Source organism: Phalacrocorax carbo, chromosome 6 (assembly GCF_963921805.1).
Source record: "Phalacrocorax carbo chromosome 6, bPhaCar2.1, whole genome shotgun sequence".
Classification (NCBI taxonomy): domain Eukaryota; kingdom Metazoa; phylum Chordata; class Aves; order Suliformes; family Phalacrocoracidae; genus Phalacrocorax; species Phalacrocorax carbo.
This window is the reverse complement of record NC_087518.1, coordinates 18,083,428-18,227,606: the sequence shown is the minus strand read 5'-3', so window position 1 is coordinate 18,227,606 and position 144,179 is coordinate 18,083,428. Positions and strand designations below refer to the sequence as shown.

Sequence of the window (144,179 nt, the reverse complement as noted above, 5' to 3'; positions counted from 1 at the left end):
ATTTCCCACCGAGGCTCCCGGAAAAAGGCAGAGAAAGGGGCTAAACTCCTCCCCTGCTCATCAGGGAGAGCCTAGGAGTAACTTCAAAGCTGCTCCTTCCAGCTAGGGATAAGGACGACGGGGAGAGAAATGGGAAGACAAAACGAAGAAGCAGCGGAGCCCATCGGGAAACCCCAAACCGGGATGGGACGGGGGATTCATCCACCAGCACAGACTGGGAGCAAAGAGACAGGAGCGAACAGTGGGATCAACCCCTGTGCACGGAGCCTGGCTGCTTCCCCACCATGTCACCTTTGAAGGAGGCTTATGCGGGCAGCACAGCCCCAGAGGCTGGTCCCCAAATACTTGCCTGTCCCCCCTGCCACCCCAAGCTCGTACCTGGGGCTCCCTCGGCTACCCAAAAAGGGTCTATCAAGCAGCAGCAGTGTTTTTTAAAGGTCTGCGAGTGGCAACTTTCTTCACCGCCCCCCCCCACCGCCATCTCCGCTCTCCTGTTATTTCTGCCTCAAACACGCCACCCAGCGACCGGACTGGGAGGATGGGAAGGGTCCCAGCAGCCCAGCTGTGGGCTCTACTCGGCCCGCTGCAAGATCCCAGCAGGCCTCCGCAAAATGGCCAAAAATCAGCCTCCCCCCCAAAAAAATAATCCAAACCAAACCCCAAACAGCCGGAGTCCTCAGAGAAGGGCATGTGCGGGGTGCTGGGCTCGGCTCCCCCGCAGCGGGGCTCCCCGCTCCTCCGTCTCCTTGCCCCAGGGGAGCAGCCGGGCTGCTCCCTCCCGGCCCCGCCGGCATTTCTAGAGAACGGGGGAGAAAAACCCCAACCGCTCGCTTTTCGGAGATGGGGAAGAAAAGAAAAAAGGAGGTGAGGCTCTCCTGCTCCCTCCCCCACCCCCCCCAAATCTGGCCATCCTTTGCGGAGGGGCTGAAGGGGAGCTTGGTGCCGGGGCGTGGAGCCCCTGCAAGGCCCCCCCGCCCCAGGGAGCAGGGGCGAGGGGCGCCCCGGGAGGCAGCAACGGTGCCCGGCCGGGTCGACTTGGGACAGGACAGCGCTGGAGGGAACGCCGCGGCGGCGGGGCTGAGGGCTCCGTCCCGCCGCTGCCGGGGAGGCAACGCAGGAAGAAGCGGGGCGCTCCCGGCCGCTTCCAGCCTGCGACCATTTTGTGCAGAGTATTAAAGCGGAATGCAGAGGGGAAAAAAGAAAGTATATTTTAAAAAAACTAGATCAGGCACGGGGAGATGGGGGAAGGAAACAAAACAACCCAGCCACCTCCGGCCGGCCAGGGGATGGCCGCCCGGCGATGCAGGGGCCGCCCGGGGGCTGCGGAGGAGGGGATCGGGGACGGACAAGGGCTGCGGGAGGCGGACAGGGCTGGAGGAAGGGCCGGGGGCGCCTCACCTTTCAGGTAATAGGCTTTGCAGCCGTCATCGCGCAGCTTCTGCAGCAGGAGCCCCAAGACCGAGGTGGCGGCGCCGCCGTCCTGCCAGTCGGCGGTGGCCTCGTCGTAGAGCAGCACGGTGTCGGCCTTGCAGCGCTTGACGAAGCGCTCCTTGTCCTCGTGGTTGGGGATGATGGAGCGGATGGGCAGGTTGCCCTTCTTGAGGCGGCGGAGCATGAGTCCGGGGATGGCCAGGTTGATGGCCGTCTCGATGTGCGAACTCTCGAAGAGCTCGTGGGGGCGGCAGTCGAGCAGCAGCAACGAGCGACCGCCGCCCGACTCCAGCTCCTCCTGCAGCCACTCCGCGCTCTTGCACGGCATCGCCGCAGCCATGGGCGCCCGCGGGGAGCTCCCCCAGACCTGCGTTTTCATGGGGCTCAGCAGCGGCGGCCGCCAGCGCCTGGCCCACCGGCCACCCACGCGGCGACCGGACACGGCCCCGCTCCGGTGCCCTCCCCGCCCCGGGACCCGGGTGGGCTTGCGCTGTGCCGAACACGGCGCTGCCGCTCCGCACGGCCGTGGGTGCGCGTTACCTGCGACCCGGAGCACGGCGGCTCCCGCTCTGCCCTACGCAGCGCGCCCCATCCCGACGGCCTCAATTAAAGCGGGGCTTTGCCGGCGGCTCGGCGTGTCATGCCTCGGGAGGCGGGCCGGGGCGGGCGGCGGGGCCGGCCCAGCGGCAGCACGCCCCGCCCGGCGCTGCGCGGCACGGCACGGCGTCGCGCGGCACCGCGCACACGCACCGGGCGGTGCAGCCCCGCGCCCAGGCCCCGCCCACCGCCGGCGCGTCACCGCCCACCGCCGCGCCTCATTGGCGCTGGGGACGAGGCGGGGGAAAGCGGGAGAGGCGAGCCCTATATGGGCAGGGGACGGGGCCCGGGGCTCGGGCGCGCTGGGGGTGGGGGCAGAGCGTGGGAAGGCGCGTGGGGCTACGAGTACCGCGGCCCACGCTGCCAGGCAAAACCGGGCCGGGCCGCCGTCGCCTTTCCCGTCAGTTTTCGATCAAAAGTTTAAGAAAAAGTTACGGGAGTGAAGTCATACAGTCTACGGGCCCAGCAGGTGTGGAGGCCTGCAGGGGTTTTGAGTGGGTCATGCCCAACCCTGCCTCCGTCTTTGACAGCAACACATAGTTCCAAAACAAAATTGGCTGAGACACATTAGGCCTCACAATTCCCTTTTGTTCTCAGAATGGGCCTCAAAATAGATTATTTTAGCTGTGCATCCTATTTTTAGAGTATCTTCCCTATTGGTATCCACTACTATAAATAAAAACCTTTTGTGCTGCAATACTGAAATTTCAAGCCAGGAATGTAACTGGAGACACCCTTCTGGTTTCCTTCCATCTTTTTTTCAGGTGAATCAGTTCTCCAGTACCAGAAGTTTTCTATGCCTCATATAAACTGTTCTTGTTACAAAATAGATTTGATCTTTCCCTTTTTAATGAGCAGGATGACATTAAAAACATGGTTTTGTATGAGCTGCTTCTATTGCAGTCTGTTTTCACCATGCAGGCAGTCAGCTGTTGATGGTTTGCTTGCAGAGGTTGTGCAATCTCCATCCTTGCTGGTTTTCAAGATTCAACTCAGCACAGCCCTGAGTAACCTGGTCTGACCTGAGCTCAGTCCCAGCTGACCTATCTGGGCTGACCCAGCTTGAAGCAGGAGGTTTGACTAGAGCCCTCCTGTGGTCCCTTCTCACAGGGGATACCCTACAAGCTCTCCAAATTCCCGTGGGCATCGGGGGCATCGGGGGGGGGGGGGGGGTGGGTGGGGGGGAGGGGAACAACAGCTCCTCCTCCCCAGTCTGGGACAGATGAGCCATTCCCTTTTTGCCCTAACTTCTGTTCTCTTTCTGCTGTTACTATAAACATTCTCAGCAAATACTGTTACAAAGGGAAGTGTCAGGGTCTCTCTCACCATCAGATTCCCAGGCTCAGCGACCTGACCAGGTCTGGACAGGGTTTTTTCTCAGCTGGCTGAATTTCAAGACCTGGGATGTAACTTGTGTAACAGGAAAGATATTGTTCTTTAAAACACCCCCCACAGGCGAATAAACACGTGTGTGCACACACGCAGAGTCTTAGTCTTAATATTATTTAAAACTGTGCTGTTCAAATGATACTGTGTCAAGGCATAAAATACAAATCAGATTGTATTTAAGGATGCTTTTTATCCAGTCAAGACCTGCTTTTCTCAAAGCCAAGACCTACTACTGAAACCATAACAGAGCCACTGTCTCCCCAGTGGTCTTTTATATACCCTTGACACGTAAAATATCCCAAGGAAGCCGTTTTCCTCTGTCTTTAGTACAAAAGCAGCACTCGGCTGAGCGTGGGTCCCTGTCTCCTTTTGGTCTAGTTCTTGTCTAGATCCTAATGAAAAATAGAGACTCATCACAGCAATTGAGCACATGCTTAACTTTGAGCACACTGAGCATCCCATTGCAAAACACTCTGAGATTTCAGCAGGACTGTGCTCCGAACCGTTCATGGATTTTGTCGGCATCAGCAAAATAAATGGCTTGTTCTACATCACTTTTTTTGTGACTCAAGTGTGCCCAAGAAAGCGGAACAGCAGAAGCTGTCCACTTCCCCTTGCCCCGTTTATTTTTACCACTGGTTGCTGTGGGAAGCTATTGTGATTCAGTGTTGCAGTAGGAAGTTACTAACGCTGCTCTTGCAGCAGAGGATGTTGAGGTTCTTATGCAAGCCACAGTGAAAATAGCTGACCTTTCAGTATGTTTATCAAAGCACCTTCAATTCATAAGGGGAACACAGCAGGTTGTGCAAAGAACTTACAGCTGGGTCTAAAGCTCTTGGTGTACTGAAAACAGTGCCCAGAAATCTTACGGGGACTCCTTGGCTCTATTTCTGCGGTGCAAGGGAGGCAGGTGTAACCACTGGCATGCGGTGCTGTGAAACCAGAAGAGAAATGTTTCACCTCCATTTTGCAGTCACAGTAGCAACCACATAAGTTTCGGGACAGGCTCCAGGCAGATCACCTGCAGAGGCAAGACCAGATTTCGCCCTGATGAGGGTGAAAGCAAAGTAACATCACCTAACACTGGCATGGCATCCTCTGCCTGACCAGCCAGGAGCTGAGGGACATTGGAAGGGGAGCAATAGAGATTTCCCTTGCTTCTCCCGTCTCTGGGCCCTCAGGAGTACGGCTCATTCTGGTGAATTCCCCCTGCAACCCAGCAGGCAGGCGCAGGCAGGGCTGGCAGCTGCAGGCCGGGCAGCGCAGCAGGCAGCTGCTGGTGCCAGCCTGTCGGCATGCTGCCCTCTTGAGTCAGCTGCTCCAAAATGCACCGCAGCCAAAGCCAGACTGAGTTATCCTCCAGTGCCAGGCTCCCTTTGCCAGGCTCCGCATCCTCCCTGCAGCAGCTGGGGCTGCCGTCCAGGGGGATTTCTTTCCTGAAAAAAGAAATCTCTGCTCTGCAGAGAGTCGTGGGTGTCCTCTTTAAGCCCCTGCCCAAGGAGAAGGTACCTTGCACCCATAAGGTTTCCTGAAACATGGCAGATCAGAAGCACATAGGCTGGGGCCAGGACGCTCTGCACCAGCACCTCCTCCAGCACAGCAGGGCTGGCTGGGGCCCAGGGGTCTTGGTGGTGTTTGTCTCACCATGTACATGGCTTTGCTGATAGCTAGAAGATCAGCACATGTCCAGAAATGAGCATCTTTTGGCTCAACTCCAAAAAGTCACAAGTGCTTGCGACAAGGAGAGCACAAAGTGATAACTTTGCCATCGTCTCCATGCTGTATCACCACAGCTGGCCTTGGGTTTTTAATACATGGGGCTGTGTGCATCCTTCTGGTTGTTGCCCTGCTGCAGAAAGATTCTCTCCTCCATCAGCCTTTCTACTTGATGCCCAAAATGGTAACCAGCAACTTCCCCAAGCCCACAGCCACGTCTTGCTGGTTTGGCTTCAAATTTCTTTTGTCCTCATCTGTCCTGGTCTCCCATGATGCCAGTGTCGCCACCATCTTGAGTTCCTCATTTCCATCGTCACCACCTCTCTTCTCCCAGGTTCTCTGACTGCTGAGCCTGCAGGCTGTGTTTTGATGACTCTTTTCCACATGGGTCTTTGTCTCGTCTTTTAGAAACAAAGACCATAACTCTCAGTCCTGGCAGAACAGGAGGTAAATGCGTCTTTAGCAGATGTCTACCCCAAATGCACTCCAGGTCCTGACTTAGCCCCTGTGGTGGGAGTTGCTTCCAAGGATGTGACAGCTGCCACTTTGAGCCGAGGGAGCAACCAAAGTCTGAGCAAAGGGAAGAAAGTGTCACATCACAGGGGGACTCATGGTACTAACTACAGCTCAGGTGAGGGCTAGGGTTCCCAAGGATTTGAAGAGTAAAGCAAAAGTATTTGCAATCAGAAGCTGGACAGAAGTGAAACCACATTTTCATCTTAAAAATGAACCTCTAGAAAAGCATCTTTTGCTTTTTTTTTTTTTCCTCTCTTTTTAACATGCACTTTCTCAACACCATTGCACTTTCTTTCCAGTCTCAGCTGTCAAAGCAGCCCTTCATCCAAAAACTCTAGGCTGTAGCAGCTAAACCTTCCTGGGACTTATCTTCTCATGGCTGAGTCAGCTGTTTGCAATACCTAATAACAAGTATCAGGTATGATTCATGGCCTAGATATCAATCCATTATGCTATTAAGCTCCTTCTAGCAGGAGTCTTCACCTGTCTCAGGTGCCTCTAGTCAAATATCCATCAGTACCAAGAGAGAATGCTCCTTCATGGCAGTTTAACAACAGACAGGCAGCTCAAAGCAGTATTTGTGGGCAGTATTTCATCTGTGAATTTGCTCAAATGACCTGGGCTCCCAGCATGGCTTCTGGTTTGCTCTGTGGCATTGAGCAAAATCACAATTTTCTATACTGCACTCTTCCCATCTGTAGAATGGGGGCCCCATCACCTGCAAGCATTTGGGTGCTAGGGAACCAGGCAAGTGGGCTGGGTGTGATGTTAACATCCTCCTTGCAGTGCTGAATTTCTCAGATTGAATCACTTTTTCTTTCTTTCTTTTTTTTTTTTTTAAAGGCTTTTTATTTAACTTCTGCTTTCCTTCCTATTTACTTAATTGGGGTAGGAGTTATTTTGTCAGAGAAGGACACTTGTTGGTAGCTTACCTCATGTTTCATTAATGCATGTAAGAGGTTAACTTCTGGTAGAGAAATAGATGCATGGTTTTAACAGTAAAAAAAAAGGCCCAAATTTACTTTCTACTCCTGTACTAATTTGTGACTATTTTTATCAACGTTAACACTGAGCCAGGGTAAAAATACTCCCTAGAAAGTTTAAAATTTACATTTGTCTTCATATATATTCAGCAGAAATCTAGCTCTCCAGCCTCCGCACTGCCTAATCTGGATTCATTAGCTTCACCCGCCCCCAAGGAAAATGTCAGATGACTTTGGCCTGGTGAAGCGCTTCACCCACAAATACTCAGCAGGAGGATCTAAGCACAGTGCTCTCTTTTCTGCAGCAAGCGGTCCCTGTGGAGCATCAGCTCTGACACTGCAGGCATCTAAATCAGCAACGGGAACAGATTCCCCTTCCTAACAGAGCCCCGCTTCAGGGCAGAGTCTCTGGTGAGCTCCACCCTGTGAGGATGCTGAGCCCTGGCAAGCATCTTCCCCCCTGCTGCCCCAGCAAAGGCAGGTAGATGTCAGCTGGGGAAGAACTGCTGTGAGGAGAAACCTTTGTGGACCATCTTGTGAAGCATAAAGCACCACAGGTCCCTGGGTGGTGCCATTTTCCTCTGTTAAATGGGCATAGCACTTTTGCTGCAGAGCTGGGAGACTTTAATGTCAACATGTCAATGAATTCTGGTCCAAAGACTACAAAATTATGTTCTAGCATGCTTCTGCAGAAGTAAACCAACCCCTCCTGTACATGCCAGAAGGCATGTACAGCAGCTGCGCAGCTCAGGTCAGTTGTCCCCACTTAGCATCTGCATAGCCCAATCTGATGTAGAAGCCGCCTCCTTGGACTGGTTCTTGCCTTTCCACCGTGCAGGACTCCAGGTAGATCTAGAAGCACTGTGACAACTGCAGGGGAGCAAAGCTGTGAGCAGAGTGCTGCGGGCCTTGGGGAACCCCATTTTTCTGTTTTCTGTAATAATTTCTTAGTGGTCACTGAATCCCAGAATGGCTGAGGCTGGAGGTCTCTCTGAGGAGCATCTGGTCCAACCTGCATCTCACAGCAGCATCTGCTAAGGCAGGTACTGCATCCCAGTTGGCTATCCCAATATGTCCAAAGATGGAGACTCCACAAGCTCTCTGGGCTACCTGCTGCAGTGTTTGACCACCCTCACAGTTAAGAAGTGTTTTCTTATGCCTAACTGTCATGTCCCATGTTTCCATTTGTTCCCATTGCCTCTCATCCTTTCACTAGACACCCAAGAAAAGTCTATCTCCAACAGGGTTTGAGGAAACCTCTGCATTTTTACGGAATAGGGCATACTTCCACCTGAGTGCAAACAATCCAAAAACTAGTTTATTTGGGAAATATTTTCCCATCTCTTCTCACAATGCTTTGGCTGGAATAGTTGGTTAAATGAGAACTTCAGAGGTGCCCACGCTTTCTACGGAACCCAGGAGAGAAAGGGGGTCATGTTTCAGCAGAGCCCAAGAATCGCATGGGCCCCACCAGCAACAGAGGGCAGCTCCAGTCGAATTAAACTTGGAAAATATTGTTGCGCAATAACCACTTCCCTTCCTCCCTGCCACTGCTTCCTGGGCTGCAGTCTCCTTCCAGAGGAGGAACTGGAGAATACCCTTTTAGCAATGGATTTTAAGTGAGCAGGTATGGAAGCGGTGTGCCACCACGCTTACGAAATCCTCCGTTGCAGAAGATCAGCAGAAAAGGCAGCTCTGATGCTCCATTTGGCGTTATACCCTCCGGAGTCTGTCACTGCAATGATGGAGCAGGTCAGGATATTCACAGGACTAAAAAAACCAATAACATCTACTCTCAAGCCTGTCTTCTGCATATATCAGACACAAAATGCACAGCGTGGTGTTGAATATATACCTACATACCCCATTTCTAATCAGCCCTCCTTTTGTATGCCCAAAAAAGCCCTTCCTTCATAGAAAACAAGCAGGCAAGAGAGGAATGGCCCAAGACAGCGAGTGCAGGACCTGGTGGTGCTGAGCACCTCCCCTCTGATCCTCGTCTCCATTGCCTCCCTGGCTCCACAGTTTTGGCATCCTCAGCTGCCTGCCCTGCACCCATCAGTTCCTCAGCAGCTTCTCCCAGGCGGCTGGGCTGTTTTCAAGAAGCAATTTCCTGCAGAAAAATATTTCTTTTTCAAGGAGGTGAAGTGGCAAGCTTCCTGGTGCAGGCTTTTCACAGGAAACAATTGCGAAAGCAGCTTCATCACCCACCAGGAAGGGCTGTAAATGAGCAGGGCAGGCACATGCTGCACCCAGCTCTGCATCCCTAACCCAGCTCTCCCACATACATGCCCAGGGTGTGAGTTTTGTGCCTCTCACCCACCTCTCCCAAGCTGCTGCTGGGATGCTGGCTTGGGGAAGGGAAAGCAGACAGCTGGGGAAAACCTGAGATGTGCAGGTGATACAGAAGCTGCCAGGGAAGGTGCTGTGTGGCCCCTCCAGCTCCCATCCTGTCTCTCTGGTGGGAGAAGGTGAGAGAAGCTGAGAGAAGACACAATTACTTTGCCAGGGTTTGGCTCACCAGCCTTCATGCCCTCCCTCCTCACTACATTGCTGGGTCTGATTTCAAGCAGGGCCACCAAATACCACGACAGCCTTCTCTCCCCACCCTGAACTGGCTGGTCATTGCTCCTCAGCCTGGTTCTGTGAGACACCTGGGTTTCTGGATACTTCTCTGAAATGCACACCCTGACAGGACTTCTCCCTGCTGCTGAAAGGGTGAGGCAGCCCAACCCAGCTCTGCTGCAGTGGATCCAAGGCAGTCCCTGTGGCTTCGGCAGCACTAGCTGAGATTTACACTGTGACAAGATCAGAGGCAGACTCAACAACATGGCGGTGCTCCACATCCCTGCCTATCAACAAAACCCCAAGCTGCACCCATTAAGCCCTTAGCCAATGCAGAAATACTGGCAAAGGAGGTTGCACCATGCTACTGCTTCTCACCATGTGTGGTTTTAGTCAATTTTGTTCATATCCTTTTATTCCAATGAGTAGGGCAAGCCTCCTAGCCAGTGCCTCTACCCTCACAGCTTGGCTTTTCATTCACATAGTTGTTCTGATTTGTATGTATTTGGTGACAACTAGTGGATGGGCAAACCAGGCTCCTGCCCCACTTCAAGGTTTCACCACTTGTGCTGTGGAAACACAACTTTTTCACTGAGAAGTTTTGCCAGCCATCTGTGAAGGTGCTCCAGTTCTTGAGGTTTTTTTTTTTCCTTGCACCAGGTCCTCTGGTTTTGTAGCCCCTCATTGTGATTAAAATAAAATTGAACAAATCCCAAGAAGCCATTTCCATGAAGCATTTTGTGAGCAAGGGGCTGATTCCCCTTTCAGAACATCGGAAAATTACTTCTGTTTTCCTCCCAGTGTTAGCAATGTTCAGGTGAACCCCGCTATTTTCCCCAAAAAAGTTTAGTTTCCAGGAAACAAAGCTTTATTTTGAACACAAAGCGTCTCTTGGGACAATCTCTGTTTCACTTGCTATTTTTTTTTAATTTAATGTATTTAACAAAATGCCAATTTTCTGTGAACTTGTTCAGCAATCCCTGCCAGTCACTGGTCCGGCCTGTTTGACACTCTTGGGTACACTCACCACTTTTGGATACATGTATATGACCTGCAAGAATGTGACCCAGCATAAAGGGAACTGGATCAGGTCTCAGGGAAGAGACTAGTCCCATCCCAACTCACCACTGGCCTAATTGTGTGATGATGGGCAGGTCCCTTCCCCCTGTATATGTCCTGCTTCACAACCCTTGAAATGGAGTTAAAGCTTCTTCATGCAGCACTTTGCTGGACCTAAGAGTTGGCAAGAGATACCTGAAACACCCACAAGGTGCACATCCAGTTTCCACCAGTGGCAGCATGCTTGGTGATGAAGGAGTTATCAAAACCTTCCTTCTTCTCCCTTGGCCTGTTGGCAATGCTCTTCCTAATGAGGCCCATGATGTTGCTGGCTGTAAGAGTGCATTGCTGGCTCATGGTGAACTTCTTGTCCACCAGGACCCCCCAGGTCTTTACCTGCAAGGTTGTGTTCCAGCTGGTTGGCCTCCAGTGTGTACTGGTGTGGGGGGTTCTTCCTCCCCAGGGGCAGGAGTTCATAATTCCCATCACTGGACTTCATGGTGCTCCTTTCTGCCCATTAGGTTCCCTCTGAGTGATAGCACAACCCTCTGAGGGATCAGTCACTCCTCCCAGTTTTGTACCTTCTAAAAGCTGGTACACTCAGTCCCATCATTCAGGTCATCAATAAAGATGTTAAATAATATTGGGCTCAGTGCCAACCCTTGGGGCACACCACTGGCCTCCAGCTGGACTTTGAGCTACTTAACACAACCCTCTGGGCATGGCAGTTCAGCCTGGTTTTAGTTCATCTCCCTATGTGCCAGGAAGGGCATGCCAGCATGGTCTGGAGGAGGAGACCTGCCCTCTGAGTGCTGTGGGCCTGTCTCACTGTGCCTGCCCAGCTGCTGAGCCATGGCAAAGATGTCCTGGCTGCAGTTCCTGCTCCTCCTCTGCCCAGCTTTGTAGCTGGTCCTGTGGTTCCTTTGGTTCCTTGCTGTGCTATAGGTCAGGGAGGAAGATGCCATAATTTCCCCAGATGTCCTCCAAGCCCCTTGGTACAGCATCAAGCAATTAATCTGTTTCACAACAGCTAAGCCCGGGACGCTTTGCTGGACCCTCAGCCCAGTCTGTAGCTCCAGCAAACACAGAGGACAAGATGCTGCATGGTATTAGTGCAAGGAAGCAATGCATAACCAGTCATCATCAAAGGTACTTGCTAGATCCCACCTGAGACACCACTCGCGTTGCTGTGCCTGCTGACAGCATCATCTCTGAAGGATTCTCGAGGGTCTGGAGCTTGCCTGAGTCTGGCTTGGAGGGGCCAACTTTGGTGGTCAAAGAGAACTTGGAGGAAACCTTCCCAGCTTAAATAACAGCCTGGCTTTCTCAGGCAGCTGCTATAGCTGGGATGGCCCCAGGACACGTGCAAAGCTGGGTGGGGCAGGGAGAGCTCACATCATTTAATAGCTCACATGGTGGAGCAGAGAGAAGAGGATGGGCTTTGAGACATCTGCTCCTCCACATATGACTGCTGACCACAACTTGGGGAGGGATGTGGGAGAATGGGACAGGACACATGGCCTGGGGACATGTGTGTGTTGTGCTTGTGTGTCACCTTTTCTTCACTCCTGATTTGAAAATTTGAAAAGTGAGGAAGCAGTGATCAGAGAAAGAGGTGACCAGACAACTTTTAAGCAAACACATCCTGCGGAATGAGTCACTGGCTTTGCGTAAGAAGCCAGACTCATCTGTGGAGGGAGAGGGGCAGGCAGGGCATGAGGCAAGACAAATGCTCCAGGGAGATGCCTGCAGCATGATTAAAAGACAACTTGGATCTTGCATCAGGAGACCCATCTGAGATGGGAACTGGAGGTGTAAGATCAAAGCCAAGTGAGCTCTGGGTGCACCCACACAGCTCAGCACACAGCAAGCTGGTCCCAGCCCCACAAACCACCTGGCCATGAGGACGTGGTGGTGGGAGCAAAGCTCATCAGGGTAGGCTGCTCCCAGGACCAGGAGAAATCACAGCATCCACCTAACCCAAGCTTTTAATAGGAAAGATAGATAGGGAAAGCTTGGGTCTGAGTGGTGGCATTTCTCACATGGCACATTTTTTTCTTGAAAACCATGGGTATTCAGGTCAAGTAAAAGCTGTTAGCAAAGTGGCATCAGATGCATTGAGCTGGTTGAGTCAGAAGGTAATTTCCAACAGCATGTAAGGTAATTTCCAAGGACGAGGAGTGTTTCGTCACCGTGTTTTCCTGGTGACATCTTCAGCTGTTTTCCTTTTAAGAATCAGACTTTTGATTACTATTTTAGCTTATGTCCCCATGGAAAGCCTTTCATTTACTCCCCACCATTACCTGTAGCTTTTCATCTGGGTGGATAAAGAAGGAGGTGGAAGAGGAACAGCTCTTCAGCAGCATGGCCAGTATAGTATACAAGAAATGATACTTTTTTTTTAAGCTATTCATAAAGATAACAAGAGATGAAAAGGTTGTGTCAAGAGGGGGATCTTCTCTAGTTGGAAAACATGAAATACAAGCACACTGCTGTCTTTTCTGCTGGGGCTCTGGAATTTCTGATGTTACCTCTGCCAGGGTTTGCTCTATGGGGCAGATGCCTCAGAATGGCAGCTAAGGTGGACAGACGGATGGGAGAGGAGTCCACCAGGGGACTCACACCCATCCTAGAGGGGCTGCAAGGCCTCAAAGAGAGAAGAGAATCTGGCTGAAAAAAAAAATAAATCTCAAAGCCCAGACTTGTTGGATGAAAGGTGATGGAAATGCAAATTATTAATTTAAAGAACTGGAACAGGAACCAGGGTGCCAGGCTGAGCTGTTATCTGCTGCATCAGCTGTGAGTCTGGCTCCGTATTTCAAAATAAAATTAGACTTGCAGTATATGTCTTTAAATATTTAAATTATTTTCAGTAATTCATATGGTGACATTTAAACAAAATATGCCAAGCAAACGGCTCCCAGTGCTAAAAGGAAATGTTTGCAGGTAATAATATTTAATTTAAGAGGGAACAGCTGATACCAAGGCAGAATCTTAATGCTGAATTCAACCTACATTCCTCTCTGAACCAAGGAATGAAGAATAAATCTTTGGGCCTGCAAATGTGATGTGATTAAAGTGCTGATCCCCGGCACCCCAACAGAGCTGTGAATTACATGCATGCCAGAAGATTTGCAGGATTGAGGCCTCTGTGCAGAGTTGCTCTGTGGGCTTCCAGAGATGGGGTTGTGCAGGTCCATGTCAAGAGCACCAGGCTTGGCGATGCCAACCCCTCCTGCCCCTCTCTGTGGCACCTTCCCTGCTCCCCTGCCCACCCGCATCCTTCTTGGCTCCATCCCTGTGAGTCTGTTTTGGTAACTAAAGGCAAATCCAGCCTGGGTACAAACAAGCAAAACTCAATGAAGTCAACTTACACACACAGGCTGCACTTCGCTGTTGGTGCTCCCAGCCAATTTGGAGAGCTTAGCCGGGTCTGTTACATCAGTCACACTGGATTTCATAACATTAAACATTTCAATGAGGGTGACTCATTCTCTCTTGAAGTGTATTGTGTGTATGAGCAAAGATGATTAACTTTTGCTGAATGGTATGATTTCTGGGATGGAAACTGCTATTAATTAGAAGCGGATCTCAGATGTTCACAAACCCTGTTTTCATGGCCTACTTTGTATATTTTTCTTCATTCTACTTGTTTTTTTAGCTCAGGATAAATATTGAAGTACAATTCCCTGCTATCTGTGGCTAAAGCAGCCAGATGTCCAGCAAAGGCATCTGACTTTCACAGCCAAGCACAGCCCGGGGCTGTCAGTTCCTGTGGCCAAGCTTCAGCTACCTGCCCCAAAATCTCTGTTTTCATATTAAAAGCAAACAAAACAAAATAAAAGGGAGCTTCTAGCCATTGCAATTGCAGCAGATAAAGTAGCAAGGGAAATAAAATAAGGTTATGGCTCAGAATCTAAAATACAAAGAATTACCCTTCCCCATCCTCTCCCAAATGTTCTTTATCGAAAGAAACTCAGTTGGGGACTTGTGCTTATCTGCTTCTGACTGTCGAGGGTTGAGCTTCTGGGGTTAGCAACACTAGGGTCCCTTGGGATAAAGAGTCTCCCAGATTCAGGGAGAAATATCCTTTCAAGCTGTACTGGCTACAAAGCTGGACAATTCACCAGTGCAAAGGCTGGGATGCTCAGCAGCTTCAAATGCATTCACAGCGCCCAACACCATGGTCCTTCACGGACCACCACTCTGCCCTAAGAGCCTGAAGGCATTAAGACCACTTGCAAAAGCCAAAGGAGGCAGGCATGGGACGGAGTTGTCCTTTCACACCACTGCTGCGAGCATGGGCAGCCGCAGGCATTGCCTGGGGGATGCTGAGGAGCAGCCAGCGCTGAAGCTGGGGACCTGGCAGGCCAGCATGGGCCAGGCTGTTCAGTGGCATCTTACCACCATCTTGTGACTCCCAGGACCCCCGTCTGGATGACAAGGTCCCCTCCCAGCTCCAGCCTGCGAGCTCCTTCTTGCCCCATCCCATGGTACTGGCAGTGATCAACACACAAACCCACAGAGCCAAACACACCACCCTGTTCCAGCGCCACTGCTGCTGTGGGCAGCAAAACGGTCTTGGGAATAGGCAAACTGTGGCCAAACTCTCTTAATGAATTTTTCAGTCAAAATTGAGATGGGAGGGCTGGGCATTTCAGTGCAAATGGCGGGGGTGAGCAGTGAAACCGCCTGTGCAGCTGGCCAGCCCTAACCTGGGCGTTTTGGAAACCTCTGGGGTAGCAACTTGCTTTCTCTCCTCCACTCCTCCTGCCTGATGCCAGGCAGCAGGCAGAGGCAGCACCCCCCACCCCCAGCAGCTTGGGGTGACTCGCTCTGGCTTGGGCACTGCAACAAGGCTGGTGGCAGCAGACCTGGAAGCACCTGTTGCCCAAGCTTCCTCATAACCACCACAGCTCCCAGGCTTGCCTTCAAGAAGCTGGGAGATGTGAGAGCATTAAAAGACTTCTTTCAGACTCAGCAGTGAGGTGTGTATTTGAAGCAGAGATAGGGCTATTGTCTTTTGAGGTCACAAGGGGGTACATCACTTCTCCTGCACACCAATACAACTGTGAGTATCTTTGACATAAGGTGGCATCTAAGGGTAGGAAAACCCCACAATTTGCCTAGAACAGGGTCATTTGAACTAGTGAAACACCACTGGCAGATGGAAGGACTCCTGTACAATTCAGACACAAGCCTGGGACACGTGAGCTGCTGCCCAGACTCTGGGCGTGCAGGAAAGGCTGAGCCATGCAGCCCCAAGGGTTCCCCTGGAGATTGATGTAGAAGGGTCTGCTCCTCCAGAGGCTTTTTCTCCCTGTCTTACCAGGAAAAGAAGCACCCTAAATCCCGTCCCTACCAAGAAAGCCAGCAATGCTCTGCTGAGCTGCTGGAGGAAGGGGCAGCACTAGGAGCCTGGCCGGCGGTTTTCCTTCCCTCAGAGTGGTTTTCCTGCTGCGCGGCTCACTCAGTGCTTCTAAAAATGTACACCAGAGCAACTGTCTCTAAGGTAATTTCCATAACAATGAGCACAGAAGAACAATCCATGCTGCTGGTGTGCCTTGTTCGCTCACATGCATGCGGAACAGGCATGTTGCAAGTTCAGCAGTGAGATGCCCATTTGCTCCCAATAACCACTAGAAAGCTCCCCAGGGGACCTTATGTCCATCACCCAGCCAAGGGGCATGGGCAGGGCTCCCCCCGCCTCTCCCTGGGGAGGTAGCCTGGCCCTGGCCATTGCTGGAGCCTGTAGGCATAAAAACACCCAATGGCAAAGGCACAACAACACAGAAAGTGTTTCCACACCTTCCCCACCAAAGTGGCGTACTGGTGCACTGCCACTGCCCAGTAAACATGCACCAGTGCAGGCAGACAGCAGAGGGGAAGGACCAGCACTGGAGGCAAGGTTCTTCAGCAGCAGTGCTTGTAACTTCAGCCAAAAGCTCGTGCTTCATCCAAGGCCTCAGTCCTTGAAAGGCCATGAATTATACAAAGCCCCCAGATGTTGCTATTTTATCTCACAGTTCTGGGTGCTCAGCTCCAGCCAAACCTGCCTGGGTTTGCTCCTTTCTCGCATCTTTTCCGGGTGACCCATTAAAGTCAACACTCAGCCACTGCCTCTGGTTTGAATCGCTCGTATCCTGCCATTACAGCTTTGTTTAAATCCGTGCAGAGCTCAACCTGTTGTCAGACATACATACACTAATTTGCGTGTTTCTAATTATTTGTTTCCATCTTAAAACCTGTTTTTCAGCAGATTGCAGCTTTATTTTAATACATACTTGGCTAGAGCTCAATATACTAGTTGCCAGTAACCTAGACACAAATGGGCTTGCATTGTATAGGGGAAGCAGGGAGAGAAAAGAGACTAAGTTAAACTGAATTAAAAGCACGTTCATAAAAATGAATTAAGAGAAACCATGAAACAAACAGTTTTGCATCACAGAAGATCCTACTTTTATATTCCTCTGTTTCTACTCCTTGAAATAAGATGAATCTCAGCACACATAAAAGGGCATTTGAAACATCTCCTTACACAAACACTTTGACCACCTCCATTTTATGTAATTAAAGCTCTTAAACTTCTGTTTAATCCTTTTTTTTTTACTCACACACTCACTGTTAAGAACTAGCTTAGCACTGGATGACCAAACCAGGATCATTTTCCAGCTCTTTTATCAGGATGTAAATGCAGGAAGTCAGGCACCATGCTCAGCCTCTTCATTCAAGCAGTGCTCTACCAACAGCCTTTTACTCTTCCAGTAGTAGGCTGGGCACTTTGCTTCTTGGTCGTTTCTGCACAAGCCTTCAAAGGGCATAGGAAGTAGCCGAAAGCAAACTGGGGTGCATTAGGGCTGAGGTGGGGTGAAGTCATGTGCAGGGCAAGACACTCAACAGCAGCGACCATTGAGCAGGTCCCCAACTCCCATATTTCACCCCTATCTCCTGTCTTCTCCAGGTCCAGGGCACAGCACCTGTTCCTTCCCGTCCTTCATGTGTATGGCCCTAACTTTGCTGGCAATGGTCAGACAAATCACCAGCCCACTATATCTGTGCTAAACTTTCCGCTGCTCAGCCACATCAGCCCTTCTTGCTGGAAACCTATGAGGAAGCCTTGTTTAAATGGCCAAACATAGTGACATGAGACTCTTACATGCAGCTTCACAGTCAAGTCAGTATTTCCTCTGCAGGGATGGATAAAGCTCCACAACTAACCCTGTAACTGGGTGGTTTAAGAGTCAAGTCCCGACTGAAGTTGCTTGCAGCAGCCTCACCCTTGGCTTCCCCTCCCCAGCTCCCTACCTTTCTTCAGGCACATGAAAGACCAGCAAGAGCATCCCACAGGCAAGAAAGCTTCAATCCACCCCAGCACAGGGGTTGCAGGTTCCCCTCCAGCATGGGCAGGAGCCACACAAGGAGCACGTTTTTTTTTCCCCAGCACAGCCTGGCCTCCAGCTATCTCCATAGTCAGACACAGAGAGAGAGGGTAATCCTTGTTCAGTTCTTTACAATGGTGAATGCAGTCCAAGGGCATCCTGATTTCTCTGCAGGTTTTTTGTCAGCAGACAAAGGGTCTCAAAAACTTGTTTGATGTAACCAGCAGGGCGTGAGGATACACCTCCCAGGAGCAACTGCTAGAGGCAAGTGGCTTTTCTGTGCCAATGAAGTGGCCTGAGACTTGGGAGGAGGCACTCAGTTTGAGTACTCAGTCCAGAGCACCTGGGAAAGGCATCTTGCTCCCAGTGCGCAGAGGCCCAGCTGGAAGGCTGATGGTATGCAGCATCTCCAGATGGGCACCAGTGACCTCTTCTTTCTTGCAGGCCTTGGACTCTGTGGGATGCACAGCCTGGAGCAGCTCCTCCGTTGATACCAAACACCTGGCAGCAGTTTGGAGATCCCCTGGGAAAAGGCCTTTTGCCAGGTCAAACTTCTGTGTGGGCACCAGCATCAAGGAGATCTGCTGTAAGGGACCACTGCCTCCTGGTTTCATCCTTGTAGAGGAGCATTTCATCCAGACCTGTCTGTCTCCAGCTGCCAACTGAGCCAGTGAGGACATGGAGAGTCCCTCATCTCCTTCCCTATTTCCACCTAAAGACATTTTTGGTGAGTTTCTGCTCTGCTTTTTTTTGCTAAAAAGGAAAGAAAAAGGGAAGAGATGCACTTGATGTTAAGGAAATCTAACAAAGCGTGCAGCAATCCAACTGCTCAGTGCATATGCCAGCCTTCCTTCTGCTCTGTACCAGCAAGGCTGTGCCATATTTAGATCTGACTCCATCTCTCACAAACTTGACCAACTGTTCCTCCCCAGTGTCATCTTCACTTGTTTACCCCCAAACTGTTCACTGAAATCCTCAATTTGGTGAGGGGAAAAAAAATAGGTTTTTATTTTTAATGACAAGAAAAGCTAAATGCCAAGAAAGCCAGATCACCATACTGCCTGGTAGAGAGGTCAAAAGATCCCTTGGTGAGTCACAGTCTTCATCAGGGACCTCCTGTGTGTGCAGGCAGAGGTGCTTCCTAGAAATGACTCTGCTGCAGCAGTGGGGTCTGCCCTGCGCTGACTGCCAGGGAAGCATCCAGCTGGCCAAGTCACCAGCCTGCAGGATGCCCCTCAGTAAGCATGCTCCCAGATGAGTAGCAAGTTTAGCAACCATGCGTGAAGACCTGTGGTCATGTTTACCCTCGGTGCAATTCCCCAAAGGAGCCACTGTGAACACAGTGCTGCCCATCTGCAAAGCAAATGAGTGTGTAACAGCCTCCCTGAGAAGAAAAGGCCGAAAAGTCCAGCAAGAGGCAGATGTTACAAGTAGAAAACATGGGAAGGGACAGCAGAAGGCATTTCCCTGCCTTCTTCATTGTGCTAAACCACTACAAGTTCACCCCAGTGTTTGGGCACTGACTTTGGGACCAGGATCCAGGCAGAGATGGTCTTGCTCAACTCTGTCACCCACAGTTACACATGAGGCAGAGGTAAGTCCTTGTCATCCTACATGCAGTGGGGAATCTCTGAGGTCTCTCATTGAACATCCACATCTTTTCCTGTCTTGCCCTTAATGTCAAGATACTGCTGTCTACTGGAGGATCTGGTGGCAATGTGTCCTGTAGCCTTGCAGGCTGCTGCAACATGCAGCATCTAGGCCCTTCGATCAGCTCTGGGGCTTACATACAAACCTTTCTCATGCTTGAGGCAGATCTTTCAGAGTTAAGAGCATTTTCTTGGCTTGCTGTGCTGGTTGAAGAGCAACTTACAGCACAGCAGATGGATGAAATTCTAATTTTGGTTTCACATGATTTATATAAATAGGCTTAGATGAGGTTGTGCATAGATGGGGCAGTCATCTGCCAGCTTTATTCTGTTTACCTTAAGACCCTCTTCTCCCTTCCTGTTAATCTTACAGGGCACCCCAGTAACGTCTAGTGTGTTCACAGTAATGAGTCATCTCAGCCAGTGTCACCCCCCTGCAACTGCACAGCTCAGATCTGGCCTCCCAGAAATGTGAAGTGGCCTTCTGGCCACCCCAGTTACCTGGGGACAGCATTTCATCCCTTAAAACAAAGGGCAACTTGTCAAGGAGCGCACCAGAGCCACAACTCTCCTGGTTGGCTCAGGAGATAGGGGAGGCAGGTATGGACTATGCTGCTTCCTACCCAGGTGTGTGGGGACCAGAACAGGGCTCCCCCATCTCCCCCACTCACTCATAGGACACCAATTTCTGCCAGGGCTTCTTGACACCAGTGGGTGCTCAGAGTGAGGGGACACCAGTCCCCTCTGACCAGCTCCACTGCCATCCTTGTGAAGATGACACAGCAGATCCCTCCTCCTCCTCCTTCTCACCAGCATGTCACATATGAGCTTTCACCACATCCTAATGAGGACCAAATCAGCAAGTGCATCCTTGCTGGGTTTAATTCAAAGCCCCTGCCTCGTCCCCACTGCTCTTCTGTCCCTTGCAGGGTGGCACAGGCTGGCACTGCTGCCAAGAAGGGGCTTGTGACAGACAAAGGTCTGGCTTCCATGGGGTTCCAGCATGCATCTGCTACACTTCTCCATCACACATTTCTTCTTCCCTAGAAAACATGCGTGATGTGATCCCAGCAGAAGGAAAAAGAAAACCGAGCTGCTGTTTTCTTTATGTGGCCACCAGAAGCTGGTTGTGTGATAGTTGCATCTTCCCTGTGTTGAATACAACTCAGGGGGTTACTCCATACCTGGTGCAAAGGAGGATGGTAGGGCTCGGTTTTTAGCATCCTTTAACCCCAAGACATCCCTAGGTCTGAGCCACAGGAGCAATCAATGCCAAAAATGTCCCTGTCTAGGCTGCAATGGGAAGTCAGACACAGGTTTCTCCAGTTTAAAGGCCAAAACCAAGACTGCTAAACAGAACACCACCTCCACTCACCTGTGGACCCAAAGTACCCCAGCCCAACGCTTTGTCATGTGGCATTTCTGCCTTTCAAGGCTCCAGCAAAATGAGCATCATCACAAAGCAGATGCATAGTTTAGGGCAGAAACTGGTGGAAACATCATTAAATTTCCTCAGAAGACTCCCTGCCTGCATCCTTCACTTTACAACCTGATTTTCTGTGGAAGCAAAGTTTAGGCAGCCATACCATTCATGCACCCCTCCTCTCCACCTCTCAGCACTTTCAGCCACACAGTACAGGGGCTCCCAGTTGTTATGGGAACTTAAATTTTGTGAAGTTTGGTGGCTGATGAGAAGCAGATGAGCACGTGTAGCTTTTACCAGCCAGTGAGAACCCATGAGCATCCTTTACCCCACAACACAAACCCACTGGAAACCAGGCTTTGCTGGTTTCTGCTGCTCATGGAACATATTGTATTATTTGTATTATTGTATCCTAGGAGCCCTAGTTTCTGTCCTGCATTTAGTCCCTGGCATGAACAGTATTTTCCATGGTCAGCCTAGAAGGAGGGAAAGGACTTTAACCCGTTCAGTCCAAAGAGCAGATTCCCACACCAGGCTATTTCCATGCAACCCTCCCTATGAGAAAAAAAAAAGCCTTCCTAGGATCAATGTAGAAAAATCCCAACACAAGCCTGGGGTTGCCTCTAGGAGAGGCACAGATGGCTCGAGAGCAGCTGGGGAGGCTCCTGGAGGGCTGCTCAATCCTTCACAGCTCCTGCAGCCAGTACCATGCTCAAACCCCACCTTCAGCCAAAATTCTCTGATTCAGCCTCTCTTTTCCAGCCACACATCATAAAATAGCTCTCCCCCAGCTGGACTAAGGCACAGGTCACCAAACAAATGAAGAAAAAGATTTCTCAAGAGACAAGACAGATAAAACCACATGTTTTGGGCTAGTTTCTCTGCTCGTGCACCCCAGGTGGAGAAAAGTGATGTTAGACCGGCAGTTGGAGCTACCTCTACCTGGGGAGACACAAGAAGACGCAGGGTCCCTGCTCTGGACCCCTGTCGAAGATAATAGGAGGTTCATCAGGCATCTCTGGCTTGAGCTGGGCAGGTCAAGGATTTGCAAAGGTGACATGTGACTTGGAGCTCCTTGGGGTCAGAGTCTGGTACATGCTGAAGGACCCTGAGTCAAGAAGCAAGGACTCAGGGAGGCCTTTGGGGAGATCACACCCATCCCAGAGTACAGCCACACTGGTCCCTGTGGATTTGAGTCCATTACTGAGATCCTCCTTAGGCAGCCTGAGCCACATCAACTACCACTCCCACTCCTACATGGGTCTGTTGTCTGAGATCTGCCCCTAATTATGGGCAGCAGAGAGAAGAAAGGAAAGCACAGAAGGGCTAGAGATTCAGGTCAAAGACTGGTGGGGTCCTGGGACACCAGTAATCCCCAAGGGACTGTGAATGTGTTGCAGATGCAGGGCTATGTGGCCTATGGAACCCCACACTGTCAGCATGTCCAAGGATGCGGAGCCAAGCTGGGCTGTTTGCAGTGTGGGTCATGGCAGGTGTGGGCCTGAAAAGCTGGGCCATGAAACTTCTGTCGAGTTTGGAGACTCAGTTTCTCCTGCCCTGGGAAGGAAGAGCAAGTGGCAGATTCAGGGTACTGCCAGCAAAGCGAAGTGTACAGTGGCTGTTGGGCAAGCACTCTTGCATTTCTTCAGCGGCAGATGAGATGTGTCATCCAGAAAATATTTGGGGTTTTCTTCTAACAGTTTCTGTCTCTGTGTTGAGGACTTGCAAGAAAAAGGGCTGGATCTTCCATCAAAATAATTTCCCATTATTGCAATGTTTTTAAGCAAAACCCAAGCATTCCAAAAAAGACTGAGGAAAACGCCCATAAACCAGAGAAAATAACTTAGGGGATGCAAAGCAACTCATGGGTTTGGCTGCCATGTGCTCTTAGGAGGATTGGCAGCCTCTGCCCCAGCATCACCTGAAGACGAGGAGAAAGTGAGCCCTGAGCTCAGGACCTGGTGTCCCCTCCTGCTTTCACTGCTGGATGCTGTGTACTGGGAGATATGGCATCTCAGCAATCCCATTGCCTAATACGTCTTACTGTCAGAAAGGCTTTTGGCAGAGCTGGGGACATGTCAACTGGCAAAGCCAAATCCCCATGGAAAATCATTTGGAGGGAAGGGGCAGCCTGAGCGTCACCAGGACAGAGCAGAGAAGGCAAAAGGAAGACCAAGCAGGGATGATCCCTGCCTCAGAATGCAATTTTGGGCCGGAAAGCAATTCTTTCACTTCCAGGACATCTCCACTGATGGAAATTCAGCCCCCACTGAAGCTGCACATGTTTGTCACCCAAGTCATAAATGATTTGTGGCTGGACTTAGAGTCAGAAGAGTCAATACACATCTGTTGTGGTTTAGCCGGCAGCTCAGCCCCACACAGTTGCTTGCTCACTCCCCCACCAGTGGGATGGGGGAGAGAATCAGAAGGGTAATGCTCGTGGGTTGAGATAAGAACAGTTTAATAATTAAAAAAAAAAAAAACCAACAAAAATGAAATGGAAAGAAAAACAATGAGAGGCGTGATACCTGGGGCGGGGGGAAGGGGGAAGGGGGATGAACCACCGAAACAAACTGCACACAACGCAGCCGCTCACCGCCCACCGACCCGATGCCGCGCCGCTCCCGAGCTGCAACTGCCCCACTTAATATACTGGTCATGGTGTCACATGGTATGGAATGAACCTGCCATTGGCCAGTCGGGGTCAGCCACCCCCACCATGGCCCTGCCCTTCCCAGCCCCCGCCACGTGGCAGAGCGTGGGAAGCTAGAAAGGTACTTGACCACCACAGGCACCACAGTGAAGAGAATTAACCCCGTCTCAGCCAAAACTAGCACATTCTCCACCCCTTATTCCATACCATTTACACCATGCCCAGGTCCCATACGATGCACTACAACCTTACCAACCACCACCCCTCCCCTTCCCATCCTTTAACATAATACACAGACATCATTCCCTTAGTTCATGGACCTTCCCTGTAAAATGTCCATAAAAATGTCCACTGAGTTCACCCAGTCCATGACTCTGGGCTCCATCTGTCGTATCAGTCTTTCAGGGTGGGAGAGATGGTGTGTGTGGCGTCGGGTTGCTGCATACCGAGTCAGCCATCGTTCCGTCATTGCTGCACTTTGCTTGTTTCACAGTCTATATTCCATGGATTGGGAGGCTCGTACTCTGATATCATTGATACAACACAGAGGTGACACACAATATTATCTAGCAGTTCACATTGTGCCATTCAGTTCATTGGCTGTTTTCACCCAAAATCAAATCCCCTTGAGGCACACATCGGATTTCTCCATCCTCCCGTATCACCCAACAAGTGCGCCCAGGTCCTTGAGCAAAAGCAATGCCACGAATGGGTTTGCCTTTGCCTGAGGCGGGAAGAACCCAGACTGTTTTGCCCAGCATACTTGTTGCGTGCACTACAGGGACTCTATCCCCTTCCACAGTATGCAGGATTTCTGACTGGGCAGGGCCAGCTCGACTGGCAGATCCCCTCGTGTTGACTAACCACGTGGCTTTTGCTAATTGTGTATCCCAGTGCTTGAATGTCCCACCCCCCATTGCTCTCAGTGTAGTTTTTAACAGTCCATTGTACCGTTCAATTTTCCCAGAGGCTGGTGCGTGATAGGGGATGTGATACACCCACTCAATGCCATGCTCTTTGGCCCAGGTGTCTATGAGGTTATTTTGGAAATGAGTCCCGCTGTCTGACTCAGTTCTCTCTGGGGTGCCATGTCGCCACAGGACGTGTTTTTCGAGACCCAGGATAGTGTTCCGGGCAGTGGCGTGGGGGACAGGATATGTTTCCAGCCAGCCAGTCGTTGTTTCTACCATTGTAAGCACATGGCGCTTGCCTTGGCGGGTGTGTGGGAGCGTGGTATAGTCAATTTGCCAGGCCTCCCCATGTTTATGTTTCAGCCATCGTCCCCCATACCACAGAGGCTTTACCCGCTTCGCTTGCTTGATTGCAGCGCATGTGTCACATTCGTGGATAACCTGCGCAATAGCGTCCATGGTCAAGTCCACCCCTCGATCACGAGCCCACCTGTATGTTGCATCTCTCCCTTGATGGCCTGAGGTGTCATGGGCCCACCGAGCTAGAAATAGTTCACCCTTATGTTGCCAGTCCAGATCCACCTCAGCCACTTCAATCTTGGCAGCCTGATCTACCTGCTGGTTGTTCCGATGTTCTTCAGTGGCCCGACTCTTGGGGACGTGAGCATCCACATGACGTACCTTTACAACCAGGTTCTCTACCTGGGCAGCAATATCTTGCCACAATGTGGCAGCCCAGTTGGGTTTGCCTCTGCGCTGCCAGTTGCTTTGCTTCCACTGCTGTAACCAGCCCCACAGAGCATTTGCCACCATCCAGGAGTCAGTACAGAGATAGAGCAATGTCTAAGGCCAGCTGGATGGCCTTTACCTCTGCAAACTGGCTTGGTTCAACTTCTCCTTCAGCAGTTTCTGCTACTTGTTGTGTAGGACTCCATACAGCAGCCTTCCATCGCCGGTGCTTTCCCACAAGGCGACAGGACCCATCGGTGAACAGGGCATACTGCTTTTCATCTTCTGACAGTTTGTTATAGAGTGGGGCTTCTTCAGCACGTGTCACCCCCTCCTCCAGTGATAATCCAAAATCTTTGCCTTCTGGCCAGTCCATAATCACTTCCAAGATTCCTGGGTGACTGGGGTTTCCTACTCGAGCCCACTGGGTGATCAGTGCAACCCATTTACTCCACGTAGCATCAGTTGCATGGTGTGTAGAGGGGACGCTTCCTTTGAACATCCAGCCCAGCACTGGCAGTCGAGGTGCCAGGAGCAACTGTGCCTCAGTACCAACCACTTCTGAAGCAGCTCGGACCCCTTCATATGCTGCCAATATCTCTTTTTCAGTTGGAGTATAGCGGGCTTCGGACCCTCTGTATCCCCGACTCCAAAACCCTGGGGGTCGACCTCGGGTCTCCCCATGTGCTTTCTGCCAGAGGCTCCAGGTAGGGCCATTCTCCCCGGCTGCGGTGTAGAGCACATTTTTTACATCTTGTCCTGCCTGGACTGGCCCAAGGCCTACTGCATGAACTATTTCTCGTTTAATCTGTTCAAAGGCTTGTCATTGCTCAGGGCCCCATTTGAAATCATTCTTCTTCTGAGTCACTTGATAGAGAGGGCTTACGATCATACTGTAATTTGGAATATGCATTCTCCAAAAACCCACAACGCCCAAGAAAGCTTGTGTTTCCTTTTTGCTAGTTGGTGGAGACATGGCTGCTATCTTGTTGGTCACATCCTTGGGGATCTGACGACGACCACCTTGCCATTTGATTCCTAAGAACTGGATCCCTTGTGCGGGTCCCTTCACCTTACTTTGTTTTACGGCAAAACCAGCCTTCAGAAGGATTTGGACTATTTTCTCTCCTTTCTCAAAAACTTCTTCTGCTGTGTTGCCCCACACGATGATGTCATCAATGTATTGAAGGTGTTCGGGAGCTTCTCCCTGTTCCAGTACAGTCTGAATCAGTCCATGGCAAATGGTAGGACTGTGTTTCCACCCCTGGGGCAGTAGATTCCAGGTGTACTGGACGCCCCTCCATGTGAAAGCAAACTGTGGCCTGCACTCTGCTGCCAGAGGGATTGAGAAGAATGCATTAGCAATATCAGTTGTGGCATACCACTTGGCTGCCTTTGACTCCCGTTCGTGTTGAAGTTCTAGCAGGTCTGGCACAGCAGCACTCAATGGTGGAGTGACTTCATTCAGGCCACAATAGTCTACTGTTAGCCTCCCGCACTGGCCATATGGGACTGTTAAAGGGTGAGTGGGTCTTACTGATGACTCCTTGGCTCCTCAGTTGGTGAATGAGTTCATGGATGGGGATCAGAGAGTCTCTGTTGGTGCGATATTGCCGTCGGTGCACTGTTGTGGTGGCAATCAGCACCTGTTGTTTTTGACCTTCAGCAACCCCACAACAGAAGGGTCCTTCGAGAGGCCAGGCAAGGTAGACAGCTGTTTAGTTTCCTCCGTCTCCAAGGCAGCTACACCAGAAGCCCACCTGTACCCTTCTGGGTCCTTGAAATACCCTCTCCTGAGGTAGTCTATGCCAAGGGTGCACGGAGCCTCGGGGCCAGTCACAATGGGGTGCTTCTGCCACTCATTCCCAGTTAGGCTCACTTCGGCCTCCAATACAGTTAGCTCTTGGGATCCCATAAATCACCTCAAGCACAGCTAATTCCCTTCGATACTGGATGCCTTTCTCCATAGTTGTCCATTTTCCTGGGCAATATGTAACATCTTCTTTAAAGGGATACCTTTCCTTCACTCTGGACAGGAGTCGCCTCCAGAGGCTGAGGGCTTGTGTTTTTTTCCCCATTGCTTTGTCAACGCCCCCTTCCCCAGAAAGGGATCCCAGTTGTTTGGCTTCTTTTCCCTCTAGTTCCAGGCTACTGGCCCCATTATCCCAGCATCGGAGCAGCCAGGTGACAATGTGCTCACCTGAACGAAGGCGATAATCTTTTCACATATCTCGCAACAGGATCGGGTGGTCTCTATTTCATTTATACTTCTTCCTCCTCTCCCCGTGACGGCCCTGCTTCTTCATCATCCTGCTCTAAACAAGTTGACGTCCGCTTCCAATATTTCGTCTTGTGTATGGGGGCAACTGATACTGGCACGGGTTGATTCTCTGAGCCAGCTCCAGTACTTGTCATGGGGGTTTGAGTGGCTGCAGCGCCTGTCCTCAGGGCTGGAGTGACTACAGTGCCAGTCACTTAGCATTTCAATCCAGAGACATTCTCTTCCCCCTGGGGGCACTGAATACTGTTGAGCAGGGCTCCGTATGCATGGGCCAGGCCCCAGCACGTTGCAGTTATCTGTGTCTCTCTGGAGTTCCCAGCGTAACAACATACTTTCTCCAAATATTCTACTAGTTTTTTAGGATTCTGCACTTGTTCGGGGGTGAAACTCCAAAACACTGGGGATGCCCACTGCCCTAGGGATTTGCCCATGCTATCCCACATGCCCTGCCATTCGTAACTACCAAGCCTTGGGGCAGATTCTGGGTGATATTCTTAAGTTGCTTAGTCAAAACCAAAACAACATGCCCAAAAACTAACAATAAGTGCACCTTAACCACCCAAGGGTGGTCAAGATACAAAAAGGTTGTTGTAACAAAGGTGGAGACATCATAGAACAAAGCTGCAAAGGTACTATTCTGTATTTCCTCCATATAAAGTGTCTCCGAGGAGGAGATATCATTGCTAATTGCCTCAACAAGGTGGTATCCAAAGTACAGTAACGGTTTCAGCAAAAACCCCAAATACCAGATAAAGCTGAAAAGGAGTGTTTGTATAACAAATCTTGTAGGCAAAATGTTACTAATCACAGCAGAACACAGCAGACTCAACAAACCAACACCAATCTTTAACACCAACTGCAAAAAGGACAACATGGTGCTGTGACCAGCAGCTGTTGTCATCTCTAGCCCTTGAGCCCCACGTTGGGCGCCAAAAATACTGTCATGGTTTAGCGGCAGCTCAGCCCCACACAGTCGCTCGCTCACTCCCCCACCGGTAGATGGGGGAGAGAATCAGAAGGGTAACGCTCGTGGATTGAGATAAGAACAGTTTAAGAATTAAAATTTTAAAAACCCAACAAAAATGAAATGGAAAGGAAAACAATGAGAGACGTGAAACCCGGGGTGGGAGGGGAAGGGGGAAGGGGGATGAACCACCAAAACAAACCGCACGCGATGCAGTCGCTCACCGCCCACTGACCTGACACCGTGCCTCCCCGAGCTGCAACTGCCCGCCCTTAATATACTGGTCATGGTGTCACATGGTATGGAATGAACCTGCCATTGGCCAGTCGGGGTCAGCTGCCCCCGCCATGGCCCTGCCCCTCCCAGCCCCCCCCGCCATGCGGCAGAGCGCGGGAAGCTGGAAAGGTCCCTGACCACCACAGGCACCACAGTGAAGAGAATTAACCCCTTCTCAGTCAAAACCAGCACAACATCCCTCACAATGTTTCAAGCTGATAATTCTCCAAAAAGGTTTGGGTTTAAAATCAATTTCAGAATTGGATGATTTGATTATTCCTGGATTTCATTTCAGCATTAATTTTTCTAATCCTTTTAAAAAGCACCTGCTTAGTAGTAACAGCAAAGATAGTCCCTTGGAGAAGTTTGAGTAGCTTGCAAAGACGATGCTTGAAAAAAAAGAAAAAAAACCCCAACTTTGCCAGCTCCCAGGGGCAAAAAATAAAAAATCACATTTGTCTAGAAACATACTTACACCAGCAGGATTTTACCAGCGTGTGAACCAGCACTTAGTACGGACACAGTCTCTGAGGCTTTCCCTGGGTATTAACAATAAAGTGACATTATTTCAGTCCCAAGCAGTAGAATTTCTTACATCATCTTCAAGAAATATCCTATGAGCTGAAAGCCTTGATGAACAGGACAACTGATTCCTGCAACAGATTACAAATCACTGCTTCCCCTTTGCGAGACCTTTTGAGTTAAGCACAGACTTCAGCATGAACCATTAAGCACAAATCAAGACCTCGATCCGTGCCAGCATAAAATCTCAGATGAAGCAACTACTGAAGCCTCTCTTTCTTGAGCAAGGGACTTTCCTGAGCTGGGCGCTCAGGGACTTTGTGTCTCCCTTGGGATACAAGGGCATAACCTCAGTAATTCCATTCTCACACTGAGTGAATTCACCACCACTGCCGCACTACTCACACAGAGTCATTCCCATTCACAACTCCCGTTCATTCACTCCAAAGCATTCCCATCGGCCAGATATTCATCATCCTTGTATCACACTCCAACTATTTTGCAGGGGCGGTAGGAGTGGCTTTTGGAAGACATTTGAGCACGCACACAAATACAGCCTTGGGCTGCTCTGTGTTTGGACAAATAAGTAAATGCAACTTAATCTGAAGAGATGTTTTTATGGTAGCTACGAGCAGGAAGAGAGTAGCCCAGCCTACCAGAAAAAATTCCCCATGGAAATGGGGAGTGGGAGTGGGCCCAAAACCAACTGGACTAAGACCCTCCCTGTTCAGCCCAGTGATTTGCATGGGCAACGATTTTGAGAAAATAGGAAGTTTTTAAAAAATAAAACCAAGCAAACAAAATAAAATCCCCTTACCTTCATAATAGTCTTAACTTCATAAATAGTCTTAACTGCCTGAAAAGCAATACAGCTGTGTGAGTTGGGCAATACAGCCACCGGACCAGATCTTTACAGCCCTGAGTGGGACTTGCCGCGCTCGCTGATGGAGGTGGCTGCTCCTGCAGCTCCCAGCAGCCAGGGACCAGCAGCTTCTGCCCAAAACAGTCACTCACGTGTATATATATTCAAATATATCTTTTTTTACCCCTTTTATAGCACACTTCAGAAGGTCAGCCTGTCTGGGAGTGCTTTTGCTGGGCCCACGGCATGGCGGCAGCAGGTGAGCAGCAGCCCTGGTGCAACACTGTTGGTGGTGGCAGTTTTCCACCCCCAGTTAAAGCCATCCCAGACCCGTTTGCCTCAATGTCCAAAACAGATGCTGGCAGGATCTGGCATTCCTGTTGGTTAGACGCAGCGACAAGCTGTTTCTGTATCAGGAGATGGTTTCAAGAAGGCAACTGAAGAATTAGCAGCTGCTGCTCGGTGAGGTTTCACAGACAGCTCAAACAGAGCAAAGTGGGCTTGGACTGGACCCAGGACCTGCAGAGGGGAGGAGAAGCACAACCAGGGCATCTGCTGTCATCCTGAGTGCTCTGCAAACATTGCACTACCCAGGGAGCAGGATCTCTGCCATGCACTTACCCCCAGGCAGGGCAGCCTGCCCTGCTGAGGTTGGTAGGGCAGGCATGCGTAACACCTGGCAGCAAGTCCCAGCCCTGGTCCCTCTGACACCAGAAGCTAAAGCTCCCATTTAACTTCAACAGGGCTAGGATTTGGCCTGGATCTCACTAAATCTAGTACTGTCAATGGTTTTGCTTGGGATTTAATTCCCTGGATTAAAGGGAATTTGCCCTGCAGTCCCCTGGGGAGCCCAGCTCCCCGGGCAGAGCTCAGCACCCTTATCCCACCACCGCTCCATAGTGGCCAATGAGAGCAAACTGACCCGAAGCCTCCAGTTTTTAAACAAACAGCAAAAAGAAGAAAAAGAGGAAGAAAGAAAAGAAAAATAAAAAAAAGAGAAAGAAGAGAGAAAGAAGAGAGAAAGAAGAGAGAAAGAAGAGAGAAAGAAGAGAGAAAGAAAAGAAAAATAAAGAGAAAGAAGAAAGAAAGAGGAGAGAAAGAGGAGAGAAAGAGGAGAGAAAGAAAAAATAAGACCATTTATTATCCCCACAGCTGTGCTCTCCCAGACAGAGGATTTCTGTGGCAGGACAATAATGCTTTATATGGTGAGGTTAAGTTTCAGTTACTTGAAACTATCAGCTCTTGTGTTCGAATCATCTTATTACCTCCACAATCAAACAAGGCTTCCCCATTGGCAAATATTCGGTCATGCTGTTTAAATCAGACACAAGGGCCAAGCAGGGCTGGATTTAAAGTGATCTAACAGGAGCTGCCTGAGGCCACTTTAGGGAGTGGGGGTACAGCCATCATGTTATTCACCCTGTTGGGCTGCCCAGCCTGTTTCCTGTGGGGACGAGGCAGGTCCCATATGCTGAGTCCTGTTCCTAAGAAAGAGGAACCCAAAATCAAGCTCTAGAATTGGGCTTTTGGCTCCCAAATATCCCCTCTGACAGTGATGGGCAACATCTAGCATCAGTTTTGGTCCTCTCCAAAATACTTAAGGTATCTTCAGGCCCAGTGAGACATCTCCAGTAGATTTGCACTTCATCTTTCTTCAAGCAAACCTTCAACCCAATTTTCTCCTGGCTATTTCCTCTCTCACCAGCAGGTTTGGGAGGGTAGTATCTCTTCTAATTATCTATCCAAATGCTCTCTGTGACCCAAGTGGAAAGAAACAGTCCTAGATCCCATTGGTCCAAACTAGACCCAGCTTGGGAAGTTACTTAATATTTGGGCACAACCCACAGTCAGCAGTGCTAAACATGTGACAAAACCAATGCATGTCTCAGAGCTGTAAAGCTAAAGATAGCAGAAGCTACAGCCCAAGAGGTGCTTCTGAGCTACAACTGCAAGGAGGCGGCAGGAGCATGGGGAAGCACATGCGGAATGTCGCCAGGAGAGGCAGTGGGCGACCAAGTATTTGCATTTGTCCCTGTGCAGATGACAGGGTTTTACAGACCAAGCTGGTGCCATGCAGACGTGCAGAGAAAAAGAGAACATCCCAGCCTGACATCTCACTGCACAGGCATGGAAGAGAACCAGCAGCAAAACAGGAGGAAAATGAGTTGCCTGTCTCTCTTTTATTTGTACTGAAAACCACTGCTCCACCATCCAGCCTCACCCTGCTGGCTCCCCTTCCTTCTGCCCCAGCCCAGTGAGCGCCTCGGAGCTGTGGTTGCAGAGAGGAGAAGCTGCTGGTAAAAATCAATGATGCTTCAGCAATAAGAAGCATGCAGTCACTGACTGCTGCCGGTACCTTCTACAGGCAGCAAAGCAGTCTGCTGCCTGATCCAGGTGAGCTCCTCGCAGCTTAGCAGACACCATGTAATTGCATTTGGGTTTCACAGTGTGACAGTCCTTCTACCGGGCACCCTGGGTACAAGCCAAAGCACAGCTGATGCCACGCCAGCATTGGCTCTGTCTGTCTCCTAGGTAGGCTGCAGAGATTCATTAGCAACAAGCTGTGTGGAGGGAGCAGACAGTGCAGGGGGAAACAGCCTTATGAAACACACTCATGGACTGGGGATACTTTGTCCCTCAAGGTATCATAGCTTGTTCCCCACAGCTACCCCAAACAAACACTCCAAGCCAAAATCACTCCCAAAACATCCACTTTTGAACCCATTCTGCTCTTCCTCACCAGTAAATAGTCTCTGGTCCTGCCCTGCACTAGAGCAGATGGCTCCTCCAAAAAAAAGCAGCTGAGCTGGTCTTGCAGCAGGATCCTTCACCCTTCATAGCACCAGTGGCCTGACTGTCGTCTTCTGCCAGCCGAAGCCTGGATGCTCCATCAGTCCATGTACCAATGCAGCCCAGCATGGAGCGGCACCAAGCCTGGGAGCTGTGCTTGGAGCTGCTCCAGCTCTGCACAAGTCTCTGAGGGAAAACTGTGGCTCCCATGATCTGATCTGATCTGCCTCCTTCCCCCAGGTAAGATATATCACTCACCATTGAGGAGCTGCAGGCTGAACACATGGCATGAAATCTCCCTTGCAATTAGCTTGCTACCCTGCAGTAGGAAGGAAAAGATGTTGTTGCATTATCAGACCCCAGTGCACACTCTTGGCTCTCAGGAGTTATCTCATGCCCTGGGGAGGGACCAACACAGAAACCCTGGGGTATGCACACAGGCAGCAAGCTCCTCCTGGGCTGTGTGCAGCAATGTGCTAAGGAAGCTCCCAAATGCATGAGGCTGGGGAACATGTCAGCTAACCCTGTGGCTCCTTTCAAACTAAAAGGCTTTTTTTCCCACCCAGCTTCCTTCCCAGTCCCTTGGGATCTCAGTCCAGAGGAAGCAGGCAGCCAGGAGAAAGCACAAATGCAGAGGAGTTAATCAGAGCCTTTCTAAAAGCAGTGTGAACATTTCCATAAAACAGGACCAACTCTGCCTTAAGACCAGCACCTGACATCTTCATCCCAGATTCGCATGCCTCTTCCTAGATCTCCCTTAGGTCCTGTCCTAACAGACACCACCAACCTGAGCTCACTGCCTGTCTCCTCAATGCAAGGTGACATCTTGGCCTTTTCAGATAAGCCCCAACCGCTCTGCAAAGAGTGGAAGCTTAGCTGGGCTTTCTGCTCAAGCATGTTCTGCCTGTCCCTCCAGGGGCACAAGCCAAGAACCAGAGCTGCTGCAAACAGCAGCTCTGTTTGAGGCAGGTGGGTGCTCAGGGGATTGTCTAGACATGATCACCATTTCATATGCCTGATTTTACATCTTCCATCTTCAGGTAGCTCTTAAGTAGCTTGATTTAATGATCCAACACATTTCCACCCAAGCCCCAGGCTACAGGGAAATTTGCACAGGTGTGGCAGTGTTTCATTACACAGCAAGATGCAACAGCTCCCGGCCACGCACCAGAGCTTGCCAGGGCTCCCAGAGCACTCTGGATGCTACAACTGCAGTGTCTCCTGCTCAGGATGCCCAGTGTACGGCCAATGTAAGCTGTGACACCTCTGAGCTCACTGTCATTGGGTGGAGGAGCTGGCACAGGTCCAAGGCACAGCCACATCCCATGGCAGTGGTGGAGCTGGGTGTGGAGTCCAACTCCCCTAATTGCTTTGTCTTGTACTTGACATCACGTGGTCACCCAGGGTGTGAAAAAGCACAGGGTAAATGAGCTAAATCCCATAATTATTTAATATCATTAACCACAGGATTGAAATTGGTACGTTACCTAGAAGATAGGCTGCTAGAAATCTTCCCTGTTCTTCTTAGAGCACTAACATGAACACAGGAAAAGCTTTGCCATGTCCTCTCCATTTGGGGAGCAGAGAGGAGGGGGGCCTGCTTTTTTTTTTTTTTTTTTAATAATTTTCACAGATTATTGATCCTGACTTCAAACAGAAGCTGTCTCTCATCTGAGACTCTGGCACCACAGGATGCCAGCGTGACCCCAGGTTTCTGATCAGCCAGCATGGGTGCTCACACTAGTTTGGATCAAAGCAAGGGAGGCAGCTTCCTTCCACAGTCCCATCAACTGCTTCCCAGGGCAGTGGCCAGCATCCTTCCAATGCAGCTAGTGAAATTAATTAATTAATTGCCTCCATCCTTTGGTGTTTCATGTGAGACAGCTTACAAGAACCATCTGTTCTGCATTTCTCCACCTTCCCAATACCAAACAATTTTAAAGCATTTTGGGCACTCCAGTGGAGATGCCTTTGATGAGCCTGCTTCTTGCTCTTGCAAAAGCAGCCCCACGTGGGGAGGGGTGGGATAGGGGTCCTCCCTGCACAACGCACAGCCTGTAGTATTTCTGCAATGCTTTTCTGTTGCAATTGTGGGTTGCTGGTATATCTCACAGCATGCTGAGGCCTGGGTTAGTTTCACCAGCAATCAATTCAGCCCAAGGGAGCTGAGCTACATTAGGAGATCCCCCACTTGTGCCTCAGGTGCAGCTGGAGAACTTCTTTACATCTGTAAATGGGGAAATCCTCACCTTGCAGGGCTGTGACGTCCAGAAACAGCTGTGCTGGGTTCATTGTTCAGACAGAGCTCATTTACTTCAAGAAAAGCAACCAAACAGCCAGCTTTCTCATGTCACCTCTTCCACTCACATGGAGCCATCCAAACCCACTGCTGTGATCCATGAGCCAAAACACACCATGAGGCTCTCAGGGCTTTGAGCATAGCCACCAAAAGCTACATTATCAGCTGAGCTGGTTGGCTCTTCACTGAACAGCATTGCCTCAGCATTTGAAAACACTGCCTGTAATGGGTTATGAGGATGAAGACAGCTTTGGCAGTGCTTTGCCTGGGCTGCCTTCCAGCAGCCCTCACTGCAAGGAGGGGGTGACTGACTCCTGGAGCAGCTCTGTGAAGCCATTCTCTCCTGATGTGCCTTCTCCTCCCCAACATCATCAGCTGGGGAAAGCAGGCACAACAGTAGCCCCCTGGTATAGGATTTGCTTCCAAAAGGAGCAGCAACTGATGCCTCGCTGCTCACAGAGCATTGACCAGCACCCCAGGGAGCACAGCTGGGTGCACCTGACACCTTTGCTCCAAATAAACTGCTGTGGAGAAGTGGTCCCAGAGGGTTGATGTTTGGTGAGCTGGGAGACACTAGTGGGAAAGGCTCAGAAAAGGCAGGAAGGAAACAACTCACCCAGCTCAGTCCCTCTAGTTGAACCTGGCTTGAAGCACCCTCATGCTGCAGATAACCAGGGGTTCACAGGCTCAGCAAAACCTCCATCTACCCTGAGGTCAAGGTCCTGCAGTTGGAGACCCATGTGGTCCAGAGCGGGGATGCAAGTGGATGCAAAAAACTTAATTTAAATGAGAGAATCATGGCATTAGTGATTAACATCTTTCAGAGAGACTCAGACAGGAAAGGAGAGCACACACCCCTCATTGCAGCTAGGGCTTTATCTCCAGTCCTTTTGATGCCCAGCAAAATACCCAGGCAGAGAGAGCAAAGACCTGTCCTGGGGGATGCTGGGTGCCCAGGCTGCTGATCCTGGGAGTGGGACATCCTCCAGACCCAGAGAGAGCAGCTGGGAGTAGCTCCCAAATTAACAGGAGTGGGGGCTGAGCTCCTGTGTTGGAAGTATTTAAAGATTTTCTGGCTTGGCATCTTCACCTTCTCATCTACCCCAGCAGCACCCACTGTGGTTTTATGGAAAGAGAGTTCCAGTATAGCTTATCCTGTAGTGCTAGGGCTGCATGCTGCCCTTCCAAAAGCTTTTATCCACTCAGGATGCCCTTGCCAACACACCCACAAACATTCACCTTCTGCCCCAGCTTCCAAATCAAACATTTTAATTTAAGGCAGGATGAATTATTTCAAGTGGGGGGGAGGGGGAGGAAATCACATGCAGAAAGTGGAATTTCTCTTCCTTTTTCCAGAGATTAGCATGAGCCTCTTCTTTAGTCTTTAAAGTTTGTAAGAGTTTCACCAGGAAAATGAAACATTAGGCCTTTTAATTACGTCTCCCCCTTTTTTACTTTCATCTTTTTTTTCAGTGACAAAATGAAAAGAAAAAAAAAGAGGAAAATGTTGAAACCACTGGAAAACATTTACAAAAGGGAAGAAACTTTCATTTCTCAACTACAACACAAGCAAGATATGTAGTCTTTTTCAGCATCTTCACTCTCTACCTTCTTACTCCTAGAATTTAGCAGAAAGGGGAGACTTCTTGAAAAGATTCAGGGAAAAAAAAAAGCTTTATTCCAGGGATCCTGGCTCCTTGTGCTAGAGAAGTTGCCAAAACTTACTGATACTTGAAGACTGTATATTAGCACTGGAACCATGAGGGTGGTGGAAATAGCTAAGAATTTGTTTGAAATTAGGTAGGTTTAATGGTATTTGTAGCTTTTAGTGTTCACTTCCATGCTGTCAGGGTTCAATAACAGGCTGAAACATAACCCTTGGGCTTATTACTCTCTAATGGAGGCAGTAATATTCCTCCAGCCTTGGGACAGGCAAAGCCACATGACTGGCCACAGCAAAGCTGCATAACTGGGATTTGCTCATTTGACTTCCAACCAAAGGCAAAGTGCAATTTGAGAATAATCTTCCCCTGAGCAACTTCTGTGACAAAGCCCGAGATAATCGTGGATCTGTTTGTTGATGCCCTGCCAGCAAGGGAGGATGTGCTCATGAATGCCGGGATCTGTTCCGACTTCTGGAGCTTGGCTTTCTGCAGTTTATTCAGATGGTTGGGGGATACCAGCTTGGGAATGAGACCTCCTTGCACACCCCAGACCTACAGTGAGAAAACACGTAATGAGAAGGTTGCGTATAGCTCAACATGCTTTAGAGGTGCTCTTTAAGGGGCCTCCAAGCTCTTGCAAATCAAATGCACCTAAATACCAAATGGATTTCAACCTAATTCCAGAGGTAACACCACCTACTCACATGCCAAAGCAGGGAGCAGACGGCTTGCTAATTAATGTGTCTCCTTCATGAATATTACACTTCCCGAGGAGGAATTTGGTGCTCGAGTGAAAGACTGCTGAAAGTGAGCCAAGCTCAGTTGAGCAGAGAGGATGCTTTGAAACTGCTGAGATCCCTCCGGCAGGGCTGGCGCTAAAGCCAGCCCCTGGTTTTCACACCAACAGGGTGAGTCAGTGGGTGCTACACAGGTGACACTTCCAAAACACACGCACAGCTTACAGCCACGTCACGGGGGACACAGGAGGAGGTGGTGGCAGGGACTGGGAGGGGGAGAATGCAATAAACCACAGGGTGTTTGTGGTCCTGAACCTCCATGACTTCTGACAGTACCTGGGGCCTGAACTTTTTTAACCCACACCCAAATCCTTCCCTAAAACCTTCTGGGAGCTTCCTTGGGCTGCGATATACTGCTGGCGCTTGCCCTAATTTCTGCCGTAAGCAGCTGCCCTGGGCAGTTGCCAACAGTCCCATCCACACACAGTAATTACACAACCCAGGGAAGGGTTAGCACAGCTGCACACTTTGCGCTTGGAAGAGCTGGCTTTGCCAGCCCATTTGGAGCCAGGCAGGCGGGTTTCCCTCAGCCAGGGCTCCTGAGGCTCTCCTGTGACGAGATGTTACCATGGACTCTGTTTCCACTGGCAGCCTCCTTTGATGTTACCCCACAAGACTGAGTGGGGAGAGGCCAAAGAAACCTCACAAAGATGAACCTGGTGTTCTTAGAAAGCACAAAGTTCCCTCGGTGTCCTCCCCGCTCCAGCAACCCTGCTCCCACTTCAGCACAGCTCAGATACCCAGTCCTCCAAAACCCATGCAGCATCTAAATCCCATTGGTCTTGTGTACGGTTTAGATATTTAAGAAATTGCACTCCTGAGCCCCTCCAAGAATCTCACTTTACTAACTGTAATTGAACTGGGCAGGGAAAGCCAGGTCTGACCACATTAAAAGGGTTCCTGCTATTAACCAAAGTGCTAGAACTGCCATGATGGGGTCGAAGGGCTTGTCGTTCTGGATGCCTACAAACCCAGCTGCCATGCTGACGGTGCTGGAGAGCAACCAACCAACAGTCCCATCAACAACAGCCACCCAGTCCCATCATGGCCTCATTTGGAAGAGGCTTCCAGAGATATCAAATGGACACCCTTGGACTATAACGCATTGCTGCGGAAGAGGAGATAATATCAGGATGTTGCAAAGGCATCATCTGGCAAGCTGTGTAGCCCCCATCAGCAGCAGCAGCCCCTGCCCTACCAGTATAACCTGTGCCATGGGCTTTGCCACTCACACCTAACCCAATAGGAGGTTAGCAGGTGTACTGCAGAGGGAACAGGGACCATGCAAGTCCTTTGGCCCAAGGACCCTTAGGTCACCTACTATGAGAGAGGGTGGCACCCTGATTACCCCAGCAGAGAGGTGATAGAAGTATGATGGAAGGAGAGCAGGATGGACCAGGGTCTGCAGAACAAACTAACCTTTCCATTTTCCTCCCCGGTCAGCTCAAAGGATGCTGGTAATGCTGCTAAAGAGAGCTAAACAAGCAGCTCTGTCCTCCAGGCTGGCCATGGCAAGAGAGCAAGCATGGTGTCATCTTCATCACTGGTGAGGTCAAAACACAGTCCTGCTCGGCTCTTACTCTTAAGAGATCAAATTCAAGGGTTGTGTGCGAGCTCTCCCATGGCCTGGCTGTTGGCATTTGGCCCATGACAAACAGCCATCCAAGCAGCAGCCTCCAAGCTGTGACTGGATCCTGCAGCAACCTTTAAAGCCACTTCTAAGAAAATACACAGTCCATGTTATTGCCCCGTGGGACAGGTAGAGACTTCAGAGACCCACGCTCTAGCCCTTTCTGGACAATCACCCTTTCAATTCAGCTCCTACTACAAGTGTGCATGAAATCTACTTGGCAGAGCAAAAAACATCCCAGAAAACTCACTCGATCTTTGTTAGCATTTCTAGCACTGTACAAACAGCCTCCCTAGCTGCTGGAAAGTCTGCCCTTCCCCATCCAAAACACTCCTCTGCAAGTCATTTGAGCTCTTACCTCAGAAAACTCTTTTCCTGCCTGCACACACAGGAAAGCAGCTGTAGTCTGACTTTATTACAGCCATGCACGTGCTGTTGCCATGGAAATTGCCACGATGCTACTGGGGCTGACTGCGGCACAGCCAGGCACAGGCAGGGACCACAGCCAGGCTCCAAGAGGCAGTGCTGCTGGAGAAACCCCCCTTGCCCAAGTCACTAAAAAAGCCCCCAAGCAGCAACAGTAAAACCCTCTCAGACCAGGGACAAGAGTGTCTCACAGCTGCTTGAGCCCTTGGGGTAGTACCAATGGCACATACACCAGGACACCATTGGAGACCACTTGACGTTTATCTTGGTAGTGATGCAGCTCTTGCTATGTCATCATTAATGCACCTGCTTAATTTGCTCCACTGAAAAGTCATTAATAACCCTTCGGTAACTAAGGGACAAACATCCCCAAATGTTTCTTGTTCTTCGGACAACTACTCCTAAGGGCTTGGTATCTTCAACAGTTTGGCCATGGGCCTCAGCCCATCAGGTCGTGATATCAGCCACCACAAGGAAATAGAGAAAGGTCCTTGCCAGTGAGGAGCAGGACATCTCCCAGCCCGACACATCCTCCTCAGTCTTGAACCTGCAAGGTGAAAGAGCAGGAAGAAAGCGAGAGGTCTCACTGATCTCCTCACTCGGGTGGAGCGGGCACTGCCTGGATCCTGATCCACAGGGTGCAGAGCAACCCCTCAGGAAAGTAACAGCAACCTTAGTGACAGGGGCATCTCCACAGAGCCTGGAGGACGAGCTTAAATTGTGACAAAAAGGGAGGCTATAAATTCCTGGAGAAGAAGCCATCCGCTTTTAAGCGTGATGGATAGGAAACCATCTATGCTGGGGAAGCACAGCTTAAACCATGGCTTGACAAAGGCTGCCTGCCAGGGAAGGATGGGTCTGCACATGCCCCTAATTATTCTCTTAACCCCATGGAATCCTTCATGGTTACTGCTGGAATCAGGAGATGCTTCCAGTCAGACCCATGAAGGCTGTACTTACCTCCTCCTCCAAGCCTGTGCTCAAGACCCGTGCTGAGCAGGTCTGGGGAGAAGCCCAAATCCAAGGCTTGGGCCATGCTGAAAGGGACTGTGCACAATCCTGCACCAACCTGCCCCTGGGGGCAGGATGGAGAATGGCTGCCCTCGAGCTGAACAGCAGCAGGGCTTTGTAAGCCTGATAGACACAGAGACAGACAAGTCCTGCAAGTTTGAGAGTTACCAGAGTGTCAAGCAGAAGGAGCTGTACTGCATCCGAAGCAGATTGCGAAGAAAAGCAGAATAAACATGTGATTCGCTGAAAACAGAGAGAGGACGAAGCTTCAGCTGTCATGTGTGGGACTTGAGGAAGCAAAAATGCTCCTCTAAGGCACAAGGAAGGAAGGAAAGGCATCACAGCACCAACCTGCCCATTGATGTCCTACTGCTCCATTACTGCGGGGTGCACAAGGAGGATCAGTGCTCCAAACCCTTTGCCCTTCAGCAGTGATGCATATGCCCAAAGGTGCACCCAGCACCACATCACCAAGGTTTGTCTCTTCATCTGGGCAGGAATGCATTTAGCATCCTTTCAGCCTGGAGGCAGCGTAAGTTATCTTCTAGGCTGGTGTTTGGTAGATAGAAACCATGGCAAAGGGAGATCCCACATCAAGTGCATGACTCCCTGCTGCACCTCAGCACTTGAGCTCCCAGACCGCATGGCTGAGCACCCCACTCGCAATTACAGATCTTCCAGTTTCTTTGGCTCTTTCATCATCCCAGACCTGCAATACCAAGCAAACCTGGCAACTGCTTCTTATTTACCTTCAGAAGAGTTGAAAGAACCTGGCCAATATTTATAGCAGCAAATCAAGCTAGTAGTGCACCAGCTGCTTTGAGAAAAATAGCTGAGGCTTTACTGAGCCTGAGATTATTTATTATTCATCAAATTGGATTTCACCTTCCCCCTTCAATTTTATGTGGTTTTTTTTTCTCCTAAAATATGGATTTTTCTTTATGTTGAGGTTTTACTTAAGGATTTAAAAGGAGGACAGAGAAAGGGAAAACAGGAGAAAGGGGAAAGAAGGATAACAGAAAAGGTCATTTTGTAAAAACAACAAAATTTCCAGCTAACAAAATTTACCCTCACAGAAGCCTGCAGGGGAGAGGACATCAACAAAAGGCATGATGCACATTTTTAATGAAATAGTTCTTACAAAATACTGAACTGATAGAGAACCCAGTTTACACCAACACCTCCACTAGGACTGAACCAATATGGCTCACAGAAAATGGTGTCCCAAACTGGCTGCAGGAACGAGTTGCCCCACAAACCAGGAGAATCCCAGTGGGAGGGCTGGAGCAGGGCAGGAGGTGCAGGAGTGAGTGCTCAGCTGATGCAAGACTCCTGTTCAGAGGACCTCACTCCTCTGTCAGCTACCCAGGGCATGTCTGACAAAGCCAGTTGACCACAGGGCCGTGAGAAAAGGACAGGATCTGCAACTGAATTACCACATCTGTTTTCTCCTGCGCCTGCCCAGGAGTGAGTCATGTCAAGAGGAGGCTTTGAGCATGGTCTGGACCAGGGCAGATAAAAGCAGGGTTATTTGTGTGTGTTTGCTTGAATTAGCCAGAGAGAAAAGTGCACAACACATCAATCCTACAAAATAAATACTGCACCATAGAGGCTTACCCAGAAGAGATTTTTTTGGGGAATGCTCTCCTTCGTTTATCATCTGCCCAGGGTGGAGAAAGCACAAAGCAAGAGCCAGCCATGGCCAGAGAAATGCCAAGCCGTGGAACACCCTGTGCCCACCCAAACCCCACAGTGGTGGCAGGAGCTATCCATGCAGAGGCTGACAGCACTCAACACCAAGAAGGGCTGGGACCATAACAGCAGGATCAGCTCTTGCTGGGATTGCTCCTCCTGGGTCTTCACCCTTTGCCTTAGAGAAAGATGGCCCCAAAGCAGAATACAACATCTGTCTCAGAGGTGGGAGAGCAATGGATGATCCCCCACTCCAGCACCAAAGCAAGACAAAACTGACTACAATTACTTCCCTTCACATCTCCCATGCCACCTATTAGGCTGCCTTTCCCATCTGTGTGAGGCCACAATAGGCACGTGGTCCCTTCTCCCTACACCGAGGACCCGATACTACCGGGTCAGGGTAAGAATTACCCACAGATGCACACAAGCACGCTCCTACAGTGCTGCCAAGCCTTGAATAAGCAGGGGAAAAAAAGAGTAGGGGATTTTCTTCCCTGAGCAGAGTCCTCTGGGAGAGCCACCATACGGGTTCAAATACAGCCAGGCAGGCATTTTCCATTTCATGATTACTTTGGCAATGAATGCTTTCATCCCTGTGTTAGGGGTATGCACCATGTGTTACAGGATCATGTCAGGACAAGCTCTCCAGTCCCTGGGGCTTGAGCAAGTAGAAGTCAGAGGCATAGCCTGAGCATGTCTCTTCCACACAAAGGGTAGGGAGAGACAGCAAGAACCACCTGAATGAGGAAAAACGAGTTCACAAGAGGGGTACTGCTTCAGGGATCAAATCCACCATGAAAGATCAAACCCAAACCCAAGATACTAGTATGTTGGCAGGAGGAATACTATAGAGCAGGCTCAAGGTGGAAAACTGGGAAGAGGGAGAGAGCAGGACCTGCTGCAGGGGCCATGAATGGAAAGAGAAGAACCAGGCTGAGGAAGACACCAGGAAAGGCAGGGGACGCTTCCACAGCAAGAAAAAGATGGCCCAAAATGACAGGCAGGTCCTTGCATGTCATGTCAGGCACCACTGGTAAACATTCACTGCTGACATTTCACACCTACACAAGGGTGCATTGTCACATCTCAACACCCAGAAGGTGAGACAACATCCTCGCTGCACTTGTCCCCAGTGCCAGGTCCTCCAGCCCAGATCTCTGGAATTAGATTCCAGGTCAGAGCCCTTTCTCCCTTCCTGGAGATGCACCAAGAGGAAGCATTGCCCCACCACCCCATCCCTTCAAAATAATGGCACTTTCCTTGGCAGGGGCTACCAAATCTCCCAGCAGTAGTATTAAACTTAACAACTTTATGTGACCCTGAAGGATCTGCTGTTAATTAGGCCACTGACTGAGGGAGCTGAAGGTCCTGAACTTGAGACAGACAAATCCAAAACTCATGTAGAAAACCACCCAGAGATGTTTTCCACTATTCCTTGGAGACTCTAAACAGAAGGTCTGTGTGTGGCAGGAAGGGAGTCTAGTTCAAGTGGCCTGTTACTCTGAGTAACTGCTGTGCCTGAGACATCTCTGCTCTGGACAGCTGTTATTTATGTGGTCACTTGTCCCTTGCAGTTCAGTCCAAGGCAAGAATTTGCATGAATTTTCCAGGGACAGGAAAGCCCCTGCCCAAATTCCCTTTGATTTCCTTACCAACCCAAGGGTCACAGCAGCCTTCCAACACTTGTGAAGAGCCATGTCACTTGGAAGGAGACACCACTAACATCAACGAGTCGTTTCGTCATCCAAGCCCGAGGGGAAGCACGCAGATGTAGTTACCCAAGTAGGCAATGTCACAGCAACAGCTTAGACAAGCCAGAGTACATGGCTTAAAGATCCTTTTCCTTCCTGACATTTTAGAAATGAGCTCTGATGTCTAATGCCTTGATCATTCAGGGTTTATCTTCCCCCATTCTCCATGGGCTTCACCACAGCACAAACTGAGCAGCTTCCCACTTGATGAAAAAAAAACTGCTAAAAAAAAAAGATGAGTAGGATTTAGCAATTGGGCAAAATGGATTCAGGTCTTGTCAGAAGCAAGAGGGAATTGCACCTGGATGCAACACCAAGGTTGTGCTCTGAGCACAGGGGGAGCAGCAACAACCCCAGCACTGCCCTTACCAGAGTCAGGCTGAATCTGTAATGGTTTCAGGATAAAGGAAGTGACAAGAGTGCAAATTTGCTGTTCACCAAAGTCTTTCACTCAACTTCACTCTACTCAGAGCAAGTCAGTAGATGCTGGCTGGCAACAGATGCCACCTTGAAGACATTGCAGAATGACTCCCACTGAAGCACTTAACAGACTCCCAAAATTTCCACCTTTGGATATCAAAGTTTTCCCCAATGCTATCCAATAGGAAGTCTTCTACTAGATTTCAACAACAACAAAAACATTTGGCCTTTTGGAAGCGTAAGAACAACTGGAAAGCAAGATAGGAAAACAAGCAATTTTGAAAAAAGACAATAAAATTTCTCACTGTCATAAAAAAATATTGATCATTTTTTCTCCCAAAGGACCCCCCCCCGAGATCTCTAAAAAGGGAGAAAAACCCCAGAAAATTGCTGCATGATGCCCCCTGCACAACATGACTCTGAGTATATGAAAACGTATATAGCATCTATGTAACATAAAGGAGGGTGGTCAGAATAACCTCTACAAGAGCAATAAAGCTCAAAATTTCTAAAATCCAATTGTTCATATTACACCTTATACTTGCGTTTCAAAATTAGTTTGCACTAAGGGTGACCAATTTACCCCCACCCCAGAATATTTCAAGCGGATCTGGAGTCAGCTGAGAAAAAAAGGCACTTTTTATGGCAAAAGGTTCACAGTGCTCTTCTGTCTGCACATGTCAAAATGTGGGGGAAATAAGGAAAGACAACAAATATGGGAATGCAGTAGTGTCACTGTTTCCACCAAGGTACTTGCTCTTCCTTGCCCAGCGGGCTGTGTGCCCTGGCACTGCTCACAACATTTGGGGCAGAGGGCAAGTTTCATGTGTAACCTGAACTTTGAACACTTAACACCTGCAATGAGTATGACATAGTCCCAGCACCTTCAGCCTGGGGGCTCCCAAAATGAGTTTATATAGAAACACTGCATAGGCTTTGAGCAAAGCAGACATCTGTCCCGGACCAAGGCAGCTGGAGAGGATGAGCTTGCTGCAGTTGAAGCCAGGCTCTTTCACCAAGAGCTTAGACCAGTTAAGTAAGTGTTTCCTAACACTGCAGAGGATGACTTCCAGGAAACCAGGGCAAAGCTGGAGGGCCATGCTCCTTTCCCTTCATTCATGATATTTTCATGGCCATTTTCTGCTCCCTGGCATGAAAGTGCATGCTCCTGGGTGGTACAGAGACCCGAAGCACAGGGTTCAGGGGAGGCAAATGATTGAAATCAGCCAGCCCAGAGGCTTTCCACAAGCGTCATGCACCAAAGACAAGTTATTGCGAGCTTCTCCTCACAGCCAGGCATCTTCTGCTTACCCATCCACACAGCAGCCACCCAGTAAACTCATTTCTACTCAAACCTGGAAGCTCTTGTTGCAGAAGACACAAATGAGAATGTTTAGATAAGAGAAGGTATGATCATCTCCCAGTTATGCCTCCCATGCAGCCTAATCTGCACCCATCCCCTCACCCCTCCCAGTCCACACACTGGCCTGAAAACAGAAACCACCAAAGCACCGTTCTCACTCAGCAATGGATGCCTCATGGACCCCCAGGCACCATGCTCAAGGCAGGAACCAAAGGAGTGCTGCACAACAAAGGGCAGATACCCATGCACGCTACTTGACCAACATCATCTACCTTGGATTAGCAGCTTACTGTCTTGGGGACTAATTCTTCCCTGTGGCTGGGGGTGGATTCACCAACATCCTGGGCTTCCCTCCAGCTGTGCAGCCCCACACAGCAATCGGGCTCAGGGGGAAAGAGCTGCCAGTTTTTTTGCTGGCAGGTCAAGCTCGCAGGCTCAGGGAAAGCACTGAGTATGTGCAATTCTTGCCAACTTCCCATTAAAAGCACCTCTGAAATCCTTCCACTCCACAGTAGCCAGCCTGAGCAGCAGGAGCCTCACCTCCTGGCTCCTTGTCCTGCCTATTGCACCAGCCTCTTCTCATGCCCCAAGAAAGGGTGAAAGTGCAGGTGTCACCCCAAACATATTAAGAAGAAAGTTACACCACTGCCTGAGCAATCCCCTTTGTGCAATGCGGGCATAACATGGCCAACCAGAGCAGATCCCATCCAGCACATGCTTATCTAATCAGCACAAGCTCCACAGGTCAGGTTTGAGAAGTCATTTCCCACTGCATGGTATCAGACACACACCATGCCGTGGCTCTTGTTGGGCAATGGGAGACCCTTGTTTCTTTTTCACCGGACAATCCAAGCCACCAAGCCCCATGGCGCTGACCACAGAGGGCCTTGCTGCGTGTCCCGCTCGGGATGGCAGAGTCCCATCAGGCATGGCTGAACACAGTGATGGGAGAATGGTAAGAGGCTGGGAATGGAAATTTAAGTTTGTGGTTTGTGCCTGAAGCCTGTCACTGAGGAAATGGGTCTCAAAGTGACAACAGCAGCCAGTTCTACACTTGATGCTCAAGGAAAGGGGTGGTTGTCAGGAACTACAAACCCTAGTAGAAAATTCTGAGCATGTTCAGGGTGAGCAAAGAAAACGGACTTGAAGAAGGGACATATGCCTGGTCACTCAGCACAGCGCAATGGGGATAAAGGTCTTGTATCAAGGGAAGGTACAGGAGTGAGATGGATGCATCCCTTCTCAGAGGTCTCCAGTGAACCCACCGAGCAGCATCAAACCCTTAGGAGGCAAAGAGGAAGGGCATAAGTCACAAAATCAGAGCACAGAAACCAGCTTGTGGAGAGTCAACAAAGGAGGAGGTTTGGTGTGGGAGACAAGAAAGCCTCTTGAGAAAGCGCTTGAGAGATAAGCTGTAAGATGCACAGGAAATCAGACAGCACCTGCAGCTCTGCACCTGGGCTGTAACCCAACCACATGCATTTCGACATGGCCATGAGCTATTTCCTCAGCCAAGCGTGGACACTGGTGAGGGATGCAGGCAATTGCGGAGACCTGTTTTTAGGATGCTGTTCTGCAGCCTCCAAAGAGACTGGCTCATCCTCAGCAACCCCTGTTTTGACTGCCATTTCTGCCTCCTGGACTATACTAGTGAAGAGGGGAACATCACCAGAGTGTGGAATTCTTCCAACACCTGCAGGTCTTCATCATTACCTCTGCTCACTTGGCTTTGACTTTTGCACCACCCCATTTATAGAAATATTATCCCTATCTATGGGAAGAGAAAGGCCTAGGTCTTTACCACTTAGCTCGCCAGCTCCAGCTCAGGACACGGAGTCCAGAGCTGAGCCAAACCAAACGCTCCCTGCACCGCCGCGTCTCCATCCAGTGCCCAAACGCTGGGGCGCCTTCCAGAAGGCAAAGCCACAAGTGTTCTACGAGATCACCTGGCCAAAAGAAAGAACACAGGTGCTGATCTTGGCTCAGCTTCTTGCTGGCTCAGATACTGTAGCTGCAGAAGCTGAGCTCCACACAGGCTGCAAAAGTCAGCTGAGACAGTGGCAGGGTCCAGCCATGTTGTACTTCCACTGCCAGCAGCACCCTAGCCAGCCAGCTTAAACCAAACCTGCATCTCTGTGCCCAAGCTGGAGATCGCAGCATGACTGCATGCAGACAAGTTACATAGTCTTAAGCAAGTCACTCCACCTTCCAGTGAGTCAGGATCCCAGTCCACGAGGGGTGATTTGAATATGACCTCTCCTGTCTCACAGGGCTCTGGCAAAGATCTCAAGGATTTTTGCACAACGCTGCAATTACATGACACGCCATCTACGTGATGGTTTTTAACAGATAGCGGTGCTGAGAAACCTACCAGCAGGGATGTGGTGGGGCTCGGAGAAGGATCCCCCATTGGAGGAAAAGGACCGTTTCCAGCACTATCCAAGACTTTTGGGTGTAGGTTGACTTGCTAGCGAGACCAACATACCAGCACACAAAAGCGGTGTGTGTTTTTCCCTCCAGCCCTGCTTTTTCAGGTCTACTTCATAGGACTGGCCCTGAAAGCCTTTTGCAAAGGGGTTTTGCAAAAGCCTTTCCATTCCCAGTCCATGAACAGCCCCTTCCTCCACGGGGGAACTCTAGCAGACAAAGCTGACCTAGAAAGGATAAGAAGCGCTGATCTGTTAGGACAGGAAAGTAAAGGAAGAGAGACAAGGATAGCCCTGACGGTAGTGAGAGGATCTGGAAAGACAAGGTCGCCACATGTCTTTGGAACAAGTCCCCTTCCTCTACACACCTATCACCCATTAACCAGGCTTCAGCCTCCAGGCAAGGACCTCAGCCCCAGGGCCAGCAGAAGCCCGTGATTGCCAGGGTGTGATGGGGCACACACAGTTCTGGTAACATGGTTTAGCCAGGACAGACTCCTTAACAGAGGGCACAGGTAAGTAGGAGCAAACAAAAACCAGAGCTGGCCCATCAGATGTTGCTGAGGTGCCAGCTGTTTGGTGGGCTGTGACCACATTTCTTCTCTTAAGGTTTCACATCACGCTTTCATGCTTTCCTTAGCATTTCTGACATAGTTTTTCTGGCTTTACCTGGTTGTCACGCTAGAGGGTGATGAGAGGTTTCCATGCACATGACTTCACTCTGAGACACGGTGGCCTGTCGATGGACTATACCAGCTGATGGACTTCATCCCTGCACAGCATGAGAACAAAGACCTCAAAATGAAACATGGTCCCACACAAAGCCTCCTGGAAATACCATCTCCCACACTTTGTACAGGTCCATCACCAGCCCATCTGTTGCTTAGATGCGACGGGATCCTTTCAAACACCACCAGCTGCAGGGACAATGTGCAACTCATCCTGCAAGGCCACAAAGCAGCTTTATGTCCAGCCGGCATCCAAACTCAAGGAAAGGAAAGGCTCAGAAAAAAGGAAAATCAGTGTCGTGCCTCAAGTTAAACTACATAAAATTTCTCACTGGCTAAGAACAAGGAGCGTTTAGTGGGAAAAAGGGAAGGGGATCCTAAGAAGAGGAGTGGCTAACACAGACTACAGCTCTCCATCACTCAAAAGCCACAGTTCACTGAAAGCCCTGCGGTGGTTCATGCCTTGGGGAAAGCAGGGATACCTGGGGAGGAGGTGGAGCCTAGATCCAGCATCGCCCCCTCCAGCAGGAAAGGAAAGTCTCACACTGGCCTGCGCAGACAGGAGGGTTTCAGGAGGATGGAGGCAGGTTCTGGGTTACCGCACCAGAGAAGTAAATATGCCACATGCCAGGAATACAGATGGTTCATGGTCAAATCCTGCACTCTGGCTGCAGAGGCTGGGGGAAGCTGCTTGAGGTGAGCAGTGTTTGGTGCAGTGTGGTGGAAAGTTTGACACAGCCTCTAGCATGCCATAACTGAGCCACCGCTTCACCTCAGGGACAATGAACCTGCTGCTCCCCAACAGCCAGCCCTTATGACAGGGTCACCCACCGCCATCATCCCTGCCATACTTGGGCAATCTACTAGTCTCCTATCTCAAGGCAGATGGTGACCTCTCTGGGGTACCGGCCAACTTCAGATTAGTACAGCCCCTAGCACAAAGACGGGAATGAGCTTCGTAGCAAGTACAACCCATTACCACAACTGTCTCACAGCAGGGGCAAATAGGCTCTCCTAGCCATGCCCTGGTTTTTTGTCTCCTTCCATCCCATCACAGACCACCCAGGGAACATGACACATTTCTGTGCTGCCCAAAGTATGAACCCCTTAGGGAAGTAAAAGCCTCTCATCTCTCTGACCTGAAGCTTTCTGTTGTCAGCCACCTAGAAAACCTTAATGATGGAAGTCTACTGATGGACAAGCCCCTTGCCATGGGCTGTCTCACTGTTTCCCGCCTCTTCAGGGATTCTTCAGCAGTGATGGAGCTCTCAGCTCACACCCAAGCTCCATCTTCTTCTTGCTGGCAGAGGCACCGGTCTGGCAAGAGGAAAGGGAGGCCGGCAATGTCCTTGGATGAAGAAAAAGGAGGGGACAGAACTTGATAGTTGTCCCCATGGGTAAATCAAGGCTTAGCTTGAGGAAGGAAGGGAACATTAAATACTGAGCTAAGAACCACATTCATGCTTTCAAAGAGGTTCCTGCCAAAGCGGCAGCATGCATTTACCCCTGGGCTTTGTGGTCACTGCACCAGTGGCCTTGCCACTCACTCCCCTGAAGACAGACAGACAGACACACACGCTGCCTCCGCCGCAGTGTGCTGACAGTCTCTTTGTCTCCCACTCAGCCATTGAGGTCTCTGAACACCTTATGTGCTATGGGGTCCATTTCACATCAATCTTCCAGATGGGGAGAAGCTTTTGCAGCGTCTGCTGGGGATCTACTGATTGGTATTTCGGCCCCTGTCCACCTCCAGCAACCTTCTCCCAGCATAACCTGAGCAGCAGCAGCAACACTGGGGTGCAACGCCTCTCCCAAAACCTTGGACCCCAAGATGGGGCCAGAGCAGCTTGTTACAGCTCTCCAAGCAAGCCTGCGTACGATGGCTTTAGCTGACCTTCGTTTAGCTTTCTGCTGCTTCTTTCCCATCATTGTAAATTAGCATGGTATTTGCATCTAAAAGGCAATCTACTCAGGGCCAGGGCAGCATGCACTTGCAGAAGAGGGTAAACGGGCTTGTCATTTTACAGAATCACAGAAACACAGGTTGGAAGGGACCTCACAGATCATCTAGTCCAACCTTTCTAGGAAAAGTGCAGTCCAGACAAGGTGGCCCAGCACCCTGTCCAGACGACTCTTGAAGGTGTCCAACGTGGCTGAGTCAACCACTTCCCTGGGGAGATTATTCCAATGGTTGACTGTCCTCGCTGTGAAAAATTTTCCTCTTGTGTCCAATCGGAATCTCCCCAAGAGCAACTTGTGTCCATTCCCCCTCTCCATGTTGTCCTCTCCATGTGACTCCTTGTAAAAAGGGAGTCTCCGTCTTCTTTGTAGTTGCCCCTTAAATACTGGTACGTGGTGATGAGAGCCCCTCTAAGCCTCCTTTTCTACGAGCCTATCCTCGTATGGCAGGCTTCCCAGTCCTCTGATCATCTTGGTGGCCCTTCTCTGGACCCCTTCCAGCCTGTCCACATCCTTTTGGTATAGCGGGGACCGGAACTGTACACAGCACTCCAGGTGTGGCCTGACAAGCGCTGAGTAGAGTGGGGTAATGACTTCTTTCTCTCTGCTGGTGATGCCCTTTTGGATGCAACCCAGCATCCTGTTGGCCTTCTTGGCCCCAGCAGCACACTGTTCACTCATGTTGAGCTTCCTGTCCACCAGGACCCCCAGGTCCCTTTCCACAGAGCTGCTCTCCAGCCAGGTGGATCCCAGTCTGTGCTGCACTCCCGGATTATGTTTTCCCAGGTGCAAGACCTTACACTTCTCCTTGTTGAACTTCATAAGGTTCTTTGTGGCCCACTCTTCCAGCCTATCCAGATCTCCCTGCAGAGCATATCTCCCTTCTGGAGTGCCTGCTTCCCCACTCAACTTGGTGTCATCTGCAAATGTCATCAGGCTACCCTTGATGCCGTTACCCAGACCACTTATAAAGATATTGAATAACATTGGGCCCAATATTAATCCCTGGGAGACTCCACTAGTGACAGGTTGCCACTGGGAAAAGGAGCTATTTATCACCACCCTTTGGGTGCGGCCTGTCAGCCAGTTCCCCACCCGCTGCACAGACCACTTGTCTAGGCCATAACACATTAATTTCTCCAGGAGGAGACTGTGGGGGGCCATATCAAAGGCCTTGGAGAAGTCCAGGTAGACAATGTCCACCGCCTGCCCCATGTCACCCACGCAAGTCACTTTGTCATAGAAGGCCACCAGGTTTGTTAAGCACGATCTGCGTTTAGTGAAGCCATGTTGGCTTTTCCCAATCACGTGCTTCATTTGACTTGTGATGGCCCCCGGGACGATTCGTTGCATAACTTTCCCAGGGATTGAAGTAAGGCTGATGGGTCTGTAGTTACCCGGATCCTCCCTCGAGCCTTTCTTGTAGGTAGGGGTAACATTTGCCTTCCTCCAGTCCTCTGGGACATTCCCCGTTCTCCATGACTTCTTGAAGATTATGGAGAGCGGCCTAGCAACGATGTCAGCCAGCTCTCTCAACGCCCTCGGGTAGATGGCGTCAGGGCCCATTAATTTGTAGGGGCCAAGCTCCTGTAGTAATTCATGTACTGTTCCTTCACTGATGGTGGGTCGGTGTTTGGATCAACCTAAAATTTCGTTCCCAAAGCCTGGGACCCTACAGTGCTGGTAAAGACAGAGGTGAAAAAGGTGTTGAGGACCTCTGCCTTTTCAGCATCATTAGTGATTGACTCTCCTTTTCTGTTTAACAGTGGGCCCATGTTTTCCTTCTTTTTCTGCTTATGGTTGACATCTCTGAAGAGCCTTTTCTTGTTATTTTATTACATCTACGGCCAGTTTCAATTCGAGCTGGGCTTTTGCTTTTCTAACTGCGTCTCTGCACGCTCTGGCAATGCCCTCATAGCTCTCGATGGATAATCCTCCATTTCTCCATCCCTGGTATGCTTCCCTTTTTGATTTGAGTAGACCCAGGAGCTCATGGTTGAGCCAAGGGGGCCTCTTGCTCCGCTTACTTCCCTTTCCTTTGTAGGGCATAAATTGGCTTTGTGCTTCCAATAGAGAGTTCTTGAAGAACTCCCAGCACTCACTAGCTCCTTTGTCTTTCGTGGCAGCATCCCATGGAATCCCTCCCAACTGAGCCCTGAGCGAGCTGAAGTTTGCTCTTCTAAAATCCAGAACCCTTGTCTTAGAGCTGACCTTCAGCACGCTCAGCAGGATCCTGAACTCCACAATATTATGATCACTGCAGCCGAGGCTATCGCGAACCAAGATAAAACAAAGCAGGTTTTCTCGGTTTGTGAAGAGCAAGTCCAGCAGTGCCTCATTCCTGGCTGGCACATCTAACATTTGTATCAGGAAGCAGTCCTCTATGCATTCCAGGAACTTGGTGGATGACATGCGAGCTGCCGTATTGTTCTTCCAGCAGATGTCTGGGTAGTTGAAATCACCCATCAGGACCAGGTTCTGTTGGCCAGAAGCTTGCTTTAGTGCCCCAAGTATTGCTTCGTCGGCATCGGCATCATGGTTAGTAGGTCAATAGCAGATGCCCACTGTGAGGTCCTGCTTGGAGATGACCCCTTTGACTTTAACCCAGAGGCATTTGATAGAGCAGTCGCAATCACCACAGTTGACTTCGATACATTCAAGGTTTTCCTTAATGTAGAGTGCGACTCCTCCACCTCTTCTGCCCTGCCGGTCCTTACGAAAGAGCCTGTAACCATCCATTGCGATCCCCCAGTCATTTGAGTTGTCCCACCACGTTTCAGTTACTCCTATGATGCCATACCCTTCTGAGTGGGCACGGAGCTCCAGTTCCTCCTGTTTGTTTCCTAGACTGCGTGCATTCGTATACACACACTTGAGGTATGTGTAGCTGTCTCCTCTTGGGAGACAGCTAAGGAACCTTTGTCACCACACTGCTTGGCCTGACTTACTCCCCTGTTGGACGTGCTGGTGTGAGCATTTTCTCTACGGATTCCACCCCCCCAAGCCCTTCAGTTTAAAGCCCGCCTCCCAAGTTAGCCAGCCTACTGCTGAAGATTCCCTTACCCCTTTTAGACAGGTGGATTCCATCCCTCCCTAGCATGTTGTTGTCATTGAAGAACACCCCATTGTCATAAAAGCCAAACCCCTCACGGTGGCACCAGCCACGTAGCCAGGAGTTGATATATGTTATGCGCCTGTTTCTGGCTGCTCCCTTCCCTCGAACTGTAAAAACGGAAGAGAAGATCACTTGGGTGCCAATGGTTTTCACTTGCTCCCCCAGGGCTTGGAAGAGGGGGAAAAAAAAACCAAAACAAAGCTACTTTCCTCACATCCCAGTGCCAAGCTGGAAAGCTGGGGTAACACGGACACATGTAAAGCATGCTGCTTGCTTTCCCCTCCCCTCCAGTGCTGTGGCAGAGCCTGACACCGTCCTGGTAAGATGACCATGTACGGTTTCAAAGCTGTCTCTCAACTTCAATATGCAGGAGAGAGGGAAGGAAAATAGCCCCTATTCACCACGCCTTTTTTCATTGCTATTAAATATAATCATCTCTGCTCTCTTTCATCTTTGCTTCTCTTCTGAGAGCTGGCAACAAAGGCAGCACACAGTAAGGAGAGGCAGGAGAACAGACTAATTGCAGCAAAGAATGTAACCTCTGAAACACACTGCCGAGCCGCAGGGCAGGGAGTGCAGGGAAACCCATCAGCTGCAGGAAAATGACCAGGCCCATCACTATTGGAGGGGTGGGGAAGGGGAAAGGAAGCAGAGCGAGAGACTTGTTCAACTTTGTTGCTTGAAGCAAGGCAACTGACTGATTCCTGGTGCAGGAACTACTTGGCACCAATCCCAAGCCTGAGATCTCACTCAGGCAAGTGTCACTATGTTAAAATATTGCTTTGTAAGCAGGCAGCAAGGTTAGCTCTCAGCACAAGCAAAGCAGGCAGTTGCTTGAGGCAGCAAATTACCAGAGGTGGCAAACTCACCCCAGGCGTGCTGCAAGCTGGGGCCACACCAGAGCTGCTCGCTGTGGCCATGCCTTCACTCACAGCCTGGGAACAGCAAACCCGTTGCTGAGTTAGACAACATTGAACTTCCCTGCCAGCTCTGCAGCTTTGCAGCACCAGAGAGGTGATGAAGGTAAATCCAAGCAGGAATCACTGCTGTGGAGTGGAGGTGCCGGAGGGGCTGTTGGCACAGCTCTCATGATCTGTCCAGAGCTGCTATCATGGAGAGATCCCACAGAGGAGAGCAGCGTGGAGCCAGGGCTTCACCTGGGTGCTTGCTCCTGGCCCTACAGGCAGGTATGGCAGTATAGGAGAGCTCCCTGTACCCTGGGAGCAGGACTTACCTGTGCACCCTGCTGCTGTGCCCTACAGGGCTGTGCTCCCCATCCACCCTTGCTCCCTCCCTGTGGTGCCTCACGCATAAAGATAGAGTGGTTTATTGCCTAGTGCCCTGGTTACCTAATTCATTACCTGGTGGCAGAAAGGGGCAGTTTATCCCCAAGCTCCCCCCGGTCATGTTGCCTGATTTCTCCATGACTCTTCTCCCCTCCCAGGGCCACCCCTGTAGCCCCCTGGTCCCCATTCTGGCCCTGGGGCATCCTCCAAGGACTTACTCTGCAGGCATCTGTGTTCCAACCTGCTGGGACTCAGACTAGCTTTGACTTGAGGGGAGCAGACACGCACTCTCAACAGGTAAAACATAGAAGCAGCAAGGGGGGAATAAGCACTTTCTTTTACTCAGCTCCACTGTTTGCAGAAGATGCCTCTGCCCACAGCCCCAGCTGATATCAAAGGCAGGTGCTGCATCAGCTGGCTCAGAAGCTGGTTCTTCTGGTGGTTTTTGTTCCCCTAAAAAAGCCATGTCAGTGCCAGGCTACTAATGTCTGAAGCCAGCAGAGCACAGGCACTTTGCTCACACCAGCTCGTGACCATACCCAAGCCAGGCTGAAGGCTGGGGCCTCTTCTCCAGTTCACATGGGTGCAGAGGGAGAAAGTGAAGCCAGGATGCTCCTAGGCTGCACCTCAGACATTTCTAGCTATCCAGGAGCCCCTTCACCAGTTAATCTCATTGCAAAACATGGCTTTTCCTCCTGCTGGCTGGGTCACCTGAGGCTGCTCGCTGCTGTCTCCTTACACATGGGATTTGACTTTTCCTGTCTGCACAGGAAGGCTGGCAAAGCCACAACTTGGAAAGCAGCAGGCCAGTTTGGGGCATGGGACCCCAGAGCAAACCAAGTGTGCTCAACACCACCACAACAGCCCTGGTTAAAGGTATCTAAAGAATTTTCAGTGCCCTCTGCAGCACATAGCCTGGATCACGCCCCCCTCTCCCACACGGACTGTCAAATTTAGAAGACCAATCCCGTGGCCCACCCTTATTCCTGTCCCTGCTTCACTGCCCGACCCGTAGGTACTCAGGCAAGAATTTCTACTTTTGCCCCCCATCACCTGAGCTGCTGTCAAGGCACTTTCATGGATAAATCACCCCTTTGTGCTCAGGTGAGCTCCTCTCCCCCTGTCCGGCAAAGACACTTGGCTGATGGGAAAGGCCATGCTAGTAGGCAAGTTTTCACATTCTCCTCCAGCATACCTCGCTCCAGACACTTTGCAGCAAGTGTTCTTTTTTAAGATCTATTGATTTCGTAAATAACAGAGTAAAGGAAAGAAACACATCACGCAAATACACAGGTCACATAATCTCTCCCTTAGGAAGCAAACAGAAGCTACAAAAAAACCCCAACCCAGCAGGTGTGCATTGACCTTTAAGCAAGAGATCAAGTGGCATTAATGCTATTTGTTAATCAACTTAACAAGCGCATAGGTATGGCCATATTAAAACAGGTCACCTTGAGAGGTCTTGCTCCACAAACTTGCAGCTTGAATCCTGCCTTTCTCACTCCTGAAGCTGTGGAAGCACCCATTGTATTTTGTCACATTGTCGTACTGAAGACCAAGCCCTTGAAGAAGAGAACAGCTCCACAGCAAGGCTGCTGTACCTCTCCCAAATCACTCCTCTCCATCACACGTGCAGAATTTTAGTCTCTACTGCTAAAGCATCATCTTGAGAGCTTTTGTTTCAGTACATCTCCCCCTTCCTACAGTTTTCTTTTAGCCAGCCGCTGTCCAGCTGTTCCACTGCCGCTGTGGAGCATAACAGGGGAGATGCCCGGGGAGCAGAAGGGTTTGAGAGCACCTTTACTGGGTAGCATCGGTGCTGAGAACAGTCAGGCCCCGCTGTTTCCCACCTGTGCTCTCGGACCTGAAGCATGGGGTAAGTCACTTCTGAGCTGAACACTGCCATTTCCACTCCAGCCCTTTGCCTAGCTCCACCTCCAAGAAAGCACCACCCTAACAGGGACTTCACCTGCAGCCCAATGTGGAGAGTGGCAGAAATTAACAGCAAGTGGAGGAGGAGCTTGTTTAACCTTGCTTTGCAAAGCTTCTCCACATTAAGTGCTGCCTGTCCCTACGACCTCAAAAGCAGAACCTGAACACCATCTTGACCTCACTGCATTGACCAAGTTTGAAGCTGCTTTGGGAAAGGGATCTTAAACTCTCCCACAACCACAGGTGGATGCTAGATGGGATGACATGCCACAGAGGCACAGCTGCAAAACCAAAGCCTGCTCTTCCCACTCTCTAAGTCTCTCCAAGGATCTGTGATTGAGCCAGATGAAACTCAACCACACTGGCTTGTGGGCCACCAGCAACATGTCATGCACTTCTGCTCCAACTATGTTTAGTACAGGAAAACAGACCACTCAGCAGCTTCTGCAATAGCACAACTACCTCTGTCTTGGTTGTACTGACCAATGCTCACAGGGACAAGCACCAAAAGCCAAAATCCTCATCCCTAGCTCCTGGAGCAAGCTCTTGTCTAGTGAGACACACACACAACGAGAAGCTTCTTCGGCCACAGGCCTGCATCAGAAGAGGCTGACATAGAAAGCAACATCTACTGCCCCCAGGATGAAAGGAACAATGTCCTCTGAAGCAACCAGAGCCTTTCAGAGAAGCTGAGCAACTGGAAGGTAGGAAGGAAATGAAAAAAAAAAAGGATATTCCTAGGCTTTCACAGGATGAACAGGATGAAAACCATCTTGGTTAACTCTGGCTAGCACAAGGTGCCTGCTACACCATATGGACCAAGTGCAGCAGCAGGCAGGCAGGGCCCTTCTTCCTATTACAGCATCCACACATGGCAGAGGACACTCACAGAAGGGGAAAAGAAATGACACCCCGCCCATCCCGTATCATGCTGCAAGGACATTCTTCTCCTGGGAGGATCTCATGGTGCCTAGCACACTCCCAAGCTGGGAGGGCCCATAAGATCTACCCATTTCAGCTGAGCAGTGAAGTTCTTCCTCTAGTTGCAGACCAAAGTTTGGCTCTGTCCTTCAGCAGGGCTGTGGAAACCTGATGATGAAAATACTGACAAGGGCAGCCATTGGAGAGGCAAGTGAGGCCTTGTAGGAGCTCCATCTAGGTGGATACTTAGCTTAACCCTTTCAGTCTCCACCTGAAAGAACAGCTTCCACCAACGGCACACAATCCACGCAGCCACAAGCTCTTGGAGCAAGCAGGATCAGCCTTTGTAGCACTCACTAGACATTTGCATAAAAATCATTGTGCCACACAGTGGCGTGTGCCATATGTGCCACATAACCATATCCTCAGCTTGACCAGTGTCTGGAAGGTGGGCATGAATTGTTAGCTGCATGGAAGATGCCTGCAGGAGGAGAAACAGCAAAGGAAAACCAAGGTGACAGGTTTTTGGCACTGGGTCTCAGCGCTGATTCAGCCTAACTGTTTTGTGACAACAAAATGGTGTGCTTCCAGCTGTATTGTGTTATCAGGGAGGAAAGACTGGAGGGCTGGGGTGAGTATAAAGAAATCTAATGGTGATCACTGGGGAAAGACTTCCTTACAGATGGCAAATTCATGACCTCAAGCAGTGGTCACCTGGCCTGTCTCAGCTGCAGCTAAGCAGACCATGAGCTTACCCTCTGCCAGAACAACCCCAGTGGTTCACGATGCTCTTTGCCCACCAGAAACCACCCCACAGCACCCTCTCCCAACACGCTGATGTAAGCATGTACCCCCGATCTTTGCTCGGAAGTGATACCAGTCAGCTTCAAACTCCACCTGAAGCCCTAGGTGACAGCCATCACTTGTGCTGAATAGCAGAAAGGCACTCAGCACACATCCCCCAGCAGTGCCAGCTGCGGTGCTACAAGGAGACAGAAAGAAAGTAAAGGATACGACCCCACCACTCTCTTCCCTGTCACACTACATTCAAATCTCTAACGAGCTCTTCATCCACAGAACTTGTACCTCAAAAGAGGAAGTAATTTATATGCATCTCCCCTGACAAGGAGAGCAGCAGATTGAAGAGTGATGTTTGCCTGCGATGGCAGTTCTGTTGCAGAGCTGTAAATAGATCCCAGCTTTCCCGGCGACACACATAAAGCTTCCTACAGCACATTAAATCCAGGTTAAATAAGCAGATAAGCATCAGTAAGAGAATCTTCTTTCCCATCGCATTTCTTTCCCAAAACTAGAGCTGATCAGGTCATGCCATTTGAGAAGCACTTGGAGACCAATAATTTCTAAAAGCAAGAGAAGAAATGCAGCCCTGCTCTCACGTCACAAGTGACAAACCTTTGCAAAATGATTTGCATCCCTCTCCTCCTACTCACTCGTGTTTCAAAAAACATTTCGTTCAAAAGCAGCTCTTTAAAGATGTTATATAATAAGTGATTTGTACCACAAGGCTGGCTAGTTTTAGCCCAGCTACTTAGATCACAGTTGGATTTTATTTTCTAGTTAGCTGGCAGATTCATGTCCAGTGACAAACCTGTGGGCAAAGGATGCTCCTGGCCATCTCACTTCCAGGCCAGAAGAGTCAATACCACAGTGCTCTGGTGCTTTTGCCTATTCAGTTATGAGCTCAGCTGTGATATCTGTCCAATTTCAACTCCCAGACAGGAATGAAAGTGGGCAGTGCTTGAAGATTCTTACTTTTTCACAGATCATGGTTATGTTCAACATGCTCCATACTCATAGCAGCCAAAAAGCCATTTGCAGCAGCACCGGGCTCCCCAGAGGCCAATCTCGGCACAAAGAACTGTTGCTAAAAGTTTAGTGAGGTCATATGTCTGGCAAATGTAATGGCAACAAATTAAACTACTTTTTTAAGAACTTGGCTTCAAGCATGCCTTGGAGATCCAAAACAAAAATCCTTAACTCTTTGTAGCCTCCCTGTGCACAGAGTTCACTGAAAGACGTTTTCAAGGTAGGGTATATCCTCACACGGCATAGAAGCAATGTCAGCCCAAGTACAAACAACGCGCTCCTCCTCGCTTGGCTGTTCCACTGCTCCCCAGTTAACAGCTTCACTGCAGATGTTTCCAAGTCAAAAAAAGATTGTGAGTGTAAAAGGAAAGGTGGATTTAACTCACTCCATAGGCTACTCTCTCCTCAACACTAAAAAACCATGGTGCTTAGTGGACAGAGTTAGGCATAGAGCTTAGGGACAAGACAGGCAATAGGATTTGGGCTCCTTAGATGTGTTTTTGAGGTTATTGCTCAATATTTAAGCACAATGATTATAATTTACATCTCACATTTTCCACACCTTGCCTGCCTCTCAAGCAATAGCCACACTTTAGAACTGCTGGTACATTTTAAGTCCTGATATCCTACTCCAAGTATGAGGTTGGACTAGGTAAGGAGGAAAAAGAAAGAGAGAGCAGGCTACTGAGATTTGGGACAAGGAAATTATTGAGATGGAGAGCAGTACCAGAAGAAATTCCCTTCAGATTACCTTTCTTGATGCCTAAATCATAGAGAGATTGTTAGATTCACTCTCCTCCTAACACACACCCACCCTCGGTAACCTCTACAACTGTACATTGTATTGATCAAATGAAAGCTTTTAAGAAATTGAGTCCAGAAAAGCAACTTCCCTATATCCCACTGGCTTGCCCTTCCGCACCTAAGCATCTCATCTATTTTAGAAGCACAATTAGATCTTTCAAACGGATTCACTAGAAACATCTGAAACGTGTCTATATCAAATGTGCTCGAGTCATTTGTATAGCCATTCTCCCTAAAATCACAGAATCACAGAATGGTAGGGGTTGGAAGGGACCCCTGGAGATCACCTCATCCAACCCCCCTGCTTGAGCAGGGACACCTAGAGCAAGGGGCACAGGAACGCATCCAGGTGGGTTTTGAATGTCTCCAGGGAAGGAGACTCCACAACCTCCCTGGGCAGCCTGTTCCACTGCTCTGCCACCCTCACAGGAAAGATTTCCTCATATTGAGGTGGAACTTCCTGTGTTTCAATTTGTGCCCATTGCCCCTTGTCCTGTCATTGGGCACTATTGGAAAGAACCTAGTCCTATCGTCCTGGACACCCTCCCTTTAGATATTTATAGGTATTGATGAAATCCCTCCTCAGTCGTCTCTTCTCCAGGCTGAACAAACCCAAGTCTCTCAGCCTTTCCTCATAAGGGAGATGCTCCAGTCCCCTGATCATCTTGGTAGCTCTCTGCTGGACTTGCTCAAGCAGTTCCCTGTCCTTCTTAAACTGGGGGACCCAAAACTGGACACAGTACTCCAAACGTGGTCTCACCAGGGCAGAGTAGAGAGGAACAATAACCTCTCTCGATCTGCTGGCCACACTGCTTTTAATGCATCCCAGGATACTGCTGGCCTTCTTGGCCACAAGGGCACATTGCTGGCTCATGGTCAACTTGCTGTCCACCAGCACTCCCAGGTCCTTCTCAACAGAGCCGCTTTCCAGTAGTTCAGCCCCCAGCCTGTACCGGTGTGTGGGGTTGTTCCTCCCCAGATGCAGGACCTTGCTCTTGTTGAATTTCATGAGGTTCCCCTCAGCCCAGCTCTCCAGCCTGTCCAGGTCTCATTGGATGGCAGCACAGCCTTCTGGTGTATCGCCACTCCTCCCAGCTTGGTATCATCAGCAAACTTGCTGAGGTTACACTCTGTCCCTTTGTCCAGATTGTTCATTAATATATTGAACAGGGCTGGACCCAGCACAGACCCCTGGGGAACACTGCTAGTTATGGGCCTCCAACCAGACTCTGCAGCATTGATCACAATCTTCTGAGCTCTGCCGTTCAGCCAGTTCTCAGTCCACCTCACTGTCCACTCATCCAACCCACACTTCCTTAGCTTGCCTGTGAGGATGTTATGGGAGACAGTGTCAAACACCTTGCTGAAATCAAGATAAATAACATCCACTGCTCTCCCTTCGTTTATCCAGCCAGACACGCCACCATAGAAGGCTATCAGGTTGGTCAAGCATGATCTCCCTTTGATGAATCCATGTTGACTACTTCTTATGATAACCTTGTTTTTATTTGCATGCCTGGAAATGACCTCCAGAATGACCTGCTCCATCACCTTTCTGGGGATGGAGGTGAGGCTGACTGGCCTATAGTTTCCCAGGCCCTCCTTCTTGCCCTTTTTGAAGATTGGAGTGACACTTGCTTTCCTCCAGTCCTTGGGCACCTCACCTGTCCTCCATGACCTTTCAAAGATGATGGGAGACTGGCTTGGCAAGAATGTCTGCCAGCTCCTTCAGCACTCGTGGGTGCGTCCCATCAGGGCCCATGGATTTGCGAGGATCCAGTTTGCATAGGTGATCTCTGACCCAATCCTTCTCAACCGATGGTAAGTCTTCCTTTCTCCAGACTTTTTCTCTCTCTTCTTGGGGCTGGGATGCCTGAGGACCAGCCTTAGCAATAAAGACCGATGCAAAGATGACATTCAGTAACTCCATCTTCTCTGCATCCTGCATTGCCAGGGCCCCTTCCTTGTTCAGCAGTGGGCCCACTGTATCCACAGTCTATACAAATCACTCTGCAGTCTCTAAGACATTAGAAACTACATATTAAAAAGAAAGCAAAGACTATTTTTAAAGCAAAGCTTAAAAACTGATGAATCTTAGAATAGCTTAAATTTTCTTCTCCCCTCCACACCCAAAGGCCAGTCCACAACACTGAGGATCAAGTTGATAAATTAGGCTTTTGCAACTCATTTTGCCATCGCTTCAGCAGCAGTGAATCAGGACAGGAACAGCCTTCTCCTAGCAGCAAATCAGCCACACACACCTTTGAGTCTCCTCCTCCCCACCCATTTGCGTGACAACATAAGCTCATTTCAATAAAACGATGCCAGCGTCTCAGCAGAAAGCAACTAAAAGCTTATAGCAAGAGCATGGAAGAATATCACTGAATTGATTCCATTAGCGTCATCTAAGAGAAAATTATGATTTATCAGACTCGGCACTTGGAAACAAAAAACAAACAGCCTGTGGCAAAGCAGAGAGAAACTCAGATTTATAATCAACCCAATAAACACGGAAATGAGAAGGCTCTCAGCCTCCCACAAATAGAAGAGTGAAATAGTGTGATAATGCCAACAAGGGGTTCTTAGAGATGTAAAAAGTACCAGGAGGGAAGGAGACCAGAAGCTTCCTGGTGATGGCAGGGGAATGCAAACAACTTCACCCAGATGGCATAAGGAGTATTAACACTATCAAGACACTGTACCAGCAGACACAGTCTCCAACAGAAACAGGTGCAAAAACCCCCCAAATCAAAACCAAAACCACATGGGCTGGCCTTAAGATCTGCTAAGCCCCGTGTGAAATAAGGATGCCAGCCAGTCCTCAGGCAAGCATCCAGAATGCCCACAGCACATCTGGAGGTGGGGCCCCGGGAGCTGTGCGAGGCTGGCAGACGGTGGCGGCAGGAGGGACCACCAAGGGTAGGGACTGAGGCAGCGCCCCTGTTTGAAGACGTCAGACAGACAGTGGTGACGAGATTTTCATTAACGCTGAGGTGCTTGAGTTCCCACAGCTCATTTCTCCAGGAATGTGGGTAATAGTTTATTGCAAGAAAGGAGACCTCCAGCGTGTGTTAGCAGAAGAGGTGTTGGAGAACAGGATCTCCCAGAAGTCCAAATTCTTGTGCAGCTACATATTGAACACCTGCTAAAGCCCTGAAAAAGTCAGGAGGAGCAATGAGGGGAGAAGGGTGAGAGCATAGGTGTGAATGATGAGCTATTCAACTGCGAAAACATCTGCAAAGTGACTGAAAATTAAGGTGGTCTGGTGTGATAAGAGGGAATTTCCACAATGGAGCAAACGTCCTGCTATTTGGCTGCCTTTCCTCTCCCTCTACCCTGCCTTTAATTTCAGAAGCATATGAAGATAAACCAAAATCTGCTTGGAATCCACCCTGCATCTGACCTGCCAGGGCCTCTCTTCCAGTCTCAAGCAATTGTTTTTCACATGTTGCACAAGGGAGCAGATTAAATCCATTGGTGGGATTTAATCACCTCTGCACAAATACCATCCAGGGTCTGAGTTGCTCTTTGTCAGATATGCCAGACACCACCTGGGACTTGGGTGAGACAGACCCTTCTCCAGGTGTCAGTTGTGCTGGGCCCTCACCTGCTCACTATGGTTTGAGAACAGAGGTGAACTCCCACTGCCTGAAATACCCTGGAAGCTCTTTGCTTGTTACCTGTAGCCAGCACACACCTCAGCAATGAGCCTAATACAGCCCATGCCAGTCATTTGGCAACTCTAAGATGTTTAAACATTCTAAAACTAACTCAGCAGCACCAAAGGTGGGAGACATGCAACCTTCCTAGTTAGTACTCAGACCACACGCTGAATACTATATCTCTGGAAAACACAGGCAATCACAGTCATTATCCACACTTATGAATAAAATATTCCTTTTATTTTAGCAAAGTAACAAAGCTTATTTACAGATACAATAACTGTACATTCCAACTGAAAAACAGATTGCGCTCAAAATCGTTAAAGAAAGTCACACACAGTCTGCTAGGAACACAAAAAGCCTCAAACCTCCCAACACCTTCAACTCCCATCTTCTCTCAAGAAATCAGTTCATTTTGTTCTGAATGATTTTTTGCTGATTCTCAAGACATTCCTTCAGCTTGTCTTCAGTGAGTGTCAATCTCTGCTCCAGGATGGAAACCGTCTGCAAAACAAAATGAAAGCTGCTGTTGAGCCACTCATAAAGAGAAGCTACTCACTGTACTCTCAGTGGGTAATAAAATGCCAAATCCACAGGATTTTTTTGAGGTATTTCAGGGCTGTAACTCCAGTATCAGCATTTTAGCAGGGCTGAGCCCCACACAACTTCAGAAAGGAGCAATGGAGGCTGGCAGGCATGGAGCTCTCCTGCAGACAGCACCAAGCACCCATTTCAGCACTCAATGCTTTCAAATTAGGGTCTGCATTTCCTTTCATGGACAGGTTCCGTCCTTCCACATTCGTGAGCCACCAGACACTGGAGAGCCACCAGACACTCTTCTGCTAACAAGAGACAGAATTTTTCAACAGTTTTGTCCAGTTTTAGCTTTGATCTTGCCTCTCTGCTTCGACCCTTTCCTCCCTTCTCTGCCATTGGTTTGCTGTAATTAAAACAAGCAAAACTGGCTGGACAAGCACTAAGACAAGCAAGAAAACCCTCCCAGCACAAGGCAGAACAAGAGGCAGTGGAGGGCAACTGAAACCCGAAGTGGCAATATCTACCTCAGCATAATGCCTAAATACTTTTGTGTAATCCAGTTAGCCTACAAAGGATTGTTGTATCTCCTCAAGCTGACATCATCATGTACAGGATGCACAGAAGAACATTTTAACCACGTGGCAATAAAAGCCTCTGCTGAAAACCTGTTATTGATCGCTCCAAGGTAGTCAAGGGACCTAGCTATGCAGAACTGCTTTCAGCTTCCAAAGACACCGGAATGCCTGATAATAAGCGGTGATGATCTAATGCTTTAATATCCATAAACTTATCAACAACAATCAATAGATTAACATTTTGAGCATTTGTACTACATAAATAACATCCCCCGTTAAAAACAAAGGATGTTCAGAACCTTGGACTTCAATAAAGTAATTCAAATAAACTTGGACAACCGCTGTTTGTATAGAAGATATACATAGAAAGCCTTTTAATAGCACGTTTCATAAGCACATCTCTAAGTGCCTGACAAAAGAAAGCAGGTCTCATTATCCCCATTTTACAGCTGGGGAAACTAAAGCACAAAGAGAGGAAATAGCTTGGCTAAGGCCACTCAAGTGACTAGAAAAAGAAAAGAAGAGAAAACAGATGTAGTAAAACACCACCAAGCACTATGGCAAGGCCATCTTACAAGACAGCGTATCAACAAAGTCAGAAAGGGCATCACGGCATTTGTCATAATGCACCCTTTTTCCCCTCCCCGGTCATAGTTCATATTTCTACTACACATGCACCGCTGACCTGCAACAAGGCAGAATAGCTAACTCCTGCTGCCTAACACAATGTTGCTGCGACTGTAGAAAGCGTCACCTGAAGGAAAAAAAACCTGCATTACTTAAATATTCCCCTGGGCTACAGCAATAGCTTTAAGTAAGTTTTTTCCTCCTCTATTGCCACCCCTTTGGGGCACAAGAGCTGCAGTACACAGAGAACCAGAAGAAAAGTTGTGGAGCCAGGAGGTAATATCCCAGGTGCCCCAGAGCCAGCATGAACACTCCCATCTATTCAAAAGGAGAGAGGATTTAATCTTTTTTGTATCCAGCCACACTGTTGCCCAGTGGCTGTCTTACAGAGGTCAGGAGTAAAGCTGCTCAGGGCAGAACACAGCAGGCTGAATGTCTATGAAGGGTTTACAGTAAAGATCTTACCCTGCAAGCAACAAGATAGAGAATGAAAAGCAGTAGGGATCCTGGCTTTTCCATTTAAAAAAGATGAACTAGTAATTCAAGACTCTGTTAAAAAAAGGAGGGGTGAAACATTGCATCAAATTTCCTTTAGAGAGATAATCAACTAAATTCACATCCTGGTCACACCACCCCACTAGAAGCAAAGCCCCAGATTACTTGTGGTTCCTGCATCCCATGATTTACTGCCACCATGATCCTGCTGATACGTGCAGCACCATGAGACTAAGCCCAAATAAAGCAGCTTTCAGAAAGTGTTGAATTTGTGAAAAAGCCGAAAGGAAAATGTTTATTGGAATGGAAATTGCATGTAAGTATAAGCAGAAAGCTGGTAGTGAGTATTTTTTGGAAACTAAAAGTGGAAAAGTGGCAGTCAGAAATGAAATCCAGGAAGTCCAGAGCAGGAACTGAATGACTACAGTCCATTTAGATTTGAATATATGATGCCCAAAATACACAGGGCACCTGACATCCTAGGAAGGTAAGGGAAAGCGCAAATACCACCCAGCTGCTATTACTGCTATATTGTAACTTACACATAAAAGAAAGTTCCTTTATGAGCAGCTAACAGAGTTTCACAATATTTCCATGTTGCTATTTATAAAGCAAGTCCTTGTTGGTAGGCAAATTAAGCTGCATCCATTCAACTGCTGCAAGTTTTTGCTACTGCTTTTCAGAAGATAATAAACCAACAATTAAGCCAAGAAGGAAAACACCGTTAGCCAGATTCAGTGAGGGTTCATTGAAACCAGGTTTGCACTCGAGCCCTTTCTCTGTGGCAGGATCCCGGCTTCCTGTTGTGTCAGGAACACAGTAAATGTCTCCATTACGCACCAGGGAGTTAAATGCTGGATGATTTATTAAAGCCTTGGCTCAAATCGGCAGAAGAATAACAGCTTAGGCTTAAGTAAGAAGAAAGATCAACCTATTTATTTAAGGAGTGTTTCTGACATTACAATAATATACTGAGCATTACTATAGACCCCAGAGCAAAACATGGAAGTTCTCACACAAAAGAAAACGTACTTAAATCACTTCTACCAACACTTCCTGCAACATTTCTCTTCATTCCCCTTCACAGACTTAACCTAGAAAAAAACCTGCTCTTCTCTTTGAAAACACTAATATAAACTATGTAGAAAAAAAGGAAGTTGCATCCTATTTACTTTAAGTTCTGGGGAATATTCAGCTCCATTCTCACCCAGGACACCTAAACTGAAGCACTTGGACATCATGCATGCTTACATGATGACAAGCCCCCCTATGATATTCCTCGACGTTACTTTTACTCTCTCAAAACAAATAACAGTAGCGATTTGTGATGCTGTTCCAAGCACTGGCCCTGCAACAGTACCAGATTTCAACAGTGTCTGTTCTGTACTCCATGTTAAGCATTTCCCTGTCTGATTAAGTAGCAGAGACAGTTTAAGAATCACTAGCCTCAGGGTTGAGGCTTCTGCAGCAGCCCTAGAGGGGCAATCAGTCCTGCCTCTTTTGAGGACTACAGATAAGGGGAATCAGGTGCTAACTGAATGCCAACAGAAACCACTTCCACAACTCCCAAAGGAAACCTGAACAGCAGAGTCCAGAGCAAGCACAGGCCCTCAGCAACCCTCTAGAGCAATGGTGAGTCCCTGCAGTAGCCAGGAGAGATCGATCCCCCTAGACAGATAGCTGCTCATTAACTAAAGCAGTACTTTACCTGGAGCTGGGGGAGAAGCAGGCAAGAACACAGGAATGACGGAATAACGTTAGGCTCACTCTGCTGAAGGATGGCTGCCCTGTGTACAAAAAGGGGCAACTCTTGCCCTGCAAGCAGCACACCTGTTTTTCAGTATGCCACTCACACCAGCTTTGATCAAGTTAGCACACATAATAGCATGGGGTACAGTTATGCCCAGGGTATTCAGCCCCCAGAGCTGGAAGACAGGGAAGGATCGCAGAATAAACCCCCCATAATCCAGGAGGAAGCACTTCACGACCTGCTGCACCACCAGGACCCTCACAAGTCTATGGGTCCAGATGGGATGCACCTGAGAGTACTGAGGGAGCTGGCAGAGGAGCTCGCCAAGCCACTCTCCATCATTTATCAGCAATGCTGGTTAACAGGGGAGGTCCCAGATGACTGGAGGCTTGCTGATGTGAAGCCCACCTACAAGGGCCGGAAGGAAGATCCAGGGAACTACAGGCCTGTCAGCCTGACCTCAGTAGCCGGGAAGGTTATGCAGCACTTCATCTTGAGTGCACTCACCAGGGATGTGCAGGACAACCAGGGCATCAGGCCCAGCCAGCAGGGGTTCATGAAAGGTAGGTCCTGCCTGACCAACCTGATCTGCTATGACCAGAAGACCTGCCTAGTGGATGAGGGAAAGGCTGTGGATGTTGTCTACATGAACTTCAGTAAGGTCTTTGACACTGTCTCCCACAGCATCCTCCTAGAGAAACTGGCAGCTCATGGCTTAGACAGGTGTTCTCTTTGCTGGGTGAAAAACTGGCAGGATGGCTGACCCCAGAGAGTTGTGGTGAATGGAGCTAAATCCAGTTGGCAGCCAGTCACGAGCAGAGTTCCTCAGGGCTCAGTGTTGGGGCCAGTCTTGTTTAATATCTTTATCAATAATGTGGATGAGGGGACTGAGTGCACCCTCAGTAAGTCTGCAGGTGACACCAAGTTGGGTGGGATTGTTGATCTGCTTGAGGGTAGGAAGGCTGTGCAGAGGGATCAGGACAGGCTGGATCAATGGGCCAAGGCCAATTGCATGAGATTCAACAAGGCTCAGTGTTGGGTCCTGCACTTGTGTCACAACAACCCCAGGCAATACTACAGGCTTGAGGAAGAGTGGCTGGAGAGCTGCCCAGCAGAAAAGGACCTGGGGGTGCTGGTTGTCAGCTGCCTGAACATGAGCTGGCAGTGTGCTCAGGCGGCCAAGAAGGCCAATGGCATCCTGGCTTGTATCAGCAATAGTGTGGCCAACAGGAGCAGGGCAGTGATAGTGCCCCTGTACTCAGCACTGGTGAGGCCGCAGCTCGAGTACTGTGTTCAGTTTTGGGCCCCCCTCTACAGGAAGGGCACCGAGGGGCTGGAGCATGTCCAGAGAAGGACAATGAAGTTGGTGAAGGGTCTGGAGAACAAGTCTTATGAGGAGCGGCTGAGGGAGCTGGGGTTGTTTAGCCTGGAGAAGAGGAGGCTGAGGGGAGACCTTATCACTCTCTGCAACTACCTGAAAGGAGGTTGTGGTGAGGTGGGTGTTGGTCTCTTCTCCCAAGTGACAAGTGATAGAACAAGAGGAATTGGTCACAAGTTGCATCAGGGAAGGTTTAGATTGGACATTAGGAAAAATTTCTTCACCAAAAGGGTGGCCAAGCTTTGGAACATGCTGCTCAGGGAAGTGGTTGAATTACCATCTCAGAAGGTATTTAAAAGATATGCAGATGTGGTGCTCAGGGACATGGTTTAGTGGTGGACCTAATGATCTTAGAGGTCTTTTTCAACCTAAATGATTCTATGATTCTACTCCTGTCATCATTTCATAACAAAATCCCTGTCTCTGTTGATCTTGAAGGAGGCAATAGTAGTTTCCTAGCTTTACTTAAATAAAAAGATTCTTAAAAGTTTGCTTCACAAGTTTTTCTAAGAATATGCTAAAAACTATTTTGCAGGGTACTAACATAGCCCAAGAATAAACCCGTTACTTCTATCTCTTCAGATTAACATGTCAGGCAGGAAAGATCAATTTATGAAGACAGCATTTTCTTTTCAATTTATCAAAAATTGCACCTGCAAAAGAACACACAACAAATGTAGAAGTTTATAACTTTCCATGCATTCAGTTTCCCCACTCAGTGTGCTGGTAGAGACTTAGGGATGCCTTTCAAGAGGTACAATGAAGACTATAGCAGAATGCAACTTGTCAAGTTTGACCTGGAGTTGCAGGCTTAAGAGCTCTGCCCTCTGTAATAAGCAAGACCAACACTGGTTGGTTTTTGAAGAGCTAGATGCCCTGCTATGACTTCTTATGGTTTTTTCTAAAAACGGTCATTTCAGAGCTGATTTCAGTCCCAAATATAGCCAAGAAGTACAGCAAGTAAACTGCATCAAAAATGCTGCCTCCTTGGCAAGTGCTTCAAGTGGGTTCAGAGGTACCTATATACCTTTAGGGCATAAACTCATGACACCTGGACCACAAACTGCTGCACATCATTGTGGAGACCTGTTGGCACTATACTGGAAAGTAAAAACAGTATTGCAAGAAAGGAGTACTGTTGCCAACCTTGAAACACACCAGTGAAAGTGAGTGATATTGGCAAGAAGAGACCCCAGTTATTGTATGCACATCACTAAAATGGTATCTCCAACACCCACTATACAGTCCTGAGCATATACGCAGTCCTACACAGAGACAGGAATTAGCATATACCCAGGTAAATCAAGCTTTGGAGCCCTTTCTCTAAACTAATGCAACAAGTGAAATCGACTACAACAGGAAGGGTTTGCACAGGGTAACACTACCTACCTTTTACAGGAAAAAAAAAAATTAACTCCTTCTACCAACAACAGTTTAAAATACCAAACTTCAGCTGCAAGGTTAAAAGGCTTATGGGAGAACTTGTGCAGCAAAAGTCACTATGTGGTTCAAGCATGGGCCTGTCTAGTCAGAAGCAGCTGTTCCTCCTATCGTACTAAGTTTTGTCCTGACTTGCTGTCAGCCTCCTTTCGATCTCAGCAACTGCATCTAGCGAAACTCAGAGCAGACCCCTGCTATTAGTAAGCATGCTTTAGGAAAGCTAGGCTGCCCTTCTCGTGTGCAAGTTATATCTTAACACAGTTTTGAGATGGGACCCAAAACAGCTACCAACTTTCAGTATGCTCTAAAGCATTTTCAGCAAAAGCTGGCAGTTTAGACTGAAGAAGTAAGCCTCATATCTGAGAGTATAACAAGGTATAAAGCCTTCACAGTTATTAACACTTTATGGAGCAAACAAATGCACGCAACACTCTTTGCATGCTGGGACTAACTTTACTCTAGAGGTCAAAGCCTTAATCTCAGAGATCAAACACACAATTAAGGTGGTGGTTTTTTTTTTTTAATGTGAAATGATTTCTAAAGAAATGATAGCTCCTCATCTGCTCAGACTAAAACAAGATCTGCTACCCCAGAGATATTTTAAATAAGTTCTGTAGCTCCTCACCATCTCAGTTGCTTTGAATGTAAATCCTAAGGTGGATTCTCACAAAGTCCATTTGCATAGAATATTTCACACCAGGCTTATGTATGGATAGTGTATTAATTATTTCAGAATGAAGATAGCTCATACATGAATCTTCCCCTTAATCATTCTTTAATGCAACTTCATGAATTTTCCTGAGTTTACTTTGTAACATGCTTCAAATTCCACAAGCTTATATATTTGTTACTACAAAATGTTTAGCTCCAGTGTGGCTAGACAGGAACATACTGGTCAGTGCTGCTGTACAGCTGTGGGTCAGGAAGCCCCACAAGCCACCTCAACACAGTTTTTGCTCATTCATTCTATGTCACTGCTTGGTCATGTGGATTAGGAATATGTGACTATGCCTGCAGAAGTACAAATGCTAGCACTAACCTGGGCTCATCAGGATCCCTATGTAGAGCTCCAGATGTGCTCAAGAAGCCATGTGGCTAAATATCGTTCATGTATGTTCTCTAGTGCAGGGCACTAGAGCTCATAGTCCCACCAGCTCTCTTCAGCCACCAGACACATGCAACCTATAATACTTGAGAAGTAAAGAACTTTTTATATTTAGCAGTCCAAAGCACTACAAGAAGGAAGTGGAGTGGGTAATTATAAAATTCAAACCCAGTATTGCTCACCTAACCTCTTCTTATTATTACTGTGAGGGTGGTAAGATATTGGAACAGGTTGCCCAGGGAACCTGTGGATGCCACCTCCCTGGAAGTCTTCAAGGACAGGCTGGATAGGGCTTTGAGCAACCTGGTCCTGTGGAAGGTGTCCCTGCCCATGACAGGGGTTTGGAACTAGATGATCTTTAAGGTCCCTTTCAAACCAAACCATTCTAGTAGTATCATCTGCCATCTCTCCTTCCACCTCCCAGCACACTCCACTTTCTGCAGATGCTTGACTCACAGTTAACCAACCCTTTAACTAAATTATAGGAGCAACTTTGGTCTACTGCATGAGTCTACTCATGCAATAGGCAAACTACAGTAACAATGAGTTATCAATCACAGTACTCATTGTGCTTTTTACAGTAGAAAAGCCATACAAGAGCTCCTGAAAAATTCTAGTATCATCCACTTTGCCAGACCACGCAGAACGGTCAGTACCAGTATCATAGTGACCAAAGGGGCCCTGGAGAACAGAAAAGGATGTCCTTTGTTAATGCAATACAGTCAATCTTAGCCACAAAGATGAGCCACAGGTTCTGCCAGTTTCTTCCACAGAGTGTGGGGACACAAGGCACACAAGCCATCTGTAACTGAGCCTTTCCATTTACAGCCCTCTTACTAAAAATGTTTCATCACACATTGCTGCTGCTTCAAGTCTTGACAGTTGATCAGCCAAAGCTAAACTGACAGCACATGCATAGAATTCTGCAAGTTTCTGGAAGGGAATGGCTGCAAGCTTTTGCACAGGTATGGGCAGCATCCTTGCTGCAGAGCTCCTAGTCCTCTGGAGCTACACCAGCACAGCAAAGGGAGTCAGGAGACTTCAAGTTTCACCACACAGTATGAAAAATCAGCAAGTTATGATGAGCTACAAGAAAATATCCAAGCATGTACCATGAGAACAACTGCACAACATAGAGACTAGATGTCTCCCCCAACCACAAAGACGTCTCATATCCTTCCCCTGCCTATCTCAGAAAGTATGCAAATCACTCAGCTAAATTAACCTGGCTGCTGGTACTCGATAGCTGAATAACAATTTCTATTAATCTTCAAGGTCTGCTTGTGAAAACAAATTCTGGGAGGTGTTTAGTATTCATCCCCACTGAAGGATAATAGAAGGTGAAGGTCCCATGGGCCTCCACGGAGATGATCAGCACTTTTGAGAAGCCAGCCTTTAGACAGTGTCCTGCTAATATAGCAATATCCCTAGGACTGTGTTTAATTTAGGCAGTCTTAGGAAGAAGAAAAATGTATTTGCATTGAGACTTAGAGATTTTGTAAGAAGCATATTTTGTAAGTGAATTTTAGAAAGTAGCTCTGATGATATTATAAAGAGGACTGGCAACAACCAGGGTACTTAATTTGTTTGGTGTGAGAGATCAAAGCTACCACACCTCCGAGAGATTGTTTTGACTCATGAGAAATAGGCTCTATGTCCTTTAAATTAAGATTTTAAAACCAAGCTCATCTGGCTTTTCACAGATTTTTCAGATGGGAACTTTATTAGTGTTTTGGATTCCAAATAATTTCTTTTGGAATAAAAATTGCTTGCAGTTTTTCCTCCTATGTGTTAGGTCTGCTAGTGTCTGAGTATTCAGGTTGTGAGAGCAACACAGAAACCAAAACATTTGCACACGGCAGAGGTAGCAGCATTTATGGCATATCCCCCCCTGCCAAATCTTTGACTTGTAACTACTTGAAGTCATAAAAGCAATTATTTCACTAAATCAGTTGCTTAATCTACATTCAACACCTCTCAGAAGAGAGGGGCCACATTCATTCCTTACCAACACACAGGGTTTGAAGACCACATCTCAAAGAAAAAATAGAGTAACAAATTTAATTTTACTTGTTTTCGTTACAAGCATTGCACACAAACATTTTCAGTTTTAATTAAAAAGCAACTCACTTGTGTCTAAGTCTTTTTTTATGCTAAAGAATTTAATTAAAAAAATTCTTCTCCTCCCTCCCTCTGCAATCTTTTCTGGAGTGAAATAATCCTTTAATCTCACATAAACTAGGTCGTCCTTCAGTTCAGGCTTGGATTATTTTACAGATTTATCAAGTCTTCTCCATTTCACTGTGTTGTTTTCTCCCAGCTGCAATGCAAGATTAATTTGGGGAAATATATAAAGCTGTTTCCTGTGGGTAGATTATCATAGCTATTTATGAATTTTTATGCTAACCTGATTCTGAACTCTTTGTTTGGAGCAGACGCCTTCCTTCCCACATAAAACAGGCAGATTTTGCCTCAGTGCCCACCAGTGCTACAGACTGACAGAGCGAACATGGCAGCTGCAGGTGTTTGGAGTAAGGGCAAGAGTGTACAATGTCTTTGAAAATGATCATTGCAAATGCAAGTGTTCCACTGCAGCCAAGATGGTTACTCCCAGATGATCTTTCAGAAGTGCAGTTCAGCTGCAAGTGCAGAAAATGTGTTTGAACCAACTCAACCCTTGATATCTGCTCCATTTTTGTTTCACCCAAAACACACCTTTCTGTTCCAGGAAGTTATCCAAGAGATAAAAATCAGGTTGTTCTCCCCTTAAACTTTAATATTCAGCCAACCTCTTCATATAGGCACTAAGAAACTGAGATCTAGCCTTCAATAAAAAAAATTTATAAACATTTGCATTTTCCTCCTTTTCACATCTTTGAAGTGCCAGTAAAGAATAGGATTTTAAAACATTGAGACATGGACAAGATACTAAGCTGCAGAAAATGGAGGAGCAAATCATCTATATCATACATTTATTAAACTCATCTTCTTCATTCCTTTGCCAGATTTGAATTGTCTGCTTTCCTACAAAGGGGCACCAAGGTATCTTTAATCTAAAAGTACTGTAAACACCAGCTTATGTCTGGGTCTCAACTTCACTCCATCCTTCAAGGCATCAGAATTATTAAGCATGTGCTACTCTTCTAAAAAAGGCAGTCAAACATTAACTTCTTTATTTGCATGTGAAGTATGGCCAAACAAACAGTGTTTAGAAAAAAATATGAAGACCCTGTCAGGTCACATTAGACCAATTTCTTTCAAGTGAAACAAAAGATGTTCTGGTGAGGAGGAAGAGGAGGGTTTCATTGAATCTAAAACCAGTTTAAAGAAAATTTTCAAAACCTTAAAGAATAAAATCGTTGCATGAAATCAACAAAAAGATGAAGCTTTGTCAATCTGAGGGGGCCATATCTATCTGCTATAGCAGTTACTGCTAGATGGGGTATACAATAGCCACTAGTTTCCTCTGATCCATCTTTCTCTGATAAGAACTGAAGTGCCTAACTGAAGGAGCAAGGCTGCTGAAGCGTATCCTGCTGCATGGGGCACATGCCTCTAGAGCCTCAGTGCTTCTACTGTAACTGGTGTCTGGCAGGAAGAGTCCTCTTAATAGAATAAAAATAATGCCACTGTCTCCAATCACATGACATCCCGTTTCATTTGGAAATCTATTGTTAACAGAGGAAAGGTACTGATAATTGGTGAGTGGCAGATGATGTTGCTTCAAGTGTGCAGCTCAGAACAAAGCTGTGCACTGGCAAGAGATGACAGCCTTCAGCTGATGTCTTACTATTACTTCTTTCAGCAGAAATTGAAAGTATTTTCTCTCCTTTCCACTTTTACAGGATACCAGGTTTAGCATGATAAACTTTGAAATGCTAGCTACAGAAAAAATATTAGTAAAATAAATTAGGTTTATATTTGCATAATTTCCCAAAGTAGTTATCACAACTTCAAGTTTCCCCCACCGGGACATTACACCATGTTAACACAGTGTTGGAAACGACAAGAACAAAGAACACAGGAACTCAAGGTGCCACATCAGAAATATACTCAAGCTCCCATGGAGTTAAATTATAAATTCCTGAAAAACCCATGGATGGCTATACAATAGACAGTTTCTAGAAATATTATGGGGTCTCTGTCCTATCCCATCAATTGCGCAGGCCCTGCTTATGCCATTAGTGTTCTCTTTAAGCAAGCAACGCTCAGGAATTATGAACCAATGATTTATAATAAAGCACCAGAAACATCCTTAGCCCTTCAAGAAGGGAAAAATACTGACACCTGTTGTGCTATTTATGAACGCTTTTTGTTCCATTTTTGAAGTAGTGGTGTCCTCCTTACATGAAAAGAAGTCAGCAGGCCCAAAGTTGCCATATAAAACACATAACATTGGTTTGAATCTGCTACACGCAGTGGCAGCACCCAGTTGTGCTTTGGCAGAAATGGCTAGGAAAGACAACCAACCCAATGCCGCCAGCGGCTGTTTCCATTTCACTTGGATCTCTGCTAGCAATCAGCATGCCATGGCTCCTCCCTGTCAACATCTAATTGTACAAGAGAGGTAACAGTGGCTGTACTGGAGCTGCATTCCTTTCTCTGTTACAGGCCGTCAGCACTGGAATAAACAAAGTTCAGCTATGCAGGCAAATGCCCTTCAGAGTTACCTTCCATGGCTCTGCCTTGCTACCTGCCTGCATCCCTCCTCTTTGAGGAACCATCTCTCTTACTCTAGGAATGAGGACTTCTTCCAGGCTCATTTGCTTAAGTTTGTTTGGTGTTGGTTTGTTTCACTGCTAAATATCAAAACCTTGGCATGAAAATGAAGAATTATGAAACCATTTCAACAGTGTGACAGGAACGTCTACTTGTACAAATGCATTAAAATGGTGTTAATCCAAAATACAACATACAAAGATTAGAACCAATGGGAAATTAAATACTTCAAGGATGGCAAAAAAGCTACAAAAAAAAGGTAAAGGTCTGCTGAATGCAGAGTTACTCAAGACAGCTTTTGGGTTTTTTTAACTATAATTTCAGGCCTATTTCCAATTTTATCCTATAACTTACTAATTTATTCCTCCCCCACTGATCTCAATTTCTTTTTCTGTTAAGTTTAAAACAACATTTGGAATTCTCTATGGTTGCACAATATCTTCAAAAGATATGTTTGCATCGCTTATATCTAGTTTAAATCACACACATACTGTTTACTGCATACTGGTTTTTTTGCCTCCTCTAAACACCTATGAAGTTGAAAAGGAGCCACTACACATCCATCGTCAGAAGTGTGGATCTGATTTATGTAATGAAAGATAATGATCACATTCCAAACTTACTAGGGAGACATAAAAACAGTAGTAAAATACTTTGTGTATACGCTGGGTTGCATTTTACTCATAAGCATGAGGACATAATGTCATACAAGATTCCTCCCCATGCCTCCAGTGTTCAGCATTTTAGGGATCACAAGAAAAGTACTTTCTTGCATTTCTGCCAAATGAACTTCACTACGTTTTGGTTTTCACCCTACACTATTTTAGACTGTCTGTAGTCCTGGAGTGTTTTTAATCCCTAAATCAGCCCTACTTCAATCCCCTGATGGGCCCTCCAACACATCATCTTACACTTTTTGACAAATACTTCAAGAGCAGAGTGTTAACTCAGACTAATAATCAGTATGTTCAAAGACCTGCTTGTTCTTCCTCAGAAGCACCACTCAAACTCACAGAAAAACCCTCCCACAGATTCTTCCATCCTATGACCATGGTGATCTCTTGTAGATGAGACCAATGTTAACTCTCCCATGCTTTCTCCCTGCTTCTCACATACGTCAAAAAGCCACAATGAAGTTCAGCCCCAGACAACGTTCAGAAATAGTATTTCTTCACAGGAGCAATGAGCAGCTATTTAGTTAAAAAACAGCTCTATCCCCAAATTCTTATTAAGTAATCATCTACTATGATGATCACCATTAAGAGTTGGTACTGTTAAAGCATTGCTTAGTGACTCTGAGGAGGAACTGTATGTTAATTATTTAGCAAGGGATTAGTTGTTTGCTAGCTGCAGGTGAAAAGCATGTTTTGGAGACAAGGCACAGAAGGGCCCAGACTTGATGGGAGGAGAATACTGCAGAAATTAGACTATAGGTGAATATTGGGTGGGGGAAAGGAGAGGGATCTGAACAGAGTTTACCTATAGACTGCAGTATAATGGAGGAGGCAAGAGAGACAGAGATTATTCACCAGAACAGAGTCCTACTGCCAACCACTCCTTTAGGCATCACCTTAGATAAAGCTTGGCTAATAGCACAGGGTACCAGAGCAGGCTCAAGTAACACTCTGCTACACTGCAGCATGAAGGAATTAGGGGAAAGTAAGGCCTGAGCTGGAGGTCAAGTGAGGGATCTGATAGAGATAAACTGACAAGAAGATAAAGACAAGTTTATCAAAAACACTACTAAAAAGTTAAGGGTTTGAACTAGCCACACTTTTATTCTATGAAACTATTGCAGAATATTCTCAGTTCTTACAGTCATAGGTACCTTATTCATTGCAAAATTAAAGAGCAAATCATACCTGAGTCAGAACATCCAGCTGTCCCATAATATGCTCCAAGGTATTTGCCAGACTGGTCTCCTCCTCTTGCTGTGCATGGTTCCTACCAGAATCCTGAGGTTTTGTTTTCTTAAGATGAACACCACAATCCATTTCTGATTGCTAGAAAAATAAACAGACAATCTGCCATTGTGATGCAAACAACTGGAGAAGGATTGCTGTTTCATAGAGGCTAAACAGTAAAGAACAGTTTATGTTGGGGCCATCTATGCTATTAAAAACGGACAAAAGAGAACAGGAATTGTTTGTTCTTGCCACAGCTGGAAAAGGAAAAGCTGCTACAGGCTTCTCTGTCTTTACCAGGTGGCGGGGTGTTTTTTTTGTTGTTTTCAGGGGGTGGAGGGGGGCTGTTCATTTTTAAACCTTCATCAGGAAAGGCAAACCTTAGATAACAATCCTGAAGCAATCCTGCAAGGTTCAAGTTTTGTATGTGCAAAGAGCTTTGGCATGCTCATGTGGCACACAGGAATAGACTGTACAGGTAAATGGACACTTATGGGAGCCACATGGAAGTACTACATCCAAATTCTAAGAATTAAGTCAGCTACCCTGAGAGAAATCCAATTATTCCACTCCAACAGTGCAGTAAAAACCTCTCTCCATGTTTGGTAGTTGTAAGAAGGCAAGGATGCAGTACTGTAGTTAAGTTCAGCAAAAGCAAGACATTCCAATACACATTAAAACAGACAGTTTTGATTTAGTCACTTCAATTTTGTTTATATCTTGAACTGGTTTTCCCTACACAATGAGGTTAAGAACAAGTTTACTTTGAAGTTTCAATTTCAACTCTTTTAGTTATGCAAGCTTGAATATTTCACTCAGAATAAATTAAGTTTTAAAAGTACAAATAGATCTTTACTGTAGAACTTATTCTTCTTTCCTTCTCTTTCAACATGGTATCTTTCTTCTAGAACAAACACTATTTGCATTATTTATCTGCATTACTGCCAACAGAAGTTCATCTAACCAAATAAGGTAGCCAACTGATTAAGCAATTGCAGACTTAAGTTTCTCAATTTACACTAACAGACGAGATTTTAATCTGAAGCCAAGATCGCAGCACTCAAAACAGTTCTCCATGGCCCAATGCCTGGTACAGTTCCATCCCATGCACTTATTACTCACATAAATGACTGAAGTTTGCAAATCAACAAAGCAGCAAGGAATTCTGACGGATTGAAAAACAGTCTCTAAGTTCTCCCACATGTACTTTTTCTAAGCAAGAAACTAAGAGTTTTTTCCATCACTTCTCTCATACGCACTATTACAAATGCATTTCTCATTTACCTGTTCATCTCTATTTTTGATGCCAGGTGTACACAGATGTGCAACTAAGCTGCAACAAGACGTTAGACCAGCTCACATGACTTTAAACCCAAAACTGTTGTTTAGTGCATTATTAAGATATATATACACAGATATATGTATACACACATATACCCACATTTTTTAATATTTAAAATTATATGTATATATATATAAATATATATATAAAAAAACTTGTGCTGCTGGGAGACACTGATTTAGGCCACAGAAATGCTCCTGAGGCTGAAGTCCAGCCCAACAGTTAGGCAAAAATAAGCAATAAGCAGCGCAAAGAACAGAAGCATGACTACACAGGGAAGGGGGAGGTGGGGCAGGGAGAGAAGAGGCCACAGCACTAGTAGGCTTATGACAGGAGAATGGCTTGCTGCTGTCCACTAACTGCTGGCAAGGACTGACCATTCTTCCAGACCCTGCCAACTAAGGTATCCTCATACAGTCAAGCATCACAAGACCAGTTTTACATAAGGAGCAGGAAAATAAATGAAAGGTTTAAAGGATGCACATAACAACTGCTCCACAGGGATCATCATGCTACACCACAAGCTTGGGATGCAGCTGGGTATCAGGTGGTACCAGCCACGCCAGCCTCCGCTAATTTGCTTCCTCCCACTTGCTTGGATAATTTGGATTATCTACAGGCTCTAGGCCAACACAGCCCATGCTCTGGGTCACACTGCACAGCCCCAGCATGGGAGCCACACTCCAACTACTTCTGTGCTCAGGCAGCCCAAGAGCCACACGTTGCTCACCAATACATTGATTTAATCAACTAAAATATGCTCTTGCAGAGATGAGATAAAGCCAGCCTTACTAAGCTGCTATTTGCTGTTTAAACTTAAAAGTAAAAACAAGAAAGCCAAAACACTGCTTTTCAATGGGTTATTAGCATTAAAAAGCATGTTTTATTGTTATTTTAAGGCTGACTATCATATTTTGATGATGTCACTTTAGGCCAGTCAATCATGGCACAGCAGAAATTTGAGTGAGCCAACACTGCATACAACCTGCACTTAAAAACCCCAAATGATGATGAGCTATCCACTTGAAAAGCCATTAGAACAAGCTGACTCACAGAAGCAGAAAAATGACTGTACCGACATATTTTCTTTATCTTTATAGCATATGTCAGAGAGCTTTTCATAAAAAGCTGCTGGGATATTCTCATTGCTGCAGTCCACAAAGTTTAAGAGTCTGGCATATTTGCAAGGGCAATATTACATAGATGTTCTCACACCTGATGCTTTAGGGGTCAGATGTCAAGTTGAAGCAGCAGCTGCTTGTCACTGATGCTACATTCTGCTGATCACCTCACAGGCTACATACCACCCCCATGAAAATCCAAGCAAGCCACCTCCATGAAGCCTGTGCGGGCTCCTGAAGGCACTCTGAATGGTGGCAATACTCCCAGGAACAGAAGTATATCTAAATTTAAAAAACAGAAGCATGACAATATGGCATACTGCCCCACTTCAACCACAACTACTTGAAAGGTTGCTTACAGCCCATCATCATCAAGAAGATAACATGTAGCTCATGCCTGCAGCCATGAAGTTCTGAGTTAATTCATCTATCTAAACTAGGGACACATTCAGCCAGCAAATAAAAAAAGAAACCCTATGTGAATGCGTCATGGAGAGTGATTTCCAAAAGGGAGGTTCTCAACTGACCAAGATCTTTGAATACTCAGTTCTAGGAACAAGCACATCCTACCTGGCCTACCCTGCCATAGCAGGTGCAAAAAACCAAAATATCCAACACCCACACCTACAGACAGCAGTTTGAATCACTGCCCACAGTCAGGCAGAGAAGCTTAAGTCAGTTTGCTCTAGCTTCTTACTCATTCCACCCACACTGATGGCATCAAGCTGCAATATGAAGTCTGGGTCCCATCCAAGTAGGCTTCTCAAAGTGGGGCCCTATCTATGGCATTCAATAAGGGTTAAGCCTGGATTTGCCCAATGCAGGCATGTCCAGCGCAAGGTGGAGCTCACTGAAAATGCCTGCAAGCTCTCAGCTAGCCACACAGAAATAGTGCAAGCTGCAAATGAAGCCCATGAGGTACAGAACAGCAGAAGGACATGAGCAAAGCGTCAGCTGATGGCCAACCCAGCCAAGGTGAACATGCACACTGCTGCATCTCAAAGGCACAGCACTTTCCTTTTCACATGCAAATGCAGAGCATTTGCATCCATCTGGATCAGATTAACTAGACTAATTTCAATTCACTTTTTTTGAAGAGGCTGAGGAACCCAAGTAGGTATATTTGTATTGACACTACCCAAACCACGTCCCTCTGCTACCACCTGACAGAAAGCCTTGTGAACAGAGGGTAACAGCAATACCATGGCCTTCCTACCTTGGCATCAAAAAGAAAAACAGGGTGAGTCTTTTTAATTCTTTTGGATTTTTTAATGCCAAAAACTTTTTTTTTTTTTAATACAGTCAAGGAAAGCTTCGCCTGCTAAGAAAACACAACTGGGACTTCACAGGGTCAATGCTGGGGCATTTTACAAGTGTCCTAAATCCAAATGGGCACTGAGAATTGTGTTTTATGTTAATTTTAGAAAGCTGCCAAACATTTTGATGAGCTCAAACACCCTTCATTAAAAAAAAAAACTAGAAAGACTGCAATGCTGAGAGGGACAGGTTGTCTTCCATAAGCACTCACCTGGACTTCCGTCATAGTTCAAATACAGCAGTGACACCAGTTGAAGCTGCGTTACAAAGGCAATAAGGCTGCATCTACTGAACCCTTATTACAGATTCCAAATTTGACAGTGGTAAGCATCATTGTGGGGTCCTTCAGGGGAAGCTTTGCCTTTTACATTTTAACAAAAGATGGGAACATTGAGGAAAAACTTTTCCTTAACAGCCAGACTACAACTTGTACTTATCACTAACTTAGTGGCCAGTACATTTGAAAGAAAATGTGCACTCAACATGAAGAGCTGGATTACTTTAGCTTTTTCAAATTTTTTAAAAGAGGATTAAGTTATCCCTGCTACTCTCCATAAGAATGAACAAGAAACCCCTCAGAGACCAAACTACAGCCATCCTTCTCCCAATAGCAATCTATATCATGTGGTGAGCCAGCCACTAGTGATTTTAAAAAACATTGCAGATTTATAGAAAGAGCCCTGAAATATGCACTGGCTTCATGACGGTCTCAGTACTGATAAGCATCACTATTACAGGGAGACACACTCATGCTCTCATTTCACTCACCTGCAAGGTAAAGCACCAGATGAATGCTGGGGGACATGCAGCAGAAACAATGACACTGCTGCAGAGGTTTAATCTATTTTAGTCAAGAGTTCAAGTGTGCCATTTATTCACACAACTGAACAAATGTATTTGCTATTAAATATCTTATTACAACATCTGCTTATTAAGCACTGGGACTATAGCAAGAAGCAGCTGAACATTAAAGGAAGAATAGATGAGCAGTTTCAGAATACAATACAGCTCTCAGTGACAAAGGGAAAACAGAAGTGATTTATTTATAGCAACCACTTAAAGACAGCACAGTGCAACTACTCGGGGGAAGGGGAAATTAATCAGCCTTCATTCCGCAGGTCTCTTATAGAGCCTCTTATGAAAATTCTTCTGGCTAAACAGCATTCTGGCCAGCTATTATAGTGCCGATTAAGGTGTGGGGGGCAAGTATTAAGTACACAACACATGTACATCCATAGTAAAACTGCAAGAGACATTTAAAAAATGCCATTTTGCTTTCTGAATGGTGAAATTAAGATATATTGACAGGGTAACTACCTACCTGAATCTTATACCTACTAATAAAAAGTAGGATTCTTATAATTCAGTCCAGAGGAAATATTTATTTTCCCTTCTATTCTGCCCTCTCCTCTGTAAGGGAGAAACTGAGTGGTACAAGGGGGATAGGTTCAGGTCTACCTTTAAGTCCCTTTAAATCAATTTCCACAGTATATCTACTGCTTTGGGTTTGTTTGTTAAAGATAATACGATGTTATCAAGAATTAATTTTCAAGTATCTAGAAAGATGGCATTCCCTTTAAGCAACACATACATCCAATGTATTCAATTCAAAACAGACATCCAGTGTAGTAAAATTCACTAAGTGCAATTAAATACACTATCTTAACTGAAAAAAATTCCCCTAGAAACAGGGGAGCAGAAAACTCCCAAAGGTGGATGTACACTGTTTATTCAGACTCCAATTCTACTAATCCAAATGAGACAAATACCATTAAAGTCTTCAATTTCAAGGCCTTATTTTCACCACAGGTAAAGTGATATTTCAGATGTGTTCCCAGAGAGCAACAGTGACATCCAGTGGAAGCATATTAGCTTCAAGGTAAGCTCCACAGGAAGGTCAGATAGAATACACCACGCTAGATTGGAGGACTCATTAAAAACTGCAAGGTTACCTCATTTCTCCCTGCTATGTACAGAATATCACTGACTGAACACAGCTCTCTAAGCACAAGCACATTTCTCTAGACTGGAAAAGCACCCCCTCTTCAAGGCAGCACGGAAATTTCTGGAGCAATCACATTCTTCATGACTTGCATTACTCCATATCAGGTCATTATCCAGACCACCACAGGGTAACAACCAGAATTGCAACACAAGTTTAATTAGTTCTGTGAAAGAATTAATAGGACTGTTCATCCCTGCTCACCTCTTATTTCAGGATTCAAGTTGTGATAACATGGGGATTTGGGAGGGAAGGGGAGAAAAAGAGAAGATAGGTAAAAAGAACACATTACTTCCCCTTCATTTTTGTTCGGATTTTTGCTTCACACCAAAAGGTAAGTTGAGTTAGATAAGCAAGTGGCCAGAAATTATTTAGACAAAACCCTTCTCCCTATTGGTGCTACTATAAATACAAGTTAAAACATTAAAACTTGGCACCTCTACAGTAATAGCCATGTTTTGCCATAGACAAATAAATAATAAGTCTGTGATAACCCTAAGATATAGAGTTAATAGGTAATCTAAATCCCTTTAAATCCCAACGCACCCTTGTGCCAAAGCCTAAGTGAACCACTGGCAGAGGCAGGCAGATAGAGTAAGGTTTGTGTAATTTAAGTGAAGCAGCATCACACCATCCAGCTCTGCTGACCAAGTTGCCAGAAAGGAAAGAAACACTGGTAACAACTCATGGCCAGCTACAGTATTCAAAACATGCATGAAACCAGCTTATCCACACACAGAAGACTGCACCTGGACTGAAATTTGCACTTGCTTACAGAAATACTAGAATCCTATCTCTGCAAGTGATGCTGTTCCGCAATCTTCAGCCAAGAGCAGGTCCTCACCCTGCTCCTGCCTGCCAGAAGGGAAAAGCTGTTCCCCTCCTGTGTTCCAGTGACCTTGTTCTTCTGGTTCACTGTCTGTTTGTCTGCTTAACCTACACTTTGTAAGTGTCACTTTTAAACCAAGACACATTAGTATCATGGTTTCTGAAGTAATTTCAGCTAATAAGCACCTACATGGCCTGCTAAAAGCAGCAGAGCTACATGCTGTCCATGGTTCTCAGTTGGCTTATATGAGCACCGCTGTATATACGATGGCATCAACTGGTTGTGTGCCAGCTGAGATCAGGCTCATGGTTTTTTGTGCTATGTGATCTTTGCTTTTTACAAAAAATTCAAGGAAAGTAGATCCCTGCACTGATTTCTAATAGATGAATGTATCTGGCACTGGAAGGAATAGAAATCACAGTTCCTGATAAGATCTGGCAAAGGGGATGGCCACAACCCAAAACCAGTAAGGAATGTACCTCTAATAAAGCTAGGGTTTCTAAATGACTAGCAATTAATGCAATACTACATTAATTCAGTCTTACTAAGGAAAGATACTAAAATAATAGGAACTAATTTTCAATAGTGAGCTCCTTTCCAATTTGAGTTACATTTTAAATAGCTAAAAAACCCTCTACAGATGCTGAAGAATAATGGGAAAGTTTTGCACGTATTACATTTCCAAAAGCACAAATGGCATTTCTGTGATGAGTGAAAATGGGAAACAGTGATGCCAGACACGGAAAGACCAGTGAAAGAGTACATGGACAGGTGAAACAATCACTACCAGCTGTTCAAAAAGATAAAGCAGGTCTGTATTTATTGAGAAGGAATAGCTAAGGGTAGCCTTCAACATTTTAGATTTGTCTTTTCCTGCTTCACATAGTCATTTTACCTCCCTTAACCAATTCTCCCCTCTCATCAGTCCTAGTGTTCTCTCAGGAGATATGAAGAGGTCTTCCAGAACTTCGGATGGAATAATTAAGCTTTGTTGTACAGGCAATGCTCAGCTGGCTATCCCAACACTGCTCCAGGAGGATAACAGCACCAAAAAAAATCTCAGAGGAACAGTTCTGAGTGGAAATAAGCCACAACAGGAACTAAAAGGTAAATATGAGAACCATTGGTAAAAAGTTTCACCAAGAATTAAACTACTGTTCTCTGGACCCACTTAAGATCACTCTTGGGAAAAGCACCCAGGGAAAAGCAGCCAAACACTGAAACAAAGTGTTTATCCTCAGCCTTGGGTTATCCAGCTACAGGTTCTTTTACACTAAAAGCAACAGCCTCCAAGGCAAGAAGCAAAGACACACAGAGTGATCTCCTGAAGTGTAAACAATAGCTTCCAGCTCATTTTCTTCATCAGAATCATTTGCCTTTTTCTAATGAAGCGTGTAACATACATATCATGTGCATGCCTGTGTGTTACTTAAATATAAATGCATGTTATGTATATATACACACGTAAACATATGCAGACACACACACGTAACATGCTTATTTGTTATTATTCTTGCTTGAGGTTTGGATTTTAGCAGAAAAGTTTGAGATCTTAGAAACTTTTAAAGCTTGAGCCATCTTCATCCAACTCAAAGCTGACACAGACTAGCAGCTTGGCAAAAAATATAAACCTTGCCTCCATCTCTTCTTTGAATTATGACTCAAGCATTAAAACAAGCCACATACAGCGGCAAACTAAGTGGCTGAATTTACATTAATTAGCCTGAGATAGTGAACTTAAAAGACAATTTTTATTCTGACCAATAATGACTTGTCAGGACTTGCCTTATTGTTCCAGAGCCTTAAAGAACAAATCTATTTACTCTAAGACGACAGAAATTAAAAGTTGATCCTCTTATTTCTGCAAAAAATCTTGTCAAACAAGAACACATGGGAAAACAGCCATAGCAGATATGGCTGCTCCCATCCACTAACTGTTGCATTCAGAGCCTCTTGGAAAGCCAAGCTGAGGGTGCCTATACCCTGCCTTTTCCTCTCTCTCAAGTTCCTCATCAAGACAAGGTATGAAAACTCTGATAAACAGCCTGCAACAATGTCTAAAAGATTGTTAATGCACAAAATCAGCAAAGACATAAGCTTTCATTTGTTTGTCATGTACACCCTTTTCTACTTACATTGACCAGGTCAAAAGAAAAGCAAACACAAAAGTTTCAGGGGAAAGAGCAACAACAGAGGGGCAAAACCATCAGCTCGTGAAAAATTCAGTTTCACACAGCAACAACAAAAAAACCTGAAAGAGTATTAGAGGGCTAGCCAGAAAGAAGCTCTGCTGTTGGCTGTTTGTGATGTAGACACTCATATACCTGAGTGAGAGAAAATGATTTATTTTGCTCTGATGCAGCCTCACAATCAAATTAAGATGCAGAAAATTGGCACGATTTGCAGTGAGGCTCTGCAAACAGCACAGTCAACTCATATAGCTGAATAGTTCTGCTCAGATGAACTTGGGCTTCCTGATATGAAGAAACCTGGTACTGTTGCTAGCCTTTATTCTCCAGTGAATTAGAGCCCGGCTCTAGAGCTCAGTTGGACCCAGCTTTTTAAACAATGAAACCAAGGGGTTACTCCCTCAGGGGCTACCCACAAAACAGATGATGCAATACTGATGCCTTCCTGCCTGATGTTCTGGGCTGGAACCAGGATATCTGTATGAGGGTAAAAGAGTTCAGATAGACCTGTAAACACACAACATAAGATGAAATTTCTCTCTCTTTCATTAACGAGAACATGTGTTTATAAATGAATAGGCAGTGGGCTCTTTCTGGCCCACATTAGCCATAGTTCCTACTAACCATACTACCACAATGGAAAGAACGATTATTTTACCAGAGTCTGAGGATGCTGAACCAGGCAGGAAGAGATCAAGCAAACATCCTCAATTAGCCAGGCTTGCTCACCACAACAGCTCCCTTACTGGATTAAGTATCTGGTACCTCTTGGGGCTTAGAGCTCATCCCGCTCTAAATCTTTGGTTTCCAACAATCTGAGTGGAAGACACCATGAGATCACACTTCCTGCACAGAAAGACCTACTAGCTGCTCTCGCTAGAAGAAGGACACAAGCAAAGAAAATTACATTATTCTGGCTCTGACAAGGTTTCCAAGCACAGCCTGTTCAGGCATAGGCCAAAGTAGAGATCCAGCATTGTCTACACCACAAAGGTGGAAGAAGAAAGAAGCCTCTTCCTCTGTTCCTGTTGAACCCTCTGCCTCCTTAAAAAAAAAAACAGAAACAAACCACACACCCAAACAAAACACCAAACACCACCCAAGATCACACATTGCAATAGGCTTACATGAGCACGTTTCCTTCAGCGAAACAAGAGTGAAGGTCAGGCAGCTATGAGTAACCATCTGCAACTGCATGGCTTGTCAGGATGTGGGGAAGAGGTGCTGAACATCCTGTGGTCAGTAATAGTAAGACTCCTGCCCATCCCTATGAAACTTCTGCTCAGACAGCCAAGCAAGTAGAAAACAGTGAAAAGAAACATCCTGAGCACTCATTACACCGTTGTTTTAAGTAAATAATCTACCTACCTATTCCAAGAAGAAGACAATCATGTATCAGACTAAAGGTTCCTGGAGTAGGAATGCATCCTCCGAAAAACAAGAGGACAAGCACATCAGGAAAAATAATCATTTTGCAGACCACATTTATCCTGAAGGTTGAAGACTGGATCCCCTGCTGTTCAATACAGGATTCCTCCCTTATAACTCCTTAAAATAAATAAATAGAAGGGGGTGGAGGAGGTGCAAACGACAACATACATTCACATCCAATTGCAAAGTGCTGCAGCTCTGTGCAATGAAACTGCTTCCCAGGAGGGGATTTCACAGCAAGAAAAACAAGACAAAAAATGGACAAAAGTATTCATAAGTATTAATGGATGCCAAAATTAGAGACAGTTACCAATTTGGAAGCCAAAAGGTCAAAAAAGAAAAGGCACATCTGGCCTATGAGTAACTCAGGAAGAATTTATTTACACAAGGAACAAGTGGCTGACAGAATGAACTGCTGCAGTCAGCACAGAGACCACAAGCTGAGCACAGGAGGCACCCAAGGTCACCAAACAAAACCAGCAAGGCAGGGAGGTGGAGTCAGCTCTGGACATTCTGTTATAGGCCTCAGCCAGCTTTATGATCAGATCAGGCTTTTTGGAATTAGTCTCCAATCCTATTCAAGAGAACTATTTTGGGAAAATTGCTATTGAAGAAATAAGCACAGTCCAACACCTGGAGAAAAATTTTCAAACCAGCAGTATAGGAAGAGGCCTAAATGACTGTCTTAACCAAAAGACACATTTGAAGAGTCATGGGCTACTTGTTTAAAAGCCCTTTTCACTGAAGCCTACTCTTCCTAAGCTTCACTTTGTGAAGTCTGTCATGCCATTAGCTTTCAAAGGTGGTAGCTCCACAACTGAGTACCATTTAACTTCAAAGGAGCTAAAGATATTTAGAACATCTGTGCTCTTGAATTCCAAAAGAGCAGAAAGGCTTCTTGGCAAGAAAGTAACAGAGGACAACTCTGTACCTCTGTCCATGTCTCCCAAATTACCCTACCAAGGAATTACCTGCTTTTGAGTGAGTCTGCACATCCACTCACATGAGAAGGTCTTTCAGAGACCTACCAGAAGCTCAAAACTGAGCTGCATACATTTAAGTTATATGGTTGCAGGATTCACAGCTGAAGTGGCAAGAGAAACACTTCCCCATCACCTATAAGCTTATGGTCTCCTGTACCTACAACCCCTCTCATCAGAACACCCTTAGTTTGAGATAAATAGAATATATACAATCCTTACAGACTATACATTTTACTGCCTTTTGGATGCCTGAACCTCCCACTCCCGCTGTTCAAGACAGCTGTGCCTCTGAGGTACTGCAACACAAACACATTTTAAAGTAGTTTTCTTTAGATCGCTATATGCAGAAGCTCAGAGTAAAGTTTCTTCATCACCCTCCTCTTTTGCAAAGCAGTCTTTTGCAGTTACAACATAGCTAAAGAAGGTTTATGTTTAAACTTAAGAATCTCTATATTGATGAATATTTGATATTTTCTAAAGCATTGCATGGAAAACTATAGTGTAAGCTAAGTTGGTACACAATATTTTTATTCAAAATTGACCACAGATGTTTAACTAAGCACCCAAGCACTTTCTGACTGTCCATGAGACATCAACCATTCAGCATTCGCTCGTAATACTTGACCATACGTAGTCATCTTGGAATTAGTCAACAATAGCAGCAAATCTGTCACATAATGAAACAAGCGTTCTTGAATACTCACATCAGCTGTAACCACATATGTGAAGCTTTCCTTGTATTTGGGAAAAACCATGACCAAACCCCCAAAATAAAACACATTATCAGCCCTCTCTGGAAAGAGCAAATTGTATGACAAATGTTTTCACAACATATCAGATCCATGAACATGTCTTTTGATCTGATCCTGCACAAATCTTCATACAGATAGACCCTTATGCTTACAGTTACTGACCCAAGGACAAGTATAAGAGCCCCATATTTATGAAGTTACGTGCAAAATCTATACCTATTATTCTGACTTCCCTTTGGGTCCTCACCACTCAGTGTTGCAGCTTAAAGAATTAATTTACTCTTACCCCTTAGATTATAGATCAAAACAAACACAAATGCTTATAAGATCCTTTCTTCCCATCAGCTTCACACAGCATGCATCACGAGTGCTTGCCCTTAATTTTGGTTTTCAAAGCAATTATGCAACACTTAATAGCAACAATCATTAGTTAAGAGTAAGCATTTATGTCAGAGCTACTGTAATTCTCATCTAACATTGAGTCTCACATCTACGCTAACAGATATTTATAATTCACTTCTGACAGCTTTAGTGCTTTCTTTATCACACTTTTGTGTCTATGCTTTTACACCATAGTCATGACTGCAGTTCCAGCTCATCATGAGCTTCTCTTTCATTTGCATTAGTCTTTGCACAGAGTAGTTTTACTTTCAAAGCAAGCTGCATCTCCCAAGCCTCATTTACAGAAAACACAAGCAGGTGGGCAGAGCAACTTTGAAGTTCATGCCTATTGTTGCAAACAAGCTCAATACCCTGATTCATAATGAACTTTAACCAACGGTCTGAGAAAACAGCATCTTCTAAAGGCTCCAGTCTCCCTCTGCCTACAGAAGTAAAAATTGTTTTAGAGCAGGCTTGTTTTCAAGCTCACCAACCTTGACACTGTCTCATGCCTCTTTTATCCCACAGGTTATTTAGGATTCTTTTTTTCTTCGTATTCATCAGGATGACAAACTAGTTTTGATGTTATTCATCAGTTATTTTTTCTTAGAACTTGTATGTTAGTCTGACTCTCCCCATGAGAAACTGGATACTAATCAAAACAGTGGTTGCATAAAAACATTCAGTTCAGTATTTGTGTCAGTTCAGTATTTGTGCTTTCACGACACTTAAGAAAAAAAATTATACAGCTACACATGACAGCATAGGCTCTCCTTGGAAAAACATTTTCTGACTTACATAAAGGGTGGAAACAGATTCAAGATGTGTCAAGAATAGTATTCATGTGTTTTAGGGGTACCAAAACTAAGCAACAACTTATATGCCCATTTTAAATGTAGTTAACATCCCAAAATGCCCTCAAAATCTCAGACTTATTCAAGAAGCAAAATCCCGGTGCACTAACACAGGAGCAGAGAAAGATGAAGGAGCTTCATTTTTCATTGAAGATAAAGGACGCTTCATGATATCAAGAGCCACAGGTGGCAGCTTCAAGTCTGTTTTTGATGGGAAAAAAATAACTGATCTCAACTACACAAAATCCACCAAAGTACTTCATTATTTAAAAACAGAAACAAAAAACCAAACTCACATTTTGCTCAAAACAAGGAGGAATTGAATATAGAGTGAAATTTAAGTCTTGCAGTAAGTTGTAGCAGTAACAGTACTCTTAAAGAGCCCAGCATAATATATTTCTAAAAGATAAAAGTAATGAAATTCACTTGTAAAGAGGAAAATAGAAAAGAGAGAGTAGACTGCCATGAATGGGCACGTTATTATGGAGCCAATATTTCCATGCTCAGGTTATAATTATTCCTTAAAATAACAAATCAAGCCATTCTCAGATATATCAGGTTGTTTTTAACAAAGAACATTTAATACAAATTTTAAACTTAACCTGTGGTATTCAAAACACGCTCTCAGACAACATAGTTTATTCTTCCCTTTCTAACTCTACCAATTATAACTGCCTTTTAATATTAAAGCATTGCATTCCTAACAACCTAATACACAAGGATATTGAGTACTAGTCATATTTTTGCATTTGCATTCCCATGAAGTGTAGTGAGCTCTTCGCAGAGACCAAGTATAGGCTCTAGCATACTGCCTGATTTTTCTTGTAACAGGCAGCCATGATACAGCTGATACCCTCCAAAAAATAGACGATATTGGCTTTGGCAGCACCACTCAGACAAAAATTGAAACTCCACTCCTTTATAGCAGGACAGAGCTGCATCACACATACAAGGCAAAACAATACTCTTAACTGCATGAGAGAGATAACATTTTTGCCTTCAGACTTTGTTGAGTAAGACATTGGTCTTAGCTGTGCCAGCTAGCACCCAAGCTGTCCATTGCATCTACCTTCACCCCTGCTTTTTCACTAGGGATAATTTTACTGTTAAATGCGCTCAAAGGTTTAATTTACAAGTCTCTATTCATGCTTATAGCTAGTCTGGCAGATCTAGTGGAAGCAAGGAGCACAGCAGCAGCGGGGGCAGGTCCTGTGGCTCAGCACTAGGTTGGGGCAGGCAAGGTGGTTCCTCGAACCCGAGAAGCCCAAGGGTGAGCAGAGGGACCCGTCAGGAGCTGGCAGCTCTCGCAAGTGAGGCTGATGTCCAGCTAACGCGGCGTGGGGCGTTGCCAGAAGCAATGGCGGGAGATTTAAACAGCCCCTAGGGAGCGCGGCAAGCACGGCAGGGTGCGCAGGCGGGGACGCTGCAGCCCGCTTGTAGGTCTACAGTTCAGGCAAGTGCTTTGGTCTCTGGCAAAATGGCAGGCACTTGCCTCAGAGCTAAAACCACTGTTCCCACAGAGAAAGCCCGAGACCTCTGATGCATCCACCCAGATGGGTCTGGTAAGAAAGGAAACATCAGTACAGGCAGTGGGCTGCAGCAAATGCCCAAACCCCTCTCCCAGTGAAAAGGAAAGTACCTGCACAACGTGTGCACAGGTTGATGACCTGTTACGTCAGGTGGCCAAACCGCAGGAAACAGTTAAGAGGCTGCGCAGTGTTAGAGGAGCTGAGGCAGAGATAGACAGGTGCTTTCAGAATCATGTTCCTGTGGCAGACACCACCAAAAACGAGGCACCGTGGACCCTGGCGACTCACAGAAGCAGGACTCCACATCAGCCTGCGCCCCCCACCATCACAATCAGAAACAGATATGAAGCCTTAATGGCTGAGGACACCCATGAGCAAGGTCTGCGAAGTCCCCTGAACGGGGAAACTTTACCAGAAACATACAGTGGACATGTAAAAAGAAATGATGAGTACTCGTGGTGGGTGACTCTCTGTTGAAGGGTACTGAGGAACCCATCTGCTGACCTGACAGGGAGTCACAAGAGGTATGATGACTTACAGGAGCCAAGGTTCAAGACATGGCCAAGAGGGTGCCACACCTCATCAGGAGAACGGACTACTATCCACTGCTACAAGTTCATGTAGGCATGAACGACACTGAGAGCTATAACCTGGGTAAAATCAAAGAAGATATTCAAGCCCTGGGGGAGCAACTGAAAACCATTGGCACCCAAGTGATCTTCTCTTCCGTTTTTACAGTTCGAGGGAAGGGAGCAGCCAGAAACAGGCGCATAACATATATCAACTCCTGGCTATGTGGCTGGTGCCACCGTGAGGGGTTTGGCTTTTATGACAATGGGGTGTTCTTCAATGACAACAACATACTAGGGAGGGATGGAATCCACCTGTCTAAAAGGGGAAGGGAATCTTCAGCAGTAGGCTGGCTAACTTGGGGAGGCGGGCTTTAAACTGAAGGGCTTGGGGGGGTGGAATCCGTAGAGAAAATGCTCACACCAGCACGTCCAACAGGGGAGTAAGTCAGGCCAAGCAGTGTGGTGACAAAGGTTCCTTAGCTGTCTCCCAAGAGGAGACAGCTACACATACCTCAAGTGTGTGTATACGAATGCACGCAGTCTAGGAAACAAACAGGAGGAACTGGAGCTCCGTGCCCACTCAGAAGGGTATGGCATCATAGGAGTAACTGAAACGTGGTGGGACAACTCAAATGACTGGGGGATCGCAATGGATGGTTACAGGCTCTTTCGTAAGGACCGGCAGGGCAGAAGAGGTGGAGGAGTTGCACTCTACATTAAGGAAAACCTTGAATGTATCGAAGTCAACTGTGGTGATTGCGACTGCTCTATCAAATGCCTCTGGGTTAAAGTCAAAGGGGTCATCTCCAAGCAGGACCTCACAGTGGGCATCTGCTATTGACCTACTAACCATGATGCCGATGCCGACGAAGCAATACTTGGGGCACTAAAGCAAGCTTCTGGCCAACAGAACCTGGTCCTGATGGGTGATTTCAACTACCCAGACATCTGCTGGAAGAACAATACGGCAGCTCGCATGTCATCCACCAAGTTCCTGGAATGCATAGAGGACTGCTTCCTGATACAAATGTTAGATGTGCCAGCCAGGAATGAGGCACTGCTGGACTTGCTCTTCACAAACCGAGAAAACCTGCTTTGTTTTATCTTGGTTCGCGATAGCCTCGGCTGCAGTGATCATAATATTGTGGAGTTCAGGATCCTGCTGAGCGTGCTGAAGGTCAGCTCTAAGACAAGGGTTCTGGATTTTAGAAGAGCAAACTTCAGCTCGCTCAGGGCTCAGTTGGGAGGGATTCCATGGGATGCTGCCATGAAAGACAAAGGAGCTAGTGAGTGCTGGGAGTTCTTCAAGAACTCTCTATTGGAAGCACAAAGCCAATTTATGCCCTACAAAGGAAAGGGAAGTAAGCGGAGCAAGAGGCCCCCTTGGCTCAACCATGAGCTCCTGGGTCTACTCAAATCAAAAAGGGAAGCATACCAGGGATGGAGAAATGGAGGATTATCCATCGAGAGCTACGAGGGCATTGCCAGAGCGTGCAGAGACGCAGTTAGAAAAGCAAAAGCCCAGCTCGAATTGAAACTGGCCGTAGATGTAATAAAATAACAAGAAAAGGCTCTTCAGAGATGTCAACCATAAGCAGAAAAAGAAGGAAAACATGGGCCCACTGTTAAACAGAAAAGGAGAGTCAATCGCTAATGATGCTGAAAAGGCAGAGGTCCTCAACACCTTCTTCACCTCTGTCTTTACCAGCACTGTAGGGTCCCAGGCTTTGGGAACGAAATTTTAGGTTGATCCAAACACCGACCCACCATCAGTGAAGGAACAGTACATGAATTACTACAGGAGCTTGGCCCCTACAAATTAATGGGCCCTGACGCCATCTACCCGAGGGCGTTGAGAGAGCTGGCTGACATCATTGCAAGGCCACTCTCCATAATCTTCAAGAAGTCATGGAGAACGGGGAATGTCCCAGAGGACTGGAGGAAGGCAAATGTTACCCCTACCTACAAGAAAGGCTCGAGGGAGGATCCGGGTAACTACAGGCCCATCAGCCTTACTTCAATCCCTGGGAAAGTTATGCAACGAATCGTCCCGGGGGCCATCACAAGTCAAATGAAGCACATGATTGGGAAAAGCCAACATGGCTTCACTAAACGCAGATCGTGCTTAACAAACCTGGTGGCCTTCTATGACAAAGTGACTTGCCTGGTTGACATGGGGCGGGTGGTGGACATTGTCTACCTGGACTTCTCCAAGGCCTTCGATATGGCCCCCCACAGTCGCCTTCTGGAGAATTTAATGTGTTACGGCCTAGACAAGTGGTCTGTGCAGCGGGTGGGGAACTGGCTGACAGGCCGCACCCAAAGGGTGGTGATAAATAGCTCCTTTTCCCAGTGGCAACCTGTCACTAGTGGAGTCTCCCAGGGATCAATATTGGGCCCAATGTTATTCAATATCTTTATAAGTGGTCTGGATAACGGCATCAAGGGTAGCCTGATGACGTTTGCAGATGACACCAAGTTGAGTGGGGAAGCAGGCACTCCAGAAGGGAGATATGCTCTGCAGGGAGATCTGGATAGGCTGGAAGAGTGGGCCAAGTTCAACAAGGAGAAGTGTAAGGTCTTGCACCTGGGAAAACATAATCCGGGAGTGCAGCACAGACTGGGATCCACCTGGCTGGAGAGCAGCTCTGTGGAAAGGGACCTGGGGGTCCTGGTGGACAGGAAGCTCAACATGAGTGAACAGTGTGCTGCTGGGGCCAAGAAGGCCAACAGGATGCTGGGTTGCATCCAAAAGGGCATCACCAGCAGAGAGAAAGAAGTCATTACCCCACTCTACTCAGCGCTTGTCAGGCCACACCTGGAGTGCTGTGTACAGTTCCGGTCCCCGCTATACCAAAAGGATGTGGACAGGCTGGAAGGGGTCCAGAGAAGGGCCACCAAGATGATCAGAGGACTGGGAAGCCTGCCATACGAGGACAGGCTCGTAGAAAAGGAGGCTTAGAGGGGCTCTCATCACCGCGTACCAGTATTTAAGGGGCAACTACAAAGAAGACGGAGACTCCCTTTTTACAAGGAGTCACATGGAGAGGACAACATGGGGAGGGGGAATGGACACAAGTTGCTCTTGGGGAGATTCCGATTGGACACAAGAGGAAAATTTTTCACAGCGAGGACAGTCAACCATTGGAATAATCTCCCCAGGGAAGTGGTTGACTCAGCCACGTTGGACACCTTCAAGAGTCGTCTGGACAGGGTGCTGGGCCACCTTGTCTGGACTGCACTTTTCCTAGAAAGGTTGGACTAGATGATCTGTGAGGTCCCTTCCAACCTGTGTTTCTGTGATTCTGTAAAATGACAAGCCCGTTTACCCTCTTCTGCAAGTGCATGCTGCCCTGGCCCTGAGTAGATTGCCTTTTAGATGCAAATACCATGCTAATTTACAATGATGGGAAAGAAGCAGCAGAAAGCTAAACGAAGGTCAGCTAAAGCCATCGTACGCAGGCTTGCTTGGAGAGCTGTAACAAGCTGCTCTGGCCCCATCTTGGGGTCCAAGGTTTTGGGAGAGGCGTTGCACCCCAGTGTTGCTGCTGCTGCTCAGGTTATGCTGGGAGAAGGTTGCTGGAGGTGGACAGGGGCTGAAATACCAATCAGTAGATCCCCAGCAGACGCTGCAAAAGCTTCTCCCCATCTGGAAGATTGATGTGAAATGGACCCCATAGCACATAAGGTGTTCAGAGACCTCAATGGCTGAGTGGGAGACAAAGAGACTGTCAGCACACTGCGGCGGAGGCAGCGTGTGTGTCTGTCTGTCTGTCTTCAGGGGAGTGAGTGGCAAGGCCACTGGTGCAGTGACCACAAAGCCCAGGGGTAAATGCATGCTGCCGCTTTGGCAGGAACCTCTTTGAAAGCATGAATGTGGTTCTTAGCTCAGTATTTAATGTTCCCTTCCTTCCTCAAGCTAAGCCTTGATTTACCCATGGGGACAACTATCAAGTTCAGTCCCCTCCTTTTTCTTCATCCAAGGACATTGCCGGCCTCCCTTTCCTCTTGCCAGACCGGTGCCTCTGCCAGCAAGAAGAAGATGGAGCTTGGGTGTGAGCTGAGAGCTCCATCACTGCTGAAGAATCCCTGAAGAGGCGGGAAACAGTGAGACAGCCCATGGCAAGGGGCTTGTCCATCAGTAGACTTCCATCATTAAGGTTTTCTAGGTGGCTGACAACAGAAAGCTTCAGGTCAGAGAGATGAGAGGCTTTTACTTCCCTAAGGGGTTCATACTTTGGGCAGCACAGAAATGTGTCATGTTCCCTGGGTGGTCTGTGATGGGATGGAAGGAGACAAAAAACCAGGGCATGGCTAGGAGAGCCTATTTGCCCCTGCTGTGAGACAGTTGTGGTAATGGGTTGTACTTGCTACGAAGCTCATTCCCGTCTTTGTGCTAGGGGCTGTACTAATCTGAAGTTGGCCGGTACCCCAGAGAGGTCACCATCTGCCTTGAGATAGGAGACTAGTAGATTGCCCAAGTATGGCAGGGATGATGGCGGTGGGTGACCCTGTCATAAGGGCTGGCTGTTGGGGAGCAGCAGGTTCATTGTCCCTGAGGTGAAGCGGTGGCTCAGTTATGGCATGCTAGAGGCTGTGTCAAACTTTCCACCACACTGCACCAAACACTGCTCACCTCAAGCAGCTTCCCCCAGCCTCTGCAGCCAGAGTGCAGGATTTGACCATGAACCATCTGTATTCCTGGCATGTGGCATATTTACTTCTCTGGTGCGGTAACCCAGAACCTGCCTCCATCCTCCTGAAACCCTCCTGTCTGCGCAGGCCAGTGTGAGACTTTCCTTTCCTGCTGGAGGGGGCGATGCTGGATCTAGGCTCCACCTCCTCCCCAGGTATCCCTGCTTTCCCCAAGGCATGAACCACCGCAGGGCTTTCAGTGAACTGTGGCTTTTGGGTGATGGAGAGCTGTAGTCTGTGTTAGCCACTCCTCTTCTTAGGATCCCCTTCCCTTTTTCCCACTAAACGCTCCTTGTTCTTAGCCAGTGAGAAATTTTATGTAGTTTAACTTGAGGCACGACACTGATTTTCCTTTTTTCTGAGCCTTTCCTTTCCTTGAGTTTGGATGCCGGCTGGACATAAAGCTGCTTTGTGGCCTTGCAGGATGAGTTGCACATTGTCCCTGCAGCTGGTGGTGTTTGAAAGGATCCCGTCGCATCTAAGCAACAGATGGGCTGGTGATGGACCCGTACAAAGTGTGGGAGATGGTATTTCCAGGAGGCTTTGTGTGGGACCATGTTTCATTTTGAGGTCTTTGTTCTCATGCTGTGCAGGGATGAAGTCCATCAGCTGGTATAGTCCATCGACAGGCCACCGTGTCTCAGAGTGAAGTCATGTGCATGGAAACCTCTCATCACCCTCTAGCGTGACAACCAGGTAAAGCCAGAAAAACTATGTCAGAAATGCTAAGGAAAGCATGAAAGCGTGATGTGAAACCTTAAGAGAAGAAATGTGGTCACAGCCCACCAAACAGCTGGCACCTCAGCAACATCTGATGGGCCAGCTCTGGTTTTTGTTTGCTCCTACTTACCTGTGCCCTCTGTTAAGGAGTCTGTCCTGGCTAAACCATGTTACCAGAACTGTGTGTGCCCCATCACACCCTGGCAATCACGGGCTTCTGCTGGCCCTGGGGCTGAGGTCCTTGCCTGGAGGCTGAAGCCTGGTTAATGGGTGATAGGTGTGTAGAGGAAGGGGACTTGTTCCAAAGACATGTGGCGACCTTGTCTTTCCAGATCCTCTCACTACCGTCAGGGCTATCCTTGTCTCTCTTCCTTTACTTTCCTGTCCTAACAGATCAGCGCTTCTTATCCTTTCTAGGTCAGCTTTGTCTGCTAGAGTTCCCCCGTGGAGGAAGGGGCTGTTCATGGACTGGGAATGGAAAGGCTTTTGCAAAACCCCTTTGCAAAAGGCTTTCAGGGCCAGTCCTATGAAGTAGACCTGAAAAAGCAGGGCTGGAGGGAAAAACACACACCGCTTTTGTGTGCTGGTATGTTGGTCTCGCTAGCAAGTCAACCTACACCCAAAAGTCTTGGATAGTGCTGGAAACGGTCCTTTTCCTCCAATGGGGGATCCTTCTCCGAGCCCCACCACATCCCTGCTGGTAGGTTTCTCAGCACCGCTATCTGTTAAAAACCATCACGTAGATGGCGTGTCATGTAATTGCAGCGTTGTGCAAAAATCCTTGAGATCTTTGCCAGAGCCCTGTGAGACAGGAGAGGTCATATTCAAATCACCCCTCGTGGACTGGGATCCTGACTCACTGGAAGGTGGAGTGACTTGCTTAAGACTATGTAACTTGTCTGCATGCAGTCATGCTGCGATCTCCAGCTTGGGCACAGAGATGCAGGTTTGGTTTAAGCTGGCTGGCTAGGGTGCTGCTGGCAGTGGAAGTACAACATGGCTGGACCCTGCCACTGTCTCAGCTGACTTTTGCAGCCTGTGTGGAGCTCAGCTTCTGCAGCTACAGTATCTGAGCCAGCAAGAAGCTGAGCCAAGATCAGCACCTGTGTTCTTTCTTTTGGCCAGGTGATCTCGTAGAACACTTGTGGCTTTGCCTTCTGGAAGGCGCCCCAGCGTTTGGGCACTGGATGGAGACGCGGCGGTGCAGGGAGCGTTTGGTTTGGCTCAGCTCTGGACTCCGTGTCCTGAGCTGGAGCTGGCGAGCTAAGTGGTAAAGACCTAGGCCTTTCTCTTCCCATAGATAGGGATAATATTTCTATAAATGGGGTGGTGCAAAAGTCAAAGCCAAGTGAGCAGAGGTAATGATGAAGACCTGCAGGTGTTGGAAGAATTCCACACTCTGGTGATGTTCCCCTCTTCACTAGTATAGTCCAGGAGGCAGAAATGGCAGTCAAAACAGGGGTTGCTGAGGATGAGCCAGTCTCTTTGGAGGCTGCAGAACAGCATCCTAAAAACAGGTCTCCGCAATTGCCTGCATCCCTCACCAGTGTCCACGCTTGGCTGAGGAAATAGCTCATGGCCATGTCGAAATGCATGTGGTTGGGTTACAGCCCAGGTGCAGAGCTGCAGGTGCTGTCTGATTTCCTGTGCATCTTACAGCTTATCTCTCAAGCGCTTTCTCAAGAGGCTTTCTTGTCTCCCACACCAAACCTCCTCCTTTGTTGACTCTCCACAAGCTGGTTTCTGTGCTCTGATTTTGTGACTTATGCCCTTCCTCTTTGCCTCCTAAGGGTTTGATGCTGCTCGGTGGGTTCACTGGAGACCTCTGAGAAGGGATGCATCCATCTCACTCCTGTACCTTCCCTTGATACAAGACCTTTATCCCCATTGCGCTGTGCTGAGTGACCAGGCATATGTCCCTTCTTCAAGTCCGTTTTCTTTGCTCACCTGAACATGCTCAGAATTTTCTACTAGGGTTTGTAGTTCCTGACAACCACCCCTTTCCTTGAGCATCAAGTGTAGAACTGGCTGCTGTTGTCACTTTGAGACCCATTTCCTCAGTGACAGGCTTCAGGCACAAACCACAAACTTAAATTTCCATTCCCAGCCTCTTACCATTCTCCCATCACTGTGTTCAGCCATGCCTGATGGGACTCTGCCATCCCGAGCGGGACACGCAGCAAGGCCCTCTGTGGTCAGCGCCATGGGGCTTGGTGGCTTGGATTGTCCGGTGAAAAAGAAACAAGGGTCTCCCATTGCCCAACAAGAGCCACGGCATGGTGTGTGTCTGATACCATGCAGTGGGAAATGACTTCTCAAACCTGACCTGTGGAGCTTGTGCTGATTAGATAAGCATGTGCTGGATGGGATCTGCTCTGGTTGGCCATGTTATGCCCGCATTGCACAAAGGGGATTGCTCAGGCAGTGGTGTAACTTTCTTCTTAATATGTTTGGGGTGACACCTGCACTTTCACCCTTTCTTGGGGCATGAGAAGAGGCTGGTGCAATAGGCAGGACAAGGAGCCAGGAGGTGAGGCTCCTGCTGCTCAGGCTGGCTACTGTGGAGTGGAAGGATTTCAGAGGTGCTTTTAATGGGAAGTTGGCAAGAATTGCACATACTCAGTGCTTTCCCTGAGCCTGCGAGCTTGACCTGCCAGCAAAAAAACTGGCAGCTCTTTCCCCCTGAGCCCGATTGCTGTGTGGGGCTGCACAGCTGGAGGGAAGCCCAGGATGTTGGTGAATCCACCCCCAGCCACAGGGAAGAATTAGTCCCCAAGACAGTAAGCTGCTAATCCAAGGTAGATGATGTTGGTCAAGTAGCGTGCATGGGTATCTGCCCTTTGTTGTGCAGCACTCCTTTGGTTCCTGCCTTGAGCATGGTGCCTGGGGGTCCATGAGGCATCCATTGCTGAGTGAGAACGGTGCTTTGGTGGTTTCTGTTTTCAGGCCAGTGTGTGGACTGGGAGGGGTGAGGGGATGGGTGCAGATTAGGCTGCATGGGAGGCATAACTGGGAGATGATCATACCTTCTCTTATCTAAACATTCTCATTTGTGTCTTCTGCAACAAGAGCTTCCAGGTTTGAGTAGAAATGAGTTTACTGGGTGGCTGCTGTGTGGATGGGTAAGCAGAAGATGCCTAGCTGTGAGGAGAAGCTCGCAATAACTTGTCTTTGGTGCATGACGCTTGTGGAAAGCCTCTGGGCTGGCTGATTTCAATCATTTGCCTCCCCTGAACCCTGTGCTTCGGGTCTCTGTACCACCCAGGAGCATGCACTTTCATGCCAGGGAGCAGAAAATGGCCATGAAAATATCATGAATGAAGGGAAAGGAGCATGGCCCTCCAGCTTTGCCCTGGTTTCCTGGAAGTCATCCTCTGCAGTGTTAGGAAACACTTACTTAACTGGTCTAAGCTCTTGGTGAAAGAGCCTGGCTTCAACTGCAGCAAGCTCATCCTCTCCAGCTGCCTTGGTCCGGGACAGATGTCTGCTTTGCTCAAAGCCTATGCAGTGTTTCTATATAAACTCATTTTGGGAGCCCCCAGGCTGAAGGTGCTGGGACTATGTCATACTCATTGCAGGTGTTAAGTGTTCAAAGTTCAGGTTACACATGAAACTTGCCCTCTGCCCCAAATGTTGTGAGCAGTGCCAGGGCACACAGCCCGCTGGGCAAGGAAGAGCAAGTACCTTGGTGGAAACAGTGACACTACTGCATTCCCATACTTGTTGTCTTTCCTTATTTCCCCCACATTTTGACATGTGCAGACAGAAGAGCACTGTGAACCTTTTGCCATAAAAAGTGCCTTTTTTTCTCAGCTGACTCCAGATCCGCTTGAAATATTCTGGGGTGGGGGTAAATTGGTCACCCTTAGTGCAAACTAATTTTGAAATGCAAGTATAAGGTGTAATATGAACAATTGGATTTTAGAAATTTTGAGCTCATTACAGTATACCAGTACTTAAGGGGCACCTACAGAGAAGATGGAGACAACCTTTTTACAAGGAGTCACATGGAGAGGACAAGGGGGAATGGACACAAGTTGCTCTTGGGAAGAATCTGATTGGATACGAGAGGAAAATTTTTCTTAGTGAGGACAGTCTACCATTGAAATAATCTCCCCAGGGAAGCGGTTGAGTCTGCCACCTTGGAAGTGTCCAATAGCTGTCCGGACAGGGTGCTGGGCCACCTTGTCTAGAGTGTGCTCTTCCTAGAAATGGACTAGATGATCCCTGAGGTCCTTTCAAACTGTGATTCTGTGATCCATCATGCTATTCAGACCAAAAGATAATACCACATTTGCTTAAGGAATAAATAGGAAGGAAGAATCCTACTATCACTCCGTTTGATCTTCTGGAAGTTGCACATAGCGCAGTAACTTTCCAACACTTTTTATATTCAGGTAGTACTGCTTGAATCAGCAGCTCCCATGCTGCATGCCCAAGCAAAGGTTGCATTTGGGTGACAGTTCAAAATACTCACCCCTTTGAAGTAATTTAGGTGCCCAAACCAAAATATGTCTCTTCCACATGACTCAGCATGGATTCACTTTGACCTTCTAAAAACACAGCCCCTGGTCCAAACCAATATATTACACCTCAAATAATCTGCAGTGCCCTGTTTCCCATAGGCTCAGGGCACAAGTAGAGCAACCCCTTGTCAACCAACACCAGATGACATGGATTTGCCTGTCAACAGTACACAAACAGTTGGTCCCAGCAGCACCTAGTAGACGTTTTCCCAGGTAAACCTTCTTCCACAGGGCAATAGTTTTGTTGGAGGGACAGATGTTCAGGGTGGCTAGTCATTGTTCAAGGGTTTTGTTCAGCATATCTTAAGAGGTTCTATAATGAAGAACTATGGTTTATAAGAGCTCAGGCATTTCCTTCCTTTCCTTAAATTACTCCTGGATAATATGGTCTGATAATAACAGCGGTACAGATCGGCTAAGCTTACAATAATCTTCCATTAGCAGACACCTTGTCTACACCATTTAATATTACAAACTGAAAATGGTATTTCTTCTCATAAAGGCTTTCTTTATCTGTGCTGTATTTCAGCCCAGAATTATACTACACAATATCTTAAATTAAAGCAGATAGAGTTCAAATTTAGTCCAGTTCAACAGGCTAATAAACAAAGAGGTCATCGGACTGCTAGTTTCATAGCCAGCATAACTTTAGAGTTAGCACACAGGAGACGAAGAAAAGGAAGAAGCCAGTTTCAGCTAAAACCAGCCAAAGACCAATAAACACTTTCACCTCCTCCTTCCTTCTGTGATTGTTTCCTAGGATCCTCTCCCACTCACCTAGCACTAACATCCTCTGGTTGTGTTTGCTTTCTTTACAGAGCACTCCACATAGTAAAGCATCAGGTTTAAAGCTGCAGCCAGTTAGGCTCTGATCTTGTCCATCACAAAATACTACAGCTATTTCAACACCTCCAGTAAAGGACTGAAGTAACATTACATAAAAACACTACTATGTTTAAGACAGAACAGAAGCTTAGTAGCCAAGTAAAGAAGATCAAAGTTGAAAAGATTAAAGACATTGCCACAGAGCAACAGGTGCTGGCTGCAAGCTTACCTTTCCACTGAGGCAATGGCACATACACATAAACCCCCTGTCTCACAAACTGCTTTTTTAGCTCACAGCTCATGTTGAACAGATGTACTAAAAAACAGCCCTAGTAATAACATATTTCAGAATCCCATAGGTATATTCAAATGTATCAAAAACAGCCAAATATTGACAAGACAAAATACAGCAGTAAAGCATCACCATGTGCAAAACTTAACTCTTGTGGGCAGTAACTTTAAAGGGTTACTCTCACAATAGCTGTGACATCCAACATTAGTACTACACTTAGATCAGTGCATCATACTGAATTACTCAATTGGTGGATTTAAACACTAGATACAGCCAGAACTCAGACGACTCTTAAACACATGGTTCAGGCAACAGGTGTGACCTGATGTCTCCAAGTATTTAGGAAAGAAGCTCCAGTATAATAGATCAACTATTTCTCACATATGAAGCCTATGCACAGAGATTTCTTTTGTCTTTGCTGACTGTCAGTGAAAAGATATCATGAGCAGTATCTACTTTCAGGACTTACACCAGCCTAAAGGATTCCTATCAGCTAGCAAAACTGACTTCAGCTGTTAATCACATCTGTGCTTTTTTTGTGGACTATCGTCGCAGCCTACCACACATTCTTAAACACAGACTGTTAATTTTAAAAAGTATATATACATGCACTAAATTTACTTCCCTTTTAAAATAAATATATCGTTTTCCTATAAAGTACAGTTAAACAGAACAAACAATAATGAGATTGGTTAACAACAGACATCCTGCAGTTCAGATAAATACTAATGAAAGATGGCTCTATAGTTTAACTGCCTGAAAGAGCCACATGCTTTCAAGTTGCAGGAAGTGTACTAAAAAGGAACTCTATGCAATTTCTGTATGCTAACCTACCAGAGTGTGATGGGTCCCATCCACAGTAGTGCCAGATTTCTGTGTTTTCAGTACACCACCATAATCTGCTGCATCGAAGTTAGTCTTCCACACCATCACCTGCAGAAGAAAGTTATGCAATTTTCCATCTGCATTTGCTTAAAGGTCAAAACCAAAGATCAGAGAGGAGTCAGCAGATGCACACCAACACTTACCCAAGAAAACCTTCATCAATTAAATTAAGGATGTTATTTGTAAATATCCTACTGAAAAAAGACATAGCACAACTGTGTTCTCAATAGGTAAATGACCTCTCCCAAGATTCCTTGGGTCAGGAACATCATGAAGCTAGAGCTACCTAGAGAACTTAACAGCAACATGCAGAATACACCATTAAACCCACAAATATATTAAAATACCATGCTTAGCATTATAGCACTTATCAGCCATGCCCCAAACAACTAGTCACTGGTTTATCATAAGATTCATTCACAGGAAAAGGAGAGTTAGTACTCTGAGACTAGCATCAGAGATCCTGAGCTAGGTTGTCACCTATACACTAAAATTAAATTCCTCTTATAGACATCTTCTCTCCAAAATGCAGTATTTATTTCAGAGGAGAAGAGAGGCCTCTAACACATAAACCACTTCAAAATATCAAGAGCAAATCTATGGAGTAAAATCCTTAGCAGTGGCTCTAAAAGTCTAAAAAAAGTTCAAGAGCAATCAATCAACTATTTCAGAAGTCTGAAAGACACCTTGTCAAACCAGGCAGCTCACCTTGGTTATCAGAAACACCAGTGTTTATTCTTCAATTAGAAGTTTTCATCCCTGCTTTGCATGAACTAAAAGCGTTTTTCTTTTGTAGTTGCATAGTTAACCAACAAGGCCATTCCATTGTGTGACAGAAAAAAATGATGCTCTTTTATTGTATAGATTGTCTCTTCACAGCTAGAAAAGGTGCTACTACAACAAAGATGGACATTGCCACCTAGTCTAACCTGGGGATTAAGAGCAACAGAACACAGCTCAGTGAAGATCAATGACAGAAAAATGGATACTTACTCAGACCACTACTTTGGGTTGAAGTCAGCCCGTACCTTCAGCTGGGCAACTCACACTAACTGTATTAAGACCAGCATATATTTGCAGCACAGGGTGCAAATGGCACCACCTGATTCCAGCAGGCTCAGACAACAGGCCTGTTTGCAGTTCAGCAATTATTTTTTTAAGACAGGCTACATGTCTAAATTACCCCACAAAAAAAAAAAAACCAACCAACCTAAAAACTTCTTGACCTGTAAAGATGTTCTTGATTATTATTTCTCTTATTTCTCTTGGACGCAGAAAGCTAGTACTCAGCGAGGTCCATTCCACTGAAAAAGCTTCTTGTATATACACAACTGGCAATTTAAGACTAATGCTGTTTTTAACACATACATATATTGTATGTTAAAAGTTCTTTCTTCACACATGAAAGGAAGCCTGCATTTTCAGATACAAACCTAAGAGGAGAGAAGCAGCTCCTTCATGGAAGCTAAGAAAAGGAAAGCCAACAGCCATTCTTCCCAATATATGCGCTCAGAAACACAAAGCCTTGAGCTACAACAGAAAGGACTGCCAAAGAAGTTAGGTATGACCCCATGCCATAAATGTACCTTTACAAAGGACCTTTCTGGGGAGGCACTGCCATTCAGTATTTCAGTTTAACAATACCGCGTGATGCTTTGTAATGAGCATTACTTTGTTTTAAGAAATCCCAACCATAGGAAAGACAAAGAGGGAGCTGATAAAGCAAAAGCCTTTTGAAGGAATGTACTTTACACAGAGAAATGAAGGCTAATATATCTTAAGGTAAAAATTAAAGAAATAAAAGTCAGCTTCTTGGCTTTGCCTAGAAAATGAAGACAAAGATGATTTCTGAAATTTTCTATTGAAAATAAGTAACAATGAATTGATATATAGCTGCAACTTCCAGCTATGTTAGGGCTTTTAAGGAAGAAAGGAACTACAGCGAAGAGGTATATTTATTTCTTGTGTTAAATAAGCATTTCAAGAGCAAACTTTAATATATGAAACTTCATAAGACAGAGAACGGCATGCATCTCTTCAAAACAGGCTGTTAAAAGGCTTAAATAAAAAGTGGTCTTAAAGAGACAAGATGACAAGTTATGCCACCTATCTCAGCAAACCTATAAAATAGAGTTAAAATGCAGCAGCTCAGGAAACTGTTGTGAGCTACAACCCTAGGACTAGTTTCCTTCTTGACAGCATACAGCTGAAAACATACATGATATAGAGAATCCAAGCAAGTCATTTCAGCATGGTCCAGACATACTGGGTACATTTTTGCTTTCCCCCACTGACAACAGAAATCAAAACCCTGCAACTCAAAGAAATGTGAATCTGGATTATAACTCAGAACCAGAAGTAAAAGGGAGCGATCTCCCCTCCTGTCCCTACTGCTTCATTCACAAAAACCCCTTTACCAGCAGTACAAGACACCCAGGCTTTTAATCCTAGCATATGTATCAAGGTCAGCAGAAAAAAGTTCAATTCAGACCCAAAAAGCTGTGCAGCTGCAGCGTTAGCACAGCTTTGCACCAGGCTCCCATTACTACAGAGATCTGCAGCCTACATTCACATCTGATCAGACTCAAAACCATCTGGTCTCAGTCACTGAAGATGGCTTAGCTACAGTGTCTCAAATAAGGCTGAGAAGACAGACCCATGGGAGGAGGAGAGCACTGAGGAATACGAAATAGAGCGCTGAACACTCTTCCAGGCCCCGCTGGTCTACAAGGGAAGCATCTCTGTCCGCTTGCCTTGTCCTTATGCTTGTGTCTCAGAACTTGCCATTAGCAGATCAGGAGACAATCCATCAGCATAGCCTTTGATATTCAAGGTATCTCAACACAGCCATTCGTGCACCCATCTAACTTATTCCCTGGCAGCAGATACCTCAGAAATGCATATAACAAGGCCTGTATATAGAGCAATATTTCCTCTGTTGTACATACCCATTCCCAGATAATCCAGCTAAAGTGCTTCCTCACTAAGAAAAATTTATGTTTAATATATGTCACTATTTTTAATATTTTTCTCTTTGAAACCAGTAATGTGCCTATAAAACAGTTACAAGGCACAAAACTATCAAATTAAACAGACACATACCTGTTCATCAGAACCTCCGGAGGCAAATAAGTCTCCAGCTCTTGAAAAAGCTACACAGGTGGCTGGCCCCTGCAAATAGATTTAAAAGAGGTTTAAAAAAAAGTGAAAGAGTGTTATAAAGCTCTACTCATTACAGCTTTTCAAGGTATCTCTCATTTGACATCAGCAATCTAAAGGCAAAATTTAGAAAGCTTTTATCTGTCAGGTAAGTAGGCCACAATTAACATGCTAAGCTCACTGGTAGACAGTTGCCATTTCCCCCATTTTTGCTCCCAGTTCAAGACATCCGCTTTTCAATATCCAAGGCATTAAGACAGACAGGAACTAACCAAGTATTACAGCTTCTTCAAGCTTTTCCTTCTTCCCTCTCAATCATTTTCACTTCCCTTTAGAATTAGAAATACCTAAAACTCCTATTCATCTATTAAAAGCAGTGAGGCTGTTAAGTTTTGACAAACGCAGCCTTCAGTTAGGCACCTGATGGAAAGGTTTGAAGCAGAAAAGGAGGTTTAAACACACAGATACACACAGAGGAGCTAAGGGCTTACTGAGAAAGACTGTTAGAAGTAAAATACCCTCACACCTGTCAATTCTAGGCACTCACAGATCATAAGCCAGGTCCTACAGAAAATATACTTTTTGTTTGGCATTTTTGTTTGGGTGTTTTGGGTTTGGTTTTTTTTAAAGTTTAAGAAGTTATGAATCCACCTTTCAGGCTCCAACTGTCAAACCTTCAGAATTTACATTTTCCAAGCTCTTCCTCACACCAAATCCATCAAAACCAAAACAGAAGTACTGCTTCATATCACCTTACAGCCTTGGATCCTTATTCCCATACATCATTGCAGCCAAGCAATGATAGAGTCTTCAAACCAAAACAGGCACCTGCGGCAGCACAGGTGAACACAAACAGCAGGCAGGCACTCTGTACACCACCATCCTTTGCCACATCTGAGCTACAGGCTAATGATCTATGCAGGCTTGTGTTAGCTGTAAGGATTTTAAACTGAAGAATGGAAGGCTGGCTTAAAACTACTTTTCTCTTAGTCTCACAGAAGAGATGCTAGAGCCAACGCGTTCAGGATCATCTTTGCAAAAGGCAAGTGCCTGTGCTATGAAGAAGCCTTGCTCTTAAAACAGTCAGTTCTGAGAGACTTTAAATGGTGCTGACTGCTGCAGCACTGCTTGAGTAAAAGCATGCATTTCACACCACGCATCTATTTTAATACGTTTTCAACCTTTCAGAAAGCACGCAGGAGGACACACACGGGAAGGATGAGGCATCCAAGATGCAGTTAAACAGAGCTAGGAAATCATTATGTGTGTTTGAGCACAGGCACAACAGACAAACTGTTCTGCTTAGAATAAACAGCTGAAGACCCAGACAGTGAAGTTTTATATTGGCTGCTGAACATGTTACTTTGCAGACCGTCCTGAGTCTGAGTTTTTGCCCAAGCTGAAATAGGCAGAGGCTAGAACGAGCACTTCCAGAGGCTGCCTACAGCCAAGTTTGCTGAGGAATCAAGCTGATCTTGTGACAGGCTGAAACAAACAAACAAACAAAAAAACAACTCCACACAAGAAACCCCACACCCAAAACAACCACCAGAAAAGCCACAAAACAACCACCAGAAAACCCCGCCACATGAACACACATCTCCTGACAGGAGTTATCCTCTTTCCAGTAGATCACACGTCTAGGAAGACAAGCAAGAAGCTTCTCCTCACCCTGTATCAACTTGCAATGACAAGAGTTCACATCTTCCCAATGGGCATCACATGGAAATCTCACATCTAGTTTGTTTCTTGTTTCCCTTCTTTCTCTCCTACTTTGTAGGAGTGAACTCATCATTATAAATCCTGAAGATAGACAAATAGCCAGACTGCATTTGGGATAAACCCAACTCTCACTGCAACCTGTGTCCCAGAGTTCTGTGTGCTTTCAAATATGCTGGCACAAGGTTATGCTGGCAAAACTAGTCTTGATGTGGTCACTCCCAGTGTGAAGGGCATTAGCTTCCTTAAAACACATTACCATATTATAATTTCACCTGCAGTGATTTCAAAAGGATTTGAGGCCTTCTAATAACAACATCTCACTCGAGATCTTGCCAGAATTGATCTAGTAGCAGCAATTTCAAAATGCATACACAGTCATTAGTGTGACTAAGCTTGTTCAACTAACAGCATTAAATAGTGCAGATATTTCAAATCAAAGACACTGCCATCAGTCAGCTGAGACAAAGTGCGCTGCTGCTTTCTAGTCCCACCCACCTTCCCCAACAGTTCAGCTCTCTGATCACACTGTCAGGCATGGAAACTCAAAAAATGCAAAAGTAAAGACAAACAAGCAATAAGGAAGGGCAGAAACAAGTACATAGCCAGAAAACTGCACAGTGGTGAACACCGCTCAAAAGAGCTGAGGATGCAGAAGCTGCGCTCTGACTGTAATAAACCAGTGAGGCTGGGAGTGCAAAAAGCACAATTCAAGACATTGCTTAAGACAAAATGTTCAGAAACAAGCACAAGTGAGGAATACTGGAGAGGAGCAGTGCTTCACAAAACTATTTTTATCAGTCTAAGTATTTCAGTGTATTTAGACAAAATTTAGCACAACACAGATCACATCAAAACAGGCAATGAACTGACTCCAAAGTCATGGCATTTTGAAGGGAAAAAAGTTCAACAGAACATATTCCTCCCAAAATAGAAACTGATATAAAAAACTGAATGTGCCTTTACAGATTGAAAGAAGGGGAACAAACAAGTCTATAGACACAACATCCTCTACAGATTTGTTGACATAAATTAAGTGAAAAGTATTTTTACTACATACACTTACAACACTTGCTGGATCTTAACACGTTTGCTACAGCAACATACAAATAATAGTTTGCCAAATACTCTCCCAATTTAATATAAACACACAAAAATACAAAGCAACACATGACAGTGATTAGACAGAGCCTAACTCCCATTTGTTCCAGGTAAGCACAGCAGAGATGCAACAGGCTTCTGATGCAGTCCTGGACAACAGGTACATGGTTGGAGACTGAAGAATTCAAGTCGTCTTTCAGTTCTGGCCCCCCTTAAACTTACTGTTCGCATCAAAAGTGGCAGAAAGCAGCAGTTGCATATTCTTCAATACAAGAATTTTAAGCTTACTTCCCATGCAACTAGAACATGTGTGATGTAGCAACGCTCTAAAGGACCACTTTATTCCTCTTTCTGTAGAGCAAGACAAAAGTGCCCTTCTATTAGTATTTCCTGAGGGTTCAGAAGCTCCCATTCTGCATCCTCATTGTTCTAGGTGCTGCACACAAGCTGGTAGCACCAGTCCACAAATTCCTACACCTTCTTGCCTTAGATTAAAGAGCAAGCTGTAGAAAGAAAGGACTGGACCATGAGATACCCCAAGTCAGCAGTAAGGAACTTTTCTATTTGATCCTTAGCAGGCCAGCAACACAGAGAGTGTCAAGCTTTTGTGCATGTCAAAGTTTGAAATTTTAATAATAGTTTTGGTGATACTGGGAGAGAGCTGCAGAAAGTTTGAGGGAAAATACAGAAGAGAGCAGAATGTCATCCACTGGAAATGTTGAGTGGGAAGACCATTGCCACTAATCAATATTCAACCCATCTCCTCTAGTGAAAGAGAAGTACCAGGTAGGATGGAGATAAGCCCTGGGGAGCCTTGAAAAGGACAGACTGCTTACACACTGGATGTGGCAAAGAAACTGAATACAGAAGGAATAACAACAGGACCAAACCTCATCCTTTGCAGCAGCGTTCCCAATAAACAAGGGCAAGGTCAGACAGCTATGCCATGGTAGCTGAAATACCAGGTGACATCCCACTTCTAGTTGCATACGTAGGTAAGAAGGATGAAGCACAGGACATTACACAATCTAATTTATGTATAGACTGCCCCCCAGAGATAGAGATTATACCTTCTCCTTGCTTTCCTACTTCCTACAGAGGGAGGCTAGTGATCACAAGGCCTTTATTGCCCTAGCAATCCACAGGTTGATCAGCTTACACAAAACATTAAGTGTGGCCTTAGAAAGAGATGTTTAGAATTAGTCTGAATGGCTTGAATGCATTCATCACCTAGACAGACAGGATCCAAAGCCAGGACACAAATTACAGCACTGAGTGAGTCACTGGCAGGATGCTAATAGCATCAGCAACAATTGACACAGGGATGACAAGAGACAACAGGAACAGCATCCCTGAACACAAAGCTTTCAAAGGTGGAGCTAGAAATAGATCTCTCTGAAATAAATACTTAAAAGAAAGGCCAAAAGTTTAGTCTGGAGAATTGGAAATATGGCTGGAGGAAACAGTCATACCTGTATGCAGACAGCAGATGAGTGTGTACCACCTATAAATATTAAGTGGACAGACACAGAAAAAGCCCTCTTTAACACCATTTCCTCCCCCATAGAACCGCTGGAGGACAGAAGGCACATGATTTCAACAACAGCAGGGCCAACACCAACAGTCAATTCAAGTCAAGAGAGGCCAGACTTGTGAGCTTCAGCTAGTAGCAGAGCTAACATTTTGGCTTCACCATAACAGAAGAAACAAGAGCCAGGCTGGAGAGGGTCCAGGAATAAACCAGGAGAGTAGTTCAATGATGCACACTCTGCACGATGAACGGAGAGGCAGAGAAGAAAGTAGCTGAGAGACAAGTGAGGTCAAGGACGCCACTAGACTTTTCTCCCTCCCCTCCCCCCCCAGTTTTTTTTTTTTTTTTTAATTCTGGGAAAAGCTAATGCATAGCAGAGAAGAGCCAGATAAGTGTGTAAGGGAGGTGCCAAGAGCTGGAACAAGGTGTATCCAGAAGATGCAAAGAGTTGAATTAAAGGAGAGTTTCCACTGCCCACAAAAAGAGATGTAGGAGGAGGAAGATAAGAGCCAATACATTCAGTCAAACTCTCCTGGAATAGATTAACTAGTGCAAAGAGAAAAAGAAAATACAAGGGGTGATGAGGTCCGACAAGCAAATCAGAGGCAGCAACAAGCACACTGCCATCTTGGGCATGGGGTCATCAGTTCAAGGCATAAAGGAAATAAACAGAGCAGTCATTGCTGTTGTTCATAGTGCTTTCAACTGCTTCATAGCACAGAAGAGGGCAAGTCGCACTTGGGCTGGTGGACGTTGAAATGACAGAGGCTAGAGGAACAAAAGATGTAAAGAATAAGTCATCAGGACAATTAGGAAAACATCAAGAGCAGGTAAGAAACTTGATAATGCATTCAAGTACCAAAGAACATAGAAGACCTGAGATATGATGCTGACATCGTGTCCTTCACTTGGTTTCAGCAGCAGATAAAGCAGTGAAGAGAGTTCAGTGAAGACCAACTCAAACCAACCGACCTTTTGGTAAGGCAGAAACACTGAGCCTGTATCTCAGGATCAATGACGAACTTCCAGCAAGGAAATCAATCCCATCAGAAAAGGTGAAAGACAGTAACAGGATACGTAGTAGGAGAAGAAAGCTGAATTCAGAGAAGACCAAGGCAGGAGGAAACACAAGGGCAAGACAGGTGACAGTTACACACACTTATCTCACAATCTGGTACAGGATGCAGCTCATATCCTGCAGAAGAAGCCTCAGACAGGAAAATCCAAATCTTAGAAAGAGGCAAGAGCGGGGGGCAGGGTGGGGCATGAAGCGATGAAAGCCGTGGATGTTTGTCTTCTCACAAACACCACAAATACCCCAAAGACGATATGGAGAGGGGAAAGGTGTCAGTACAGGCATTGCACACTGGCAAATCAAGAGGTGCAGGACAGAACTGAGTATTGTCCTCAAGTGGGGATGCAGCAGATGGAGCGGAAAGTGATAGGGGCTGTGGAAAGAATCCACATCTCTTAACAGTAAGGACAAGAAAAGTGTTTACATAAAAAGGGCAGATTCTTAGAAAGTGCACAGTGGAGATGGTAACACAAAGGATAGAAAGGGACAGTAAAAGGGAACCAAGGAGAAAAGCACGGGAAGAGATGACAATGGCAACAAGGAATGTTTTCATACAGAATACCTCTGACAAGAAGTCACAAGGATTCTCAGTCCGCTGAGCTTTGAAAAACTGTATCACTACTCAGAGCAAGACGGTCAATGCCTGCATCTTCCTTCACCAGGGAGAAAGGGTTACAGCTAACATGGGGAAAATTTATACTGGCACCTTATAACTGAATCTTCAGTAGCTTTAACTCCTGAGAGCTTCAGTTAAAAAAAAAAAAACATACAAGGGAAGAATAGAGCACTCATTTTCTTTTAATAATCAGAAATGCTAATCTAAAATCAATTGCTTGTTTGCAACATACTCCTCCTCTCCCTTTGCTGGTCCAGTTCTGTGCAGCCCTGAGATGCCCTCATACCCTTCAAAGAAGGCTAGGCCTGCACGGATGTTTAATGCCACCTAGGCAGAGCTTGCAGCAGACAGTGAAGGAGCACATTTGTTTTTGTGCACCTGCTCAGATGATCTTGCTCTTTATTCAGCCAGCAAAGCAGTGAGCACTTGTGCCACCCAGGTAAGTGGAACACAGCTACTTTATGGTTCAAGTCAAGGTTGCTTGGAGAAACATAACTTTGCTTTTTCTGTCTTCCTATTTATAAACATACCCATGCAGATGTTTTCTAAATATTTACTGAGAACTTCCACTCCACTAAGGAAGACAGTCTGGAAATGCTCTAATCAAATCACCTCAAAGGGCAGACAGGCACTGTGTACATACCTGCTCTCTTCTTAGCAACTCTCTGGAGGTGACTTACAGGCCCCAAAACATTCTGTTCCTCAACAGTGATTCAGTACCAGAGGTGGATTTACATACCAGCCTGGTGTCTCATCTGTATGGAATTAGGCAAGAGTACTTTACAGCTTGAAGCACTCCAGAACTAAAATATGCAGCACAATACAAATGATGCTTCACAGCTGCAAGATGTCAGCTCTAAGCTGCGAACTCCTGTCTCTATCCTTCTGCTGCAAGGGGGCCAGCTACATTACAATTAAAGACAGAAATGTAAACTTGGCAATCCTCCCTATGTAAACTACAGTTAATCAGCTGCTAACAAATTCCTGGCACTCCAGCAGTTGCGTCAAAGTATGTCTAAAGGACCTTACTTTTTTTTTTTTCCTTCAAGTGTCCACTTGCATGCCGCCTTCCCAGAACATAACAGCAATCAGCTGTCAGAGAAAGCAAAGTCTCAACCAGCATATTCACCCACACAAAGTCACAACTCAAGAATGTCTTCAGAACAGGCTGTTCACTTGGTGACTAACCTATAGCCCTCACTTAGAAAGACAAATCTACTGAACAACCAAAAAAAATCCACACCCGCTTGATTTTTAGCCACTTGGAGATACTGGCAGAAATCACAGTGACGCTGGAGGAAAAAAAAGAAGCCTTCAGTATTAAGTAGCCTGGGTTTATCTATATCAGACCAGGCTAGAGAAGCAGCCACAGCAGGAATCCACACCAGCAACTTGTGATGAAAGCAAGGCCTGTTGTCAGTGCCAGTTGCTTACTGTGAATGAAGCACAGGTTATCATATACTTTTAGTGGAAAAGCAAGGTATCTGTTAAATCAGGCATTAAAAGAACAAACCCACAACAATACAGCACATGCCAGCAGAGGGCATGTCTGCCCAGAGCTATGCCAGTACTGGTTCCAGCCATCTCAGTGCAACACTCTTAAAGACAACTAGCAAGCACTACCAGCCACTTTTATATATCTACTTGTTTCCAGACTCAAGGAGGTGTCATCACACAGCGGCAAATACCCTTCAGCTGTGCTAATGTCAGTTAGATGCCTAGAGGAGAGTGGCAGATGTTTAACTGATCTGAAACAGTGTGGGGTGGAAATAATATGGAGGTTTAACTCTACTTCTGAACAGATGATTCACAAACCAACTGTTTTGTAGAAGACCTGAGTTAAGTACAGCATCAGCCTAAAGGGATTTTTTATTGTCTAATTCCAAAGACCTCCATCACCGTAATCAGTTTTGGACTCTTATTCAAAATAAGACTACTTTTTTGTGCCACTGCACTCATCGAGGAGCAACCTACAGCTCAGAAGGGAGGAAAATGGAAAGCAGGTTCAGCCTCCTGCTGAACAATAACCTGGCACATCGCTTCCTGAGGCAAGGACGAGAGGTGCAAAGATCCACTCTTTCTCCACACTTACCCTTTTCCAGAAAGCTACTTCTTAAGCACTCACTTGGCCAATTAATACAAAAGAAGACAAATATGAAAATTACATTAGGACAACAGTTAAAAGCTTTGACAGGAGCATCCACTTAGTACAGTTTTCAAAGTTTTATGCAGTCAAGGATTATATATTAGGATAGCCAGCATTTATTATCATTCCCTCATTCTTTTCAGCATTTGAATCCTTTAATCAGATCTTCCCATGAAGTAGAGCTTTAAGTATAAGGTGATCCTATTTTTCCATTAACATTACATAAAAGGAGAGAAGTTTATTAACACACAGTATAATAAAACTTACAAAACAAACTTGACCTTTTTAGACATCAGACAAGGCAGTCACTAAACATAAAGCCACAAGAAACATGAATTATCAGTTTTGCAGCTTACACGACTACCATTATTGCCCAGAACCATCTCCACCACCCCCAATAGCTTCAGGCTGTGGTTTTTCCCAAGCTAGTTTTGATGCTTTATGACTCAGCCCCCATTTTAACAGAGACACAAATAGGTTAAGAATTTGTTGGTTTTGTCCCTTTGGAAAGGAAACCTTTAAAGCAGGTCTGCTTTTTCATGCCTTTGAGCCCCGCCCAGCATGGACAATGAAATTAGTCTATTTATTTTCACTTAACATTTAAAGAGAGCTCCAAGCATTCATATAACTAACCTTACAAGCAACACATCCAGCAGCATAACACTAACAGGCCAATAAGTTAAACTTAACCAACCAGCAGCATTTATCACCTTCAATTATTAAATTCATTAATTTTAATTAACAAAGTGGAAACATGTTCCCAAATCACGTCCCAAAATATATTTCCTCCATTTTACCACTACTGTCCCTAAGTCTCCTGTCAGGTGAATAGCATTTATCTTCATAACACTTAAGTCAGAGGGCCAAGTGTTATTTGCACCACTCTAGAGGGAGCAAGTCAGAGCCGTGGTACAGAGAACATAGGACAGACCCAGGATTAGAGTCTGGGGTGCAGTTCTGACTCTGCCTCTTTGGCCTTAGACTTGCATCTTCAATACTGGAGCTCCCTTTCTGCCTTGTTTTCTCATCTTCTCCATTCCTGCCTTACCTCCTTCCCACTCCACAGGCCTTCCCTTCAAAACAGTCATGATCTCAAAGATGATTATCAGTACTATTATCGTCATCATTTTATGAAAATAAGTTTTCAGAAGATTTTTGGCCATGAAGAATGAAAGGCTCAAGCACAAATTCGTCCAGTTTGTTACGGGTTTGTACATTACTGTATAAAAGGCTTTGCCTCACCTGGTGACCATGAAGCGTATACAGAAGTCTTCCTTCTAGCAAGTCCAGAATTTTAAGAGTTGAATCATTTGAAGCAGTAACCAGATAGTTTCCAGAGGGGTGAAAGGAAAGACTGTTTACCACAGCACTGTGCACTGAAGATGGAAAAAACATACATAATAATCACCGAGACCAGTTTACGTAAGCCCAACACAAAAAGTACAAGCACATTCGAATTTTCTGTTATAAAGTTTAACAGGAAAATTATGGCAGAAACATTCCACAAAAACTCTTCAAAGCATTGGAGAACAAGGTCAGTATTCTATTATTTTAAAAATAGGCACTACTTTATTGAAAGGAGAAAGGAAAAAGGAAGTTTTGCCAGTTATTCTGGGAGATTTAAGAGTACAAAGCTTCCAGCATAGCCCCAAAAAGTAACTATATGTGCAAGTGAGCTATATGATTCTGAGAGAGAGCTGGACATTGAGTTTCCTTCATCATAATTTCAGTCTTCTTAATGTACCGGCATATACAGTTTATTCTAGAATCACTTGGGAGAAAGAACAGCAGCTCTATGGTGGTAAAATACGTCAAAGTTGGGTAGTAAACCAAAAGAACTTGTGCAACGCCAATTCTAACCAACACTGGGTTTCAGAGAAACTAGGAAAGAACAGCAGCAACTTGAAAATGGCCCAGCATAAGCATTATTCCTTCATCCATCCAATTTGCCTCACCGAAAATTTGAAACAAGTACAAATAGACAAACTATCAAGAGTGAACTTCCAATAAAGCAATCTTTCCTGCATGACTGTGAAGCCTAAGAGTTATTTTAAAAAGAGTTGAAGAAAATTCTCTAGGAAAAAAAGTCAAATTACACTTTTAAGGTCACTGTAACATTAAACATCTACCTAATGCAGGACTTTTTTCCACTCCACAAGCTTTTAAAAAACAGGCTATTGAACATATTTCTTTATAAGAACATGCAGTACTTTACATATGCACAGCTTTCTGAGCGTATGTGACATTACAGAATATTAAGACTATGCTTGAAGAGGGTTTTAACTATCCAATTATTCTTAATTATACTATGTGCCTTCCAAATGTTCTGGTATCTCAGATCTACTACTACTAGTCCATCTCCCCCAACTAAATTTATATTTCCTTGAGAGTCTACTGTGCATTCCAAATCCAAACTGCATGTTAAAAAAAACCTCAAAATACAATCTTAAAGACACTAGAACCAAATATTGTCTTTTGCAGATGCTGCTTTGAAGCAGAAATCGGAAATAATCTTGCTCAATTGTAAAACAGAATGCATCTAGTTTTTAAAGTCTCAGAAACACTAGATACCTCAGCTTATGTTCTAAGAACATAACTCCTCTTGACCTGGACTATTAAAAAAAAACACAGAAGAAAACATTAACTCAACACAGGTAACTTCTCAACAGCATTCTTTGTGAATTCTGCCTCTATCACACAGGTAGATCATCTTCTACCCGCACAGCCCCATATTATGTTATGTATTAAAGGAAAAAAGTCTACATGGAGTTTTTCCTCCTGAAAGAGTGCTAAATACATTTCTCCTTTGAAAATTTTATTCCAAGTGATTTGTAATATTTCTCATCCCATTAGTATCTATATTCAGATAAAGGTAATCATATTTTGTCAACTAAGGCAAGTCTGGTATGAAAGGAATCGTACCAGAAATAGATTAAGTTAATGATATATCCTCCAAGTTACAGATAGTGAATAAAGTATTTCCAGTCTCACCAAAATACCTTTTCATAACGGAAGGAAATCACAGACCGTGGCTGCGTAAGGACTCACAGCTTCCATGCCCAAGGAGTTCTTGGCTGTTGTAAACTCAGAGAAAACTTCATCTCTCTTCTGCCAAAACAGCTCATACTTCCCACAAGACCATTCAGAATGCCTCTCCAAAAACTTGCCATCACATCCTGCAGCCTCACTTTATTTCATGTTGTAAACAATAAATCTAGTGAAGCACAAAGTGGCATCTCCCAGGGACTTGTTGCTACAAGCCTACCTTTCTGCCAGCTAAGCCCTAGAAAAATAACAGCTAGTTATTTTATAATGGGGGGGTTAATTACTAAAATAGAGTCATGCCAGCCTATAAAGCGACTGAACATAACTGGCCCAAGTCTGGCAATACTACTTTTATATAATCGGTGAATGTAACCTCTTAGTAATCAGCATTCAGAAGATAAATTACGATGACTTGACACAGCCAGTCCCCAGTGAAGATAAACATCTTCCAGCCCCAGCTGAACTGTATAAAATTACCAATTGCTCTTTTTAAACAGCAATAAAAAAAAAAGGTTAGAGCTGTTTCCACAGACCTGTAACAGGTGCCACACACAGCTTTGCACATGAAAAAATAAGTCAGGCAATAAACATTGAGCATTTTTGTGGGGGGATGATCTGCTATACAAAAATGTCAGCAACAAGCAGAGGACTGAATACAGCATCTGTCTGTTATCCTGTACAGTAAACGTGACCAGAGCATACTTTACTAAAAAAACCCACACCATACAAAAGGTTTTGCAGTTTGCTCTCTACTTCCAACTTTGATTTACAAATGTCCCAGTTGGAACAAGTCCTGGCGACAAGAGCAGCACTGCCAAAAGACTAATCAGTTTTGGAAAACAACCCAACTTTAACACACAGAGTCTGTGGCAGGGCTACTTACCTATTAAACTCCTCAATGCAACTTTATCTTTAAAATGGATTCCCTTGCAATCAGGCAGCATAAGCATATACTGAGGTAAGAGATGCCCTCTAGTGGGACTGAGACAGCAGCTTCACATGGGAGAGCCACAAAACTAAATCCAATTTAGCTAAAAGGCATGCAAATAAAACCTCAGAAGAGCAAGACTTGCAAACACATCTCCAGAACATGTTATGAATGCATCAGTTTGCAGACACAGGTGCTTGAAGTGACTGTAGATAACTACCACTGCAATTTTAGGTTTCTTTGCCTTTCATGACTATTTCATAGAACAGGTTGGGTTGCAAGGGACCTTAAAGATCATCTAGTTCCAATACCCCTGGCCATGGGCAGGGACACCTTCCACTAGACCAGGTTGCTCAAAGCCCCATCCAACTTGGCCTTGAACACTTCCAGGGATGGGGCATCCACAACTTCCCTGGGCAACCTGTTCCAGTGCCTCACCACCCTCACAGTGAAGAATTTCTTCCTTATATCTAATCTAAACCTACCCTCTTTCAGTTTAAAGCCATTACTCCTTGTCCTATCACCACATACCCTTGAAAAAGTCCCTCTCCAGCTTTCTTGTAGGCCCCCTTCAGGCACTGGAAGGCTGCTATAACATCTCCCCGGAGCCTTCTCTTCTCCAGGCTGAACAAACCCAGCTGCCTCAACCTGTCTTCACAGGAGAGGTGCTCCAGCCCTCTGATCATCTGGGTGGCTCTCCTCTGGACTCAATCCAACATCTCCATGTCCTTCTTACACTGGGGGCCCCAGAGGTGAACACAGGTGGGGTGTCACAAGAGCAGAGGGGGAGAATCACCTCCCTCGACCTGCTGGCCATGCTTCTTTTGATGCAGCCCAGGACATGGTTGGCTTTCTGGGCTGCAAGCACACATTGCCAGGTCATGTTGAGCTTCCCATCAACCACCAGCCCCAAGTCCTTCTCTGCAGGGCTGCTCTCAATCCATTCTCTACCCAGCCTGTATTTGTGCTTGGGATCGCCCTGACCCACGTGCAGGACCTTGCACTTGGCCTTGTTGAACCTCATGAGGTTCAAATGGGCCCACCACTCAAGCCAGTCAAGATTCCCCTGGATGGCATCCCTTCCTTCCAGCGTGACACAGCTTGGTGTCATTTGCAGACTTGCTGAGGGCACACTCAATCCCACTGTCCATGTCACCAACAAAGATGTTGAATAGCTCTGGTCCCAATACCAACCCCTGAAGAATGCCACTCATCACTGGTCTCCATGTGGACATCGAGCCATTGACCGCACCATCCAGCCAATTCCTTATCCATCAAGCAGCGCATCTGTCAAATCCATGTTTCTCCAATTCAGAGACAAGTACGTCACGCAGGACAGTGTCAAATGCTTTGCACAAGTTCAGGTAGATTACATCAGTTGCTCTTCTCTTATCCACCAATGCTATAACCCCATTGCATGAGGCCACCAAATTTGTCAGGCACAATTTGTGCTTAGTGAAGCCATGTTGGCTGTCACCAGTCACCTCCTTATTTTCCATGTGCCTTAGCATAGCTTCCAGGAGGATCTGCTCCATGATCTCATGAGGCACAGAGGTGAGTGACTGGCATGTAGCTACCCAGTTCTTTTTTTTTTTTTCCCCTTTCTAAAAATTGGGGTTATGTTTCCCCTTTTCCAGTCAGTGGGAACTTCACTTGCCTGCCACAACCTCTCAAAATATGACGAATACTGGCTTAGCAACTTCATCCGCCAGTTCCCTCAGGACCTACGGATGCATCTCATCAGGTCCCATGGACTTGTGTACCTTCAGGTCCCTTAGATGCTCTCAAACCTGATATTCTCCTACAGTGGGCGGTTGGTTCTTCATGCTTCCAGTCACTGCCTTTGCCTTCTGTGGCTTGGGCAGTGTGGCCCTTGCCAGTGAAGACTGATGCAGAAAAGTCATTCAGTACCTCAGCCTTCTCCATATCCCAGGTAACCAGGTCTCCCATTTCCCTCTGGAGAGAGCTTCCTTTTATCACTGACATACCTATAGAAGCTTTTCTTCTATTTCTAGTCCAAAGTTTAACACACAATTAGAATTTACACAGTAGCTGTTAAAAAACCCACTCATAACAGGAAAAGATCACTTCAATAGCAAGTGTGTCAGGCTAAAATGCCATTCAATAAGAGTGGGATACAGGGGGAATATATAAATCCAAGAGAAAAAAAATAAACCTGGCAGCCAAACATAAACCACATCAGATTCAGATTATTTAATAGCAGTAAGTGGAAAGCAGGAAGATAATATTTTTGAGCCCACTTACACTGCAGATCTTCCTACTGTTGAAAAGCTGATAAAGTACATTAAAGGACAATCTGACACTGCAGAATTATTTAAACATACTACCTGTTTTAGCAACAAGATTTCAGAAAGGTGTTTTCAAGTTTTGGTATGGGTCACAAGTTCACAATTCTTATTGCAAAGACTCACACTTCAGTATTCATCATTGCAATGCTCAGTACTAATGAGTGGTCTTCAAAAGGTTTGATTTCCATTAGATTTTGTCAACTATCAGAGAAATGGAAGTGATTATGAGTCCATAAGGATAACTGAAGAAATAAAGTAAGTCACATTATATGAGAGTTCAAGAAGCTCAGGCAGACTTACAGTTGGAAGAGTTCAAAGAGTGCTTGACTTGACAGGGAGAATACTCTTGAGGAAGACCTCACATTAGAAGCCAGGAATAAAACACAATCCAGGCACAGGAAGCTGATGCTAGAATTTTTTTTTCTACCCAAGAAAAAACCCTGTTCCAATGATGGTGGCATCACCATCAGTGCTTAACAGTCAGATCAATTGATCATAATGGTATTTCCATCTATATGCAGAGAGCAAAAGAACAGTACTCTATGTACAGCAGATTTACAAAAGGATTCTTAAGTTTGCAGACTGTTCCCACTCCACAAGAACCTCTTTTGGGGGAGCTTTTATTTATCTTTTTATGGAACCCAAAGGACTTTCATAATCTTAGTAGCTTCTCTGCAGACAATCTGCACTTGCTTCAAGAGCAATGGGAGTTACTTATCTACCAGAAGAGGTCTAGCCTTTCACAGGTTGCTACGAAAGAAGACAATAGAAAAACATCTCTACACTTTGTCTGCCTTTCTATAGCAATGGAAACCAGATAACTTGTATTAAGAGACTATGCAAATTCTTTCATCGCCTTATGAGTACAGAGATATACAGCCACAAGAACTTAAAAAAAAATAATAATTCTACTTACATAAAGCCAGGAGGACCAAGAGATTTAATTTAGAACTTATTCTTTTGTCTCTATTGTGATTTCGGCAGCAACTCAGCCCCACACAGTTGCTCACTCACTCCCCCACCAGTAGATGGGGGAGAGAATCAGAAGGGTAACGCTCGTGGGTTGGGATAAGAACAGTTTAATAATTAAAATAAAAGAACAACAACAAAAATGCAATGGAAAGGAAAACAACGAGAGGCACGAAATCCAGGTCAGGGAAGAGGGGGGAAGGGGAATGAACCACCAAAACAAACCGCACGTGACGCAGCCGCTCACCGCCCACCGACCCGACGCCACACCGCTCCCGAGCCGCAAATGCCCCCCTTAATATACTGGTCATGGTGTCACATGGTATGGAATGAACATGCCATTGGCCAGTCGGGGTCAGCTGCCTGGCCATGGACCCACCCCACCCCACCCCTCCCAGCTTCCCACCGATGCGGCAGAGTGCGGGAAGCCAGAAAGGTCCCTGACCACCACAGGCACTACAGTGAAGAGAATTAACCGCTTCTCAGCCAAAACCAGCATAGTCTCTTAACTCAAAGTTAGCAGGAATCAACTGAAAATTATTTTACTGCTCTGTCTCTTCTTTCTGGCATTCAGCTGTGAAGCTGTCACAGCAGGAACTGACAGTATCTGACATGGATGGCAGGAAGAATAATACACCAAGCTGCAGCCCCATATCTCTTATCTGATTTCCTAGCATGCCAGAAGCCATATTCATAGAAAGCTAATGAAACTAAGCTGAATAAGGTATCTGTACTTGAAACAGTGCTTGAGTATATATGTAAATATACTACAGCAGCCCTAAAAATCATTAATAGTAAAGCAAATAAAGCCATGTTTAGGCTCAAGCAACTAAAATGCACACAACAGTACAAACTCAAAGAAGCCTGCAGGGATGGGAAAGGACCCTTTTCTACCCAGTTCCACTAAATCACTAATCAGTTTGACAACGGGTAATAGGAGGAGATGCCATTTTGAAGACACAGGTAAAAAAAAGGAAGACTCCTAAATACAGAAGCTAGCTACTCCAAGGAGAAGCCAACCTGGACAAGTCATAACAAAGCCAAAGCCAACTCTGGAAACTGAAAACCAAAGGAGATACTGGAGAACGAACTGTAAAGATGGATCATAGTATAGTATTGTAACCGTTTGATTTTGATTTTCTTCTTTTGTTAACTTCTAGTTCTCATGAAGAACTTAACCTTTTGCTTTGCTGGAATGCATCTGACTTCTCTTATAGGCTTATTTGGAGGCAAAGGCTACATCCTTTTTACTGCATTTCATTTACTCAAGAACACCAAGTATGAGCCAAGTGGCATCATAGGTAACACCTACAACACAAGACAGTGTCAGCATTGGGGCTTTTCCACCTTTTTTTGATGGTGGACAGAGAAAGAAATCAGAACAGAGATGTTGCTCACCAATATGTGAAAATTGGTCTTGGAGCTAACAGAAGGCAAAGCTTGATGTTTGGTGAAAAGAGGCTTCCACTGGGCAGGCCTAAGCCAGTGCCTTTCTGGAAAAGCAACAGGTGATGGAGAAACAGTCCTTGGACTTCAGAGCAGTTCATATCAAAATGTGGAAAGGTCCAATTTTTCTAAGATCTTAACTTGCCTTGATAATGTTGAAGAAGTCTATTCATCCTAACGTCCCACACTTTCACTGTGTAATCTGTACCAGCCGCAGCAATGCATGTACCACTGGGATGAAAATCCACATGATTCACAAACCTGTAAATTGTAGTTAAATCCAACTGTTTACATTCAATTCTTGCTAAAGATCAAAAAGGTCTTTTCAAGAAGGGAAGCTACATCATGATGCATTGATCATTACAGAAAGGAAGAAATAACCCAAAAATTCATATTGCTAAATTTCTCTTAAGACCTTGCTTATAACCCCAAGTAGACTGCAGGATTCTAAGCATACTGTCTTTAACATTTTGCATTACAGGTGTAGAAGCTGTAGATACAAGCCTCCTGAAGTCTGATGGATCTCACTGTCACAACAACATTTTCAAGTGTTCGTTTAACGTTTGCATAATATATGTCTCCTATCAAATAAAAAGGATTTCTAGATTGGCATGTACAAGACTTCTGTTACTCTTAACTAATTTTAAGATGGAACTTACTGAATTTCTGCCTGAGATATATTGCCACTTAGAAGGTAGCGAGACTGAGACTAAATTCCTTTCTGGACTTGTATGTAATCGATTCTTATTTTGAACACACAAGTACAGTAGAACCTTCAGTGAAGAGCATACTGAAACTCCTCACCCAATCCGTGCCAGAAATAGGATGAAATTAATTACCCTTTGGGTATTCTTGTCAGAAATGCTGAGAAAGCAGAAATATTTCAGCTGGTTGTTTGGACAAGTTATATTCTTAAAAGCACTAGAAAAAATAATGCTGCCTGGATTTGTCTGAGTAATATTATATATTACCTATAAAGAAGAAAACTTTGTACTTAAAAATTCAATAAAACAAGAAAATAGGAAGGCTCCAGTCTCAGTTCTCTAAGGTCTTGTTTTGTGTGGCTCAATATTTTCCATAAAGTAAAAAAATCATGATTCAACAGCTGTTTTTCTGAATACAAAGTGGGTTTTGGAATAACTTTGTTATTCAAAATTTGAGAATGAAACAAAGCATCCAAGTACCAATCTGTCAGTACACTTTTGATCTTTTAACTTACTTCAACTCAGAGCAAAATAAAAAAGCTTAATAAAACTAGAAGAAATAAAGAATTTAAGCATCTCCAAAATTAAGCAAGCATAAAGAAACTAAGGCTTGATGTGTTGGACAGTTATCAAAACATAAGCCTCAAGGTTCCAATCTGGACAAGTCATAAAAAGGTCACAGCAATTTCAGAAGCTCTTTTTGCATCTCATCCTCTCCTGGCTCCTTTTGTAATAGGTGTTAATGATTATTTTTTTAATGAGTTAGAAATTATAGTCAGGACAAGGACCTCTGACTGCAGTCACAAAACAAGTTGTATAGTCACCAGGCATCCCCATTTCAGCAATAAGTCAGTCCTTGTGCACCACCAGGTACTTACCCTCCATGCTCACAGAAGGAGTGTATACATTCTCTGCTGGTTTTATCCCACAGTTTGACAGTTTTATCATCACTGGCTGACACTATTAATCGTCCATCAGGCGAGAATCTAAGACAAGAGTTATAGCAATTAAGAAGTGCTCCCAAAAGGTGTTTAGGGTCAACTGGGTTTAGCCAGCTGTCAAGATACGTTGGTAAACACACCTCACTCGAGTCACACCAGCATCAGCAAGACCAATAACCCAATTGCAGTAAGTTGAAGGGGGGAAAAAAAGCAAGCCGTAAGTCCTCAAACTATCCCTAATTCCACAAGCACCTAAAATAAACCTCAGGAAAGTCTTCAGTCTGACTGAATATCTCCTGTCCTACTTGTTTCAATTTAAGTGTATCTCAAGTTGTTTCTCCACCCTGAATCAACACAGTTCCTACCTTTGCCACAAGCATTCAAGGTAATATAATTACTCCCAAGATAACAGCTGCAGCAAAAGAAGCTTCATCATTCTAGTACCTTAGAAGAATGTATTAAGCTCTTATTGCAAAATTTCGTATGTCCCTAACTAGAGCGCATCACCATACATACTGGAAAAACGTTCTTTCTGCTCTACTGTGGACATCTATAGTACCACCAGTCACTGTCACCACCACGTTCAAGCACTATAACGAACTTCTCACCTACAGAGAAACTGAATCCTAAATATATATGTACATGAAAACTCCTCAGAACAACCAAGATGGAAAGCTGAAAACTGAATCTGAGACAGTTATCAGGAAATAATGTTTTTATTATGGCAGCACTTTCAGCATTTTGGAAGGAGCTCAGGCAATCATTTTTAGAGGCATGACAAGTATAAAAGTAACCAAGCTGAAGTAACAATAATATAAACATCTCATTTTGCTTCTGTTAATGACTTCAAGATGCAAGAGTCTCTATACCAGGTAAAAGTAAATCACTAAGCATGAAAGTCTCTGCTTAACAAAGGTCACTGAAGAAGCACAAAGTGAGCACAAAGCCACTATCCAATGCATCTCTCTGCAGGTCAGCAATGTATTTCAGTCACTAGACACACTTGAATCATCCTGAATAGAAGTGTGCTGCACAAGACCATGGTGCTTAGTCTCTGTTTTGAGGGATAAATCCCCATCTCTATTCATCAGAAAGCCATACCTACCTGGCACAGCGAACCCAGTTTATGTGTTGACTAAGTGAGAACAGAAACTTCTGCCTGTGAACCGTCCACACTTTGACTGTTTTGTCATCAGAAGCTGTAACTAAGGACTGGCCATCGCTGGAGAAATGAACACTTCTTACAGTTGCCGTATGAGCCTTGAAGACAGTAGATTCTCCTTTGCTATACAGAAGGAAAGAATACTTTAAAACTGCACAGCAGGACAGCAAAGACATTATGTACCTGAAAACACAAAGCTTATATATGGTGAGCAGTGCTATTAACCAGCATTTCTACGGGAACCGCACATGCTTACATTAGGAAGAAAATGTTGATTAACGCCAGTCAAACACTTCATGAGCTATACAGAATACACAGCTAAAACCAGTTGTTCTAGTTCAATACTGGAGCCCAATCCAACAGAAAACAACCATGTTTCCTATAAAGGGGCCAAAATGCTATTGTTAATTTGTGCAACCATTTAAAATATTTATGGAAACAAACATTAAAAAGTTTCTGTAATGCTTCCAGGTCCTTTGCTGCAAGGCAGCTAAGGAGGGAGGCATGGGTTTTCACCATTCATGTAGACCGAGCCAAGGAGGCAACTACCTCACAGCTATTCCTGTAATGGCCCATACTCCAGCTGAACGCTTCTGATGCAGCATTACACAAGAAATAACACAACTGAATTCAACATGCCTGATGGCATAACAACTTTGAGCAAGCTACCATTAACTCAGTCAAGCAACAAAAAGACAAAATATTGTTGTTATTCTTTACCCATCATTTCCAAATAAATGCAAGAGGCATTCTTCTGGCAAATAAACGCAAGGCATGTTTAGAGATCCAAAGCACAACATACTTCGAGATCCAACAGGTATATGGGACTCTTGGTCCAAAAATACATCTCCAGCATGTACCGTACTACCAGGAGCTCCATATTCACAGACATAAAAGAACAGAAAGACACAGTGGTTTGCTCTTTTCTCCGTTAACACACTTTATACTGAGGCTAAGGACGAACTAAAACTGTAAAGGACAAAAAAAATCAAAATACTATATACCTTCCAGCAGTATTCCCTCCCTCCTCAGAAAAGGTCAGAGCTGCCTAGTTTTATTTAATCCTTTAGCTGCCAGAAGGCAAGGAACAGCAAAGGTTACTTCTCAGGGAAGTTTTATTTCTGTCCAAAACCACAGAAGATCCTCAAGTCTGATAAAAGCTCATGCAGAAACATGAAATTACAAAATTCTGTCAGCATGGCTTATTAAAAACAAATCTCAAAGACAAAAGTGAATACACAAGTATAGCATAAACTCCTTCAGTAATATACCACCCTTAACAGGGACTGCAAGTTTACGGATTCTTTGGAAATAACTCGTGGCCTACAGGCTATGGGGCAGTTTTTCCCTTCGCTTTTAACGACAGTGGAAAAATTGCAATCCGAAGGTCTCAAACCTGATTCAACCTCAGCACTCTTTGTTCTATCTAGAGAAGGTAAATTAACAGTCGCTCGCTCACTCCCCCACCAGTAGATGGGGGAGAGAATAAGAAGGGTAACGCTCGTGGGTTGGGATAAGAACAGTTTAATAATTAAAAGAAACAACAACAGAAATGCAAAGTAAAGGAGAACAACGAGAGGCGCAAAGCCCCGGGGGAGGGGAACAAACCGCCGAATACTGGTCATGGTGTCACATGGTATGGAATGAACATGCCATTGGCCAGTCGGGGTCAGCTGCCCCCACCATGGCCCTGCCCCTCTCAGCCCCGCCCCCCGGCCACACGGCAGAGCACGGGAAGCTGGAAAGGTAGCTGACCCCCACAGTGAGGAGAATTAACCCCTTCTCAGCCAAAACCAGCACATTCTCCACCCCTTATTCCATACCATTTACACCATGCCCAGGTCCCATACCATCCAACACAACCTTACCAACCATTACCCCTCCCCTTCCCATCCTTTAACATAATACACAGACATCATTCCCTTAGTTCATGGACCTTCCCTGTAAAATGACCATAAAAATGTCCACTGAGTTCACCCAGTCCACGACTCTGGGCTCCATCTGTCGTATCAAGACTTTCAGGGTGGGAGAGATGGTGTGTGTGGCGTCGGGTTGCTGCATACCGAGTCGGTCATCGTTCCATCACTGCTGCACTTTGCTTGTTTCATCAAAGTTTATCTTCCATGGATTGGGAAGTTTGTACTACGATATCTTTGATACAACACACATGACACCCAATATTATACAGCAGTTCACATTGTGCCATTCAGTTCATTGGCTGTTTTCACCCAAAATCAAATCCCCTTGAGGCACACATCGGATTTCTCCATCCTCCCATATCACCCAACAAGTGCGCCCAGGTCCTCGAGCAAAAGCAATGCCACGAATGGGTTTGCCTTTGCCTGAGGCGGGAAGAACCCAGACTGTTTTGCCCAGCATACTTGTTGCGTGCACTACAGGGACTCTATCCCCTTCCACAGTATGTAGGATTTCTGACTGGGCAGGGCCAGCTCGACTGGCAGATCCCCTCGTGTTGACTAACCACGTGGCTTTTGCTAAATGTGTATCCCAGTGCTTGAATGTCCCACCCCCCATTGCTCTCAGTGTAGTTTTTAACAGTCCATTGTACCGTTCAATTTTCCCAGAGGCTGGTGCGTGATAGGGGATGTGATACACCCACTCAATGCCATGCTCTTTGGCCCAGGTGTCTATGAGGTTATATCGGAAATGAGTCCCGTTGTCTGACTCAGTTCTCTCTGGGGTGCCATGTCGCCACAGGACGTGTTTTTCGAGACCCAGGATAGTGTTCTGGGCAGTGGCGTGGGGGACAGGATATGTTTCCAGCCAGCCAGTCGTTGTTTCTACCATTGTAAGCACATGGCGCTTGCCTTGGCGGGTGTGTGGGAGCGTGGTATAGTCAATTTGCCAGGTCTCCCCATGTTTATATTTCAGCCATCGTCCCCCATACCACAGAGGCTTTACCCACTTCGCTTGCTTGATTGCAGCGCATGTGTCACATTCGTGGATAACCTGCGCAATAGCGTCCATGGTCAAGTCCACCCCTCGATCACGAGCCCACCTGTATGTTGCATCTCTCCCTTGATGGCCTGAGGTGTCATGGGCCCACTGAGCTAGAAATAGTTCACCCTTATGTTGCCAGTCCAGATCCACCTCAGCCACTTCAGTCTTGGCAGCCTGATCTACCTGCTGGTTGTTCCGATGTTCTTCAGTGGCCCGACTCTTGGGGACGTAAGCATCCACATGCCGTACCTTTACAACCAGGTTCTCTACCTGGGCAGCAATATCTTGCCACAATGTGACAGCCCAGATGGGTTTGCCTCTGCGCTGCCAGTTGCTTTGCTTCCACTGCTGTAACCAGCCCCACAGAGCATTTGCCACCATCCAGGAGTCAGTATAGAGATAGAGCACTGGCCACTTTTCCCGTTCAGCAATGTCTAAGGCCAGCTGGATGGCCTTTACCTCTGCAAACTGGCTCGATTCACCTTCTCCTTCAGCAGTTTCTACTACTTGTCGTGTAGGGCTCCATACAGCAGCCTTCCATCTCCGGTGCTTTCCCACAAGGCGACAGGACCCGTCGTGAACAGGGCATATTGCTTTTCATCTTCTGGCAGTTTGTTATACAGTGGGGCTTCTTCAGCACGTGTCACCTCCTCCTCCAGTGATAATCCAAAGTCTTTGCCTTCTGGCCAGTCCATAATCACTTCCAAGATTCCCGGGTGACTGGGGATTCCCACCCGAGCCCGCTGGGTGATCAGTGCAACCCATTTACTCCACGTAGCATCAGTTGCATGGTGTGTAGAGGGGATGCTTCCTTTGAACATCCAGCCCAGCACTGGCAGTCAGGGTGCCAGGAGCAACTGTGCTTCAGTACCAACCACTTCTGAAGCAGCTCGGACCCCTTCATATGCTGCCAATATCTCTTTTTCAGTTGGAGTATAGCGGGCTTCGGACCCTCTGTATCCCCGACTCCAAAACCCTGGGGGTCGACCTCGGGTCTCCCCATGTGCTTTCTGCCAGAGGCTCCAGGTAGGGCCATTCTCCCCGGCTGCGGTGTAGAGCACATTTTTCACATCTTGTCCTGCCTGGACTGGCCCAAGGCCTACTGCATGAACTATTTCCTGTTTAATCTGTTCAAAGGCTTGTCATTGCTCAGGGCCCCATTTGAAATCATTCTTCTTCTGAGTCACTTGATAGAGAGGGCTTATGATCATACTGTAATTTGGAATACGCGTTCTCCAAAAACCCACAACGCCCAAGAAAGCTTGTGTTTCCTTTTTGCTAGTTGGTGGAGACATGGCTGCTATCTTGTTGGTCACATCCTTGGGGATCTGACGACGACCATCTTGCCATTTGATTCCTAAGAACTGGATCCCTTGTGCGGGTCCCTTCACCTTACTTTGTTTTACGGCAAAACCAGCCTTCAGAAGGATTTGGACTATTTTCTCTCCTTTCTCAAAAACTTCTTCTGCTGTGTTGCCCCACACAATGATGTCATCAATGTATTGAAGGTGTTCGGGAGCTTCTCCCTGTTCCAGTACAGTCTGAATCAGTCCATGGCAAATGGTAGGACTGTGTTTCCACCCCTGGGGCAGTCGATTCCAGGTGTACTGGACGCCCCTCCATGTGAAAGCAAACTGTGGCCTGCACTCTGCTGCCAGAGGGATCAAGAAGAATGCATTAGCAATATCAATTGTGGCATACCACTTGGCTGCCTTTGACTCCCGTTCGTGTTGAAGTTCTAGCAGGTCTGGCACAGCAGCACTCAATGGTGGAGTGACTTCATTCAGGCCACAATAGTCTACTGTTAGCCTCCCGCACTGGCTATATGGGACTGTTAAAGGGTGAGTGGGTCTTACTGATGACTCCTTGGCTCCTCAGTTGGTGAATGAGTTCATGGATGGGGATCAGAGAGTCTCTGTTGGTGCGATATTGCCGTCGGTGCACTGTTGTGGTGGCGATCGGCACCTGTTGTTCTTTGACCTTCAGCAACCCAACAGAAGGGTCCTTCGAGAGGCCAGGCAAGGTAGACAGCTGTTTAGTTTCCTCCGTCTCCAAGGCAGCTACACCAGAAGCCCACCTGTACCCTTCTGGGTCCTTGAAATACCCTCTCCTGAGGTAGTCTATGCCAAGGGTGCACGGAGCCTCGGGGCCAGTCACAATGGGGTGCTTCTGCCACTCGTTCCCAGTTAGGCTCACTTCGGCCTCCAATACAGTTAGCTCTTGGGATCCCCCTGTCACTCCAGCAATGCTGATGGGTTCTGCCCCTATATAGTTTGATGGCATTAAGGTGCACTGTGTGCCGGTGTCCACTAAAGCTTTATACTCCTGTGGGTCGGACATGCCAGGCCATCGGATCCACACAGTCCAGTAAGCCCGGTTATCCCTTTCCTCCACCCAGCTGGAGGCAGGGCCCCTCTAGTCCTGATCATGGCAGTCACAACTCACTTCCTGTAAATGTGAATCAGAAGTCCCTCTATTACACTTAGAAATAAAATCTGCGCTTCTACTCCTCTGTCTGGGGACTTGCTCACTGGAAACTGGAGCAGCAGCTTTCCTGGAAGAGCCTCCCTGAGTGACTGTTCTTCCTTGCAGTTCATGTACTCGTGCCTGTAGGGTCAAAGTAGGCTTGCCATCCCACCTCATCATGTCCTCTCCGTGGTCACGCAGGTAGAACCATAGGGTGGCCGGTGGTGTGTATCCCCTTCTTTGAGCCAAAGGATGCTTATTCCTAACAGCTGAGACACTACTCTGTCAAGGTGGGGAGTAGGACAGATCTTCTTTGTATTGCTGGACCTCTTGGGATAGTTTCTCCACAGCAGAGACGAGCGAGGAAGAGATTTGTGTCGTAATCCCAGAGTCTATCAATCACCTCTGCCACCGTTGGTGTCTCGTCATCTTTCCAGGACATTACTGCCAATGAGTTTGCATGCGAAGATGGTGCGCTCCGTACAAACTTCCACCACATGGGTCGTGTGCACTCGGCTTCATCTGGATCTTTGGATGACCATTGATCGTCCAGGTCACCATAAATCACCTCAAACACAGCTAATTCCCTTCGATACTGGATGCCTTTCTCCATAGTTGTCCATTTTCCTGGGCAATATGTAACATCTTCTTCAAAGGGATACCTTTCCTTCACTCTGGACAGGAGTCGCCTCCAGAGGCTGAGGGCTTGTGTTTTTTTCCCCATTGCTTTGTCAACGCCCCCTTCCCCAGAAAGGGATCCCAGTTGTTTGGCTTCTTTTCCCTCTAGTTCCAGGCTACTGGCCCCATTATCCCAGCATCAGAGCAGCCAGGTGACAATGTGCTCACCTGAACGAAGGCGATAATCTTTTCGCATATCTCGCAACAGCATCGGGTGGTCTCTATTTCATTTAGGACTTCTTCCTCCTCTCCTCGTGACGGCCCTGCTTCTTCATCATCCTGCTCTAAACGAGTTGACGTCCACTTCCAATATTTCGTCTTGTGTATGGGGGCAACTGATACTGGTACGGGTTTATTCTCTGAGCCAGCTCCAGTACTTGTCATGGGGGTTTGAGTGGCTGCAGTGCCTGTCCTCAGGGCTGGAGTGACTACAGTGCCAGTCACTTTGCATTTCAATCCAGAGACATTCTCTTCCCCCTGGGGGCACTGAATACTGTTGAGCAGGGCTCCGTATGCATGGGCCAGGCCCCAGCACGTTGCAGTTATCTGTGTCTCTCTGGAGTTCCCAGCGTAACAACATACTTTCTCTAAATATTCTACTAGTTTTTTAGGATTCTGCACTTGTTCGGGGGTGAAACTCCAAAACACTGGGGATGCCCACTGCCCTAGGGATTTGCCCATGCTATCCCACATCCCTGCCATTCGTAACTACCAAGCCTTGGGGCAGACTTCTGGGTGATATTCTTAAGTTGCTTAGTCAAAACCAAAACAACATGCCCAAAAACTAACAATAAGTGCACCTTAACCACCCAAGGGTGGTCAAGATACAAAACGGTTCTTGTAATAGAGGCGGAGACATCATAGAACAAAGCTGCAAAGGTACTATTCTGTATTTCCTCCATATAAAGTGTCTCCGAGGAGGAGGAATCATTGCTAATTGCCTCAGCAAGGTGGTATCCAAAGTACAGTAACAGTTTCAGCAAAAACCCCAAATACCAGATAAAGCTGAAAACGAGTGTTTGTATAACAAATCTTGTAGGCAAAACATTACTAATCACAGCAGAACACAGCAGACTCAAACCAACACCGATCTTTAACACCAACTGCAAAAAGGACAACATGGTGCTGTGACCAGCAGCTGTTGTCATCTCCAACCCTTGAGCCCCATGTTGGGTGCCAAAAAGACTGTCGTGGTTTAGCCGGCAGCTCAGCCCCACACAGTCGCTCGCTCACTCCCCCACCAGTAGATGGGGGAGAGAATAAGAAGGGTAACACTCGCGGGTTGGGATAAGAACAGTTTAATAATTAAAATTAAAAGAAACAACAACAGAAATGAAATGGAAAGGAGAACAACAAGAGGAGCAAAGCCCCGGGGGAGGGGAAGGGAGGGGGGAGGGGAACGAACCGCCGAATACTGGTCATGGTGTCACATGGTATGGAATGAACCTGCCATTGGCCAGTCAGGGTCAGCCACCCCCACCATGGCCCTGCCCCTCCCAGCCCCGCCCCCGCCACACAGCAGAGTGCGGGAAGCCGGAAAAGTAGCCGACCCCCACAGTGAGGAGAATTAACCCCTTCTCAGCCAAAACCAGCACAGTGTCCTGATGGCGCAGCAGGTCATAAAGTGCTTCCTCCTGGATTATGGGGGGTTTGTTCTGCTCCCTGTCCCTGCCTTCCAGCCCAGGGGGCTGAATGCCCTGGGGATAACTGGTCTGACTACTAAAGACTGAGGCAAAGGAAGCATTAAGTACCTCAGCCTTTTCCTCATCCTTGGTGACAATGTCATGCGTCCCACCCCCGCCCAACATCCAGTAAAGGATGGAGATTCTCCTTGGCTCTTTTTGTTGTTAATAAACTTGTAAAAACATTTTTTGTTTTGCCTTACAACAGTGGCCAGGTTAAGTTCTAGCTGGGCTTTTGCCTTTCTAATTGTCTCTCTGCGTGACCTAACAAGATCCCTGTAGTCTTCTTGAGTTGCCTGCCCCTTTTTCCAGAAGTGGTAAACTCTCCATTTTTTCCTGAGTTCCAGCAAAAGTTCCCTGTTCAGCCAGGCCAGCCTCCTTCCCTGCCGGTTCTTTTTATGGCACATGGGGGCAGCCTGCTACCACACCTTTAGGACTTCCTTCCTGAACAAAGACACTGTTAGTCTCTTTACAGGAGATTGATGTGCAACAAGATTAAATTTTAATCATAAACCACCTTGTGCCCTTTAATAATATATATGCTGATATGTCATTGTGACCATTTCTTCCAGGAAAGTTTGACTAAACTGAAATGAATTATAATTGAAGTTACAAGCTGCATATTTTAGTTGTATTTCCCTGCAAGTTAGAGTTTTACCTTAATGCAATTTCTACCATATTTACTGTTTAGTCACTCCACCATTATGAAAGCGCTAAGACAGTTCTGTAGCTAAAGGATAAAATGGAATTTGCCCAAAATGCAGGGCCTGCACTTTTGTCACATATGAATAATATGCATGTAGGACAGATATGTTAACTTATTCTGAATACAAAGTGGGTGCAAGGAATTTACATTTACAGCAGTTCAGGCATTCTGGTAGTTTCAGGTGAGCATCATGATGATTAATGGGTAGGGAAAAAATGGGGACATCAATCTAGTTTAACTTAGAGCAGGTTATTACTCTAGCAAACATCATAGATATTTAAAAGTCACCTCTATCACAGATTTTAACAAGTCATTTTCAGAACCTATCAGTTCCATGGCAGACGTTACTTACAGTTTAATAGATCAAATAAAGCTTCCAATCAGTAATCAAAAATAAACAACTAGAAATGCTTTCCCATGTTCCTGAAGTGACATATTTATCTTACACATATTGTGTGGTTTTGTTTAGTTTTTGTGTGGGGGTTGTTTTTTTTAAATCCCTTTTATTTCCTACCACAATCATCAGGTCTGCTTCTGGACACAATCCTTTAGTCTTTGATAGCAGCAATTTACCTACTCACAAGCAAAGGAACATCAAATACCTTTTTCTGAATGGACAGACATGTACTAAACAATCCCACTGTTTAGTGTGGGAACCAAGAGATCAAAGGAAACGCTGGCAGCCGCTTTTCTGCACCTTAGCTGCAAAAAGCTTCTCATTACTTGCAGCAAGTTTTCAAGCAGAAGTTCTGCAGCTCTCTCCTTTGTGTTGTATTTCAACTAAGTGTTCCTTGTTGAAGACATGTCACTTAAAACAATGCATCACAGAGTAAAACAATAGAAGTTCTGAGCTCTCTCAGCCAATGATTGTCAGGGACTTGATAAGCATTAATGCGTTAAGGCAACTAAACACTAAAAAATGGAAACATCATAAGTATATAGTAAGTTGGCTAAGGTATTGAAAGGGTAAGTAAATTCTTGTTAATCATATACAAGCTCACAAAAAAGTCAATACACAATCCAAAGTAGTCTTTCATCTTAATAATATGCCATCATTTACTATCAGTGGAACAGAGAGTTAATAGTTTGAGATCAAGAAATAAAGACTAAAGGTACCCAACTGTTTTGTGGACTACAGCAAGTATGCAAGCTAGTAACCTCCACAGTGCTCACTGAACAGGTATCCCCATCACTAAACCCCAACTTTTGTTTCAGCATCTTGCTTAACACTGGTATAAAAGTATCGATTTGCTAGGAAGAAAAAAATCCAATAATCCACCACCGATAAATTACATTTATGACTGTATATTAGCATTGGAAGTTAATACTGACTTTAAGCTTTGCAAAGGATTTTAGTCTTGTTTCCAATGCAATTTCAAGACCAAGCTCCTGTCAGAGCTGCCATATAAAATGGTTCTTCTTTCCTTCAAACAGGTCCCAGGCCCATAGCTGGAGAACTGCTCTCAAGAAGCAAGGGAAAAATCCCAATCCATAGTTAAAACACAAAAAGAGAGACAGAATGGAATAGATACTTACACACTGGGAACCCATAAACGGACTGTTTTATCTCTAGAGCCTGAAGCTACCAGGTGACCAGAAGGTGAAAACTGAACACACATCACTGCATCTTTGTGGCCCACAAAGCGATAAGCTCTCATCTGAGGTCTCATACTCCAGATCATCAGGCATGAATCCATCGAGCCACTTGCTGAAACAGACAAAACAAAACCAAAATTGCCTTAGCTCCTCTCCAGTTACACTGAAACTACATTTCACACTCAGTTCATCATCACAGCTTCTAGCAGTCTCAAGCACATTGTCCTTTGCACTTCACCGATGTATCGCATACTGTTTATTTCATTAGTAATTCAAACAGAACAAAGTCTTGCATTCACTTGGACTGGTAATTCTACTTCCAAGAGTCAGTTCATGCAACAGCTGCAGAGGCAAAAGCCACACAAGTTGCAAATACATACATACTAAGGAAACACACAGAAGGTCTGTGGATGAATGTTATCATCACTTTTTTTATTGGGAAGCAGGTGCAGGTGTCAGCTACAGCAGTTTGAATATCAAGTAACACACTACAGATTAAACAGAGAATCCCTGTGACAGTGACTTAAAGACAACTCAGCTACATTCCCCCCCAACATCTCTGTTATTGTAAAGTGTTGATCAAATATAGCTCAGCAGTTCTTAACAATTTATGAAAAATTGAAGTTTGCAAAGAGATTAGAGCAATGTTCAGTTTGCTATTAGTGGGAAGGGCCAGCAGGACTTGGTGGTAGTCATAAGAGGCTTTAAGGAACTACAGATGGAGATGAGGTCCCTCCATCTACTCACCTGCTCTTCCATTCTCATGCCTATACTCACCTGTGGAAAGAAAACCCAACCAACAACCACCACAACTTGCCTGTACTCTTAGGCTTCTGAGAATGGAATGGAAGAGGGCAAAGGCACTCTCCAAAAATAAGAAGAAAAAGACAGGGCTGCAGGGCAACCCCAGAAGGCAAAGACTTTACTTACAGGAAGTAAGCTGTCCACCAGGACATATGTTGCTTTTTCAAGATCTCCCTCAGCAGCAAGAGTAAAGGGTCACACAAGTAGGAGGCAGAACTTAAGTGTGCATGTTATATCCAGTGCGAGCACAACTGATCCTGTCTTCAGCAAAGGCTCCCTTCTTTGCCTTGCATACCCAGCAGGACACACTGCTTGCTGTAGGCAGTGGCCAGCTCCAACTTGACAGCAGCACATCTCAAATAAGGGCTTCTAGACATCTCCGTGACACTGAACTTCATACAAGCTACATCTCCCCTCCCTATCTGACAGGAGCAATATCAGTCCCTGCCAGGAATACCAGGCAACGTGTTTCCCAAACTCAAATTCCACTTCAGTCTAGAACTCCCCTGCTCAGGTCCACTCACCACCTCTGCACAGTGAAAACTGAAGAGCTGCTTGTCCTTAAAGTATTGTGTGAAGTCTGCATCACTGGGACCCTACTGATTTGTAAAAGAGCAAGCATATGACTGTGGCAACTTAAAGTCTCAAACAATGACAGTAAAAATACCCCTTCAAATCAATTTTAATCCCTAAATAATAGAAAACTTTGTAGATTTTCCACAAGCAAATACAAAATATATACATCTTAGCCTGCCAACAAACCCAAGCTGCATCTGCATCTCTCTACCTCAGTGCCAAGTGGGGCATATCTCCAGGGAGATCTTAGGATGCTCCTAGATAAAAAGATCAGTTTGACAATAGGTTCTGATATGGCAGTATCATAAATACAAGAATATTTCAGTTCATTAGCGTCACGGCAAAATACCAAACAATTTGCTGGAAATGTCTTTCTATTTCACAGTGGTTTCAACACAAAATAATAGTAATCTCTTTTCCTGCTATTAATTCAGGATTAACATATGCCCATTTCAAACAGGATCATTCATTATTAATATACCCTAAGGGGAAACAAAAAAACCTTACATACTTGTTCATTCACCTGTTGGTTTTGTATTTCATATAGGCAACACTTTTCCTTAGCAATATAAAAATTTAAGGGGAGAAAACTGTGTAGAAGTAGATGGAGCGCATGGCCTAGCGTCAAGAGATTTGAATGTTATTCATAACTACATTAAGTCACTGCCTGACAGGGATATTAAGTTGCAATATCACAGCTTGCCCACAACGGATGTTAAAAAACTTAAGAAAAATAATGCTCTGACATCTCAAAGCATATCAGTACGATACTGCTTATGTACTTGTTGGCAATAACTATTATCATTACTGGATTGGGCAAGCAATCTAATGGAATAAAAAGATCAAGTCCTCTAGGTTTGGCTGGGTATTTGGGGGAATGGAAATGCAGAAGGACTTCAGAATCTCATAAGAGTAAAGTACACAGGACTAACCCAACAGTACCAGATGAAAAATTCTCAGAATTTGTTCCCTTTCTCAATTGATCTCATTTACCAAAAACATCGAGAGTAAACTTTCATGGTCTAGATGGGGACATAGGTCTCCAGACTACTTCTGAAAGGCTTTTCAAAAGCAATATTAATTTACATTCAGAGCATCCTTGCTAAACAGAGTTCTGCACTGACTGGATGAAGTTTTAGGAACAAACAGAATCCCAGACTCAAAACAGCGCAAACTTGTGCTCTGCAGTCAAAGTCACAGGAAGTGGAAAGGAAAAGATAACAAACAACAGTGAAAACAGCAGCAGGAAGAGAGGGGGTCCAAGGCAAGTTTGATTCATTTTCATTTCCTTGCAGCTTCTGGAGTGTTGTGTAGGTTGCAAGATGTAGAACAGGATTACTACCTGCTAGACTGCTGCGCTTCTATTTATTCATGCCTGCTGAGCCCACTGCTTACCACATACGTTGCCCCAGTCCTTTCTGCCTTATTCTCTCTGTGAGCCAAAGCAATGTTCACCATGCCACACAGACAGAACAGCAACCTCGCTAGGAGCCAAAAACCCTCCTGGTTCCCATTTAATGCACACGCAGTGGGTTACTGAATAGCAGCTAGTACACAAGCCTTGGCACAACCACAGGCAGCTGTTCAAAGGGGAAAAATAGAAGATGGAGAAGAAAAAATAAGGTTTTACCTTAAGTTGACTGCATGATAAAGCCAGGTATGCAAAGTGATAAGCAATGGTAGATGTCCCTAAAGCTCTAGCAGGATGCATACAACCTGCCACTCCTATGGTTCAACAACAGGATATTTTTCAAAGCACACAGAAATGTTCATCCTGAAATTCTCCAAAATCTCTTCATGGTGAAAACAAATTCTTTGCTCCTGTAGAGCTGAGTACCACCACTGGTCTCTCCATTTAGCTAAAGCAGAGAAACTCTTTCTCTGTCAGCTGGCCATCAAGACACAGAGGAACAATTTACCCAATTGTTTCTTATTGAGACTGAAGTCCACGCTAGTGACGGCATCTCTGTGGCCTTTGAAATGTCTCTCCAGTGACGGATCTTCCTAGAAGACAATAATGTTCAGACACTGCAAATTAGGAATCATCTTTGCACAATAAAGATATTTTATTTCTACAAGCAAACCAAGCCACATATTGATCCCACAAAAGTCGGGTAGAGATCAGAACACCATGCAATACAAAATGCAAGTTTCACATGTATCAACAAACTTTAAAAGAGGCAAATTATCCGAGCTGATAGCCCCTCTGGATCTTAGGTGACTTCTACAAAGCAGTCATGCATTTTTACAACATGCCACTAGTGCAGAGGCCCCAAAGCTGACTTTGGAACCCAAGAGCTACGCCAGTGACCACCTGAGCAGGCAGTCAAGCTCAACTTTGCTCTGACAGCTGCTCATCTCAACCCAGGGGTAGCCAAGAGGCCACTCTTTGCACAGAAGGGAGAAATTTGAAAGACTTAACACACCTGTTGAAACAGACAGGTAGAATCAGAACTGCAGCAAAACAGACTGACCCACTACCCTTCCCTGACACGCAGGGAACACAGCATGTCCCTACACAGCATCTTACTGCAAAGGGCAAAAAAACCAAACCCAGACCAGAACCACTGAGAAAATCATTACAAGAGGCTGTTACACTTAAAAATTGTCCAGACTTCAGAACAGGCTGATCAGCCTTCAATCCCTACTCCATAGACACAGCCTCTACCTCCCCAGCAACCCCTACCACAGCCTGCCCCCCCTCAGGACTTGACTGCAGCCCCAGCCTGCTCAAACAAGCACCTAGCCCCAGATGAACAGGGCTGACTTCAGCACCAGCCCCCCCCCAGATCTAGAGCTCCCCCCACCTGCACCAGCCCCCCCCCCCCCAGCCTGGAGATACCCCCACGCATCCAGTCCCAGCTGTAACAGCGCCCCAAGGCCCGAGGCTGGCCCCCCTGCAGCAATAAGCACTCCACACTTCTGTCCCCAGCTCCTCCCCAGCCCCAGCTGCATGAGGCCGCCCCACAGCACAACCCCAACAGGACTAAGCCTCCACCAAACCCTGAGCCGCCCCAACACTTCCCCGGCCTCAGAGGCCACGGTCCCGTCCCCACCCCCAGCACCCGCCCTAGACGCCCAGGCCTTCCCCCTCCCAGCGACACTAAACCTCCAGGCCGCAGCAGACCCCTGCCCAGCCCCCCGAGCCTCTCCTCTCCCCGCTCAGCCCAACCCCGGGAGCACTAAGCCCTGAAGCCGCAGCAGGGCCCGGCCATCCCCTCACCAGGCAGCCGGCGGCCATGACGCCTCCCGCGCCACAAAATTCAGTTTCCGCGCCTCCCTCGCCCCGTAACAACGGTTCCGCCCTTAAAGGGGCCGCGGCGTCACGCCGGAAGGGGCGGGCGGGGGCACTTCCGGCCGTGGGCGGGGCCCGCCCACTGAGGGGGTGACGTCATTATAGGCCTGGGAGCTGCAGGAGGAATGGGCTGTAGTTGGGGGGTCCTTCTTCTCCTTCCCCAGCAGCCAGTCAGGCTATCGAGCAAGTCTGGTTGGAAGTGTGGGGAATGGGCCTCACGGCCCTTGCCCTGTAAACCAGTTCCCCAGAGCACAACTGCCCTGAGGGCACTCACCAGCATTACAAAGATCTCTTTCCCTTTCTGTTACATCAGTCAATCTTTACAGTATGGAAGCATATTAGCTCTGTAAATATATATGGAATCACTGAGGTTGGAAA

The 144,179-nt window shown here is 46.3% G+C and overlaps 2 protein-coding genes across 3 annotated transcripts in view; both read right to left on the bottom strand.

The window, feature by feature from the left end:
* DUSP7 (dual specificity phosphatase 7) overlaps positions 1-2,066 on the bottom strand; it is an 8,334-nt gene extending 6,268 nt beyond the window's left edge. Inside the window, exon 1 of the mRNA XM_064453994.1 lies at positions 1,399-2,066. Within this exon, the coding sequence (XP_064310064.1) occupies positions 1,399-1,810 (412 nt within the window). The 5' untranslated portion in view covers positions 1,811-2,066. The remainder of the gene's footprint in view (positions 1-1,398) is intronic.
* Positions 2,067-64,629: 62,563 nt separating this feature from the next.
* On the bottom strand, positions 64,630-143,837 carry POC1A (POC1 centriolar protein A). 2 transcript variants are annotated; one of them, XM_064453992.1, is made up of 11 exons: positions 143,730-143,837; positions 142,426-142,510; positions 139,067-139,238; positions 128,981-129,160; positions 127,813-127,920; positions 126,376-126,491; positions 118,776-118,909; positions 109,289-109,357; positions 106,136-106,234; positions 78,900-79,040; positions 64,630-64,915 (listed from the first exon to the last, which is right to left on the bottom strand). In XM_064453992.1, the coding sequence occupies exons 1-11, from the start codon at positions 143,745-143,747 to the stop codon at positions 64,817-64,819; spliced, it is 1,221 nt and encodes a 406-aa protein (XP_064310062.1). In that variant the 5' UTR covers positions 143,748-143,837; the 3' UTR covers positions 64,630-64,816. The 2 variants fall into 2 exon arrangements, with proteins under 2 accessions (XP_064310062.1, XP_064310063.1); XM_064453993.1 differs by lacking the exons at positions 142,426-142,510; positions 143,730-143,837 and adding an exon at positions 142,137-142,405.
* Between the last annotated feature and the right edge of the window lie 342 nt (positions 143,838-144,179).

Bases quoted from the DNA above. Each gene is read 5' to 3' on its own strand.
- POC1A (XM_064453992.1), bottom strand. The intron at 109,358-118,775 runs GTGAGGCAAAGC...ATCTATTTGCAG, and splicing joins ATACGCTTCATGGTCACCAG to GGGCCAGCCACCTGTGTAGC. The intron at 106,235-109,288 runs GTATGTGTCTGT...TTTCTTCTGCAG, and splicing joins CCGGAGGTTCTGATGAACAG to GTGATGGTGTGGAAGACTAA.